This window comes from Lampetra planeri, chromosome 5 (assembly GCF_965212315.1).
Source record: "Lampetra planeri chromosome 5, kcLamPlan1.2.h2, whole genome shotgun sequence".
Taxonomy (NCBI): domain Eukaryota; kingdom Metazoa; phylum Chordata; class Hyperoartia; order Petromyzontiformes; family Petromyzontidae; genus Lampetra; species Lampetra planeri.
In genome coordinates, this window is record NC_136111.1 from 13,101,612 (window position 1) to 13,244,715 (window position 143,104).

General features: G+C 46.6%; 7 protein-coding genes and 1 long non-coding RNA gene across 25 annotated transcripts; 3 read left to right on the forward strand and 5 right to left on the reverse strand.

Annotated features, from left to right (window-relative positions):
* The first annotated feature begins 12,697 nt into the window (after positions 1-12,697).
* On the forward strand, positions 12,698-22,857 carry LOC144718904 (poly(U)-specific endoribonuclease-A-like). The gene is made up of 7 exons (XM_078594499.1): positions 12,698-12,857; positions 14,883-14,982; positions 16,241-16,352; positions 16,655-16,776; positions 17,246-17,352; positions 20,481-20,634; positions 21,257-22,857. The coding sequence occupies exons 1-7, from the start codon at positions 12,811-12,813 to the stop codon at positions 21,533-21,535; spliced, it is 921 nt and encodes a 306-aa protein (XP_078450625.1). The 5' UTR covers positions 12,698-12,810; the 3' UTR covers positions 21,536-22,857.
* Positions 20,436-31,063, reverse strand: INTS12 (integrator complex subunit 12). The gene is made up of 7 exons (XM_078594498.1): positions 30,870-31,063; positions 29,100-29,328; positions 28,035-28,157; positions 27,193-27,458; positions 26,798-26,957; positions 25,734-25,895; positions 20,436-24,052 (listed from the first exon to the last, which is right to left on the reverse strand). Exons 2-7 carry the CDS (start codon positions 29,271-29,273, stop codon positions 23,354-23,356), a joined length of 1,584 nt encoding a protein of 527 aa, XP_078450624.1. The 5' UTR covers positions 29,274-29,328; positions 30,870-31,063; the 3' UTR covers positions 20,436-23,353.
* A 704-nt stretch (positions 31,064-31,767) lies between these two features.
* LOC144718905 (microtubule nucleation factor SSNA1-like) lies at positions 31,768-36,931 on the reverse strand. The gene is made up of 3 exons (XM_078594500.1): positions 36,748-36,931; positions 34,147-34,346; positions 31,768-33,076 (listed from the first exon to the last, which is right to left on the reverse strand). The coding sequence occupies exons 1-3, from the start codon at positions 36,797-36,799 to the stop codon at positions 32,972-32,974; spliced, it is 357 nt and encodes a 118-aa protein (XP_078450626.1). The 5' UTR covers positions 36,800-36,931; the 3' UTR covers positions 31,768-32,971.
* A 3,699-nt stretch (positions 36,932-40,630) lies between these two features.
* On the forward strand, positions 40,631-75,304 carry LOC144718914 (transforming growth factor-beta-induced protein ig-h3-like). 2 transcript variants are annotated; one of them, XM_078594518.1, is made up of 16 exons: positions 40,631-40,958; positions 44,992-45,090; positions 52,937-53,001; positions 54,837-54,994; positions 56,081-56,245; positions 57,336-57,482; positions 57,899-58,040; positions 63,943-64,161; positions 66,667-66,804; positions 67,631-67,779; positions 68,514-68,653; positions 69,654-69,784; positions 71,214-71,344; positions 72,476-72,572; positions 72,747-72,850; positions 73,079-75,304. In XM_078594518.1, the coding sequence occupies exons 1-16, from the start codon at positions 40,846-40,848 to the stop codon at positions 73,163-73,165; spliced, it is 2,085 nt and encodes a 694-aa protein (XP_078450644.1). In that variant the 5' UTR covers positions 40,631-40,845; the 3' UTR covers positions 73,166-75,304. The 2 variants fall into 2 exon arrangements, with proteins under 2 accessions (XP_078450644.1, XP_078450645.1); XM_078594519.1 differs by lacking the exons at positions 40,631-40,958; positions 44,992-45,090; positions 52,937-53,001 and adding an exon at positions 53,363-53,462.
* On the reverse strand, positions 59,121-69,346 carry LOC144718920 (uncharacterized). The gene is made up of 4 exons (XR_013585497.1): positions 68,509-69,346; positions 67,492-67,639; positions 67,073-67,157; positions 59,121-64,070 (listed from the first exon to the last, which is right to left on the reverse strand). It is a non-coding gene; the product is annotated as an uncharacterized LOC144718920 (long non-coding RNA).
* Positions 75,305-76,296: 992 nt separating the features above from the next.
* Positions 76,297-121,292, forward strand: LOC144718915 (NXPE family member 3-like). 13 transcript variants are annotated; one of them, XM_078594524.1, is made up of 10 exons: positions 76,297-76,948; positions 88,332-88,477; positions 97,635-97,723; positions 106,137-106,205; positions 106,523-106,681; positions 107,657-108,296; positions 109,404-109,584; positions 118,176-118,237; positions 120,075-120,287; positions 120,561-121,292. In XM_078594524.1, coding segments are annotated over exons 2-10 (1,962 nt in total). In that variant the 5' UTR covers positions 76,297-76,948; positions 88,332-88,476; the 3' UTR covers positions 121,109-121,292. The 13 variants fall into 13 exon arrangements, with proteins under 13 accessions (XP_078450650.1, XP_078450649.1, XP_078450646.1 ...); XM_078594523.1 differs by lacking the exons at positions 88,332-88,477; positions 97,635-97,723 and adding an exon at positions 104,008-104,161; XM_078594520.1 differs by lacking the exons at positions 76,297-76,948; positions 88,332-88,477 and adding an exon at positions 104,008-104,161 and having other exon boundaries at positions 97,028-98,017.
* LOC144718918 (3 beta-hydroxysteroid dehydrogenase/Delta 5-->4-isomerase-like) lies at positions 78,129-88,818 on the reverse strand. 5 transcript variants are annotated; one of them, XM_078594543.1, is made up of 6 exons: positions 88,587-88,818; positions 87,734-87,836; positions 84,094-84,376; positions 82,716-82,978; positions 81,774-81,935; positions 78,129-81,096 (listed from the first exon to the last, which is right to left on the reverse strand). In XM_078594543.1, exons 4-6 carry the CDS (start codon positions 82,921-82,923, stop codon positions 80,273-80,275), a joined length of 1,194 nt encoding a protein of 397 aa, XP_078450669.1. In that variant the 5' UTR covers positions 82,924-82,978; positions 84,094-84,376; positions 87,734-87,836; positions 88,587-88,818; the 3' UTR covers positions 78,129-80,272. The 5 variants fall into 5 exon arrangements, with proteins under 5 accessions (XP_078450669.1, XP_078450668.1, XP_078450667.1 ...); XM_078594542.1 differs by having other exon boundaries at positions 87,734-87,839; XM_078594541.1 differs by having other exon boundaries at positions 87,734-87,864.
* A 12,696-nt stretch (positions 121,293-133,988) lies between the features above and the next one.
* Positions 133,989-141,956, reverse strand: LOC144718907 (uncharacterized). The gene is made up of 3 exons (XM_078594501.1): positions 140,688-141,956; positions 136,364-136,517; positions 133,989-135,824 (listed from the first exon to the last, which is right to left on the reverse strand). Exons 1-3 carry the CDS (start codon positions 141,329-141,331, stop codon positions 135,732-135,734), a joined length of 891 nt encoding a protein of 296 aa, XP_078450627.1. The 5' UTR covers positions 141,332-141,956; the 3' UTR covers positions 133,989-135,731.
* Positions 141,957-143,104: the final 1,148 nt, after the last annotated feature.

The following is a 143,104-nucleotide window of genomic DNA, read 5'->3' on the forward strand; positions in this document are numbered from 1 at the left end:
ACCAAATAGAAACCTTTTGCAAGGAATAAAGTCTGCATTAACCACACGTACTTGTGGTGAACATGCAAAAAAACATGCTTTGATTATAATATATGCATTGACTTTGAAACTGATTGGCCTATACCAGAGACAGCCTTCTTTTTGTGTAGGCCAGTCAGTGTCAAAGGCAATGCATGTATTATCAGAGCATGTTTGTTTGCATGTTCACCACAAGCACGTGTAGTTAATGCAGACTTGATTCCTTGCAAAATTATCTATTTGGTGTTTGAACATCTTAACACATGTACCCCGTGGTACCATAGTACCCCGGCTCTCGCATAATGTCCGTGATGCAGTCAATTTTAGTCTGTTGATGGTCGGCGATGCGGCAATCGACTCATCTCGACGAGCTGTACACGATGCACTATGGTGCATACGAGCGTTTAGGGTTTCAGCGCAATCGTCCTCGATGCGTTTCGACATCGCGGAGTAGCACTGATTTCGGATTGATTGGTACCCCAGTCGCGGAAAAAAAAGTGTCCCAAAAATAAAATATTTAATTGCCTCGGCCATTTGGTATTGTTTGGTACCCTGGAGTACCGCCATAAGGACCACTTGTTTGATTGCCAGAAAGTGTAAAACCTATTATTATTATTATTTTTCATACTTTGAAACTGGCAAAAAGTTTCATGAAACATCACTGTATGGCAATGAAACTGATATTCTACATTTGTAGAAGTGGAATTGACCTAAATTAAGTGAAAAAAAAAATGTTTATTTGATAGGTTATTTTGTTGACTGAGCTGACAACATCAACTCAATAAATGTAAAACCCAGTTTAATCGTGACCCCTGAGTCACCCGACCACATTTAATTTACTATTTGTATAAACCCAAATATTGATCTCAGATTTCCTTAACGAAAGGGTTATGCTATGTTGTGATCTTTATTCAAATAACACCATGTATCTGGACTACAGCTACCATACAGCTGTAGTTAGTGACTCTCGTGTTGCAGAGGAACATTTCACTTACTGGGGGCCAAAGTTAATCTTATATCATCTTTCGTGGGGTCACACTTTACACGATACAAATCTTTGATAATGCTAGGTCTGTATGCATTGACTGTGAGCCTGCGAAATATAGAAACATAGTGGTTACAGGTCCAAAATATTCCCTTCTGCTACCAAATTAGTGCACTTAAGATGCTTGCAGTATTGGGTACACATTGTTTTTGTTTGCGTGCATGCATGTGCACTCGCCACGCACCCGTTCGCTGGCTGGGGGAAGTATTTCGGGTGTGGAACTTCCCCGTAGGGAAGATTCCGAAACTTTTCTTTGCCGACGGCAACATAATGGAGGCCACTCTCCAGGAAAGATCCGCTCATGACGGCGGTGCCGTCCAGAGTGCACAGCCTAAGGGGCACCGAGAGGATGGAGGTGAGAGGACATAGGCCAGGGCGATCACCACTGATGATCAACACTGGAAAAGCATGCTGCTTCCACATTACGCACCCACACTCATAAAACATACCACCCCAACACTCCGACAGCTCCTCTGGCTTCCGATCCAATTAAAGATCACACCATCTTCAAGTTCCTACATGGTCTCGTCCGTGCCTACCTTTCTCCTCTCATCGCACTCTACTCCCCTCCACTCACTCAAGCAGCCAAGACTTTCAGTAGACGCCCCCAGTCAACTTTTGCTCAGTGGCAGGTCACTCGTGGTCCTCTGCTGCCCCGAAAGTTTGGAACTCCCTTCCCAGAGCCATCCGTGCTTTTGGCTCCCTGTACCTGTTGCAGTCCAGGCTCAAGACCTTAATTTTTTCTCTGCTTATGACTTACTGCCTCTCTAAAATAAATATTCATAGTTACTCTGCAGTGTCGTGTGAGCTTACATGTATGTGCCTACATTTGTGTGTGTATGTATGTGGCTGTATACATGTGTGTATACGTGTGTGTGTGCATGCATGTGCAATTGTGCAGACCTGCGAGCAGCCCCAGTGCGTAGGTCGACCCTGTCTGTCACGACCTTGAGCACATTCTCCCAATTACCCAGAATCCTCTGCGTGAGGAGTATGCGGACTGCAGGCCGGACTGCGTCTCCGTTAGTAAACACACTGCATACACATACACATACAAAGATTAGCCTGGCCGGCTTTGTCTACCCAGTGGCAATGTTTACACACTGCACCAGGTACTCATTTTAGGCCGAATTGACCAAGGGGAGGCCCAGAACCAGTTCAGATAATCATCACTGGTATTGGCCGTGAGCGGGAATCGAAATCGGGTCGCCGGTTTCGTAGCACGGCGGATTAACCGCTGAACCACTGCTCCCCACACACACAAAGAGACTGGTCACTCATCAAGCGAGCTGCTATTAAGGTGAGCAAGGTGGTGCATGTCAAAAACACAAGAAATAATTAAATGGGCGAAACCACACCAGTGATGAAGTCATATATCCAACATGCTGTCAATTACTGAAAAGTAATGTTTGGATAGCACTCATTTCATAGGTAACAGTTATTTATTTATTCAATTATTGTACTTTTGTTATTTAATAAATATGAAGAAAAAACATATATGAGCCGAGATAAGCACTATATAACAATATTTTTTCTCACGATAATTATATCGTAGACTTTATATCGTCGGTAGATCATTGTCATGCCAAATCATGGCAACCCTCGATTGAACTCACGCCCTCATTGGGTGTGGTGTGAGTTTTCTCGGTCCCACGACCTCTGCTCGTGATCGACATTCAGGAATTAAACTGGAGCCAGAGTCAGTGTTCATACAAGATGGTGATAGGCTCCTCGGTCGGCCGCTTCCAGCGCGAGGAGACGACGCGGCGGCGAGTCTGGGACGGCAGCTCCTGACAGAGTAAAGAACAAGCTGATAGGATTTACAATCATTGCGCGAACCACTGCACCAACTGCTCCACCCTCAGGCATCATTATGGGGTCCGCAAAATGTTGAGGAGTGTGCAGTGGGTCTCAGGCACCGAGTGCAGGGTTTGTGTTAGATCTACACACTCACACCCTACTTCATGAGCATCCGTGTGTTATGCACTGTGTGTGGGAAGTGAATTTCACTTTACTGTAGAGTATAGGGTGTTCACACATTGTGCATCGAATAGCATACTGTGTATGGGTGTGTTGTGTGTGCATTAGGAGAGCAGTGGCACAGTTTGTTAACTCACTGCGCTACAAAACCGGTGAACCAAATTTGATTTATGCCACGAACAAAACGAATGGTGAGCATTATTATATCTCGTCTTGGAACTTTCCTAGGTCGACGAACGTTACATGTATACCTGATGCGGTAAGTTAACATCAGTATTGAGGAGACAAAGGTGGCAAGGCATAATACTGACCACACTACCCCTTTGTGCACTTATCCGGTTGTAATCAGTGCTAATCACACGGGGGGGGGGGATCTTTGTGAGAAAGAGACAGAATGTGTGTTTGAAACACATACGGATTTTTCCTCTGAGTTTGTCTCCTTCCGAGGAGGGTTTTCCTTCTTTGCTCCATTCTGCTTGTACCTGCACAACACAAGCACACACCACATGATGGGTCCTATTTACAAACCACGCCACACTGATGTAGCACCGGGTGGCATATATTTTTCCTCAACTCCAGTCCTAATGACCCCTCGCCAACGGTACAGCTGTCCATGATCACCAACCATCAGGTGCATGCAATGTGATGGAGCCTATTTTGCATAACAAAGATTGATAATCATGAAGAGGTGGACTGTGGGAATTTTCGAGGACTGGAATTGATAATCGCTGGTCTTGAGACAGTTTTGCTATTGGAATCATCCCGTGAGACAAAGTGTCTCTTCGCAGCTTTCGCAGAGTGGTGCATTACCCCGTGTGAGAGAACGGCTCGTGGAAGGAAGGCAGATATCACATAATTTCCGAGTTCCCTTCAGATGCCCTCTTTGATACACAATCGAGGCAGTGAAACCAATATTTGTAATTCTGAGAGCTGGAAATGGGCTAAATTAATTTAAAGACAAAATTAAAGTTATGTTTTTGTGTAGTCATTGGTGACTGGCAGAGAACGTGAGCTTGTTACACTTTAAAACGCAGTTTAGTCACGTATGGCTGACATCCATGTTTGAATGAAGGATGTCAGCGATGCCAGTTCTGTGCTCTTACCACCTCTAGCGCTGTTCTTAAAGGTAACAGTGGGTGATCGAAAGGGAGCACTGGATAGTGAAGCACACGAGAGATGAGTGGTGTAGACTCTAGAGGGAGCACCTATGGGTTGAAAGTCACACCTTTAGACACCGGTCCCAGGCCTCAAATTCAAGTCCTTAGAGAAAACTGACTCAATTATCTGATGACATGCCCATTATGAGCCCGAGTGGCACCTAGTTGTATTAACTACGAATAATTGGTAACCTTCTCAACTAAATCCAATCACTCTCCAGGGGTTCATATCCGAAATATTGGGTTATCAAATTCATCTAGTTATATACATTCACTTTATATTTGTGCCAAACTTGATCTTCGAGCCCTTCTCGAACATCATTAGAATATGCATCACTCAGTAATGATCGTCTTTACATTTTAGTTGCAGCCTTTGTTCAAACCGTCCAGATATTGGCTCTTTTAATTAAAATTATTGCTCAACTAATTCTCCTGAAGGTGACCACAATTAGTCATTAGGAACTGGTCCCCTTCCAGTGTCATTCATTAAAAACAAACACTGACACAAAGAGACGTAGTTAAGCACACAAAGCCATCTCGGATTGTTTTCCCGTCATTTGATCTTTACACGCATCACTTAGAAATGTGACACGAGACACCTGTCCGAGTGTTATAATGGCTGTCCTCACAAAGCACGAGCAGAGCCCATACTCTGTGAGGACCAAGGATGGAGTCCTGGTGCTGGGTGTCTCTCAAACTCAGGGGGTAATTTCGGCGACAATGTCCGAGGACTGAGACAGAAATCCCGAGTCAATGTCTAAGCGCGAGGGCCAAGAGTTTATCCCTTAGGCTCCTGGTAAGGTAAATGTGAAGCCCTACAAAATCTTGCTCATGCTTCTGCTGATGGAAGGGCGCCTCCACCATTAGGAGCTCTAGAGAATTTCTTGAGCGGGTATTTGGCCTACTCTTCCTTGCTGATTCGAGGTCTTGGAAGAGGAAGGGATATCTACATGTTACACCACCAAATGCGACCTGCCCATCGACTTTGGTGTAACCATTTACACTGCTGGGTGGTCAGAAGTAGGGGAATGTAAGAAACTTCACTATTGTTTAAAGAGCTATATTGGTAAATCGAACCAGCAATGTCCAGTGTGCTTACCATTACACCTCAACTGAATTCGTAACCGTAGGAGGCAGCAAATGTAAATGGTCAAAGCAGACTCTTGGAAATAATCAAAACAAATCTCCAATATGATGAACATGCACAGAGGACGATCGTTGGTGACAGGCTTCCACTGCACACGGTGCTGCGAGGATGAGCAGAAGGTTGAAGAATAGATCAAGAAGAAGCCGGTCAACTGATATTACATTTAGGCTAATGTAGCAAAGGACATCGTACAAAGCAGACAACAAAACACAATAAACACCATAAAGGGGGCAATCAAAACGAATCGCATCTATTAATCGTGAAAATCGTATTGCTTTGGCAGGGTGGGGAGGCGGGGGGTGATGAATCATTGCATGGCTATAATAATTTAAACACATTCACGAGTTACTTGAGAATAGAAACCCCAAGAAGGTTGCAGGGGGGGGGGGGCGGAATTTACCGCCTTCTCAACCGAGCTCCACGATCCACCACCGTGGGTGACTAATGGCCGATAAATAATGCACGTGGCGGGGCGCCACTGGCGTGAGGATTGACGCGAGGCTTGACATGGCCCCGGCATCGTCTCCTGAAAGGATGATACCTCGAGGCCTCGATATTGAGAGACAGATCCAGTTTCACTCGCGAGAAGGGCGGTGCTTGGGAACTAGAGTGATGGCATGAGCGGGTAGAGTGGGTTCGGAGGAGCCGTGCCGACCTCCGGTGCACGAGCCCCGCTCTGGAATCCTCAAGTCACCTCAGCGAGCCCTTTACTGTCAAACGAGCCATCACATTAACCGTGAAATCCGTGCCATATATCTATGTAATGATGCATTGAGTCATCGATTAAAATGTATTCTTACGCCCAAGATGCGTGCATTGAATCGCGCGTGTGGGTATTGATTATTTATAGTTTTTGTTAGTTATAAGCAAATTGAATGCTTTGGAGAACACAAAACTGTCTATGAAGTGTCTTCACTCTTCTACCTTCATGACATCTCAACTCTTTCTGTGGCTCGTGTAATTCCACCTTATTCCCTGCTTTAAAACGGAAAACATGTGAACAATGTTTAAACGCCTCTGAACACAAGATGAGCATGTTACTTTATTTGTACGGCATCTTTAGATGCGTCCACATTTCGTAACTTCATGAATTATAATTGTATTGTATTGTACCTAGTATCAATAACCACATATGGAACTTTCAAACCAATGAGCAAAGTAACTGACTTAAGTATAAAATTACGTACATATTTTTTTTTTAGTTTTTCACTTTCTTTCAAGATCCCCCCCCCTTGCCCAGGAAAGGTGCTCCCTCCCTGGGTTTATAACGAGGCCAATGTGCGTGCGATAAAGGAAGGTTAGCGTGGGAGCTACGCAGCCCACGAAGACAGGGGGACGTGTCATTTCATATCAAAAAGACGCTGGACTTGCTGTGCAGCACGACGTTTTACGAGGACCGCATTAATATTGCCCGTGTGCCATCGCTTGATTTACGTCCATGTTGTCTGCCTGCGCATGACGCTGGTCGCATGTAATTATTATCGCTCCTGAAACGTGACCTGAACAGAAAAGAACACAATAGCCTGACAGGGACAAGCCGGGTTGGATCGCGCCCAGTGTCGGGCCGTTCCACGTTTCTGTGCGCCTCCCAGGCTCGATATGTTTACGCGTTGCTAAGCAAGGAACGTGCCAGGCCCATCACTGACACGTGTCTCCTCCTGCATTACTTATTCACGAGGGGAGCATGGGGAGGGGGGCAAAACGCGTAACCGGCGTTTCCAGTCACACTGCTGTAGATGCGTACCCCGGACAAGGGGTCATTGGCAACGCGACCACCACAACCACGACCTCCACGGTGACGGACAACCCAGCAGCATAAAATATTGTCGTGGGTGCTGCGAGCTCTGTTTAGTGCCTGGTCTTGCCAACTCTCACAAGTGGAAAATTGCCTAAGGAACAAGTTGCTCGATGCTGCTAGATCGACCTTCTAAAGTCGTCAACAATGTCACTTCAAAATTTACCAAGCACTGCGCACAACAAACTGATGCAAGATCCTGAATACACACCTGGAATTGTGGTCACCAGACAATTTACCGAGTTTTACACATAGTGTCTACTGACACAGGATCCTTAATAAATGTCTGTAATCATGTCACTGATCATTCCACGAAACCAAGCACTACGCAGAGTAAACTGATACCGGATTCTTATTACACACCTGTAATAGCTCCTAAATCTGCCATCAGTTCATTGTCTCGGAAAGTCGCAATAATTTACATCATATAGTTTCTAGGTAAATCCAAAAAGTCGCTAGAACTAGCAACAAAATCGATAACTTGGCAAAACTGAACTCTGTATCAACACCGTGGGCGCTGGTCTGCGCTGAGCCAGCACTGAGATCATGCAAGGACAGATGAATGTCTTTGCTGCAGTGACTTTATGAATGCACACGAGCATTTGATGATGGAGAAGAGCGTAGACGTCTCCGCAACCTGCATCAACTTCACTGCAAGGGAAATTGGAGCCATGCCTCCTCTTATGCGCACTGATGGGGCGCTATTGGCGAATCCTATTACCCACGTTAATCCACGCAGTAAAATGTCGATGAGTGTGGATCAGAGGATGAATCTGGTGCAATTTGTGGATGATTCCTCTTATCTGCATTTTCACAAGGATACGAGGATAAGAGTTTGCAGCAAGTCACGTGTGATGATAGATTGAGTCCTCAACACGAGGGGAGGAATTCTAGATTTGAAGCTTTCGTGACTGCAAGGATTCATATTCTTAGGTTTTTTCGGTAAAGTCACGTAGGTAAAACATTAAAATTAATGAAAGTAAAATAAAATAATATATTTTATTTTACTTTCATTAATTTTAATATATTTTATTTTTTATTTTACTTTCATTAATTTTAATGTTTTACCTACGTGACTTTACCGAAAAAACCTAAGAATACGAGGGGAGGAATGGGCGAGTGAAATACACAGGCACCGGAATCATCGTCGTAGCGCCAGAAGTGTGACCACAGTTGAGCGAGTGACTGGAGTAACGGTGGTAGTAATGGTAGCAGTAGTGATGGTAGCAGTAGTAGTAGTGATGGTAGTAGAGGTGGTAGTTATGGTAGCAGTAGTAGTAGTGGTAGCAGTAGCAGTTGGTGGTAGTTATGGTAGTAGGTGGTAGTAATGGTAGCAGTAGTGATGGTAGTAGCAGTTGGTGGTAGTAATGGTAGTAGTAGGTAGTAGTAATGGTAGCAGTAGTAGTAGTGATGGCAGTAGTAGTTGGTGGTAGTTGTCTCTGCTGCTCAGTCGGACACTCACGAGAGCTTCTTGAAGCGCTCGGCACCCGTGGCCACGTATTCGCCGCCGCTGCTCAGCTCGCCGAGCGCCGAGAGTCGGTGTCCTCCGCGTGGCGTGAACACGGAGCGCACCGCGCCGAAGTTGGCCCCGAGACCTCGAGTGAGAACCCCCAGGAGGTTCTCGTAGGAGCCGACCTGCTTGGCGTTCACCACGAAGCGCCGGCCGGAGAAGTATGCGTCGCCGTTCTTGTACACGGTGATGTGCTTCACAGCCGTCGTCGACTGTTGTTGTTGTTGTTGTTCGGAGGAGGAAGCGGCTGATGAGATCTCGCTCATGGTTGCGCTGAGAAGATCGAAAGTGGACAGCGAGGCGTGGGCACAGAGACGCGTTCAGAGGATTGCCTCTCGGCGGTGGACTACGGATTCACTGGCCCCGCGTTTCAGGGTCGTTAACGCGTGCCAACGTATATTTATAGATATATACAAAAGCAAATGATAGATTATTCTTAAATTACTTGTTTGGGATTATGAACAGCAAGTATCGACCCCCTCCTCCTGCAAAAAAAAACCTGGCAGGACCCTCCTGACAAAGAGTCAGAAGACTCATTGAGACTTTCCTGAGTAAACGAACATTAATATAAAAAAATCATACACGCACCATCCCATACCTGCTAAGATAATGTATATTAATCGATGACTAAGCACTTCGTTAACATCTTTACGAATGAACCACCGTTACCTCTGTAAGAAGGCGCATAGGCCGATGCAGTCTATTTTATTTATTTAAAACAAATCTCATATCTTGTTGTTTGTGAGAGAGTTGCGTAACGCTGTGTGGCAGCTACCTGGTCTTTCGCTCCGCACGAAGCTTCAGGTCTTCTCGGCCACAGTCATTCCCTCTCTTCTATACGCTTACGAAACGTGGACCCCCCCTAATGGAACATCTTCGCCGGTTAGAAACATTTATGCTGGCCTGCCTACGATTCATCCTGGGTTTACCCAGGCTGGAAATGTGTGTGGAGCTCACAAATCCTTGAAAGATCTGGACAAAGTCCCATTGGTGAGCTCCTCCGGCAGGCAAGGCTGCGTTGGCTGGGTCATGTAGCCCACATGCCCAGCCACCGCATGCCCTAAGCAGCATTTTGTTCGGCCGGATCGAGGGGGCTAAACGGGCGCGGCACGGGCTAGAGAAGAGATGGAGTGATGTGGTACTGGAGGACGTGGAGCTGAGTGGAGTTGCCGATGACTGGTACCAGCGGTGTCAAGATCGGCCTCTGTGGAGGAGGCTCGTGAAGGACGCTACTGGGCAGTTGGAGGCAGTCGCCCTCCAACAACAACGGAAGGCGGAGGAGCGACGCTCACAACAACGAGCGGAGCGCCGGGTGGCTAAAGCACAGCAAGTTGGCACAGTAGGGGGCACAGGTGGTGCATCGGCCACTCATCTCGGTCACCTCAGTCAGTCGACCCGTGGCACCTGCTGGGTCTGCCCCGTGACCTCCTGCCAGCGGGCGTTTGACACTTCACGTGGCCTCAACGTGCACCTAGCCTGACACACGCGTCGTGGTGACGTCACCGCCACTTAGTGGCGAATGGCGGTCGTTGTTGTTGTTGCACCGTGGTCAGCACACTACACTATGAACACAGAGACCCGAGTTCGCTTCCTACCCACGACTAACATCAGTGGCAAGCGATGTATGAATCAGTTCTGCCCCAACTCCCGGTCTCCACCCCCCCCGCCCGCCTTCACCAACCCGCACTGACCGGCGCGATGAAGTATGGTCAAACAACCCCAACGACCGACGTGATATTGGGAAGCTTTAATCATTTACTATATTGATGAATGGCTGTAAACGACTATCAGCGAACACGAACTCAGCGCTCCTTCAACGAAGGGATCGTCAGTGTGCCGGACACCACGGGGGTGAAGGTTCGAAACCCGCTCGAGTCGCCGCTAATCTCCACGCGGCTTCATCATTACGTTACACGAGTAGCCAGCAGCGTGTTTTTGCCCGCTCTCTATGTGCGTTAACGTGACTATCACTATCATAGTGACAGTCATTGTGAAAGTCAACCGCAGGCAAATTACTTCATTTACGAGGTTCGCTGATGATGCGTAGCGTCTATTTGTACAGTTTCTTTTACGAGGAGACTTTACGCAATGTAGACCTTTATGCTGACTCTGCCCTGTGAGTGAAAGCAATCAACCTCGGGGGTCTTAATTGTTGGTTTTCGATTAGATTTCTCCAGTGATAAGTATAAATTCAACTCGCTACGCAAAATATTAGCTATCTGGCCCGCCTAAAACACCATTAGAATTGGCATCGGTCACGATCACCGTGATGAATAACAGTTTCAGCGCGAAACATAATTCGGGACAATATTCACTCGACAAAATTACGCGTTTCCAGGACGGAATAAACTCATTTAGTACCCGACTAGTGTGGCTAATGTGCTCTCTTCGTGATCCATCAACCCTGCCTGATAGAGCGCTGCTATCGGACCAAATGTCAAATATAAACGAGCCGACGACGTAGCAGGCGATTTAAGGCAACCTCCAGTGTGTTGTTAAGGGGGGATTCGACTGCATAGAAAGAAAAACGTGCGCGTGGAAACTCGGGTACGCGTGCTTTGCGTGCACGCGTTCTAACGCCAGCGCGCGTTCTAACACCCGCTCAACACGGTTGGCTACGTAGAAAATAAGTTAAGAATACAACGCACACAACACCGCCGCGCTCCAAGATCACAGTGCTCCCAACACATTAGCGGACCACTCTGGTTACCCAGTGTAACGTCACCGTTTATCGTACACATTTGATGGAACTATTTTTTGTTGTAGATAACTGTGACCAAAATATATTACACATGTGGTCCTTGGTGTTGGTGAGCTGCGTGGTAAGTCGTGGCGAGAGGTTCGGCATGATTGTAGTGTTCGTAAACACGAGAGAAGAGCCTTGAGAGGGACGTAACCTCTCATCATCACTGCCTGTGGGCTCCCTTGAAAACACCGCGCGTCGCTGCTTTTTAAAATCAACAATCATCAACGGACTCTGTGATAAACAAAACACTTGCATGTCTAAACTCCTTGAATGGACAAAACTTGTATTACGGTAAGTGTGTGGTGATGATAATTTTGATGATGAATATGACTATTTTGATGATGATAGCGATGAGAATAGAGATATGCCGTTTTTATATGTGCTGCTGATGGTGGTGATTAAAAAACCAATTTGTAATCATGATAAATAGGGGAATTTTCATTACTTTTCTGAAATTTTCATGGTGATTTCACGGTGTTGATATCAATGGTGGTGATCAAATTACTGTATGGGTATTGGTGATTTTCATGATGCTAGTGATAGTGGGTGATGTTCAAGGTAATGATGATGCTGATAGTGATAACGATGCTGATGTTCATGATGTTCATGATAATGATGCTGAAAAATGCTAACCTGGTCGCTGTTCCTGATAATGATTACAAATATATTGATGGTAATGTTGACGACGGGTGATGTTGACGATGGTCGTGAGAGAGGTGATCACACACACACACGCACGCGCACCTCGGCTCGTGCCGCTTTGTTGAGGATGAGTGCTGCTCGTCTGGACTTGTCTCGATGCGGCAGTGCTGAAGTCTGGACAGCACCCGGCCTTTAACATCATCGCAATCATCCTCCAGCACAGAGTGGGGGGGGGGAGGCTCCAGGAATAGGGGCGGGGCTTCAGCTGAAGTAGGCTGGGCCTCGACAGGAGCCTTTCTCAATGGGTAGCTAATAGGTCACTCTTCACTTGCCAGTTTAAAATAACTGTTCATCAGGACACACTTTTAAAATGTGATTCTTATCAGACAACATTGTGTAATGTGCACCCTCCAACTCTTAACCACTCTATCTCTCTAAAGGGCCATTGCTCGAAACATCGCCGATTGTTTATCTTTTTAAGGCCACGTGTTTTTTGTTTGACTGAAGGGCCATTGCCCGAAACATCGCCGATTGTTTTTCCTTTTCAGGCCACGTGTTTTTTGTTTGTCTCATTTCGCGTGGTCTCGGGAAGGGGCGGAACAGAAGTGGGCCGCGGTCTGGCGAAGGGGGCTGGGCTCGGTTTGTGGGGCGGAGCTTAGGGGGAAAGGGGTGGTGCCACATAAAGCTCCTTTTGCTCCAGATCATCATCATCGTCGTCCGCTATTCCCTATCCACTGCTACATTTGAGACAAGAGGGCGTTGAGGAGTGTATGCACACGCGACAGTGTCTGGCACCTCCGCTAGCTGTAATGTCAAGGTGAGTTGGTCTTCGCTGGTTCTGTCACAGTCCTCAACTCAGAAGTTAATGAGTGACACGCGTGATGATGACAACGGTCGACGCACTGAGCTGTTTTGATTCGTAAATTAAATGACCATAATGGCCATCACCGGGTGTGCCGTGTCTGAGTCGATGAGCCGAGAAACAGGACCATAATGGCCATCATGGGCTATGGCGGGATGCACTGCAGAGAGTCCGATTGCCAAATTTAGAGTGGGCAACTCAAAATAGACCAGGCAGCCGCCATGCGTGCGGCACGTCCCATCTGTGTGCACGTGCTGTTTGTGTCTAGACTGCAGAGGATACATTATACGGATGTAACTTTCAACAACTTGTCAACTTCATGATGCACTAGTACTAACTGGTAACGGGCTTCTCCGCTTTCAATTGTATGTAGCGTCACACTCCACAGAAAGCGAATAATTTATATGATTGATAACTAAGCAATGTGAGAGTTCGATTCGCCGCTAATGAGCGCATGGCATCTTGATTACTTTCAAGCACTATGCTAATTGCAACGTGCTTTGCCAACTTTTTTATCGGCTCAACTGGAAGAGAATCTCTGCAATTACTGATGATGTGTGCAGCGCGTTTGTAAGTGTCTAACACGAAACGTAAGCAAAGTATAACTTTAGGTTGACCCTGACCTGAGTGAAACCAATGAACCTCCAACCTAATATTAGTGAGCCCAAAGACTAAATACATGTACCGGTAGTTAGTTTTCGGGCGGGTCTAGTTATTATAATATACTCGAATGCATTTTTGCCAGATGTAATATTTCTAGCCCTTCTAGAACGTTAGAATGTACGTTGTCGATATGTACTTTAATGTATATGAATTTTTTGAACCAGGCCAGTGTCTCTTGAAATTATCTGCTGGGTAATGCCTGGCTAAAAAACCGGTTCAAGGTTCATTGGTAAAATTCTAACTGTTGTCACGCAAGAAATTTTACATTTTCGTTTTTATCTGATTACCTTAACTAAACCACGCAAGTGCGAGGTGACATTCGAGCTTGGAACGTCATCCATCTGTGCGCGTTTTCTCTGGATACTCCAGTTTCCTCCCAAAGAGCACTTGTTAGTTCAGAATGAGAATATTTATTCATACAGGAGGAATCCGATGAGCTATAAAGTATTTTTTCACAGATTTCCAGTAGGGGCGGGTAAGAATGTTACAACAACAAACAATATAAAGACACGATAGTAGTGCAAATTACAGGAAAGGCAAACAAATCATCAAAAAACATGACGAAACTAAACCATCCCCGTCTTACCAGGAAAAGTCCACTGAGGTATTAACTTATTTTTCAAAAACGACCTGGCCACAAAGTGGTTTATCGTGTGGAAATGTATAGCAGCAAAATAATCTAAATAATTTCAATGCATGTTTCGAAATGTGGAGGGAAAAACCGGAAGATCCGGAGATAAAATCCAAGCGACCACAGTGAGAACATGCAAACTCCAAATATACAGCAGGCGTCAGGATCGGGAAAAACCCCCCCACCTCCTTCATACCAGGCGAGGAAGATAACATCACACCACCGTGGCGCCCCTGAAATAAATACAATATTTAGATCAATTCCCAAGCTCGGGGAAGGCAGTAAAACAGCAGCAACAACAGTCCCAGACCACATCACTTCTCAATACAATACCCGCCTGAAATTGAGTTTTGAGGAATTCGCTTTCCTGCGCACAATGACGCAGCCCTTTTGACAATCCACTGCAGGACGAGGGCCGCCCTACGCCGTGCGGGTCGTCTGGGTTATTTGACTATGCTTCATCACGCTGGTCAGGGCAGGTAGGCGCATAGTATAGCACAGCAATGGATTTAACTCCACTCCCCTCTGCTGCCAGCAACGTGGCGGAGCCCTGCACACCCGATGGCAACCAGGCGCACATTTGCTTTGCTTGCGAGTTCAGACGCGATCTGGTCATAAGGCTTGCTGTGTACAGGGCACTCGTGTATTGAGGAGATATGTGGAGGGTTTGGGTTTGTGCATTGCAGCCGCGTGGAGCTGTCCGAGCTGGAGGGGGTGCTGAACGAGCTGTGGAAGGCGGACGCGAACCGTTTAACTCCTGGGACTCACTACGCCATCTCTCCACAGGTGATTATACATACAAGAATCACCCAGGAATGTCTGTCCTTAACTCTCGTTACGTCACTCCACATCGACCAGCCCCCCCAATTAATTTCCAAGAGCAGATGACGTCCTCCAAATGGACACCCCCGCCATTATTATTACCTACTGTAATGAGCCAAGAATGTCTGTGTGCAACGCTCGTGACGTCACTCCACGTCGACCAGCCCCCCTCATTAATAATCATGAGCAGGTGACGTCACTGCACATCGAACAGCCCCCGTCATTAATAATCATGAACATGTGACGTCCTCCAAATGGACCCCCCCCCCATTCATAAAAATGAGCGGCTGACGTCACTCCACATGGGGGCCGAGGCGCCTCCTCCCCCCTCCTCGGCGTCAACTGACAACCCTCACTACAAAGGCCGAACCCTCACGTCACGCGATCTCCGTAACGCTGTTGAGACATAGACGTAAAAAGGACGTCATGATGAACAAGGGATTATAACCTTACAATGAAATAAGTCTGTGTCACCTCGCCCTTACAAATTGCACACGCATTAATGCAATGAATATCACGTCGCGGTCTGCTTTTCGCTTGCAAGTTTCAGATTTACTGCAATACACCCGTCCTTGGACGGGCAAAAGGCTAGTGAATAAATAGGGACGCAAGGGAATACGCAAGTTATCACTATTCAATTATAACGTTGCGTATATGTGCTAGATCATACAGCACATTTAATGTACAACACAGAGTGCTTCATAGTCATGTATGGTTACCATCGTCACCATCAGTCATGATCATTCCACTGCTAGATGGTCTCGTCAAGCCCACTTATGAAACACATTTTCACCTGACCTGACTCTTCCTTTGATGCTGGAAAATTTTAAAGTCAAACTAAAAATCAAACATTCAGAAATACTGCATAACATTGTTGCTTTAGTTGTGTAATCAGTTATTACGCATTAACTTGATGTTTCAGGTGTTAAGTTTGTATTTATATATTTTTTTTATTATAAACCTCATATGCTGGTAGAGCAACACGCACAGTTGATAGGTCTGGTAGGCGTTACGTGACAAAGGGTTGGAACCACTGGTCTACACTATAGACTACAGAGTAACCACTGCGCCTTTTAGAGTGAGCATGTATGTGTGTCGTACACGATTGATATCAATGTGCTAGACTGTAAAGGTAGACCACTGGTTGTTCTAAGCTGTAGTGGCATCGCTGTGAGGTCTCGTTGGGTTCTGTCGCGCTGTGCCGGGATGTGGTGTCTCACAGGGCAGAGCGGGGTACGTTCCCCCAGGGAGCGACTCTGCAAGGGACTGTGCCGCTCGTCCTTTGTTCATCTTCGTGGACGAGGCTGCGCTTCAGAGCCGAGACACCTACAGGAGTGAGAGCCCATGACAATAAGTACATGTGCTGCCCCTACCTTATGTCGTGCATTAAGTGTTTTTTTTTCTAATTGTCAACCCTGCTTAAAAGCTTCTGGACAGTCCGCCCCGCCCCTCCCCTCCCCTCACGTGACTTGGGAAGCTTTTAGCTCCGCTTTTGCCTTAATAGGTGCTCGTGACGCCACTCTACATCGACCAGCCCCCCTAATTAATATTTTGCCTTAATAGCACTTGCTCCAAGAAGCTGTATAACTATTGGGGGGGGGGGGGGGGTTTTATCTTTGTGTGCGTACTCTGCCAGCTTTCATCGCATTACTCGACAACTACGAGGAGCAAACGGGCACCACCGAGACGGTGACGGCCGAGGAAGTGCGGGAGAACCATCGCTTCCTCGACGCCGTCATGCAGACGGCCGTCATGAAGGTGGGAAGGCCCGCCGGACAAGGCAGCTGGACTGGGGGTTACCAGAAAATGTGACATCACAAATTCATCGTCAACCGTGACTAATCCACTGATGGATAAAATACACAATACAATACAAAGTGTATTATGTTGAAATAGCGGGGATGGCTGGAGTGGGGGAAAGGAGTTATAGGCTCCGAGGGCAGCAGAGGAGGATAAGCAACTGCCCGCTGAACAAAGGTTGACTGCGGGATTTGACAGAAATAAAAACGGCACGCAGCGTGATTTCCATTACTTTTAACGTAAAGCAAAACGAAACGCACAGTTGAACAACTTCGCCTCCTTGTTTTAGGCTGTCACCAGTGGGAGAGATGGTTGAGATGGTAAAATTACTCATGTATGAACGTCCGAGTAATAGGGACAGGGTTAATTTAACGAGAGCCGAGCGTATGAACACGTGGAAATGTGTGCGGATGCAATGTTTGTGTAGATCGCCCACGAGTTCCTGGCGAGCAAAGGCATGGCGAGCAAGGATGCTGGAAAGTTCAAACAGCACCTCTACCGCATCTGGTTTGAGCTGTACTCGCGTGGAGGCTGGTGAGTCGACATGTATGGATTCACCGATTTAAAAAAAATGTTACACTCACGTGCGTGGATCTAAACCCAGGGATATTCCTATTGCCATACTATCGGTGGTGCAACTTGAAGCTACATTATTTTTTGGGGAAATTTCCCCCAGTATTATCCCGATTGTGTTCTTGGTGTCATGTGACGCGACACGAATCCCATTTGGATATCTTGCAGAGCAGTTCAACCCTTCGCGTTAAGAGAGTGATCTAAGTAAGCAAATAACAGAACTACCTGTGATCTTTTGATTTAAAGCTTTCGTGACTGCAGGGATTCATATTCTTGGTTCTTTCGGTAAAGTCACGTAGAAGGGAAACAATAAAATAATCTATATATATAAAATCGCAAATCTGTCTGTCTGTCTGTGTGTCGCCGGACCATACGCAGTTTCATTGGACGGCGGTTGCCCCTGGCAACGGGTAGCGACGCATTCGCTGCGGGGTGGACGCCATTTTTAATTTCCGTAAAAAATATGCGCACGCATTAACACGCGACTCTCAGGTAAATTCATCAAAGTTTCACGTCCTCTTCACTCCCCCCCACCACAATGTGTGCAATTACTATTATAGGCTCGGTAGATAATAAAATTATAGCGATTAGACAGTATTATTGTAGCGCGGGGGGGGGGGGGGGGGAACGGCCCCGGTACCCAGCCTCAGCCAGGTGGGCAATCTAGGCGAGGCCGGAGGCTCTGCACGGTACTAGGCCTCGACACCCAGCACGCGACTCTGAGGTAAAATCATCAAAGTTTCACGTCCTCTTCACTCCCCCCCCACCACAATGTGTGCAATTATAGGGTCGGTCAACTGTGTAATTACTTTTAAACCCGACGCGCCAAGAATCGATTCTCTGAATCGCGCAAAGGAATCGAAAGTTGTAGATTCCTTTAGATTCCGACGATTCCCGTTTACTATAAGTTGCTTAAAGTCGATATAAACTGCTACGAACGGGAAATATCCGGCGTTGACCGGGGCAAAAATGTAATTAAAAACTCCTGAAAAAATTAAACAATTAAATAACAATGAAAATCTATCATTCAAAATGTAAACCCCCAACATGCCAGGAATCGATTCTTTGAATCGCACAAAGGACTAATCGAAGGTTGTAAATTACTTTAGGATCGCGCTTCCTGTTTAATATAAGTTGCTTATAGAGTTGATATAAACTGCTACGAATGGGAAATATCCGGCCTTGACTGGGGCAAAAATATAATGGTGAGGCCGTTGTGAGTGGCGATTGTGAGTGGTGATTAGTGAGTGGTGAGGGGAGGTTGAGTGGTGAGGGTGAGTGGTGAGGGTGAGTGTTGAGGGTGAGTGGTGATTGGTGTTGAGGGTGAGTGGTGATTGGTGAGGGTGATTCGTGAGGATGAGTGGTGAGGGTGAGTGTTGAGGGTGAGTGGTGAGTGGTGATTGGTGAGGGTGTGATTCGTGAGGATGAGTGGTGAGGGAGAGTGGTGAGGGAGAGTGGTGAGGGTGAGTGGTGAGGGTGAGTGTTGAGGGTGAGTACTGAGTGGTGATTGGTGAGGATGAGTGGTGAGGGAGAGTGGTGAGGGTGAATGGTGAGGGTGAGTGGTGAGTGGTGAGGGTGTGTATATATGTAAGGTTATTAAGAAATATATTTTTCACCCGGGCAACGCCGGGTACTACTGCTAGTAAAACAATACAATTCTCACGACGTTTCGATTGCAACACAAGCAATCATCAGGTGTGAAAACCACAGCAAGAAAATTTGGTTTTCACACCTGCTGATGATTGCTTGTGTTGCAATCGAAACGTCGTGAGAATTTTATTGTTTAATAATTTTTGTATTTTTTTTTATTGTATCCCTTCTACGTGACTTTACAGAAAGAACCAAGAATATCTGTGATCTATTCAAGTGACCTGTGGCCCACACAGTCGAGGGCAGCACTTGACCACCGACTATACATATGATGCTCGTCACGTGACAGTAAAACCAAAATATTCTCAGCGATAGAATTTAGCCAAATAAAGTCGAAAAGCAAATTTTATCTCACGATTTTTTGTCGTCACTTGTGAGTGGGCTTAGACCATCAGCTCACCACACGTGAGAACCGTTTTCTTTACGTCAACTCCTCAAGTTGCCCACTCTCTCGTGTTGTGTGTACATAATTGCGTCTCCTTGGTGAACCCAGCGTCTTGTCACCAGAGGCGTTCCGTGGCAGTCTACACTACTAGGTGGTGGAACATTAATGCCTATAGTGGGAAGCTATCTGTCTATTAATGGGACAACTCTTGACTTCTCGTAAATTGGCACCAATTGTACTGGGCCTGGAGAGGCGTTGCGTCGAGTCCACCACGGACTGGAATTGAAGCTTACAACCTTCCAATTGCAAGTCGAGTGCTATACGGCTGAGCCGTCAGCACGAGCAGTTTTTCTTCCACTGCAACACTTGAGAACATTGGGACAAGGCTAAGAACAAGGGCTGCATCTGTACACACCCTTGTCCTCATAAACTTTGCAATTTTTGTCATTATCATCAACAACCATGATCTGTTCACTGCTACGTGAAGGCTTCCCTACACTGTTGCCATCCCGGACTGTCCTGTGATATCGAAACCTGTTTTACCCCAGTGCACGAGTTAATGTTATCGGCCCATCTCTGCAGTGAATTTTCTTTTGGCATGTTTTTATTAGACTGTCCACACACCCACACTGCACGTACAATTAAATTGCCGGGAAAGTTTAGAAGGGGTATTTTGGAACATCTGGCACAGACTCATCCAGAAGTTCACAGCGGCCCAAGCACGAGAGTGAATTCCATGCGAATTCCATGCGAGGCCCCTTTCATGAGTGGCAGGATACCCGGGGCAGGATACCCGGGGCAGACTTCCCCCTTTGCCTCCTCCTCTCGACGGCCCTGCAGTCTGGACATAGCCACTGCAAATATGCACGTTTGTGACTTGCTGATACAGGTGTATGTTAGTGGAGAGTGACTGGACAAAGTCGTCATGTGGATGCAAACAAATGTTCTCTGAAAATAACTACCTATTTAAACACCCGTCCACGTAATACAGACTTTTCAACGACATGAATAAAATCGCCGTCATCAAACTTGTGTTTATTTATGCTTGTATTAGCGCCGACTCGAGTGGCTTCGAGCACGTGTTTGTGGGCGAGACGAGGCGCTCTCGAGAGCTGCTCGGATTCCACAACTGGGTGCAGTTCTACCTCCAGGAGAAGCGCGGCAACGTCGACTACAAAGGCTTCGTCGCCCGCAGATACAAGGATAAGGTCAAGGCACAAATCCGTACACATGCTGGTATAGAGCAGCAGCCAGTACTCGAGCCAGACCAGACAACCCCAGCAATAAGATCTATACCCTCCAGGGCTACCTCGAGCGCAGTCCACGCAACCCTCCCCGATCCATGTTTTTAATTTAAATGGAAATGTTATTCATGACAAACTGCACACACCCGATGGTTTATATGATGGAAGGCCATGGGGAAGGGAAGTGGGGACCGAAGTTGAGTACTTCTCTCCACCACCGAGTGCTACCACTGGACCTTTCAGTGCTAACTCTAGATAGCCCAGCTCGAGCTTAATTTATCAGCCACAATGATCCCCCTTATCTTACTCCATCCACTCTGCACTTAAAATCTCCCTCGTCTATGCCCATCTGTCAGGCAATGTTTCCCCATTATCTGTCTGTATGTCCTCATTGCTCTCACTGCATCACCTTTCATCAATCTGGTCTCACTCGCCCTTTTGTTTCCCTTCGGAGGTGATGCCAAGCGGTGTCATCTACATTGTATTGGCCATAACCTCTTGACCTTTTTTTCTTCTTCCGCACCCCAACTCTATTCTTACCCCTATCGTTGTTTCTCTCTGCTGCCCCCCCCAACCCCCCGCTCAGCCTGATGAGGACGACCACCTGCTCACCCTGCAGTTCAGCTGGAAGGCAGCTGTAAAGCCTGCGGGCAGCTCCTTCATCGGCTGCAGCCCCGAATTTGAGCTCGCCACCTACACACTGTGCTTCCTGGCTGGCGGAAGCGGCCGGGATGGGGAGCGTTCATCACGATATCCCCTACGCCTCGATGAATTCCGCCTCGAGCTCATATGCCACCGCCATGGCTCACACATTGGCACAGTCTATCCCGTACTGCTCGAACACAACCTTGACACTCAAGCCTGAGACACGCAGACTCCAGAAGGCCAGATCTTAGGATCAATGTCTAGGGTCAGGGTTCCAGGGTGAGTGTCTTAGGGCCAGGTTTGCATTTAATTGTTTCGCAATTCGACTACTCATGATAGGGTTAGAGGAACTCAATATTTCAGAGGAAAATGGGTTTCAAGACAATTATCTTAAAACAATAAATTAGGATGTGTACATTGAGACCTGGCTATATGAGAGAGTTTCAGAACCAGGGTCTCGAGACGTATCCACAAAGAACCAGGATTTGGACTAGGCTACAGGCAAACAACCAGCAACTCGTCAATTTCTGGCTCCGAGTAAAGTTTAAACGATATTCTCACATGTGGCAAATTGATGGTCCCAGCCCAGCCTAGTTAATACATGAAGATGGACAATCATGGTTATTAGGGTGTATTCACGATGGGGGCAGAACGCATATTTTCATGGTTGTGGCAAGGCAGACCTTGGAAGGATGTTTTCAGAAGATATATGATTTCTTGGGACCCCGGTTAGGGGAACCCAATCTTGTGGTTGTTATAAACTACCCTTGAAGGATGTGGAGGAGCAAGGTCTATGCTATTTCACTCTGCTGTCACTCGATAAACATAGGAGTTTTAAAAATACTTCAACCTGTGCCCAGATGCCAAATCACAAATTTAAAATGAGTGTAGAGTTGCTTATAAAGTGGAGATGGTCTACTAAAATCAACCTGTCAGCTCTTCCTCTGGGTGTAAATACAAATGTTGGGACTGGTAATCGTAAATATTATCAACGCGCATTTCATTTCAATCCCTTTTTGTATTTTTTATCACAGGACAATACTTGATCGCTTATTTTGGCGACAAAGTAAAGATTGTGCCATAAAATTGTGCCACTGGTGTGATGGCCAGAAGTGCGTGTTAGACTCGTTACCAAAAACGATGCATTTAATTAAGTCACAATGCTCCCTAAAGTACAACTGTTATATGGGCCTTTATCGGTGACTTATCAGTGGGAGACTGCAATGCCATCATTTATGACTACATCTCAAGTACATGACCAACAGTCTCTGGAGATTTCGGACGTCCTTTACTCAATTGTTATTATCGCAATCAGGTTGTCACCTGGCTAAATAAAGGGTGTCACTCGTCTAATTAAAGGTTGTTCTGAATGCATCTGTATAATCTTTCAAGCTTTCCAGGTGTTTGTTTTTCAGTTGAAAGGTGTCTTTGAGGTGGCAGACATACAAACTGGTAACATTACAATGGTGAATACCAATATTAAAATACATCCTAGCAGACTCGAATATAGTTTTATCATTACAATAAAAGTTGACGCAATTGCCTGAGGATGTTGCATTTCATTTTAGAGTCCCAGTTTCCTATGCAGGAGAAAAAGTTACAGCGTTTTTTTACTAAGTCCCCACAGAGTACTCTTCTCCTCCTCCATCGCAATGCCATTCTGTTTCAAGTTGGCTCATGGGATGACACCAAGAGACTGCGTCAAATCGACTGAGCACGGAAAGAGGAGTTAGAGAGAAAAATTAAAGAAAGATTAGTTGGAGTGATAGTGTTGAGTGTGAGCAAAAACGAATGCAGGAGAGTAGTAGTGAACATGAGAAAGATGAGGGGATAAAAAAGAGAAAGAGAGGTGTAGATGTAAATTAGAGAGATTTTAATGTCTGAAGGAGAGAGCATGAAAGTTATAGCAAACCAGGCTGAGAAGGTGATAATGAGGGAATGAGTGTTACATGGAAAAATAATATGAATGGTGGAAGACAGAACGGAGTGTGAGTGCCAACTGGAGAGCTCTCGCGCTACCCGACCAAGCGCCATCTTTTCACTTCTTTAGCTTCTTCTGAGCCGCCTTCTTCTTCACGAGGTGCAGCCTCCGCAGGGCATTCATCTGCGACTCCTGTGACGTCGGCGCCTTCCCTGCACCATTCCCTGAGCTGCTGCTTCCCCCACTGCCCGCAGTGATTGCCGAACTCGGCGCTGCAATCACTGTAGCAGTAGCTGCCCCCACTGTCGCACCAGCCCCAATGCTACCAGTTCCAACACCGGACATTCCCGCTGTGCTGATGGTGATGCTGATGCCACCGCTGCTGTTGCCGCCAGCACTAGTTTTTCCCAGGCTGCTGCTTGATTTAATGGACGGCACGGCCATCAGGCCTGCTGGAGACACCGGCCCACTACCACCTCCTGTTGCTGCTGCTGTTGTTGTTGTCCCCACTGAGGAGGCTGAGGGCGACGCCTTGAGGAGCACCTTGACAGAGGGCAGCTTAGAGGCCTTGGTAACCTGGACTCCAGGAGGGGCAGCTGTGGAAAATGACGAAGAAGAGACTGAGGGCATCTGCGATGACGTTGATGACGACGATGGTGACGACGACGACGACGTTGAGGATGACGATGAGGTCTTGGTGTTGAAGTTGGCGGCCCACCCCGCGAGTCCACCTGCCCCCGTGGGGCCGGCAGCCGACGCTGCGGAGCAGGAGGCTGGAGTCGACTGCAAGGGGGCGACGGCCGAGGAGGACGTACCCTAAGTGCAAAGGAACACAGAGCAAGCCATCCATATATACAGACAGACACAATTTACACCGAGAGGATGGTTATAAACTCAGCAAGATGTCATAAACCACTTTGGGTCATGACATGATTTGTGTTTTCTTGTCAACCTCCAATGTCAGCAGTGTGGGTGTGTGGAGCGAGATGTAATGATTGCCTGGTGGCCCTTGATTGGTGTAGTTGCTTGTCTTCTCCTACATTATTAACAGCTGCCCCACCCATGCTGCTGACACACTTGGGCTACGCCCATCTCTAAACCTTTATAAACAGTTTGCCTTTAGAGGCTAACCCCCCTTTTCCTGATGACGACCGCTTGTGTTGTGATCGAAACGTCGTGGTTTTTGTTTTTCATTTTAATTTTATTTTTATTACTGAAATAACCAATAATAAGTCTACATTATAGACAGGCAGTACGCTCACCTAGGTTAAGAACCAGGCTCCAGTTTACATTATAAACTGCCAGTACACTCACCCACCTTAATAACCATTGCTACAGTCTACATTATAGACTACCAGTACAATCACCAAACTTAATAACAAGGCTACAGTCTACATTATAGATTGCCAGTACACTCACTCCGATTAAGAACCAGGCTTCAGTCTATATTAGTGTTTTTTGTTTATTATTATTTTACTTTTCTTTTCATTCACTTTATTTTTTAATTATAATTTTCTATCTACGTGACTTTACCGAAAGAACCAAAGAATATGAATTCCTGTAGTCACGAAAGTTTTCAGTCAAAATTTAACACAGAGCAACATAAAAATCTTGTTTCTCACAAGGAAAACGAGGAAGGTATGCAGGTATTGCAGGCTTGAGACTGCGAGGTGGCCAGAACAGGAGATGGCCCTATAGCAATGGCTTTAGTCCACAGGTTCAACAGATTGGATGTATCGACGGACTGACTATGAGCGGAGTTTTCTGTATTACCCCTTGTGTGCATGCCTCTTCTCCAAGTACTCTGGTTTCCTCCTACATGCTAAAAAGTTTATAATTCAACTGGGCAAACATCCCAATGCAGCACATCCCAAACAACAACAAAATCTTCTACAATTAAAAAAACTAGAAACCTAACAACATTAGTCAGTTCTCATTAACAAAGCTTTATACTCGTGTCAGACAGTCTGGGGCACAAAGCCTAGGAATGCACCTCGAACACAATGAGCTCTTAGATGTTTTTAGATTGTGCTTTCCTTATTAAAAAATTTTTTTTACAAAAACTATGCAATATCATATTATGCCTCATTATCTACAGGTCCGCAAAAATAACAATGCCATGAGCATGTTAAGTTCATACATGATTTCTCTGTAGGAAAATGATGAGCATGTAGATGTCACAAAAAAAATCCGGAATAGTTTAATGAGAAAAATTCTGTTAACTCAAGTGAGGCAGCATGGAATGTGAGCACTCGTAGAACAAGATGTGGCACACCAACATATAAGTTGACAATTTAGACATTCGACTACAGAGAGTGGTGTGTAGTCTGAAGATTACAAAAGTTGGTGTGCCCCTTTCTGTTTAATTGTAATGCATCTGTTTACTTGTTTTTGCCGTAACCAATTGTAACACGTCCATGGAATTACCCAAACACAGTACAATACTACGTATCATAAGCAACCGTAAAGGTGATTTGGTCAGCTCATGGCAGTGCACCTTGAGTTCGGAGCGCTTGAAGGCCTGGAAGGAGAAATCCGATGGGCTCTTGTTTTCTGGCTTCTTCACGGCTGCCTCCTTGCTCACGTAGGGGCTCGGTGCTGACGACAGCGACATCGAAGCTTTGGCCACCACCTTCTGCAGCTTGTGGGACTGCACGGCCTGCAGACGCACCCACCGCACGCACACAGGCACACGTGTACTTATAACCTTACACACAACCATCACCATCCGTTACGAGCACGCAGTGGCGAGACATAATGGGCATGGGCGCTCTTGCAAACAATGAAATGGGGCCCCATGTCTTAATTTCTTCTCTCAAAGTAGCTGGTGCCTGGGCACCCTCCATCCCTTGGGCTCCAGTGCAGTTGAACTGCCTGCACACTTGATAGCTATGCCAACACGTTTTCGCATACAGCAAAATCTGTACGAGTTAGTCGTCATGCACTCCTAAAATCCAGTGAGCTGAATGTTGGGAATGGTTCATCACACAGAGATATAAACATTAATAATATGCATATAACAAAGCTGTGATTCATTGATTATGATGGTCACAATGCTAATTTAGAAGTTATGAATATTATATGGAAATTACATTGTTAACAAGTCTGTATAAAGTCAATAAATAACACATTAGAAATAATACAAATTTTATAATAAACGTGCGACCAAAAAGGAAACTCCTGAATCGAATCGTGACTCTGAAGCGAATTAACTGATCGTTCACTTGTGGGGGCAGGAAAATCGGTACACGATTAGTGAACATTTTTGAGACATGCATCTGAAAATATACATCAGAGGTACATATTTTTTAACATTACATGCACGTTAACAGTATATACACTTTCTCTGTAACTATCTATTACATAAAAAAATAGTTACAGAGAAAGTGAAAAGTGTGAATGTTAAAATGAGATTTCACCTGCAATAGATTATTATCATGTAATTAAATGTATTTGTCAAGACGGCAACAACATTTTTTGTTGATGTGTTGCTCCACCCTCGCTGTTCTGCGTGAGAGCATGTGACCATGTGAGAGTGTGTGGGTGTCTGTGCGCTCGTACCATCTTCTTCATCTGCTTGGTGCAGCGAGCACAGTACCATACAAGGCGGGGGTCAGTAGCCTCCTTGTCGGAGACACCTGGGCGGTGGCATTCCTGGTGATACAGGTCGTGGCAGTCCTGGCACTCAACCAGCTGGTTCCCCGGGCTCACTGTCATCTGCCTGCTCAGACGCAAGCACACCACACAGATAAATTAACTCGCGCACTATGGACGTGTGTAAAATCGCTACTTAACCCTCTGAACAGGGGTGAGGAATGTTTTCCTATCCGAGGGTCAAACAAGACTTTCACATACCTTTGGTGGGCTACACATTAACACATCTGACCAACTCGTGACAAGTTTGTTACAAAACATACGTATACAATAATACACTCCACAATCGCCCTCACACTCACCGGCACACAACGCATGCCAGTCCCATCTCCATGGCGAAATCGTCGGCGTTGGTTTCATCAGACAACTCGGGGCCTCCGGTGATGGGGGCTTCCTGTGCCGGGATGTCGGCCACACGGCTCGGGGCCGGCTGCTGCGGTGCATGCAGCAACGGCAACAGCGCAGGGGAGTTTCCCCCGCCACCAGCGCCATTCCGGCCACTGTCTACTCGCTCCAGCTTCGGCTTCTTGGGGTGCTCATGAGCCACATCCAGCCCCTCTGGCCTAGCCTGTACAGTCGCATCCAACACCATTCACTTGGTGATGATTCATGGATTAAAAAAAGAATACATTTTAGAATCGATTGATTGGTAGGCATTTCAAATGGAGAACACAGAGCATGCGGCCTCCTAAAAATTAAGAATTCACTGCAGTGCGTGTCCAGCGTGACACAGTGATGACGTGATCAATCCTTCCTTACCTTGACCTCGGGTCTAGTGCCATTCCAAAGCTTCACTCAATATTAACCAGAGTAACACTCATACTTAATAGTGGCAACTATTAAGATTACTATCATGGCAAAAAAACAAACTCTTGAACTTAAAACACATATTTGGAGAATTATATGTGGAAATTGTTTATTTAATAAGGCAAACACTAGATGCAAATTGCATGATTAAAAAAAATGCTTCATTGATTGACTTGACCAATAATAAAGTCATTGTTTCAACAGCTTAAGGTTGCGGTTTTGAGAATTAAATGAATATACATCCAGTGTACGTGGGTCCTCTGTACGTGCGTGCTCTGGGGTGCACGTGTGTGTCCCGCATGTGTATTTGTGTACGTCTCGTGTATATGTGTCGTACCCTGTCCGTCTTCCTGTCCCCGTCTCTCCTGCTCTTGTCCGAGGGCGGTCGTGTCCCATGTTTTCCCTCGTGATGCTTGGAGGACGAGTGTCCTTTGCTTCCTTTGACGGCAGCTTCCAGGTCCTGCAAATGACAGACTCAATCTCTTGGCCTGCAATCTAAGGGAGTCCGGTATACACACTCGGCCTTCTGCATGATAGAGTTTGTATTCACATCAAACAAAATGCACATGTACCTTTGCACAAATGCAACATACATTTTCAATGGTGGAGATATAAATTACTGCAATGTACTTAACACCTTGGCATCAGTGCCATGTTTATTGCATGTCGTAACCAAGCATCCATATACACGTACAAATTGTTTAGCACAAGACCTAAAACAATTTACAATTTTAGGCTGACCCAAGCCTTTCAAGTAAATCCAATCAACCTCCAGGCTGGAATTCCTAGGGACCCACCTTTCATAATTTAAATTGTATGCTTATAGTTACATAGACTCGTCTTTTGTGCCAAATATCAGAGAAAACTTCTTTAACGTCACTAGAATTTACATAAGTCACTCGCTCATTTTGTCAGTCATATAATATGATGAATGTGATATTACCCATGGCATTAAGCTAGTGTTGGTAATGGGTGTTGTGGATGCACGATACTGATGATAAAAGTAAAGATTTGGGTTACTTCCAATGTTGATATTAATTGACAGCAGAGGTGTAAGAAGTTGCTCTTTCTTACTTTGCTGTTTTTAAATGTATATTATCCCTCAATCTGTAGATATAATTTGTTTTAGAGCAATGACTTCAAGTGTATTATCAATCATTGTTTTGTTTAATAGAATACATAGTATTCTATAAGCAAGGAAGTAATATGCATTGCATATGATTGGCGTGATAAAAGTTCAGTGCAACTTTTTTTTTAATCCTGGCTCACCACATTTCCCTGCATCCTTCCGGAGAAAAGAAAATTAAGTGCTGTGACTCGTATTTTTTTCTTAAATGTATATATACACACACACAAGAAGAGGACAATTATGAGGGGAGGGGGAGGGGAGGGGGGGCCCAACCCTGTGGGGGATGCGATTGCCCGGATCTCCCGAACTGCGAGTCAGGGCGTCATCGAGCAGCATGCGGAGCCGCTCGGCCGAGTCGCGCGAACGCGAGCGCAGGTACCCGAGGGCGCGCACGAAAAGGGGGTCCAGCTCCCCCGCCAAGACTGGCACTGCCAGGGGCTGCACCATCTCTCTCACTGGCACGCCAGGGGGCTGGGGGGGAGAGAAACCCCAAAAAGCCCACCTATGGGGGTGGAGAAAAGAGAGTGGGGAGAGGCAAAGAGAGGCAGTGACACGAAAGTGAATAAGTAATGTTAAAAAAAACTTTTTAAAAAACACGCTTTAATGAAATGTACCGTACTAGGAATGGAAGAACTAAACGACCCCAGGAAGTGGCCCGGAAGCTTGCCATAACGTAAGGGGCCGTGGTGATTTACAGCTAACGTTAGTTGAGTGTGGACAATTAGACCCAAGCCGAAACATCTAACCTATAAAAAAAGAACGTTTACAAATATTGTTTACATTTTTTTATGATAGAATATAGTATTGTCATCAGTATGACATAAGTATACCAAGTTTGCAGTCGATACCACATTGGGAAGTGGGTTAAATTGAGTTACAATATTTGAGGAAACAACAACAGAGTGAGTTAATAGAAAGCGTGTAAAATAAAAAAAAGTTGCAACAATCCATAAATTAGTTGTCCTTGACATTTACTTGGTCAATGCTTACAATAACTATGATAATTCCCTTTATACAGCAAAGCCACACTCAGTCTCTGCATTGGGATGTTTAGCCAATTTTAGAAAGATAAAATACATAAATGTATAATCTCGAGAATGTATTATTAGCCACCTGTAGTGGTTTTGATTTTCCCTCATACCATCATGATGTTACTGATGTAAGTATATTCTGGGGTCTTTCGATGATGAACTCACAAGTTGCTAGCAGGGTCTGTAAGATGTACAAGTCTCTCCTTAGAAATATTACAAAATGTTGCCACTTTAGAAACCTAAGAAAAAGCCTGTCTATGTATCGGACACACACATTAAACACTGAACACCTTAAGGGTGCCTTGTGTGGTTTAGAGGCTGGACAATTAAATTGAACCCAGATTATTCTAACGGCGTCTTCGTCGTATTCAGAAGCCTTAGACAATTTACACTTAATCCAAAGAACACTAGGGTAGCCTGGGTATAGGTGCCTTAGTCTGCATCAATGGGCTTCAGATACGAACCCTATGCATCATATGAATGCCTTAGTCTCGACCGATGAGCGTTCAGTATGAAAAGTGAACCACACGAATCTAATGCATTGCCTTTAGTCTGGTTCAATGAGCAATGAACATGAAACAACCCCCCCCCCAAGGATCCGTCGTGTGAAAGTCCGTCTCTCCGAGCCTCAACAATGTGGGTAGCTTCAGCCTGGCCTCCTGCTTGCCTTGATCAATGATAATTATTCCCAAATATTCGATCAGTACCCCATTAGCAGCGAACCCTAAGAATCACAAGGTGTGAGGCCTGTGAGCTCGTATCAGCGACAATGAAGACATTGCGAACAGCAAGGCGAGATCGTGACCATACGATACACGTGTCCTACCACGGACACGGTTTCGAAGTGTAACTAAATTGCACGTTTTAATTTAAAAGCACAAACAAATTAGAGGCGTGCGTTACACGAGGCCTACGTGGAAGACACCTCCCCCCTCGACTAGCTTTAGTCGGAAAGCGATGACATCAATATATTATAACATGTAGACAAAATACAACGATTGAGCTCACGAACCGTAAAGAGAGACTTTGTTTGAGCAGCGGAAACCTTGCTCTGTTGAAGTTGTACTCATTAAACGCGTCCTTTCTCTAAGCTGTACAACATCTTTCGCTCAGAACTCAACCACCGACCGACCGGCTTCACGAATGGAACGTAGCGCCAGATTGGGCAGTGCCGATTCCAAGTTTAACACAATCTCCCCCACACGCCCCAAGTGGTACATTCCGGGTGGACGGCTTCACGCGGCCACAGCGGAGCGAACCATTGACACGCGGGGGTGTCAATACGCTCAACTACAGCGAAAAACAATGGCACGTTCCAGGGTTGAATGACCTACAATCGTATAACCGACTCCCCCCCCCACTCCCAATCATGATTCGTTTCCAAGATAACTTTTTTTTGTGGTGCATAGTGGACTCTGATTGCTTCAAGAGCTACCTGGAGGGCATCACAAACTATGGATAGTTATTCCATTCTAGATTTGAAGCTTTCGTGACTGCAAGGATTCATACTGTTTTTTTCGGTAAAGTCACGTAAATCACTAGTGATTTAATTTAGTTGTTTTCATTTATTTTATTTTTTTACCGACGTGACTTTACTGAAAAAAACAAAGAGTAGTTATTCCATTTCCGATTTCAACCTGAATTGGAAAGCAATAAAGTTAAACCATTAAAGCTGTCAGAACCGATAGTAATCAAGGCGATCGGGGAAAACTGTCATGTAGGGTAGCAGGCGCAAAACAAGAACAGCTTATACTTCTAGATTTTAAGTTTTCGTGACTGCAAGGGTACATACTCTGTTTTTTTTCGGTAAAGTCACGTAGGTAAAAAAAGGAAAATAAATTAAATCGCGACGTTTTGGAGGCAACACAAGCTTCCGTCTTAAGCTTATAATAAACCAAGCCACAACATTATTAATACAAATATAAGACTTTATTACAATGTACATTTCATATCGGACTTTAACTTTGGAAAATGTATGTCAAACAGCTGAATACAGAAGTTATTAAAATCACGTTTTGGATTTAAAATGTTCTAAATAGTCCCGACAGCATCACACACAACACACCTATAAGCAGGGCTCCTCCTGTAAACCTCGACAGGTCGTCAGCTACTGTTAAAAGCAAGTATATATTAAGGGTGGCATACCAAAATACACGGTGGAGACAGCGCCACATACCCCCTCGACTCTTTTGTCTCTTGTACTTGTTGGTGTTGACCGCTTGGAATATTTAATAGGGTTGCCATATTTTTTACGGTACATGTCAAAATACGAAATAAAAAAATTACGAATATTGCGGTATCAGTTTCCCATATCTTTGTACTGCAATTGTATTTCACATTTGTATTGTTTTTGCGTTTTGCTGTTCTAGAAAAATGAAGACTACTTTAACTGCAGTTCACTCATCATAAGCCTGCCATAATTGTTCTAATCATGACAAGCTATTATAATTATAACAAATATTGTCACACGAATAACAATGAAATTAATTAAAGAAAGTATGGAAATTACATCATATAATCACCATGCCATCTATTACTCTGGATATTTATCAATGAAAATATTTTCTAGGGTTTTTTTTACAACTTTAATCATTGGGATTGTTATATAATTGTGAGGAAATAAAATATTTAGAAAAATGACGAAAGATGAACACAAAATATATTTTGCAAAACGGACGATAAGATTGTGGATGTTGTAGCATATGCATATCGTAGTATTGCAATACCAAGGCAACCCTAGTGATCAGATTTGAGATAACACCTGCGTTGTGTCAGGAATTGAACCCGCAATGCAGGTCATGTAACACAGCAAAGTAATGAATACAACAATTCAAAAATTCACACTTATTAAACCGCACACGCACACAATTATACATATCGTCTTCAAATACACACATTCTAACTCGTTTAATCCCACACATGCTATCATCCACACTCATGCACACTCCCAACGCCAATCCGAAAAATAAAATACACTCAAGAGCACATACACATTCCTAGAGAAACCCATAGCCCGTATACATAGGTGTATGTGTGTAATGTTTAGCCTGGCACATCGGTGTGGTGGTGATGTTACTGCCACTTAGTGGCAAATGGGGCTGTTGTTGTGTCATGTCAACAGTCTGTGCGGGGACTGCCCGTGTGCTCTGTCAGGCGGCCCAGGCCACCACCCGTCTCTTGCTTGAGCACTGTGAGCAGCGTTTGTGAGCTCTCCAGAATCTGTTGGGTGAGAGGAGGAGAAGTCAGTGTTGGGAATAAACAGGCAGGCAAGGGGAGTGGGGGGGGCATGAGGATTGTGCACATCTCAGATTGTGTAGTGGGTGTCCATGTGTGTGAATATTTGTATGTGTGGGTAAGCATATGTAAGTACACAAATGCAGTGATGAATGATTCTTGTTGCGAGTTTTATTATGCATGTTGTCATTATTTTTTAAGGAAAACCTCGTGCAAAACGGTTGTATCGAATGTGTGTTTTGGCTATACATGGTTTACCTAACGAGGTCTGTTTTCTGGAATACAGGGGTCATGTTTCAGTTACACGTGGTTTAACGCAACTCAAGATTTCCATCTCCTTGTGCGTGAGAAGTGCTGCATCCGTTGGAAGGTGTGAATGAATAAACTGTGAGAACAAAATATTTATCATACATGTTGTTGCATGTGTATATTTTGTGTGTGAATGTAATACAATCAATGCGCACAAAAGCAATAAGCAAATGTTCACATATTGCCGCAAGCATCTAGCTGTCCACTTGTTGAGAACATTTGTTCATATGGACGAGATGGCGGATCATTAACACCCAAGTGACGTTCGGATTGAGCATTGGACGTCAGTGCCGCAGTGTGGGAAGAGTAATGGGGATGTGTTTCTTGTGTTGAAGTGAAATTGAATAACAACGATTGTGCGAACACACAAGAAATGTAGAGAAACTCCGCACACTCTAGTGCAATAACAATGGTGGAAATTACGTGTAGTTAGTTAAACAAAGAGCGTGGGGGTGATCATTTTGGACCCAGGAACACAACCCTATTTTTCCCATGGAAGTTAATTATTTGTCGAAACCGGTTTTGCCCAATACGGCATTTTTCAGAAACTTAACCCCTGCATTCGGCAATGTCTGCCTGTACTTTATTGTCTACATGCATGTATAGTTTATCGTATGTGGTTTTATTGTATTGTGTGTGCTGTGTGTTGTAATTACTGTGATGTGGTGTCTCAGTGCTGTGGAAACTGCATATGCTTTCTGTGTACTGTGTCTCGATGATACTTGTGTATGAGTGTATCCTCTCACCTTGGTGTACGCAGCTTTGGTCTGCGCGATAGTGCGCTCATACTGGTTCCGTGTATGTGTACGGGCAGCGAGCGTTTCATTTGTGCGAGCAAGACGCTCAGAGATGGAGCGCAGCTCCCTCTCCAGCTCTGTCTTCTCGCGCTCTGCCTCGGCCACCTCGCGCGCCGCCACATCGCGCCGTGCGCACAGCTCCTCCAGGCCTGCACACACACACCACATGCACAGAGACAGCGATCCTCGTTAGGTCTTATAGGCAATAAGGACAAGTGCTGTTAGTGAACATCTGTGACACAATATATCAAGCTTCTTCAACTATATATTTCAGCAGGTTACTGGTTACATCATAAAATGAGTATGTGATGGTGGGCCAAGTGACATCATACATGTATAGCCGTTATGACTTCAAACGTCTTTGTGATGGTATGATATCCGTACACGTGATTACTAAATTGTACCTTGTTTCCAAGTCTACCACCTGTATCTTTTTTATTTCTTTCATTCATCTGTATCTCTGTGTCTCGGCAGGCAAAAAGCTCAAGTGGGCTACTACAAGAGCCTTCCGGGGATTGAAATTTGAAGAACCTTGCACTACATATATTTATTTTACACACTTAAACATATACATGCACGAAATATAATTCTCATTGATGCATGCATTCTTATATATACACACACACAGACTTCTAGACTCAGATATGCTGCACAAACACTAGCTACATACATCCCACGTTTGGCTGTATAGACTGCAAGGACAATTCCTGCAAGCAACCATCAAAAGGCGGGTGGTGTGGCAATCACCATGCCTAACCACTTTTGTTTCCCCAGTGTTGATGTTCACATATCGCACCATCTACTTTAAGAGCAAGTTGACATAGGGGAGGCTTATGATATGTATCTTCCAAAAATCAAACCCAGATCACTGGGTCCACCACTCCCGGATCTGCACATATAATAGAGACAACCACACACACACACGTATACAATCACATAAAAACACGTGCACATAACCATACACATGTGTATACACTTGGATATAAAGACGTGTGTATATATAGGCATATACAACCATATACAGTGACATTTATCCAAAATATACACACGTACACATTCGCCCCCATCTCTCCCTCTGATTGCTTTGCTCCCAGTAGTCTAACGAGCGTGGGGGCAGGGGGTGCCTCCTGGTGGCCAAAGCTAAGAGTTGGGGCCCCTTTGGCAACCACCATGGGATATATTTTCACCAGTGTAAAATAACAAAACGTGTTTAAAACCGAGTGTCCCTACAGCATTCCATTTTCCAGACCATGAGCGTCATGATGTGATTCGGCAAGAGGAGCCGCGATACATTGCAGGGTGCGACCTTGGGAGACATCAAAGATTGGGGCCCCACCTCACCGGTTGCCGCACCCCCTGAGCTGATAATGTAGTTAAGCCACTGCTTGCTGTATATGCTCAATCTGCCCCCTGAGCCTCCCCAATACCCGCTGCTCTGTTTGCTTTTATTGGCTGGATGCCCTTGGACGCCGGTTCCTTAACACTTAAGCATCTTTTAAACGTGTTGGGTTAATTTTCTCTTACGTTCTAGCTATGCTATCGGCATCACATCATGGTGAATACATTTACATCTCTCACGGAAAGCAGTACACAACCTTGTCAGAAAACAGCCCTGGAAGATGACAGTCTACTTTTGAGGTCTCTTCATTCACACTAGGCGCACATCTCTCAAATGCTCTGAAACGAGTGTCCATCACATGTCAAAACATTGTTTTCCACACCTGGAATATGCCAGTACCACATTCAAATGTAATGGTTTTACATGTGGGGTCATTCCCTGACGTGATTGAGACCATCAGCTCACTACACCTGTAAACTTGGCTTTAAGCAACGGGTGGCTGAAACTCGAACTTGAAACCATATTCTCAGCAGCATCGCCTTAATTATTGGACTTGACCATTATGAATGACCTGGTGACCAAGATGAACAAAGACCCAGGGTTTGCACCCAGGTCAAGTGTACTTGTTAAACGTCTCTGATAAGGCCAAAATCACGAGCCACCTCAGGGGTGGCGAATGTGAGCGGCGTGGCCTTAGGTTTTACGAGCCGCGGAGTGAACCCTATACCTGTCAAACCTCTCATCAGTGCCTACCTTCTTATTACAGACATATTCAGACGTCATTGGTCACCCCGTGCCTTTATAAAGCTCAACGTTAATCCTACAAATTCCAATCTAAAGAGAGAAACATTGACAACATTTGTTTTCCCGTATTGAGTTCTCTGGATCTGAGAACTCAATTTCCCTGTACAAGAATACGGGTAAACCCTATGGGTTGATACGTACGAAAACCTAAGGGAACGAACCCCTTGTCGTCTGTCAAACAGCTGCTGGATGAGGGCCTCCACACACAGTGCGGGTTGCCGGCGTTGTTTGACCATACTGGTCAATGAATGCAGGTTGGTGAAGGTGGTGAGCATAGCTGTACAGTACAACATTGCATTTTGTAAACAAAAACCCCATGTTAATGTTATATGGGCGACACACAACGAACGGTTATTACCGTATTACAGTCCTATATGACCAACAATAGTAGACACGGAAACGCGTACATTTCACGAGCTCGTTGTTGTAGTTCTGCAACGCGGCTCCCTGCTGAGACATGCCTCTTCGCAAAGTGGAACGTAATTTAAAGCGGTTATTAATAAACGTTTGCAAGATTTGGTTGTTGTTTGTTAACGGAGCCGGCCGCCTTAACAGCAAACCACGCGCAAGCGGTGATCTTGACGACACGCCGGATGTGACGTCACCCTCCACAGGAAGTTAAACTATTTAAACTTTTTTTTTAAACGACTTAATACAAATAACATTCATTGTTTGTAGTAGTACTAATAATAGCAAAGAAAGCGATACGGCATGAGATGTGATGATTTTTCGGTTTAAAAATTGAATAGGAAAAAAACTGAAAGAAGCGAACCGTTACCATGACGACAGAGCCTGAAGCGACCGTTTAATTTTGAATACTTTAAATAAACATTGTCATCAATATAAAGCGAGCAAAAGTTAAAATCATTAGTGTCATAATTAAAATATATACGAAAAATGATTATTGTACCTTGGGAAACGTCCAATACATTTTTTATTATTAAAGGTAGAAATATATCAACGTTAAAATATGACTTTGTAAATTAAAACGAAATACTGTACACATCATTTCAGTAGCCTCTTTATTAGAATAACGTACGCGAAACACAAGCCATGATAATACATAATACAACCAATTATCTGTCAACACCTTATCAGTGCCCTAATTTATTACAAACCAATTCAGACCTTATTGGTCACCCCGTGCCCCTATAAATCTCAACGTTCACCCCACAAAGTCCCATCACAAGGGTGAAACACCAACAAAAAGACAAAAACACATGTTTTAAAACGTCTGTACGCCGTATCAATTTCCCTGTCCAATAATACGGCTAAACCGTATGGGTTTTCAGGAATGCAACAATCATCGTCCCAGTAAACATGGAATATTGGGCCAACGTTGGGCCAAACGGTTCCAAAGCCACATGGCAAAGCAAGTTTACTGGGGTTATTTACGTTGGCCGTGAGAACAAGTATTTTAAACACGTCAAAGCCCATTGAGTTAGAGCATCTCTGGCTTGCAAGCAACAGTTAAAATGCGTGTATTTAAAGACGTGTATTTCACTTGACTTCCCCAAAAAGTAAGAAGTAGCTAGGGTGTTGTGTAAGAGTAGCGGTTCTCAACCCGTGACCCCTGGGGGGTTAAATACGTGGCAATGCACCAGGGGTCATTCATAAATGCGTGAAATTGTGTCGTACATGAGAGTCATTGGTGAATAATCACGTATGAATCTGCCAATGTAAAATAACTACGATAACATTTAAATACGTATGGTAACCTTGATCGATATAAAAGGCATTTCTAAACGAATTGATTGTAAGTAAAGTGGGTTTCCAAGAGTAACCAGCGAGCGCGAACAAATTACGCCGTGGATGCAGAGCACCTGTTGAATTGTTCTATTCGTACTCTTTGGTTCTTTCGGTAAAGTCACGTAGGTGAAAAAATAATAAAGTAAAAAATTCAAATAAGAATAAAATAAAAAATAAAATCAAATAGAAATAACTAAAATTTAAAATAGTATTTTATTCTTATTTTATAATTTTTTCACCTACGTGACTTTACCGAAAGAACCAAAGAGTATGGATCCTTGCAGTCACGAAAACTTCAAATCTAGAATTGTTCCATTCGCTTGCTAGCTAGTGTGGGGTAGCTAACAAAATGGGCAATTGGTTAAAATATTGATGTTCATTATTCGTACATTTATTTCTCAGAACCATGTTGTGCCAGGCAAAGGGGTTCTCGCCTGAAACAAAATTCAACAAGGGGTAGAGTAGCCAACAAAAAAGGTTGCTGTCGAGGATGATTCAAGCGATGTTTCTGAGCAGCGTGGGGACGCAGCTATCAAAGTCTTAATTGCTTTGCTCGCTGTTCAGATTTTGAGATTTGAGAGTGCGAATTTCACTCTCCTAACAGTCCACGAAAGTGTTGAGAAATGTCAGTCTTCAGCAAAAATACAATAAGAACTGGTCGATTATATTATATATCCCAAACAGTAATATACTCATGATTACAGCCGTCTCATCTCCACTTGTCCAATTATAGCCACATTGTAGCTTACACATTGGCACAATTTGCCACTTTATAAGTTTAACCATATCTCAGCTCAATTTTCTAAAACTATTTTACTCTGGCATTTAGCACTCTCGTAGTTTTACGTTGCGCAAGGAAATCGATGTTTGTATTTTATAATGTGAGACGTGTGCCACCTAGCGACAAAATCTGGAGAGGAAAAAAGGCACTGGCGTAAACAATAAAGTTCACGAATCCTCGAAACACTACTCCTTGTAAATATGCAGGTCGCGACTATAATGCCGACATTATTAGCGCACATTTATTCGAGCCTTTTCTTGAAACTAGAACAATCAAACAATATATGTGCATTTTCATAGGTGAGGGAGGGTCAAGGTCAGACTAAATATCTATATTCCCTTGTTTTCTGCTAAACATTAAAGAACAAAGACTATGAATATTTTCACATTATATGTTCCCATAATAAATGAATGAATTAAATTGCCTTCTGTGGATTGGTTGATGTGCACTGTGCGTGCTGGAGAGCGCAGAAGCCATCGGACAGCTCGGTTACATCCATTGATGGACAGGGAATGACTTCGACTGCTGTTCATAGAGATCAGCTTCACCCGGGTTCATCCACCGCTATATGCTCCTTGGTTTCCCTGCCTCTGCTCTCACTCTCCTCCAAACGCTTCCGCACGGGTTAGGGGCCGTCCATAAATGACGTCAGGCGATTTTGGACGATTTTGGACCCCCCTCCCCTCGTCACACGGCGTCACAATAAGTCAGACCCCCCCCCCCTCAAATATGACGTCACAAAGCTCTGCCCCCCCCCCCCCCCCAAATGAAACATGCTTCAGATCGCTTTAAACTATTGTCATTGTAGTGTGGCGTGGTGTATTCCACAAATATGGCCGACTGTGATGGCGGGCACAAGCCGGCGTGAGTAGGTTAAACGTTGAGTTTTATAAGGGCACCACGGGGTGACCAGCCCCTCCCCACCCAGCCTCACCCCTCCCATCCCCCACCCAGCCCCTCCCTCCCCACCCAGCCCCTCCCCACCCTCCCCTCCCCACCCTTTCCACCCAGCCCCACCCCTCCCATTTTTGGATGCACGACGGACGGACGGACACAATAATCTCATGTGGGCGGGTGTAACCAGGAGGTTCCTACCAGTAACATTCCCTCTTTCCTAAATGCATTTATTCAACATTCCGTTCACGAGTAGGACAAGATTGTTGTGTTCCTTTGGACGGATCTATATTTCTCATGCCCATAACCAAATCACCCGCAATGCGCCCGATCTCTTCAGATCCCGGAGGTTAAGTAGGGCTCAGCGTGGATGTCATTCGGACGAGGGGCACATTTGCGCGCCTGATCATCATAGGCAACTTCGGGGTTCTGTTGCGTTTTGGTCAGCAGGGAGCAGTGCAGCAATATTCATTGTTGTACTGTGCTTCGATGCTGCTCGCTTCACCAACTCGCGCTGACCGACGTAGTGAGAGATAACTTTCCATAGCCCATAATCTTAGGTTATTTCGGTAAAGTCACGTAGGTAATAATAATAAAATAAAATAATAATAAATGAAAATAACTGAAACTAAATCCACAGCCCGCACGGCGTGGGGATGCCCTCTTCCACCAGCGATAAGTTCATGGCCAAAGAGGGCTGCACATTGTCTATGTGCACATGGTTACGCTCTTTAATGATTCGGAACCCTTCCAGGAAACTAGCACGCGACACGTGCGCGCGCTGCGTGTGTAGCGTGCGGAGCAGTGGCACACAGCAGTTATCGCACCGCCCTTCGAACCCGGCGACCTGAGTTGAAATCCTATCCACACCAACTTGGGCCGGCTAAACAGTTCTTTTCCCCAGCAATCTAATCCGCAAGCTATAGGGGAGATAGATCTCGGTCTCTGCATGTGACGGACACCAGCCAGCCGTTCACTCCCACATCCCGCCCCCCAAGTCCTTCCCGGGTCCCGCCTCCCATAAAGCCGGCGTCCGACCCGGCCAGGTCCCTGCAGTGCGGGGTCCCCAGGGAGGAGGAGGATGATGCTGCTTGTCGCGTGCCTGCTGCTGGCCGCTGTCACCGTCGTCCCCTCGGAGGGATCTGCCTTCGACAAACACCTGTACCACAGCCGTGTGCGCGGGAACAAGCAGGGGTAAGGTGTGTGAGTGTCTGCGTGCGTCCGAGTGTGTGGTTTTGGCTCTTACCTAGGTCGACTCAGCAATTGATTAGTACCTGGGGTGTAAGACATCAGCATGGAAAATGCGGCCAATGCATGGTGCTGGACACACCACTCCCTGCTGCATAGTACCGGCCTTAAAAAAAATAATTTGTGCTCGCCGACAGCACTTTCCCCCAATAGACCGGATAGGTTATACGCTGATCTTTGGCTTTGTGTAGAAGTATTAATATAGGGAGCGGTGGTACAGGAATCCGGCGACCAGATTTCGATTCCGGGCTACGGATATCAGTGGCAAGCGGCATCAGAAACTGTCTTTGGCCCATCCTGGTTGACTCAGCCTTACACAAGTGTTTGATTCGATATCTAAATCTGTGGAGGCAAGGACGGCCAGGGTGGTGCTGTTCACCCATCCCTCCTATGCCGTACCAGTCTTCATAGGTGCTCGCTAACAGCACTTTCTGCAAAAGTCTGTTCAGGCTATACGGGAGATCTTTGTGTCTGTGAGTCTGTATGTATGGGATTGTGTGAATTTCGTTGTGTTTAGCAGAGGTGTGGACTCGAGTCATGTGACTTGGACTCGAGTCAGACTCGAGTCATGAATTTGATGACTTGCGACTCGACTTGGACTTGCATAACAATGACTTTGTCCCACCTATGAGATGTGGACTCGAGTCATGTGACTTGGACTCGAGTCAGACTCGAGTCATGAATTTGATGACTTGCGACTCGACTTGGACTTGCATAACAATGACTTTGTCCCACCTCTGGTGTTTAGTAGTTCTTTTTATTTGGGTGTGTGTCTATGTCTTTATGCATGTGTGTATCTGTATGTAACGTTGTGTGTTTGTGTCTGAGTGAGTGCTTGCTTCAATGTATGAGTCCTATGGGCCCGTGTCTCTTTTCGCCTACGTGCGTACATGTCAAAGTGTCGGTGAGTTAGCGTGATGTATGATTCACTTGTGTGCCCCAGTCGCTTACACACATAAGCGCCGATCCAAAAGTTTACTCAGTCTAAATATGGGATTCTTATACTGGCACGAGAGCGGGCCGGTGTGCGTGAGAGAGTGGGATTAATCTGCATACCTGTGTCCATGGTGTCGCCTGTATGCGTCATTGTGTTTATGGGGTGCAGGGTGAAGCGGTGGTGTAGCTTTTAGCACGTAGCCCTTCGAATCTGGCCAGCTGGGTTCCATTCGTGAACACGGCTCACCGCAGTGGCGAATACCAATAGCGGTTCTAGGCATCGCCTAGGTCGCATAAGCCATCAATTAGTATTTAACGCGGTGTCTAAACATCAGCACTAGGGAGACAAAGGTGGTTGGGCGTGTTTATAACCACACCACCCTTTTGTGCGGCGTGCCGACCTTAATAGGTTCTCGCTAACGTCAATTGAATTACAGTCTGTGAAAAGTCTTGACTTATGTTTTGTCTTTGTACGTGGTGTAGTGAGGCAATAGATGAGGGGCTGAGTTCGATTCCTGCAGACCATCATGCACATACCCTGCCTCAACATCAATGCTGGGGGTGACAAGACAAAGGCGTCACCCCAGCGCGGTTCTGGTCACACCACCCACTCGGGAGCATTAACGCGCACAATTGCACGTGGCACAATTCTTTCCAGAATAATAAACGGAAATATGGGGGATCTTCACACATATTTGAACTGAATGGATTTCATGTATGGACAGGTAAAAAGAGAAGCAGACACTTGGTGACCAATTATTATTTAACTGTGGAAATAGCCACAGGTCTTTCTCATCTGAAAACTCGTTTGTGAGAGTATGGGATTTGTTTTTGCTATACATTTGTATCATTGTTCCTCCATAATGCATTATGGTTCCATATTGCTGGGCGTCATTCTAGCCACACCACCCTCCCATGCGCCGTTACAGCCTTTTCAAAGTCGCTCACTAACAGAACTTGCTTCAACAGCCCGTGTAGGCTATGCGAGAAGTCTGTGTCTTTGTAAATGCATTTGCCGGTGTATGAAACGGACAGAGGAGATAAATTAATGTACGTGCAGGAGTGAGATGAATTGTGGAATCGCAATGCCACGAGGGGTGGCGACGGCGTAGAGAGTGGAGAGCTTCATCTTGCAGCGGATAGATCATGTTTCGACAACGATGGAAAAACCCTTCATCCAGCATCGTATTAATCATGGCACTTGATGCTGATGGGCCAACATTTATCCAGCAGTATATAGACCACGGCCGACGATGATAGAACGTTTGACACGCATAAGACAGGTTATTGATGCAATACGCCTTTGGGCACGGAGCTTCGTTCGTTCCACTCGCTGACAAGGGCTCACTTTGTGGATGGAGGCGCCAGCTTATTCACATAACCAGCGGGCATTCCCAGACGGCGAACCATGACTATTGCGTGTATATTTATGCCTCGTCTGGACAAATATATATAACTTGTTGTGACCCATTTACTTATCGGAGATCAAAGACAATATGCCGTGAACAGACATTTGTCAAATTTTTATTTAAAGCTTTCGTGACTGCAGGGATTCATATTCTTGGTTCTTTCGGTAAAGTCACGTAGAAGGGACATAATACAATAATACAAATAGTTGTATTATTTATAATAATACAAATATTGTATTATGTGTATTATTTTATTATTTCCCTTCTACGTGACTTTACCGGAAAAAAATACAAATATTTGTATTATTTATAATATTTGTATTATTATTTATAATAATACAAATATTTTTATTATTTGTATCCTTTTATTATTTCCCTTCTACGTGACTTTACCGAAAGAACCAAGAATATAGACATTTGTCAGTCGAATTGTACGTTTCTAATTTCACAAAATATCTGCATATTCTGAGTTGCATAAATGGGAGGCTGGGTGGAGAGCGTTGGTCCAGTGGTCAGTGGATACCGCTACCTTCCTGTATTCGAATCCCGGCCATGGTTAGCATCAGTGGCGAGAGATATATGAACCGGTCCTGGGCCCGCCCCCCTTCACCAACCCGCAGTGACCATCGTGGAGAAGTATGGTCAAACAGCCTCCATGACCCCTCTTCTTGGTTCTTTCGGTAAAGTCACGTAGAAGGGAAGTAATAAAATAATAAAAATAAAACATAATAAAATTATTCTCACGACGTTTCGGCCACAACGCAAGCAGCCGTCCTCAGGTGAAAACCAGGTCCGTCGAGGCCGAAACGTCGTGAGAATAATTTTATTATGTTTTATTTTTATTATTTTATTACTTCCCTTCTACGTGACTTTACCGAAAGAACCAAGAAGATGAATCCCTGCAGTCACGAAAGCTTTAAATCAAAATTTAGCCTCCATGACCTCCACGATGTCGGGGAAGCCTCGATCCAACAGTGGCTTGAGAAGGGGCTGTAAATGACGAGAGTTACGTATTTTCAACTGTTGGCAAACTATAATACTGTGTACTGTATAATGTTATGCGTTAATTGCTTTCATTCGCTACTTTATAATCACCAATGAGTGTTAAACTTTCCGCGAATTGTCCAAAGTCGTGGTCTGTTATTCGATGATGAACGCAATACAATTCACGCCAGGCTATGGGAACAATTCCCATTCTCGCATCTCGTATTAAATATAACTTAAATAACTTAAAATAGTCATGAACGTCGTTGTAGAGACTATAAATATGAAAACAGATCAGCATAAAATATCCCTTGACGTAAAAATAAAAGCATTCCTCACACAACCCATTAGCCGCACGGCCTTCTGGGAGCGCATACATTCAGCAGTATTGATTCAAGACAAGCAAACTCTGAATCTGTTTTAACACACAGTATCTGAATATTAACTCCAATTTCTTGAATTTAGACTGCATCTTCGACGTCAAATATGACATGCTCTTATCGTCAATTCCAAAAATATAACCTTTTTAAAATGATCTTTGCGATCGCATTAAGTCACGTGATCGTGTGCTCTCGGTGTCAAGTCATGGACGGGAGTGTCAATTCGGAAATCCTCAGTGATGGTGGTTGCACCTTTTCCTTCTCCTACAGACCCAACGTGTGCGCCGTGCAACAGATCGAAGGCACCGGCAAGAAATACTACTCCAGCTGCAAGCAGTGGTACGCGCGGAAGATCTGCGGGCAGCCCACGTGAGCGAAGGGACACGCGGGAGGACACCATGGGAAACACGGGGGCGAGGCATTGTTGTAGGACACGGAAGAAAACTTACACATCATGGGAAGGAAAGTTTGAAGTTAAAACCGTGACATTTCACGGGCATTTTCTGGCGTCTAATGCGTCCTAAATAATATTAACGATAATATTTATACATCTCTCCTTGGCACCGTTCCATCACCATGTCAGCTGTTAGGAGCGGAGATGACAGCACTTTATTTTGAGCGTTCGCTATGCACTGCTGTAACGCAAGACTCAGTTCCCAACTGTAGAGTTGGGGCTCATCAGTGAGATGTAACCGCACAAACCAAATACACAAAGGGTCTCGACTTTTTCGAAATAAGTCGCCATGTGGCAATGGTTCATGAGTTCGTTCCTTGTAAGTGAGACTATAATTACTCTTACGAGGATGTACAAAGACCTCATTCACCGAAAATAGTTAAGTATAACGTGAAAAATTATGCCCTTTAGAAATTACAGAGAGCTTATCTGAGTCTCAAGACTCTATACATGAGGATAATGCACTGAGATGTTTGCCAACTTCCTAAATGAGTACAGTATTTTACATATGGGATGAAATTGGAGTAACCGAAGAAAACCAACACATACGAGGGGGTAACAATCAAAGTTTCACATGCTTAGATTTAATCATTCGCTGTACTGCCACATGATGGCTACCTCGCAGTCAGTCCTACATCACCTGGTGTTCCTCGGTATTCTCTCATCCAAGTACTAACCAGGCTGAAATCTAATCATAGGTTTTTTTCCCCCTTTTCTCTGGCAACAAAACTTAAACCTTTTTTTACAAGGAATCATGTTTACACTAACCACAATACCAGCGGTCAGAATGCAAACAAAAAGGTTTCAGTTTTTTTGACAGAAAAAAGGGGAAAAAACCTATGAAATTTTGGTACTGGCAAAGGAGGCCTCATGATGAGGCTGAAATCAGTTTTTTTTTATTTGATGAGACCAGGTGCATTCAGGGTGATTTGAGCATCGAAAAAATATGTGAACTGATCTAATGCGGTACATTTTTTAAAGGCATGTTATTTTTTCCATGATATTACTTTTTATAAAACTTTTGTAGACGAATAAACAATTCTGCTATTACAGCTGCAGAACCAATCAGAAACTTTGTGTGGGCGTGTACAACTTGTCCAAGGTTGCCTTGTTTAATAAACAAGTGACGCTTTGGAATCTATCATCTGGAAGAAGTCTTTGTTGCAAGATCTATTCGATGACATGCCCTTTCAGTCGTTAGAACAAACTTCGCCAGCTTTATTTATTTCATTGCAATAAACACATTAATTCATCCATATCACGGGAAACGGTGCCAGTGTGCGTCACGCTTTATCGGAGCCCAGCCCCGTGGCCTCTATTTCTTCCATAAGCAAGGAACACGCGAGCACAGCGGGCCATCAATCGGGAGTATTCATCAACCTCCAGTGGTGCTCTACATGTACAGCCCTTTTGTCAAACCTTTACCGGATGGGAACATTTCCCCCACGCAGTGTGTATTGTGAAGGTTATGAGCTCATACTTCACCACGACGGTCAATGTGTGTTGGTGAAGGGACGTGGTACAATACAAGTGGATGTTGCTGCACTGCCCTCTGCTGACGATGTAGCCGCGGTGCAGTCTATGACCCCTTTTTGTGTATGGTGGTCCCCCACCCAAAGAACGATCCAAGCTCAACCATTCTCTTCTCCGGAGATCTGACGAAAATCAGGCGCACTCACGTAAATCAAAATCTTCGTGGACTTTTCATAAAGATTTTTTAAAACGTAGAATTGTGTGTAGCCAGATCTTCCTTGAAGTGGTGTGTTGGAACCCTAACTCCAACCCTAACGTGAAATACTACAGAGGGCCACACTAGTCAGAAACCAAATAAGATGCTCTTCCGAGTACTCACTCTACATTAATCTAATTATTTGGTGATATTGTATTGGTAGTGCTGAACAAGCACACGTAACAATAAACTCAATACATTTGTCGTTTATACTGCCTTAAAAGAAATACATTTCTAGAAGAGGTGATTTGTGGGTAATGTGCCGTCTTCATAGCGCATACATAGAGAGAGCAGAGAGGTAGAGTGACTCTTTTTGACTCTACATCTTTATAGCCTCTATATTTATATTCTGTTTTGAAGGGCCATTGCCAGATACATCGCCAATTATATGTTTCCTTATCAAGCAGTGCTACACTAATCAAGTGTGTGGACCCATTATAAAACAGTACCCACACTAGTTTGACTTCCAGACTAGCAGGACTTTACAACGTTTGCATGTAGAAATACAAAAATGAAGTAGTTTCAATTATTTTATTTTGGCTGACAAAACCCCGTCATTTAGAAAACGTGCAATCATCAATGACATCTGGTAAGTGAGCAGTATTTGCTGATGAGACCCAGAAGCTTGAAACCAGTCCAGAGTTGGCTTTCTTAAGCATAGTCCAAGTTAAAATGGGTCTAGAAAGCCAGTAGGCCAATAGACAAAAGAAGTGGAGATACAGAAGATAATTTAAGTAATGTATTTACCCATAATGCTCCAGTATGGTGCATAAAGAGTTTTTACACGAATGTCAACATGAGACAGGGCTGCCATAACCTTCCTATACCTTCTCACATCACTACTCGCCCTCCCCTAAGTCCACTCTGCTCCAGTAGCCAAGGCCTCCTGTCAAATTCTGAGTCAATCCTCACTCAGTGGAAGGTTACACCTTCTCTGCTGCTGCTCCCACAGTCTGGAAGTCTCACTTCAATCTGTCCACATGGCTGACTTCATCGGTTTGTTCTAGTCCAAGATAAAGATGTTCCTCTTATCATCTGCCTGTGTTTCTTTCCATTAATCTGAATATATTGTTTGGTACAAACCAGCACTCTCCATTTGCTAAGTCCCCCTTCCAATAAGTAAAAATCGCTTCTCAAGGTGGCCAGGACACTCAGAGGTCAGAGCGTTGAGGTGGCACTTTTGAGATCCTGGAATTGAATCCAGACAGCCACCGGGTTCTCAAGGGTTCATGGTGTCAGCTCGGTGAACATTGCCTGCACAAAAATAACCGTCACATGTAATTTTGTTCTGCACTTAATTTGGGTATACTTCAGTTCGGAAATTTACTAATAATTGTTTTGACGATTGTGTGACAAACGTTACTCTCAGTGGAAAATGTAGTGGGAAAGTGTTGCCCTCTACTTTATAGGCCAAAGGTCACTTGAAGGGATCTCAGATGTAGCTCTGTGATATCTGCTTCCACAGCTCATTCTCTTAACACGAAGGGTTGCACTGCTCTGCAAGAGATCCAAAAACATTTCTCCATCTCAAGAGATGATGTTGATAACACAATCACTAACACGGAGAGGAGGGCAATCCTCCAAAAAACATTTTCACCGCAATCTCATGCAGTGAGTTTCTTTTTATTCAGATTTTTAGGATGCAATCGCATTGAGATGCTTTAGGAATTCCACTCAATCTTAATTCAGTAATTTGTACTAGGTCTGAATTCCATATTAATCACGAGTCACTGATGTTTTGTACTGCATTTAAAAGCAAATGTTTGACTGCAGGACACTTGTAAAACCTTTTCAACATTCATAACATTGATTTCAGATGTTTTAAATAATCTATTTCCATGTCTTCTACCATATACAGTGACATGGGAGACTATACTATGGAGCAGTGGATAGAGGCTGTCATCACCAGCATCGTGAGCCAGTCCGTCGGCATCTACTGACATCGATTAGCCAGTTATAATCATATAGCGACAGCACTTATATATATATATACGCTGTGACATAATTGCGCCGGAATTTTCTGGCCAGCGGATACTGTAGTTAAGACAGCAGATGGGACACTTATAGCCCGACGAGTAAATTATCCGAGTTAACGACAGACACACGCCATGCATACACGTACGTGCGGGCAGACGCCCTCACATACAACACGCATCGATATTAATACACACGCGTATTCATATACCCCCGACCGCACACACGGAACGTGCCCGTTGTAACGTGCAGCAGTCACTCGTGGTGGGGCGATGCGGCGACTCTATTATCACTGTCGATTTTTTAAAGAAAGAAATTATTATTAATGTCATGCTACACGTATTGAATAGTCATAACATGTGTTATTGACAGCACAGGGCAGCCGAGCAAAATTGACTATTGTACCATGCTTTTCTGCCGCCGCGTGTGAATGAGCTTGCAATATATAAATGAATACTGCGCACTCGTAATAACCGAGGTTATAAGAGTTGTGTGCTTATTTTTTCACTCTGACCAGAGTGGTGAAGTTTGGTCAAACAACCCGCACAGCGAGAGGAGGCCGTCACCAGCAGTGGATTGACAAAGGGGGGGGGGGCTGTATATGTACACATGTGGAATGGAATATGTAGCAGATTGTGCTATTATATTCATATGCGATTGTATGTACTGTAATGGCAACAATGCCCCACACACTTCGACCATTCTGGCTGGCAGCATCTGATACATTCACCTGAGACATTCGCCCTGAACTGGCACACCAACTTCGACATCAACACACAGGCCTGTATAGAACGTTGCTAATCACCCTGCCAAAGGATAAAACAATGCAATTTCTCACTAGCCATAAGAAGCACTACCAGTCAGCGCAATCCATTCATTTGAATCGCGATAAGGGGCAGTCCATAAATGACGTCACGTACCTGGGGGGGGGGTCAGACATTTGTGACGATGTGTAACGAGGGGGGTGGGGTTTGAGAAATGTGACGTCACATAAAAATGCGCAACTTTAAATAAATATAGACAACACGTTCTACTTAATTTAATAGACTTTTTAATACATGTTTTCTCCTACAACATCAGAGTGCAGCGCCACATTAAATACGCACTACAATGTCAATAGTTTAAAGCGATTTGAAGCATGTTTTATTTTTCTTGGGGGGGGAAGAGCTTTGTGACGTCATATTTGAGGGGGGGTCTGACTTTTTCTGACGCCGTGTGACGATGGGGGGGGGGGTAAAAAAATCGTCCAAAATCGCGTGACGTCAAGTTCAAGTTCATTTATTAGGTATAGCCCTGTGAGCCATTCGGCTCTTGAATCGGGTGCAACCGCAACAAACAAAAAACAAAAACATGAACAAGAAAACATCTTAAAATAATTTATGGACGGCCCCTAATTATTCGATGAGTCAGTGTCTGTGCTGGGTAGGGTGGTGAGTCGGTCCACGACCAATATTCACACACCTACACACAGAGGCTTTCACTTACTACTCGAGCAAAAGGGTCACATAGCTCACACCGTGACATAAAAGGACAAACATCCCCCGTGTAGCTTACAGACTGTTGGGACAAGTGCTGTTAGCCAGTACGTATGAAGGCCGGTACTCATTTGAGTCTGAGTCGACCTAGGGCAGGTCCAGGACCGGTTCAGATAATTGTCACTGGTGTTGAGCGTGAGCAGGAATCGAACTCGGGCCGCCGGGTTCATAGCGCAGCGTAGCGCTAACCGCTACACTACACATACACACACACCTACAGCAGTCACACACGCACAGAATAACATTGCCGGTTGAGAAAACATTAAAGCAGGAATTTCACCGTGATTAATTTTTACCGATAGAGACATTCTCGCTGGATTGCTGATTAACCTGCTTTTTATTGTGCAAGATCACTGAAGTGGCAAGACTCAATGCACAACTGCGTGCCCCACCAAGCTTAGACGAGACACATTCACGCAATTCCTTGCACGATATGTTGCACATACTCTCAGACACATGCACACACGCTCAAAGAAGTATGCCGTTTGTCAATCCACTGGTGGATATGAGCTTCCCCAGAGCAATCCCTAGGGTATGTCTAATTGGGGAGGCCGCCCAGGGCCCCGCGAATTGGGGGGCCCCGCGCTTCGACGTTAAGGTGTCAGATGTAATACTTTTGGTTTGGTTTGAAGGCGTCGTGGGGTCTACACGGTGTCATTTACCCTAGACGGCCCTGGGACTCCCTACACTGGCTGGTTTGTGGGAATAATTTGGCCATATTTCTCCATGCTGGTGAGAGCGGGTTGAAGGTGGACAGCAGAGTCGTGGGAGCACAGAAGTAAATTACAACCATGAATGTAGCTGCACTGCCCTTTGCTTCCCATCGCGTAATCCCACAGCAGCCTATAACAACCGTTCATGTTGTTTACCCATCCAAGCAATATCCAGGATCAAGTCTGTTTAGTTTCCAAGACCTGACAAGATCTGGCACATTCCGGGTGATTTGGTCACAGGCTGTACAAATATGCACATGCCTACACAATAATATACAGACTCCAGATACTCATGTGCATAGGTACTACACATATATACTACAGTTATAGATACACAAATACAATGACAAAGGCCATGCTGTAAGCGAGCACGTATCTCGCCACCGTAGGGAGCCACGGTGGTGATATGTTAACTACCTCGCCTGACGGCTGTAGATTTGAGTTTGCATGTTCTCCCCGTGGTCGCGTGGATTTTTTTCCGTGCCCTCCCGTTTTTCCACTCACATTTAGAATAATGCATTTAGAGTGTTTGGCTGCTATACATTTGCACATGATAAACCACTTCGTTGAGCTATGTGGCTAGGTCGTTTCTGAAAAATGGCTTTATAGCTCAGTGGGCCTTACCTGGTAAAATTAAAATACTGTAGTTTAGTTTATTAGAGCTTTGCCTAACAGAGGAGGAGGTCCACATTCGGTCACTGTTGTCTCCACACCATTTACGGCCGAGTCAACTTAAGGGAGGTCCAATACATGTTCTAATACCACTTGCAACTGATGTTGTCACGTGATCACTGGAAAGACAAAGGTGGCTAAGCATACATGATACTGGCCTCGTCATTCAGTCGAGGACCTATTCCAGGCAGGTAGTAATAGATTTCACTGTCGCCATTGGCTATAAAATAACCCATGTTCAGGGTGACAAATACCGGATCACTAGCAACTCAAAGGCAACCCAGTTCATACTATATCACCTAAGCTAGATGTCAATTCAACTATTCTTCTGGTCACATTTAACAATGCTCATCATATCCCAAGTTAATCCATCAATCGGCTTAGCACGACCATTCAATGTGAACTGTCACAACAGCTACATTACTAATCTGGCTAAGCAGGTGTTGAAGACGCTTGGATTACGTTTTCGAGCCAAAGCTTTCTTCACCTCTGATCACTTACTGACACTGTACAAAGCACAAGTCCAGCTGGAGTGGGAGAACTACAGTGACATCTCATTCTGCTCTCGGCTAAATACAGTACAACGTGAAGTGGTTAAGTTGATTGACCCTCCCAAAATCACCGATTCACTCCAATAACTCCATCACAACCCGTCAGTCTATTCCTTTTTACTCTTATACCGTTACTGCCGTATGAATGTATGTATGTTGAACTTCTTTCGCACCGTACGTAGTCAACCGTGCTAATCAGAGGCGCAACAGCTTTTGTGCTCATGAACCTCACGTCTCAATCTCTCTACCAATGTCAAAGGACTCGTTCACCAGATTTGCTGTTTTCTAACATGGTCAACAACCACAACATAGCAAAAAACATGTATCCGAGTCGCTCATTCATCTTACTGCTCAACTTTGGAAATCCCTCATAATGTAGCTTTCCCCGAGTTCACAGCACCCTGCACAGAAACCAGTTAATTATTATCTGCTGGTCTATCATAATTGCTCTCTGTTTCTGGCCGCTCCATAGGCCTGTGCTCTGCAACTGTGAAAATAATTCCAACCACAACAGGTGCTGAATAAAAGCATTTGCCCCAATAATCTCAGAAGCTTATTGTGAATATTCGTGTTTGCATCTCGAACAGAGTGGTGACGTATGACTGCTGCCCGGGATACGTGAAGGTGGACGGCATAAATGGCTGCTCTGCAAGTAAGAGACCACAACCCTAACCACAACCACCGCCACCACCACTGTCACGACATAGCTACAGCCTTAACTGCATCCACAACAACGTTAGTGCGATACAAGTGTAATGACAGGGTGCCATCTGTTGGCCAGGAGGGATAATCGCGGGTAGGGGGCGTGATATAATAACCAACTATAAGGGGGCGTAACTGGGCTAAAGGTTAAAGGCGGGTTCAGTCGGGAAGCTCTGGGAACCTGCTGGAAGATTCTAGAAGGGGGCGTGGCCGGGGCGGGGCCTGGCCACGCCGAGGAGTATATAAGGGGGACGGGACCAGAGGTTCGGGGCTGTCGTGGGATCCGGGTCCTGGCTGCCGTCACTGTCTTCGCCGTCATCTCTCTTCATCGTCCGGCCGCATGGCCGATCCGCTGTACGGCTATCATCGTCGTCGTCGCTATATTAGTCAGCCAACGATGGGGCTGTGTGGGTGAGTCAGCTATGCGTAGCCCTATGTATATATGTGTCGCCCAGTGATTGTTGTACCTGCAAGTGTTAGAAATGAATAAGAAGCCCTCTACACGTCGTGTCTGGAAGTCGCTCATTACACAAGTATGGATGGAGACATTGGGAGGCCTTCACCCAGCAGTGGATAGATCATAGCTGATGGTAATGATCAAAATGTCTAACAATAATAAGTTAATAACACAGTCTCTTACGTGTGAGTCCATTGTAATGTACCACGTGGCGACTGAGGAGTACCATGTGGTTTGAACGTTCTTTACAAAAATGTCACGGTATTCAGTTGTTGATTTATACACTTTGGAATCGATAATCAAGTCCAAACCTATTATGAATAAATTAATAACATTGCTAAATCAATGATCGGGTTGGGCTTTAATAATTTATCAATAATCGTTTAGAATCCTTATGTGAGATATAAGGATTCATACCTTTCCACAATAATTTAGATGAATTGCCATGATTTCGGTTTTGATTCGATTCGAATGTTGGCTTTTTTTTTTATTGTTTATGATTTTTTATGTCTAGTTTGTAGTCTTGTTCACTTCTTTACCTATATGCAACAGCTTATATTTAGCATAAATGAAAAGTAATACATGACACACTCAATTGGATACATGCGTTGTGAGTTTAAGAATCGTTTTCATTCCATTAATAATTGCACCTCTAAATGGCTATTACACACGGAACGGATCCATGCAAGGGTTCAGTATTTTTCTGGCTTGGTGTTCACATGCCATACATGCTAGCAGACAGCACTTAGATTAGTCAAAGCGATTAGAGTGCATTCATGTGGAGAGCAATTGGGCACGAGTGCGTCGACGCCGATGCTATATCTCGTTTGCAGTGGCCACGATGCAAGACTGGAATGCCATGTTAATATACAGCAATCTCGCCCACATTTAGAGCCACCGAGTCATCTTATCTGCAGATTTATAAGAGCTACAAAGGACAAAGATTCCCCATGGAGCCTACATAGACTGTTGAAAATGGCTGTTTGCGAGCACCTATTAAGGCTGGAACAACTAGCGAATGGGTGTCGTGGCCAGAACCATGCCCAACTCCCTTTTAAAAGGGATACGTACACTCGCGTACATATGTATAGTATGCTCGTACACACATATACACGCTCATACACTTGCATAAACGAGCAATGGAGCAATGCCCTTCGGCTTTGGAAGCCCTGAGCTAGTGGTGGAAATTCCACATTCCCATGGTGGGGGTCAGTATCTGTAGGATAATCAAGCAATATGTTGGCTAAAAGCACCCTCCCCAATATCAGCATGGACAAGAGAAATGTCACTGTCTTGACCAAATGTAAGCCTGGATTATCTGCTGGCAGTCACACCCATGGAGAACGTCTACAACACCATGGGGTACGTGGAGGCCATGTCTACACAGAGCTACTTCAACACTTCTGGCCTGAGGCCCAACGTGGAGTCCTCCGGGATCTACACAGTCTTCACGCCCAGCGACGAGGCCTGGGAGGCTCTGTCTGAGGTACGGCCCATACATGAACCCATAATATGGCTTTACAAGGCATTGTGTATCTTTACAATTGCTGGTACTGTGGCCGTCATCGCTTTGGGTGGTTAAACATTCACAAGCACCAATCATCATCATCACATCATCATCACGATCCATGGGCAGATAGCCCATAGGTGTCCATTGCACATTTTGTCATGTTTCCACGTAATGCACATCTTCCTGGCACCAACCTCTTCTGTTGTCAAGTCATTCTCCGTTAGGTCTTCCTCTCTTTCCAGTTCCTTCCATTTTTCCGAACAACACACTTTTAATTTTACTGTTGTTGTCCATCCCACATATGTGTCCAAATAGGGACAATTTCCTTCTCATCAGTGCATGCAGCAGGCCTTCTTCTATGTGCAGTCGTTTTCTTACTTCTACATTGGGCACTCTTTGGGTCCAGCTTAGATGCACTATCCTTCTGTAGCAATACATTTCTAGTGCCAATATCTTATCTGTCAGTCTTTTTTAATCTCCAAGTCTTGCAGGCATTCAAAGCTGTACCAAACACGCATGTTCTTAAAATGTTCAGTTTGGTCTAGTAGCTGATTTGCTTACTTCTCCAGATGTTATGTAATCCTGCCATTTTTTTACTTTTGCCTTTGTGATCCTCACTCTTATGCCTTTCGTGCAGTCGTTGTTCCATGTCAGTAGACTTCCCAAGTATATTAATACATTTACATTCACAATCTTGCTGCTATTATCACTTCTTTACAAGCACCAATATAATAATAAAACATAGGCAGCGCTTCAGCATTTGTTATTTAATAATTTACAAAAGTTTGTACAAAAAATAAATGTCTGTACTTGGGATACAGGTGCTTGCAGATTACGTTAGGAAGCTCATGGAAGGATAGGGTCCGCAACGTGCAGCTTTATTATAGCACATGGCTCTCCCGCTTGGACAATTTTATCCCCTATCCTGTTTCCACTGCACCCATTTACCTCTTGGCACTGTGTAGACCATGACCATGGCTTCTGCACCAGAAATGCTTCCTGTGAGTCCATGCCTGTGATGTCCCCTTTCCTCTCCTCCCTCTGCCGCCTTCCTGCGGCCAGGATATCAGAGAGGCTCTGGTGAGCAATGTGAATCTGGAGCTGAGGAATGCCCTGAGCTACCACATGGTTTCCCGGCGCCTGCTCACAAGCGACCTCCGAGACGGACTCGTCCTCACCTCCAACTACGAGAACCAACCGCTCTTCATCAACCACCACAGCAATGGGGTCAGGGGTCATGCAGACGACATGTGTGTGTACATGTGTGTGCGTGTGAGTGTCTATCTGTATGGGCGTGTGTGTGTGCACGTGGGTATCTGTGTCTGGGCGTGTGTTTGTGTATAGTCATTTTATTGATGTTTGTGTATACAGTCATGTGTGTGTGCATGTGTGGATATCTGTGTGTATAGACGTGTGTGGGGAGCGGTGGCGCAGTGGTTATCTCGCTGCACCATGAACCTGGTGACCCGAGTTCGATTCCCACTCACGGCCAACACCAGTGACGATTATTTTTACCGGTCCTGGGCCTCCCCCAGGTCGACTCAGCCTCAAATGAGTACCTGGTGAGGTGTGTAAAAAAATCACAAGGGAGACAAATTTGGCGGGGCATGGTGCTGACAACCCACCCCCTCATGTGCCGTGGCGGCCTTCATAGGTACTCGCTAACAGCACTTGTCCCAACAGTCTATTAAGGCTATACGGAGGATCTTTGTCTCTGTATGCGCATGTATGTGTATGGGAGTAGTGACATGGTGGTTAGTGAACAGTGCTATGAACCTCGTAACCAGAGTTTTATACCTGGCCAAAGCTGAAATCAGCACTGAAAATGTGCATTGGTCCCAGGCCTCCCCAAGTTTTACTCAGCCTAAAATGAGTAACTGGTACAGTGTGTAAACATGTTTTCATGTCCTGAGTGTAACTATCTGTGGTTCGTGTGTCAAGCGTGGCTTATCACAATTTCAGTCTCATTCACCGCATCCTAAATGTATTTATTCAACAATATTTTTGACAAGTGCACTTTTATCCTGTTGAGTCATATTTGGAAGGATGTATACATCTTCATTCATCCTATCCATTTCCTACATCACTTTAATTGTCATACATGGCACTTATTCGATAATTTTTTTTTCATAGAAACCCCATAATGTATCTGAGCCATTACCTCCTGACATCGATGCATCACAGTTTTATATGATCTCTAATGACAAATCGGAGATGTAGAACGGTGTGTGAATGATGCTTCTTGGGAACTGGTGGCAGCTGCCCTCCAGCAGATTCGTGGTGATGGCAAAATGATGGTCGTGGTTGTTTTTTTCAGGTGGTGACAGTAAACTGTGCTCGATTAATTCGTCCAAACTTTCTGGCCACAAATGGCGTGGTTCATACGATCGACAGAGTCATCGTTCCTGTCTCAAACCGCATCTCTGAGATTGTGGAGTTTACCGCTGAACTGGAGTCACTGAAGGTACTACGTACACTCAGGCACAGACACATGCATAGAAACACACTCGTGCATATACATTCACGCACACTTTTGCACACACACGCATGTACAACTCACATACATTCACACTTATCTAACCAGCCAATTGCTGTTGTCTCGAAATCACCTACGGTCTCCATAGTCAACATCCCGCGTTGCATTTCCTTTCTGTATGCCACGCTGCCAAGGGGTCTACCTAGTGTCTCTCCTGTATTCAATCTCCTTGTTTAGACCACCCTTAAACTCAACATAGACTTTATATCACCTCCTGTTTCCTTCCCCAATCTTCATGTTCACTTCGTAATCTTAGCATGACCTTCTATTGTCCCCATGCCCCTTGTCCCCAGGTCTGCATCTCTGGTGTTCCATGCTTTGTGTCTCCATGTCTCCATGTGCAGGACTTGATGGAGAAGGCTGGGATGATGCCCCTCCTGTCATCCGAGGGGCCCCTTACGCTCTTTGCTCCGACAAATGAGGCCATAGAAAAGGTTCCAAAGGAGACGATGGATCGCATCATGGCTGACCCCAAAACCCTCAAGAGTAAGGCAACGTTTTTCGGGAATTATATGGCATAGCGGGCACCACGGGGTGGAGGGAGGGGAAATATTAGCCCCTTACTTGGTGGACTGAGGGGCCTGACAAGAAATTGCATCCCTCCAGCTAAAAATCCTCATGGTATGGGAGTAGGAGCAGGTTGATTCAATACTATCAGTCAAGTAACTATGATATTTTTAAGGCATTCTTTTCAATGTTATAATGGATTGTATAATGATTTTGTACGGCACCAGTAATCAGGTACTAGAGGAGAACATATTAAATTTGTGTTTCAAAGTTTTGCCTACTCAGTCACTGCAAAGGCCTGGTCGACATTCTTACCTTATTATTGGACAACACAAAGGGATGTGTTCATGTGTGTGACTCACCAAAGACATTTGAAAGTCCTATTCAACACTCGTGCTCGAGTATATTAAAATTAACAATCAGTGAAGAGGTATTGCAACCAAGAGATTGGGTTATAGACAATTCTGTAGAATGTAAGACAGGGATTCAAACCCCTTTTTGTTCAACTAATCCGTATAGTGTCCTACCTCTCAGCTCCTAAGCAAAGGCAATGCCGCTCTTTCCTACTTGAAATCCACAGAATCACCTTAGCCCTGCCTCCACTGCCCAGCTCCATGTCCCTCCAACTTCTCTCATGAACCCACCACCACACATCGTTAGCTAAGGGCTGTAGAGACAGGGGGCAGGTGTGGTAAACTGTGGTGTGGTAATCTGTGGTGTGGTAATCTGTGGTGTGGTAATCTGTGGTGTGGTAATCTGTGGGGTGGTAATCTGTGGTGTGGTAATCTGTGGTGTGGTAATCTGTGGTGTGGTAATCTGTGGTGTGGTAATCTGTGGTGTGGTAATCTGTGGTGTGGTAATCTGTGGTGTGGTAATCTGTGGTGTGGTAATCTGTGGTAATCTGCTTTGGGTATGAGATCTGCCAGGCCTTAAAAAGAGCTGAAGGGGCTTCAAATAGGGCCTCATCTGATATTTTCCCCAGGGTCTCCAAAAAAGCTTGAACAGCCCTGGTCTAGATTTACGCATTTGAACCTAGCCTGGGCACCCCTTAAACTGACTTAGTCTTAAATGAGTAATATAGGGTGCGTGTGGTCATGGGGTTGGATTCACATCCTGAAGAAACGGCGGAAATGCATCACTTTGATGATTTGTCCATTTGCTGGTGATGAAGACATCGGTACATTTCCACAAAAAATCAGGAACAATCGAGAATTTGCCAGCAACACGTGAATCAGATATTTTAATACCTGGGAAGACAAAGATGGTTTAGCACACGTTTGTATGTAATTATGTTGAACTTCTTTCACACTGTATGTAGCCAACCGTGCTAATAAGATGTTTGGTGCTATTCAAATGACCCCCCCCCCCCTCTTGAAGCACCATGCTGACTTCCATGAGATCAACTGTAAATCTGATGTCCAATTTGGTGTTTGAACATCAGCATTGGTGAGTCATATGTGGCTTAGTGTTATGCAAGGCCACACTCCCCCCTTGTGTGGTGTGCCGGCCTTAATAGGTGCTTGCTAACATAACTTATCCCAGCCGTTTACAAGGCCAAACGGCGGATGTTTTGATAAACCTTTGAATGCTCTAATAACACAAACGTCCTTGTCTAAAACAACATTTTCTCTCTATAATCATCAACAAATGACCCCATGGGAATCTGTGGCAAACTATTCACAGTTTACTTAGGAGCAGTATTTCCTGGATATTTGCAGTTTACTGAGCTTTTATGTTCATTTAAAATTTATATTCAGAATTCCAATGCCGTAATTAAATGAATTATTCATTTGGAGACCACAGGGCAGACAGAGTTCATTACGCCAGTGTTGCAGCACCGAGCCAGCACCACTGACAGCCTGGGCTCAGTTCCTGGGGCCCGGGTGCATCTCAGAGCTTAGACTGTAGCCCATAGAGGTTCTTGCTCTGAGTGCCTCCTCTAACATGGCCAATATGAGCCTCTGAGAGTAGACCCAGGTCTCGGGTTCACACACGCAATAGCATAAGAAAGACAAGTAGTAAATAATATACATAAGTCAATAAACAGGGTTTACCCCCCCCCCCCCTTACATTTTAGATGTTATGGGAAGGCAAGTCTGAACAGATGTGTCTTGTACAGACCACAGAATTGAGAAACACTCGGCGTGTTTCGGACGTCCAGTGGCAGGGTGAACCAGATTTTTGGGGCTGCGCTTGAGAAGGCCCCATTTCCCACCAGCGGTGGCTGAACAATCCTCGACTCGGCAATTCTTTCCGTTCCCATGGAACGGAGTGTGTGTGCGCCTGAGGATTGCAGGGAGAAGTGGTTTTGCGGGTACAGTAAATAGGGGCCAAGCCATGCAGTGCTTTATAGGTTAGGAGAGTAACCTTGAATTGAATGCAGAAGCAGACTGGTAGCCAGTGTAATGTGTTCAAAACGGCTAACCCGCCTGATCATCTGGGCAGCTCCATTCTGCACTAACTGCAGCATCTGCACCAATCCAAGTTGGTAGCTCTGTGTAGAGGGCGTTACCATAATCCAGGCGTGTTGACACAAAGGCATGAACTAATGATTCCAGGTCTGGGGCAGAGAGAAGCGGGTGCAATCCTCGGAGTGTTCGGAGGTGGTAGAAACCTGCTCTGACCGTAGCTGCGATCTGCGAATGTATCGTCAAGCTCTATACGTTTCAGAGCATCCAACAGTGATTTACAATGATTTACAATTAAAACTCAAAAAGGAAATCCATCCAGATTGAAAATAAGCTAACTTAAACAAACGTGTGTTTTTATTTGATTCAAAAGATAAAATTGTGCCAGCATCCCTGATATGACTTAGAGGATATTTCCGGAGGCAGGAAGCATAACAAATGAAGTTCCTCGCCCCTCCTAATGTTAGACGACTGCAACGAGCTTCCGAAAGTTCAGCAAAGTTAGTCAGCAAAATGTTAAAACAGTCATGAAATGTATAGGAAACCAAACCAGTGTGGTGAATAAAGGATGGGAGTAAATGTATTGTGAATGGCATACGCGAGTGAGCACTGTGGCTGCAGCAATATTGAACTAGTTGGAGCCGACACAGTGTAGAATCGACAAGGTTAACAAACAAAACGCCACAGTATTCTAACTCAGAAATTAAAAAAAGCATCGACTGACATCTCAGTATCTTTATCAGATAGAATGGATCTAAATATTCAATGCGTGAACCCATACCGTCACAGGGGGCTGTTTCACTGTCCTACTACGGTCAGGTTGAGTCTCTGAGAGAGGCACAACATAGCCCTAACTATTGAACCCAGTCCAGAAGTGCTAACTTAGGCTGTTAACAGCGCCATTATGAGCCACGAAGTGATAAGGATGCCCATTCCCATGGTGTGAACGCATGTCCTTAGTGGTGCTGGCACGGGGCCATGAGGGCCACATCACGGGGCACAGGAGTTTAATCTCGGCACGTGGTGAAGGATTTATGATGACGATTCCTCCAGTTTCTGGGAGTGGCTGATGACTTAAGTGAGCGTGATCTAACTGGCAAGCACATGCTGGGTAGTATCAGCACCACTGGTGTGAACATCAATGATGGTCCTTGTGTACTCTGCAGCTGAGTACTGTGCACCAGTGTGGACAAGAAGTCGAAACACTCGACTTGTTGATGTCAAACTGAACACCGCAAGTCGACCCCAACACCCAAATCTCTCCCCCACCCATCTGCCGCAACGCTGCAACTCTCTGGGAAATCTTTCCCATTCATCAGGACCTCAATAACGTCCCCCTTCATTGCTTGACGTCATGAAAACCCTTTTGGACCCATGCGGTTAACCGTCAACAATACGAGATCAACCCCAATGAAGCTTTGAGAGCTGAATGGAGTTCAAAAGAACTCCACTAAGCTCCTGGTCCACCCTAAATCGCATTTGCACAAACCATGGCAGATTCATAAATGGAAAATTAAAAACTCTCCAGTGTACGACTGTGGTCATCCGGAACAGACCATACAACATATAACGACGCAATTCCTGGTCCACAAATACGAAGGAGACATCACAGCGATCCACGTCGCTACTCCTGAAGTGGTGATATGGCTTGACTACTTGAATGTGAAATTTTAGTTGTTGCAGTACATCTACACCAGCCATACGAAAAAAGAAGATGCGTGAGGGGAGAGGAGGAAGAGTGCAGGGAATAGAGAGATCAATCGCAAGGGAGGGAGAAATAAATTCACAGAGAAGTTAGGGAGGAATGGGTGAATGGAGAGATGAATAAAAGAAAGGTATAGTGGATAATCACAATCAGAATTAGTATTTATCCTGGAAAAATCCAATGAGCTATTTGTAAAATAGATTAAGTGCAAAAGTATATAAATTCCTGCCGATTGTTAGCGAATGAGTGGGTGATCAATCATATGGGTGGGCGTGAGTTATTGTGAGTGAGTGAATGGGTGCATGGGTGAGTGGATGAATAATTTGGTGGCTAAGTGAATGAGTGAGAGGGTGAGTGAGTGAAGTGGCGATGGGTCATGAGGGATAACACATGCGTGAAAGAAGGGAGATGGATGAAAGCGAGGGAGGGAGATCTGTGAAACAAGGCGGAGAGAGGGATTGGAAGAGAGAGTGCGGGTGGGACATTGGAGAAGTGAGATGGAGCAGGAGGGAGAATGTGAAGAGCAGGGATAGAGAGGGGGAGAGGAGGAGGGGGAGGCAGGCTGCTGTGTCGGCGTGTTGTCGGAATGCTGCCGTCGCTATATTTGTGTGGATGCTCTTGGCATCGCGAGGATTGCGTTGTGCGATATTTAACCGGTGTCAAAGTGAAGATGATGTTTCTACCAAAGCATGCTCCATGTAAGGTTGCTTGATGGAAACCCTATGTTCAGAGGGGAATACAATTTATATATGTTTAGAACTATATATGTGTATATATAGCCTACTAGTAACTGGCAGCAGGCTAAACTAACTTTATATCTGATTAGCATCATACGCTCAACAGTCAAATTACTTGGTAAATCGATCATAGGGATTAAACATTTTAAGTCTTTATCAGGGCACTTAAAGCAATGTTGAACTTTAGGCTGACCCTGATCTGTGTGAAACAAATCTACATCCGAACTACAATGTTTTGCGGCCCAAATGTTTTAATGTTCGGTGATACAGTAGTAGACTATTTGTTCGACATTCCTTCCCTCGGGTCCTTATAAAACATAATTTATGATAATCATGCCCAATCATCTACATTTATTTCTGTTTTCTTCCTTGTGTCAAATCATCCCTGCATCAAGGCCTTCGACACTATGCGTGTCATATGGGTTATTTGACTAAACTTCACCCCATTGGTTAGTTCAGGTTGGTGAAAATTCAGTTCCCAGGACAGTTTCAGATATCACTATCCATTGGCATTGGCCGCGGCCAGGAATCAAACTGAGGTCGCCGCGTTCATAACGCAGTGCACTAACCACTGCATCACAACTCTTCCCGCGTCTTGGATTAGACTCACATCACTGAAACCGAATGGTCCTGTAGTCAGAGGCAAGCAGAAGTTCACACGGTCAGGAATACACTCCGCTGATAATCATCCCTCTCGGGTTGTTGGGTATGAGTGTCATTCGTGAGAAGTGTACGGTGGTGGCCTTAATAGGCGCATGCTGGCAGCACTTCCCCCTAGAGTCTAAAATATAATATAAATGCCCGTAATCATTTCATCATCAGCCACGTTATTTTTATTAAATCAGCTCGTGTGCAGGTGCCAGGTTGATTATCACATCGCAGCATCGTGAGTGATGGCAGTGGCTTTGGGGGCCTTCATTCAGGAATGGATTGAGGAGCGTGGTTGATGATGACGATGTTATTACAAGGATGTCCTTCCTCACGTTGTGTGCTCCTCCCCACCAATCCCTGCTCCTCGCCGCTGTGCGCAGTGGTGCTCGAGGGCCACATGATGCGCTCGGTGATCTGCTCCGAGTCGCTGCTGGGAGAGGAGGTGGTGCTGCCCACGGCCGGGGGGGCGCCCGCACTCGTCGCCTCGTGCCAGGGCTCCTCGATCCGCCTGCGCGGGGGCGGCGAGGTGACGCGGCGTGACATCGTGACCACCAACGGCGTCGTGCACCTCATCGACCACCTCGTGCTGCCTGACTCCGGTGGGGATTTTTCGGACGCCCGCTGGTGCAGTTACCGAGTGCGCAAGCAGTGCAGCTGCACTGCTACCCTCCAGGCCGGAGGGGCCCAGGTCTCAGGATACACAGAGGAACCAAGATTGGACAGGGGGAGGCTCCATGCCAACCACGCTATGCCACTGCATATACGCCTATGTGCTATTAAAGGCAAATGCAATAGAGAACACAAGTTGGCTAGCCAGTCCATTGAGTGTGCCTCCATTTGATGGGATTCGATAGTGCAGAGTGAATCGTGCACGGAAACACGCAAACGCACGAACACATGGACACGCGTGCTCTAACTGACTCTCACCCACACAAACGTGATCTAACGCACACATTTACATCTGCACGTTCATGTTCTAAATATTGTTGAGAGTTCTGTTTTTTGTTGATACAGATGTGGTTAGTGATATTTGTGAATACTATTGAGAATGGTTTGGAATTTTCCAGTTTTCGGGAAAACATGGGAGGTGTGACGCAATGTGTGAGCACTGGCATCGAATCTATGTTCAACAAAATTGCCCAACAGGGATGTTAAGTGTTGCAATGTGAATGCCTGAAACTTAACTAGTGGTGGCAACCAAGATATCTTATACAGTACATATTTTATATCAAAGTGTAATTGGATGAGAAGAGGTGGTTGATATTCAAGATTTATGGGCCTGTTTGTTTTTGACTTTCGTCTTCGCATGCGTGTGTGTATCCAGCTTATGGTGAAACGTTATGGCCCTTCATGCGTGTGACTGCCGTGCGTGTGTGGGTGTGTTAAGGGCCCTAATGCGTGTGTCTCACATGCGATGCACCAATCTGTCACGGTGGGCCAGATAGATGGATACAAATGACTCGTGAATCTGGCCTCTGGTGTTTACAGCAAAACCTCCACATCAGTTGAAGATGATCTATTCGAGACACTGAACGCAACTGGCCCTTCAGAACAATTCATCATCATAACTCTCGTAAATCATTATTACCCTGTTCACTCTCATGGTCACCAACATTATGACTATCGTCGTCATTATAACTTATTATCTTGACTATCATTGTCATAATATTATTTTTGTGCTTTTCCCTCAATTTTATTGACCTCCATCCGGCAATAAAATTCACCCGGGAAATAATAAAATGCAGCCTCTCTTTTTGGGCATCAGACTGCCGATTAAAGGGAGATAAACTATGGACACACAAATCAACAGCCTCACATTTGCTGAACACTTACAAATCAACATTCCTAATTGCTAAACTCACTGTGGCCACACCAAGAGGGCAGTTAAATTTTCACAGTTTCGTTGCCTCTGTCACTTATGCAGTGATGATGGTCAATTAATCAACAGAAGCAATGAAATGAGGGGTTTCTCTACCACTCAAGAACCCACAACCCACACCAACGTGGCCTGTTGGTTGAACGGACCTTTGAAACAGTGACCGGTCAACCGAAGGACACAACACAGGGTTCCATTTGTATTCACGTAACACCAATGAAATGTTGCCATTAAGAAAGAACCCTCCACACCATCCAAATTCTCAAGAGTGACACAAACACTGCGATCATTGTCAAGGAACCACCTCCGCATCCTACTTGGCTCACGGCTCGATGTGAGACACGAGCGTTAGCAGCCAACTGGTCACCTCCTCCGCAACACTTGCACCTTCACAATAGCAGGCACGCTATTCGGAACAGCACTGATAGGAATAGCCTACATCGACTGTGATGTGTCATAGGTTCATGAGTACAGAACCTCACTCGGCTTGGTTCCCGACCTCACCTGCCAATTCAGCAGTTGCCACTGCACGGATGCATGTGCACAGGCTGCTGTGCCTGTACACACCTGGCAGTGCAGTTCCTGTTGTTTGACTAATCACGATCAACACGATTGTTATTGCCACGAGTATTCATCATTCGACGAGTACAGATTCACTGCCTCCCCTTCAGCGAAAGTGATGAAGTGATGAAAGTGATGAAGTGATGACCTGCCAAAGTAAGAATGCACCGGAACTTGTGCAGATCTCAGAAGCTAAGCAGGTTTGAGCTTTGGTAGTGCTTGGATGGGGAACTACTACCATGCACACTAGGCTGTCATAGGTGGCTGCAGGGCTCTGCTACGGGTAGTCAGCAGAGGACAGTGCAGCCAGCTGCACTGTTGTTGTTGTTGTTCTCAAGGCTACATTTCTCACACAGCATGTTTTGGGTTGCCGATAAAACTGGAGTAGGCAAGTGAGTAGTAGCCACAACGTATAATTAGTAGCCACAACCGTAGAGATGTACAGTATACTGAAGCTCATGTTGTGCTGTACTTCTATATGCTATACTTCCACCTTCACCAACCCGCACTGACCAGCATGTAGAAGTATAGTCAAATAACTTCCAAAACCTGCACAGTGTGCGGAGGCCCTCCAGCAGGAGGGAATTGCCATGTATGTCTTGCAGTGTTGAAAAGCGATATAAAATCCCTGACCATCTTCTCTGTCGTCTCTGCCTCTCCCATCAAGCCAAGGACGTGCTGGATGTGGCTGAAGACAGTGGCGTCAACACTTTCATGGATCTGCTCGAAGAGTCTGGGGCAAAGGCCCAACTCCAGCACGAGGAGAGCTACACCCTGCTCACAGTCAAGGACAGCGCCTTGACTGGTAGACCTCGCCCTGCCTACAAATAGTCTGACCTATAACCACACTCATATAGACCTTGCCACGCTCACTGATCCCTCACCGCGATCACCGAGTCCCCACCACGCTCACCAAACCTTAGCTACCCTCAAACAAACCTTCACCACCGTCACCCAACCAACACCATCCTCATCCAGTCCTCACCCAATTTTGACCATCGTCACCAAAACATAACCACAATCACCTAGTCTTTACCACCCTCACCGTGACCGCATGTAGGTGTTATACTTACTCTCCATGGAAAACCTTTCACCCAGAGGAACTGTGTGGTGATGGGCTGATGAACCTAGGATCTCAATGATGGCAGCTCACTGTCACTGAGAGAAAAAAACAATCCCAGGGCTTAATCCGAGGCCTTCAAAGAAGGCGAGCAACACTGAAATTAATTCAACAAATAAAATGTATTCTTAAATTCAATTAATTGTGCATGCGATGATTATTATACTATACATGACTTGTATAAATTGTTAAATAATTACATGGTTATATTAAATTTAGGCTAATGGAACAAATAACACTGTTCATTAGAGACAAAACTATGAGAAACAATAAAACAAGTCCGTGCAAATATTGATTATTGCATCAAAATTGGACCATGAATCGTGACACTATCGAATCTCTAATGGGGTGGGTGTGTGACTCATTACGTACTGACTCGAGAGCTCTTGTCGTTGTGCTGTGATGTGACGATGATGACGAGCCCCTTCAGGCGGAGGGAGAGAGCGAGAAACCCCCCAGAGCTGATCGTCGTGTCCTCTCCCATGTCTCTTGCGACCCCTCTCCTCCGCAGAGTCTTTCACTGCGGACAAGGGAGAGAAGCTGAAGCAAAAGATGCTGGCACACGTGGTGCGCGGGCGCTACCTCTCTGACCGCCTCTTCCACGGCCTGCGGCTCGAGACGCTCGCCGGGGGGACCCTCAGAGTGTTCATCTACCACCGGGTGACTCCCGCACTTGGCCACGCACTCGGGCCTCGGCGAAGAACCGCACAGCGTGTGCTCGAAACACCGGGCTTATTTAGGGCTGGGTTCCCTTCCCCCACCACTTCCGTGTCCTTAACACCGCCACCCCCCCCCCACTGCCTCTATAATTTCCCATTAAAAAAATGATGTGGAGCTTGTAATGTTGTTCATATTGTTTTTTTTATATATAAAACATAAATAGCAATATAAAAAACCCAACATACTTGAAATGACAAAAACATCACGAACCAATTCTGCAATGCATGCACAAGCCAATACTACAGTAGAGTACTGAACTGGGACTGCCCAGCGAGGAAGGGTTCTACACAGCGTAATGTTTGACTTGCATTGTAGTGATAATTGTTCAGAAGACTTTGGCATTGATAAAAACCCAAGCTTCTTCAATGTCTCATTAGCCAGATTAGTAATATAGCTATTCCATGACGTGTTCAATTAGATGTGTGCCCGAAGCAGATTAATGATTTTACTTTGGCCAAAAATAGCACGAAATATGATGGAAGGAACTCTGGTATAGGGGCATTTTTTGTTGTCGAATGTGTCCCGCCAATTACGCAGGTAGCCCATATCATGAGTTGAGGATGAGGCCGTGAAATTTTTAACCAGCACAACATCCCAATGTTTATAAATTATTTGGAACACTGGGACAATCTTTCTGAACTAGAACTCTCCCGTCCATGTTGGTCTCACCGCAGGCTCTGTGCATCGAGAGCTCGTGTGTGGACACCAAGGACAGGACGGCGCGCAATGGGGCTGTCTTCATCCTCGACAAGCCCCTGCCCCCCCCTCCCCACAGCACCTTAATGAACATGCTGGAAGCAGACACTCGATTCACGTGAGTAGATGGGCTAGGAAGTCTATATAGGTTCGTGTGTATTGGCATGTGAGTACATGTGTATATTTGTGAGTGTGGGGAGCGGTAGTGGAGCAGTTAGCACGCTGCGCTACGAACCCAGCGGCCGGAGTTCAATTCCTGCTGACTGACAACACCAGTGAAAATTATTTAAACCGGTCCTGGGCCTTCTCTAGATCGACTGAGCCTCACATGAGTACCTAGCGCGATGTGTAAACATTACCACTGGGGAGACAAAGGCGGTCGGGTGTGATGCTGGCCATCCTCCTCCTCATGTGCCGTGCCGCCCTTCATAGGTGCTTGCTAACAGCATTTGCCCCAACAGTCTATTAAGGCTATGCAGGGGATCTCTATATGCATGAGCGAGTGTTTTTGAGTGTGTGTGCATGTATCGGCGTGCGTGTATGGTGTGTGCGTGTGCGGTAAATACGAGACAAAACAAAGAATTGATTCTTGAATCAAATTGTAATCCCAAAGCTGGTGTTATCTAATTAGTGGGTTAGTGACTTGTTACAAGCCTAACAATTAGTAGCAACACAACCCAATATTAAAACACATTCCTGCGGAGGGAGCTGGTAGGAACGTTGGGTTGCTCGGTCAATGGCCAGGGTCAACGGCGGGTGGTGTATTCCGCAAATATGCCCGACTGTGAGGGCGGGCACAAGCCGGCGTGAGTAGGTTAAATGTTGAGTTTTATAAGGGTACCACGGGGTAACCAGCCCCTCCCCACCCAGCCCCACCCCCCACCCAGCCCCACCCTCCCCACCCTCCCCTCCCCACCCAGACCCTCCCTGCACGACGGACACCATAATCCCCTGTGAGCTGGTGTAACCAGGAGGTTCCTACCAGTAATAAATGCTCATCAAATGTCAATGTATACCTGAACTCAGCAAGCCACACGTCGCGATGAGACGAGTGGAGGAGCCCACCGACGTCGGTTCCGCTCGCTGACCTGCATGCCACCCGTGCCGATCCCTCGCAGGATGCTGGCGTCGCTGCTGCGCACGGCGGGGTTTGCGGAGAAGCTGTCAATGCCAGTCGACCTCACGATCTTCGCTCCGACGAACGAGGCCTTCGGGACCCTCCCCGTCGCTGAGCTTGCTCGCCTCAGCGGTATGTTCCAGCGCTGCCGCGTGGCGCTGATTTCTCTTTGACAAAATACACATTCCTCCAATCGTGAATTGAGTTTTGGGTTCGGTATTGGTAATGAGTGGAGTATAAAATCATGCATAGCATGTCTTTGATATGCGGTGATAATTCAGGATTGGGGTGCCCCTGGTACATCAATTTAATTTACAACACCCCATTATATCCATGACGGGATTTTTTTTGCCCATTTACAACTTGTATTTTATGTTTGAGTTCTCAGAAATTCGTATTATATTAAAACACAAATAGTGTTTCCCCTTAAGGTATAAAGCAACTTTCACTTATATGTTGTACAGATGCGCATGGTGTTCATTGCGTGGTGTACACTTTGAGGAGGTGCAGCTGACGTGAAGTCAGTTCTGTTTCGCACACTGTCCAGTTCTTGAGCTTCAGAATTGCGATATTCTTTTTTCTTTAAAAGTTTTATGGGACCTCCCCAATAATATGATATGCAGGATACGGTATATTTACTCACGCTATTTCTAAGACAAACTGTATGGAGAGAAAGTCGGGTTGGAATGATTCCCTGCCCATAATTGTAATCATCTATAATCATACACTAATTATAGAGGATTAAATGCTTTGTAATGTTTGTTCGCAAATTGCCTAGAATTAAACTTGCATCATCATTATCCATGATCTAATCACTCCTGGATGAAGACCTCCCACGCCATTTCCACCGCCCCCCACACCCATAGCCCTTCAGTTCCACAGTCCATCTCGCTCCCGCACGTGAACTTATATCATCACTCCGTCTCTGCAGTGATCGTACCTCTCGGGTGCGATTCGCAATTCTTTACATACAACTTTTTAGGATTATCGTTTATTTGAATGCTCACGATCTCATGCATGTATCGTGAACATCAGAATTGATTTTCATCGATGAATCTGTGAATTGTTACAGGCCTAATGATCACCAATTAAATTCAATTAAAGACAAATACACGTAATCATTATAACAAAAACGGTCAATAATTACTTTCAATCGAATGTTATGGTTTATTTAATTCGTTTAGATTTTTCGACTATGATCAAATCACCCAGATATCAGAAGCTAAACGGGTTTGAACCTGAATAGTGCTTGGATGGGTGACCACAGTCAATAAACAGGTGCTGTAGGCTACCGCAGGGCTACGGTGTGGGCAGCACAGCAAAATACATTGTGCTACTGTACGTCTATGCTGCCATGTATATGCTTCCCTCCACCAGTCTGCACTGACCAGCTTTGTGAAGTTAAGTAAAATAACCCCCACGACCTACACATCATGGAAGGCTATGGCCCATCATTGCATGGACGTAAAGGATGTACATTTAATCTGCACTAAGGGCCCATCTGAAACAATAACAGTGACAAAGCTAGGAGTCTAACTCTGTGAGTATGTGTGCGTCGTAGGGAACTCGAGGGAACTACAGGAGTTGCTCTTGAGCCACGTCAGCTCGGGGATCCTCGTGCGAGGGGGCCTCATCCCCATCGGGACCAACCTGGTGATGGCGCTCAGCGGCGTGACCATCGACGTCACGCAGGTGCCGCCACCCACCCCCGTGCGCGTACCTCCATCGCTGGGTTTACGGGGCCCAATTCACGTCTCTCAGAGATTCACATCGCAATAAACATCACTAATCGCTGACATTTACATCTCTCAGGAAACCTCACTAATCGCTGAGATTTACATGTCTAAGAGATTCACATCACTCAGGAAATCTCACTGAGCACTGAAACGCACATCTCTCAAGATATCACGGTGAGGGCTGAGCCATTACCACTGAGACCATGAGGTCAAGTCAAGCCACCTCTGATTAAACCGGGTTCTCAAGTATGATGATCCTCAGCCTTGTCACCAATGACTTACATTGAGACATATCATAGAGACCCACAAACTTACGTAGAGACCCATGTTATTATATAACGCAAATGAAAATTCCACTCACGGAATAGGACTGTCAGAGCAGATGTTGGAGGGCCGGGATGGACTGTTCAGGATCTTGCAGAAGGTTGGAAGTAATGGCAATGTTTGGAGCATCATTGGTATTGGCCGTGATCACTTCACCTCAAAATGAGTATCCCCCAGCTGCATCTGAATGGGGGGCAAACGGGGGGAGGGGAGTACTGCTGTTCCTTTGTGCCCAATAAATAGCTACTATTAGGTAACTATTAACTTGCCGATTTAAAATCTGGTCATCAAAATTTGTTTCATGTAATTCTCATGAAGCCCCATGGTGTAAATTACGATCTCCAACTCTTATGAACGCTATCTCTCTGGCCTTTCTATTAATATACTATGAAGAAGGGTCATTGCCTGAAACGTCGCTAATTTTCTATATATTTATCATAAGGCCAGTGTTATTCATGGGTGTGTTGAGTTTTTTGTTCTTTTGTGTGGCATTTTCCCTCCTAATCCATCTTGTTAAATTGCCACAATGATTATGTGGTGATTGTGATGATATTAGCAATAGTGGTAATCACAGTGACCACGTTGACGGTAGTGGTGATGGTGATTAAAACCATGCTGATGATGGCACATGCAATATATACTGATGCAGCTTGTGGTAATGGTGGTAGTTGTGATGATGCTGATATGTTGAGAGGGCAGGCTATATGGCATTGATGGTCCCACTAACGCGACCGTCTTCCCCACGTTATACCCCCTTTTGCAGAAAGGTGGAGTGATGTCCATTAACGAAAAGCAGACGGTGATCGAGGCCGACTTGATGGCCACAAACGGTGTCATACACGTTATTGACGGAGTGCTGGGTGAGGCACACAGAGATTCAATGCACAGACAAACAAAGAAAAATGAATCCCTGTCATCTCCTGACCACCTCGCAAGCCAACAGCCCCTCATGATCAGGGCTGGGAACCATGACCCACGCCCTTTGGGTTAAGGTGAGTGGCAGACGGCTGATATTGCCGATCCTCTTTCCCCAGGCCAGAGACCGTCGCGCCGGCGCCATGCCCTCGTGAACTTCGGCCCCGGTGCCCCCTCGGGCCTCGAGCTCTACCGTCGCCTTACCCACAAGCCCCTGCACTGGGTGAGTGCCGGCGTCACTTCCAGGGTTGGGGATTCTTTTCCTTCTGAGGGCCCAATAGGACTTTCAGATCCCTTTGGCAGACAACAACACGTGAACATTCACCTCCATCACCAATGCCTAGGCCTTTTCCGATTTATGTGGAGTTTACGTTACAACTGTGCTCTGGTTTGACATTCACTAACATTCTCTCTGCCCCTAACACCATCCTAATCCTGTTCCTACCCACAGAAACGCCCAGGGCACGCTGTGTCCTGGAAGAGATCGCGTGGCTTCGTGGACAAGTCCTCACTTCGGAAACAAGCTGGCAAAGTCTAAACACATGGCCATGACTCGTTTGTGGGCATGTGACAATGGACACTGTGGCCTCCTCTCGAGTCAAAGAATTGTAACGATTCATTTTTTTTTTTACATATTGTGCAAATGTAGCACCCTCTAGTAGCTACAGGGATCATACAAATCCATTTAATTGATTCCCAGATGCACAATTTGATGCATGTGTTGTGAGTGCAAAAATGTATCTTAATAAATGAACCAGTGCATCCTTAGGGTGTGATTTGGAGACTAGTTAAGGTAGTGCTGTGGTTAGTGATAATTATATGGTTAGCATGACTGTAGTGATGGAGGTAGTGTTGGTGTTGGGGTTAGGGATATGGTTACTGTTTCGGGTCAGGTATTCATGTTTGGAATAGGGTTCTTGTTAGTGATAACAATTGGGCTAAGGTTAGAGAGATAGTTCATTATAGGGAGAGAGTGAGAGATTCATTTAATTCTATAGGGTTCATGTTAGTGACAATATTTGTGCTGGGGTTAGAGATATGATTAGTGTTAGAGATAGTGGGAGGGTTAATGCTAGAGACAGGGTGTGTGGTACAGATAGGGATAAGATTATTGTTAGACAAAATGTTAGAGTTATGGATTGTGGAAGGACTATGAATATCATTATACAGTGGTGGAATCAGTGACTCTCAGCCATGTTCGTGATTGGAGTAAGTGTTCTCATGAAATGATTAGTGTTAAAGTTAGAGCTAGTGTTAGAGTTAGAGCTAGTGTTAGAGTTAGAGCTACTGTTAGAGTTAGAGCTAGTGTTAGAGTTAGAGCTACTGTTAGAGATAGAGCTAGTGTTAGAGTTAGAGCTAGTGTTAGTGTTAGAGCTAGTGTTATTGCCAGGGAAACGATGAGTATTCGTGTCAACATTTAGGATGGGGAAAGTTATGGTTTAGGATTGGGGTGGTGTTGGAGTTAGAATTAAGTTTTGAGTTATTGTAGAGCAAATTCTCAAAAGACTAATACGGCCAATGTTAACGTTAGTGGTAAGGATAGGGTCAGGCCCAAGCAAACTTACAAAATCACAATATTCGATCAAAAAATCCCCCATTGGTAATTGTTTCAGACATATATTTTATGCTTACGTGCAATCAAGAAACATAAATTTCAGCTGTTTCCATTAAAAATACTGCAAATATAACCTTAAATTTGACCTCGGTGTACATCGTCCCATTTATTATCTGAGCTCAGGTCCGCTCTGCAAATAAGCCCTCCCTATTTTCATTGGGCTCTCATAGCTTTTAACTTTTCAAGCATAACATTTAAAGTTAACATTTCAAAATATAAAGGCTTTGGCAACTACATAGTAAATGTTTACTTGTGTGTATCGTTTATTTTTCTTTATCACATTTTATCTCAACAAAAAACATAATTTTGTGCGTGTGCGTTTGTGTTGTGTGCGAGTCTGGACCCGTGTTGTGATGTTTCGCGTGCTGCACCACATTTAGAGCCACGCAATGAGATGACATCGCATGGTGATGTGACAAAACAATTGCACAATTTAACTTGTTTCCTTTATGTTAAATCCCTAATAGCAACACAACTTCATACTACAAATTGGTTTGTATCGCATTATTGTGTTCGTTATCGTGATCCTGAACTACGGACAGATGAACAGAGCGAATGTATTCCTGCTTTCGACTTTTGTTAAATCGAATCATGACCTGACTTGTGACGAGTAAAGAGGTGCGGCGGCAGAGTCGTTACAGGATTAGATTTTCAAAAATGTGTGTCTGTGTAGAGGTGAATGAAATGAAACCCGTGCTAGATGCTACCGAAGGGAAACTCATCGCTGCTGTGATTTTGTCCAGTGGTGGTGATGGATACATCGACTGCCAAGTTCAAAAAAAAAATCAGACGAAAATTAAGATTCACCAACATAGGAATTTTGCAATATGTTTGCTTTTAAGATTGTATCTGTAGTTTTCCATCCAAGATTGTTTTAACTCATAGTAGAGCGTAATGAGTTGTTACCATCATCACATCTTGCATGGCCATTGTTATGTGCATCGATCACTTGCAATCTTTAATGAATTTTACAAACATCTGAATGCGCTGTCAAAATCCGGGTTACATTATTCTTAAAGCAAACCTAGATATAATTGCAGTAAATGATCCAGATGAAAAATGTCCTCTATCTCAGTGCAGTGCTTCCTTGCCTCTTGGTGAAATCAGTTCCGACACGTGTCATTCCATCCCCAAACAGCAGGCGGCGATGTGGAACCTATCGATGTCAGCGTGACACGGGGGAACGGCGTGGCTCCAGCCCCTTTTGTCTCCCCAGTGCTGATGTTTACAGCCCGCTACAGCTACTTATTTAGGGCCGAGTAGACCCAAGGGAGGCCCTGACCCGGTTCTAAAACCACATTGAGCGGTTGGTTAACCCAGGGCATGGCCGGGAATGTTGCGCAACCCATTGCGCCACTGCGTCCGACACTGACGAGACAAATATCTCCTATGCTGCCTTGTCGCCGAGACAGACTGCTTGGGCCAGTGCAGCACTGTGAGCGAGCACCTATGAAGGCCGACACGAGGGGATGGGTGGGTGCGTGGGTGGGTGGGTGTCCAGCACTTGCGCTCACGCACCAACATACGCAACAACATGCAATCGCCGTTCGCCACTCAGTGGCGGACTGGCGGCACCACGGCGCATGTGCCAAGCAGGGTGCAGCTTGGAGCCACTTGAAATGTCGAAGGATCGCTGGCAAGAGAATCACGGAACAGATCGAGGTGCCATGGGTTGACTGAGATGACTGGCTCGACACTACCACCTCGCTACGTTTTAGCCACCTGGCGTTCCGCTTTATATCACCTCAACCCAATGCTGGCCTTGATATGTGTTCGCTAACATTACTTGCCACAGCTGGCTTAATACTTGGACGGGGGACCTGTATTTGTTGCGTGTTTGTGTGATGCCGCCGCCACGAAGCCGTTCGGCAGGCGTCCCATCCCCGACCTCGCCACCACCAAGCAACGGAGCCAACCCCTCGTCCCCCTCACCTCACCTCACATGAACACACCCGCACGCATTCCCCCCCCCCCCCCCCATAGAGCTGGAAGGGGAGGACACCTGATCGACCGGTTTTTATCCGAGAAACCCTTATCGGGATTAACTCTCACGGTTTCCGGCGATCAGGGAATTGGATGACCTCCCCCGATGCTACGTTGCACCGCGGCGCTGCGACCGGCCTTAATATGGTGTGGCCGCGGCGAAGGGCATTCGGCCACCACGGTTGAAACGCATCCCCCACACCCCCCCCCCCCCACGCGTCGACGAGGCCAGCAGGGGAAGGACGGGACAGCATGAGTAGCAGGACCGCAAGGGGCTCTTGCGCATAGTCACGGAAGGTTAGGATGGTTGCGCTTGAGCGCGCAGGCACAATTGTTGGGGTGGGTAAATGATTGAGCTGAAGGTATGAATAATCTGGAGGGCAGACGCACGCGGGGAGCCGTGCACAAATTCCCACGGCGCACCTTTGTAATAGACGCCGCCGCATAATCTGCAATAACAAAGGCATGCGTGAGAAAGGAATTAACTTGCGGCACATCCGATTAGCATAGCGAAGGCGCACGGTACGTGGGAAGGGGGTAGGGGCCCGAGTCCGGGAATTAGGATAAAAAGGAGCGTAGCCAGGTAGGGATCTCTCTCTCTCTCATCACTTCTCTTTAAGAGGCACGCGTTCAAGTCGGCTCCCAGCTCTGCCCTCCGGACGTCCGCGTGACGTGTCCCGACAGCATAGAGGAAAAGCCGCAGGACGCCGAATACTTCGAACCGTGAGTAGCGAAGGTGAATTGGAATCAAAGCCGATAAATAGGGAATAGGTCCAGGGGAAGTAGGATAGGCCAGCCTCGTCGACTCATACTGACTTAGCATCAATTCGCGAGTAGCAGATAATAAATCATTAATAGCGAAGCGTGGTCTCGCGTGATCTTGTTGAGCAGTGTGTCGCGTGGGGAGCTGCGTGTGTGTGCGTGCGTCCACCCCGTGTGTGATACAGGTGCGCGATCATAACGTGAGTTGAGTTGGAGTGCGCGGAGCGGCGTGTGTGTGGGTGGGCGTGCGTACGTTCGCTCCGTGTGGGTTGCAGGCGCGCGATTAGGAAAGGGAGGTATCGTAGTAGAGAGGGGCAGAATACTACTCGGTAATTAACCATGCCTATTACGCGGACCCGCGGTGGAGGGGAATCCTCGGGCGACGGCTCCCACACCATGGGTGAGGAACCTAGCAGCGGTTCGCTTAGCAGCGGGGGGGCGATTGAGGATGTTAGCCCGGCCGGTAGCATTATCGAGGGAGGGATCTCGGGGGCGAGCGACCCCCACATTTGCACATTCAGCCAGTATGAGTCTCCAGAGAGACAGAGACACACACGGGTGCATAGAGACAGATACAGAGATAGACACAGGCGCATAGAGACAGACAGATACAGAGATAGAGACACAGATCCAAATTAAAAGGCACATGGAGGCAAAAACGGAGAGATATACAATAACAAAGGGAGAGATACAGAGGCCGATACACATACGACAGTCACCACAAGTCGTTTTTTTCTTGAATGGAAGTGTTGTTTCAAACTGTTGATGGGGTGCAGAATGACGGCAATGAGCTGTAATACAAAGTGGCAAGGCTAAGGAGTGTGCAAGCAGTGAGACTGCACCGGGGACCACGTGGAGGAGGAGCCCGGACGCCGGGCTGCGAATGAGAAGACATTTGTTGGAGTGGGGCACCAGTGCCCTTGTCAGCCACGTTGCGCCACTGGCTATACGAGCAGAGAGGCATTGCGGTGTGCAGCAGTGAACTTGATTATTTATGGCTTTAAACGAGGTCTAATGTTTAACTGGTTAGTCACAAGATTACATTTTGCTATGCCCTATACGTGGAAAGTTTGGTTTTCTATATGAACCTTAGCAAGTGACTCTACAAGACAACTTTTTATAAAAACAATTTAAGGCTGTATTGGGGAAAATATTTATGTGTGTACATTTGTAGACACGATAACATCCCACAATGGACTATGGTACATACATGCTCACGAATTGGTAAAATCGGTACAACATTTGATTTGAATCACATTCTAGCAAGATCAGAAAACACAGTGGGCGCCTCCACGAAGCCAGTTACCACTCGGCCATTAGTTCAATTCCACCTTGAGCCACCACTGAAACATTTCTGACCCATTTGTTACATAATTAAGCAAGTAATTTAGTGATGCTGCGTTGGCAGTGGTGAAAAAGCACGATAACAAAAACAACTCAACACATTCGTCAAAAACACCACCTTAAATGATTTTTTTTTCATAACGTTTAGAGCAATGACCCTTCTTCATAGTACAAGATGTGTTGAAGAACACTTGTTCCACCTCACCCAGCATATAATCCTTATTTCATAACGTGGAAAACATTTTAGTACCTGGCTCCTCCCCCTCCCCTCAGCTATATAATCCCTCGTCACAGCCATCTCTTTGACATACTTTAGCGATTGTTTTGTCGCTGTGGTTGTCCACACCTGAGGACGGACGCTTGTGTTGCGCCCGAAACGTCGTGATTTTTTTTGTTTGTTTTATTTTCACCTACGTGACTTTACCGAAAGAACCATTTCCGTGATGACACTGTGGTGACATCAATACAGTCACACACCAGTAACAAAACAGGAGCACCAGAGAATCACTTGGATGTTTTTTTTTCTCAATAACAGAGGAGAGTCTAACAATTACCGGCGTGTCTCGCTAATGAGCGTTCTTTCCACGTGAATTCGCCGTAAAGAGACATTTGAATTTTGACCCAATTGTTTGCAAAAAGAGCAAAATCTTTGCTTATCGAGCAGAGGCCGATCGACGAATATGCGTCCTGTGGAGGCAGGGGGCCCAAGGTGGCCTGCAGCTGTTTGTTTACCAGCTGCCACGTGCCGTGCCCCCATGTGGGGTAATGGGCCCTCATGGTGGCACTGTAATCGGTGGGTGGCGGGAGGGGAGCGGTAGCGTAGCAGTTATCAAGCGGTGTAACGAACCCAGCGACTCGAGTTCAATTCTCGCTCACGGCCAAACCCAATGACGATGATCTGAACCGGTCCTGGGCCTCCCCTAGGTCGACTCAGCCTCAAATGAGTACCTGGTGCGGTGTGTAAACATCGCCACTAGGGAGCTAAAGGTGATCGGGCGTCATGCTGGCCACCCAGCCATCACGTGCCGTACCGGTCTTCATAGGTGCTCGCTAACAGCACTTGGCCCAACAGTCTGTAAAGTCTATACGGGGGATCATGCACTGTGGTTTTTTCATGTGCGGTGTTACATTTATTATCACGTGATAATTTGGATTTCTCACGTAAAAAAAGTTGTTCAAGATTGGAAAACTTTGGGGCTCAAATGTAGCTCAGCTTTTTAGATGGGAGTGAGTCAATGGGAAAACGATTATTGTTGAACGATTTTCGCGTTACCGAGCTAATTTCGTAAAACATATCTCGCTCGTTAAGCGAGACACACTTGTGTTCGCCTGGGGGTTTCCACAAATTCATGTGATTCAGGGTCATGAATCCTGAAAAGAATAAAACATATTTTTACATTGTTATGAATGGTAGCGCCCCTCATGGTGAAAACAAAGGTGACATAAACCCAAAACACATTTAAAAAAATATATGAATTCATACTTCAGTGCATTTATTAGACTTAAGAATTAAAATGAAATGATGAATCGATACATTCTTCCACCCCTAATGACAAAGCATTCCACACTACCTAGCGACACAGCCTATAGAATAACTAGCGTAGTTATCAAGTGTGCAGGCAAGGCTACGAAGATGGGGTCAAAATTGGACAGCTCCATTTTATTCCTTGCACTGGGGCCCATGCCAACCAGCCTACACTCTACTGGCCTAGGTAACTAGCCACAATAGCTATTTGCTCCTCGGGTTGCATCTTCTTTCAGCTCCCAAAGCGTCGACGGCACTTTATTTCTTAAATTTCGATTTAAAGCTTTCGTGACTGCAGGAAGTAATACAATAATAAATAAAAATAATAATAATAAAATACAATTTTCATTATGCTTTATTTTTATTATTTTATTACTTCCCTTCTACGTGACTTTACCGAAAGAACCAAGAAGACGTTATTTCTTGTTTTGTTTCAGCTCAGCCTCGATCAAGGGCACCTCCTTGGCGAGCCACTCGCTGGTGCGGGCGTGCGCCTCCTCCCACGAGAAGCGGGGCTCGTAGCCCAGCTCGCGCCGCGCGCGCTCGTGCCTGAACGTGAAGTGCGTGTTCACCATGACCACGAGCTGACGGTTGATTGACGGAACGAACTTGTAGAACGGCCGCATCAAGAAGCGGAGCAGCTCGAGCAGGGCCGCCATGGCGTATAGGGCGACGAACGGCATCGGCAGCCGCTTCTGAATGTCGAAGCCGAGGTCGCGCGCCACCGTGTAGTTGAAGTCCGAGTAGCTGACGGGCGGCGTGTCGTCCGACACGTAGTAGACGCGCCCGCCGGGGCGACGTCGCTCCGCCTCGGTGCCGCCCGTCAGTGCCAGGCGCGCTGCCAGCACGTGCGCGTGCGCCACGTTGCCCACGTAGACGGGATTCACGAGGGCACTGGCGCGCGACCCGCGCAGCAGCACGCGCCCGTTGACGAGGCCATTGGTTATGTGCAAGCGCAAGAAGCGGCAGCGCTCGCCGTAGATGTACATGGGGCGCAGTGCGCACGTCGTCAGGGTGCCGCCGCCCGGTAGAGACGCGCCGTCGTAGGATAGCGTGAGACGTTCGGCCTCTGCCTTGCTGCGGCTGTAGGTGAAGCAGAGGTTGTGCTTGTAGGGAGTCTCCTCGTCGCCGTTGACGATGGGGTCACCCTGCCCGTTGGGCCCGGCCACCTCGACGGAGCTGGTGTAGATGGCGACGCTCACACCCTCGTGCACGCAGGCCTCCAGTAGCACATGCGTGCCTGCAGTCAGGGCATCGGGCAGGAGGGACAGAGAGAGAGATACACTCTATATCAAAGTTCAGTCTTATGGAATGTAGTCCTTAATGGTTTCTTAACACGTGGTTCGGTGGCTCAGAGGTTAGAGCGCTAAACTGGTACCACTCAGATCCTAAGTTAAAATCCTGGTCTCAGAGCAGTCACGATTGATGACAGAAAAATATGATGCATTAAACGTATGTTTTCACATTTAACATGCGCCTCCTAAACACTGATAAAAACATGTGCAAAACCTTGGAGTTGTCATTGACCCTGAGCTCTCGTTCTCTTCCGATTTCCCTCAACTCTGCAGGACCTCATAATCCCATCTGCACATCTCCCACATTCTTATACAGTACCTGCTACTAAGACCCTTATCCACTGGCGGAGCCAGTGTGGGGGTGGGGTGGCACGTGCCCCCACCCCAATGATCCGATCGAAATCCCTAATTTCGATCAGAAATAATTAACCACGTCGTGCTGGATGTGGCTCGTAGGGAGTTTCCCACCTTCATGAGGCAAGATGTGAGGGCTGCCACCATGCTTTTAAATGTCCCTGATTAATTGACCACGAAAGAAAATAGTACATTGTAATGACGTAGTTGGATAATCGACTTAATCGAATAAAGATCCCAGCTCTAGAAGCGTAACCCCCGATCTCACCGTGCTGGTTCACGGAGAAGATCTCGGTCTCGCTGTTGCGGTCCCACACGTCGATGAGCGAGGCGGTGTGCAGGAGGACGTGGGCGCCACGACACGCCGCACGCATCGCACGCTCATCGCGGATGTCGCCCTGGATCACGCGGATCTTGCCTCGCACGGCCTCTGCACGCATGCAAGCATAGGAAGGAGAGGGCATAACTGTTGCCAAGAACACTCGGAGCTCCGTATGCATTGACAGGCCAAGCAGCTTCCACACACTTAATACGTTGAAGGGAATTGTTCGTCAAACACAGACAAGTGTGTAGGTCACTTGTAGCTTGTGTACCTTGAGGTGCTGGCAATCTGCAATGTGCGATGTGAGCTGACAACCTCAAAACGCATTGGCAATCACGAGGCAGCAGAAAACCATGAACTTGTCGGAAAAAGTGTGAAATATTCTCCTGGTATTTGTTGGGCAGCAGGAATATCTGTACAGCGTTACCACGCATGTGAAGCTTCGCAACTTTGTGACCAAAAAGCATGCAACTGAGAAAACATGACTCGGCTTCTGAATGCTTTGGAACATGGACAAGAAAAAAGCACTGTGTTCATGCGGGAGAGATTCATAAAAAAAAAGGAATTGTCATCTCGAGAGTCGATCTACCAAGTTTTCAAGAAAAAAGAAGAAGTCGTCGTCACGGTTGACTACAAACAGCTGCCATAGACTCAGAAAGAAATCAGCATAACTTCAGAGGGGGAGATCTGAATAAAATGATTACACAAACAGTACGCTCTGCTGATCGTTGAGCTTAAGAGCAATCAATCCAAGATTTGTCACGCACCATTGTCAGCAAAAATATGAGACCTTCACCAAAACACCGTGCACGCACACAACCCACCATTCTTGCACACACACACACAGACACACAGACATCGTGTCCATTGCACAGGAACTCGCAGTACCTGGATAGGACAAAATCTCATCGCCCTTGAAGGCGCAGTCTACGAGTCGAACTTCCGCGACCTCCTCCCCGAGCTCCAGCAGCTGAGCGGTCAAGAAGCCGCCCAGGAAGCCCGCGCCGCCCGTCACCACGTACACGTGCGGGGGTGGCACGGGGCCCGGCTCTCCCTGCAGAGGGCCCTGGTTCGTGGGCGCTGTGGGTCCCTCCATGGGCTCTGGATGTGGGGTGGTGGCACCGGAGATTTTTGAGCAGCGACTCGGAGAGCTGGAGCCAAACATTCCGTAGGCCAAGTGCAAGAACAAGAAATGACACCACGAGTACAATTGAATATTACGCTACACTCACAACTGCTGTAAAAGCTCTCAAACCGGCAATTCGAAATGAAGCGGTTGTTCACTGTAAACCAGAAAAGAAGGAGACATGGGTATATGTACTAAACTTAATTTGGAGCTTTCGTGACTGCAGGAATTATTCTTTGGTTCTTTCGGTAAAGTCACGTATAAAGATAAAATAATAAATTATATGTACTAACAATTCTGAAGCTGTTACTTGCGGTGTACTTATATTACTTATGTTACTTGCGGTGTACTTATATGTTCATCTTCTTGGTTCTTTCGGTAAAGTCACGTGACTTTACCGAAAGAACCAAGAAGATGAATCCCTGCAGTCGCGAAAGCTTTAAATCGAAATTTACTTATATGTTGTGTGGAATTTGCTCCTTTTGAACACACCTGCCTCTGAAATGTGATATGGCAGCTGTTCCCCGAAATGCCCTTATTCAGTTTTTAACTTTAAGGCAGTGTTATTTACCGTTTATATATTTGCACGTAAACATTACACAAACCCTTCGCTTAGGATGCTAGGTTGTTATTGCTGTTCGTTGTGCTTGTGCAGCACCGCCAACGAAGCAGCAGCAGCACCAAATAATTCGCTTTTTGTTTACGTCGCTCCCTCGAGATTTTTTTTGAAACGGTATCATCACGTTGTCCAAATAAACCAAATACATTCTTCTAAATATATTCTTCGTGCCTCTCTTGGTTGCCATGTCCAGGAATCGAACTCGGGCGGCCACCAGGGCTCATGCAGCAACACCACCCACCGTTACGCGATTGCCTCATCTATATCTATGGGAATGCAAGAGTCCGTTGCGCTCTGTATCTCCAAAACTGTACGTCGGAGGAAAACATTAAGCCAGCCAAAAACTGCGTCTCTTGCCGAGGAGATTACCACAAAATTGCCGGCTTTCTGAAATATGCAACATTTTCAAGTGTGTGTGTGTATGTGCGGTTGCAGGCAAATGTGACGCACGTGAGAGTGCGTACGTTTGCGTGTGCGCACGTGTTATGAGACAGTGAGTTTTAATTTGATGGCTCACTTACTGCCGTGTGACTTGCGCGGGTCGCTCCCCTGGCTCGCTCGCTCTGCCCTTCCCTCGCTGCTGCTGCTGCTGCTCGCCACCTCACTCGCAAGTTTTGGGTCGCGCAAATGCCGTTTCGCGAGACTTCACTCGGCGCGGGCTACTCCCCTCCTTCCCCCTGGCCGTCTTCGTCTTCTCGCCGTCCCGGGTTTATATGGGCAGCGGAGTGCGCGCACGGGGTCTGTGAAGCCGCGTGAAGACGCGCGTGTTGAACCGGTGGGCGGGACCTCTGCGCACAGCAGGGGCTGGAAGATCACGCCCGTGTTGATGGAAAGAGTGCGGCGGGGGGAGATGCGTTCTTAGAATTAGAACAACAAATCTAGATACAATCTAGATTAGAACAACAAAGACGTCGCGTGGATTTAGATAACATAGAGGAGTTAATTGTGCATAACTATTTGTTATATTAACCGAGTAAAACCCCGCTGAGCTATTGACTCTTTTTTCAGAGGCGACCTGGCCACACCTTGTGTGGCTCTTATCGTGTGGGGACATTTACATCGGTCAATGAATCTCAGCGCATGTCTATAAATGTAGAGGGCAAAACGGGAGGACCCGCAGAAACGTCCTTGCGACCACGCGACCGAGGGAGAACGTGCTTTTCCAAATATCCAGGCATCGTCAGGGTCAGTATCGAACCAACTTCCTCCATGCACACCAGGCGAGGGAGATAACATCTCGCCACCGCGGGTTCATGGTATAATTCAACCCGTATTCAGAAAAAGGTGGGATTGGTCAACGCAAGTCGGGAGATAGAAGGGATGATGATGGCTGATGGTCAAGAATAATGAAGGATTAACAGTCAAGGAGAGAAGAAGCAATGAAATCAGCTTGCGCACAGATGTGTAGAGGTGTAATTGTGTATGGGCGCGGATGGCTAACAAACACAAGGGGCGTGGTTAGGGCCGTACACAGAGGAGGTGCTCACACCGACGTCCGCACCTGCATCCCCCACGGGCCCCTCCCGGGGGCCGAGTACTATAAAAGGTGGTGAGCCGGAGGGCTCGAGGTCGGAGTATCAGCTTTAACCAGCGAAGACTGAAGACCAGCTAGCATAGGCCCCGGAGCTCCCCTGGCTCGCTGTCCTTGTCAGGGCCGACCAGGGCAAGCCGGTGGCGTGGCCCCGAGAGCCCAGACTCAGGGTGCCGGGATCCCAGCTTGACCAGGGCTGGGATAGGTAGCCTCCCTTAGCTCCGTAGTGGAGGACTTGGGCTTAGGTTAGCGGGGTTAGATGTTGTGTCTCCCTGTTAGTTGAGTAAAGGGGACGTTAACCCTTTAAGTACTGTGTGTACCCGCTACTGTACACAAGTTGGTGTTAATAAATAAGTGTGCCTCCGATCCCGTCGTCAAGCCTCCTGAATACTTACTACAGATGCAAGGTAGATTAATGTCGAATTTGGGCTTTAGCTACCCATGTTCAACCAGGTTCCCAAGGGTAGAACATTGATGCTTTTATCCTATTATCCAATAAATATACGCAAACAACTTCATTACATTTGATTTATCACTTGATCTGGCTAATTTAAAAAGAGGGCATTGGCTTGACTATCACGTGACATTGCATGCTGAATGGAAAGCTTACCCCCCTAGTGTTTGCATAAAGAACGAGGAGTTGCATATATGCTAAGATGTTTTAGACAATGAATGAGCATTTACACATGTGAAATGAAACACGACCACCCAGAGAAAACACACGTGCCAGGGGTAACACTCTATCCCATGCAGAAAGGGGAGTAACACTCTGTCCCATGCAGAATAGACAGGTAATGTTAGTCTGCACTTCGCTGTATCGAATTCTCTTGGCAAACTCACCAAAAGGGAGTTAATACAACATCCACAGTGCTGGATCACAACCCATGCGCATAGCCACCACGGCCCAGTTGCTGTTTCAACAGTATTGTGAATAACTGGCCCAAAGTTTATATTCACACCCACCAAAATCCTCGCGTCATCATCAATTCAGACATTAAAATCACCCAATAAGTCGACTCCATTCCGAGGGGGCAATTTATTCATCATTTTGGAGAGGAGGTAAAGAAGACTTCTGGCTCGGCAGGCCTTGCTAACATTCCTCCACGGTTGCAAATCTTTGATAGAATTCTCATCAGCCTGGGGCGTGTGGCTTCCTATACCTCACCGTCATGCTTCCCAGGTCCCTTTCATTATTGTGCTCTGAAGATCCCATCTCTATTGTTTGATGTTATTATCCTGCCCCGAGTCAAAACTGTTTACAGATAACTATTCTTTCCATGAACTCTTTTTCAAAGGCGACCTGGCCACACATGGCAACTTGACATATGTGGGGAATTATAGCAGCCAAATAATATGAACATATGTGGAGGGAAACAAGCCGAAGGACCTGTGAAAAAATCCACGCGACCGAGGGAGAACATGCATTCCAAATATACAGGCGTCGTCAGGGTCGGCGTCGAACCCACGACCTCCTGTATCCCAGGCGATGAAGGTAACATCTTACGACCGTGGTTTAAACTCTTTGTACACGTGACAAATCATTGGTTTGGCTGTGTTGGGTGGTGGCGGGGCGAGGAAGGGAGGGGGGTCAAATTATCATGTAGCCTAACCCAAAATTGACATGGCAATCATAAATCGTTATATTTTATACAAAACTCTTACCGGTATTAATTCTGGTGTGTTTGACGAGAAATGTAGACAAGTCTCTACTGCATTTAAGTTGCATTCTATCACGAGTTATGTCTGTTCATTGCCCAATACTGCATTGCTAAAAGCGTTGCTCAACTCAAACGTCACTCATCCGATGACTAGTAAAGATACTTCAATCGCTGGCATTCCAGCCATAGCACAGTGATACACGCGTGAAACTTGGCATGAAACGATTTTTGCCCTCCAATTTTATTACAAATGTGCCCATCGTGTTACGTGATGAGTATCCGTTACCAATTCCAACAGAAAGCGGTGAATCACTCCATGTAACATTTACCTCATCAAAACGAGGGACATGCTGCACTTTTCAAAGAGCCCTGCTGTTATAGCATGGCAGCGAAATATTTGTTTTATCTATAAGCTGGATTTTGGAAAATGTATGTATGTTGAACCTCTTTTTTCACCGTATGTAACCAACCGTGGTAATCGGAGGTGTGGAGGAAGGACAACAAACTAAACACAAAAGCAGTTCTAAGAAAATAATTTTCTATCTAGATTTGAAAGTGCGTAGCTTCAGCGGCGTCCCTCTCTAACCACATATCGGTCACTACCTGCACAATGATACATGCTTACTTTGACCTGGAAAACCTAATTGAATGTTTAATTGTCTTGTTCATGGTGAGGGCTCTTTCGTTTTGTGATGGTCACTTCCTATGCACAGCTTGATTGAGTTATGCTATGTACTAACCATGTAAATGTGCAACAATTAATCAAAACGTTATCGATATATTTGTGTACGGTCGTAACACATTAGTCAATCATTGTGTGAAAATCTGTGACAATTTCTAAAAAGCTTATACAAATACAATTCTGATACAATTAGGCCTATGCATTAACCAACACTGTCTACACAAGATAGAAAACTACCATAAATTGTACATAAGACAATTGAAATCCGAGCAGGGGCCTTGAATGCTTACTTGGGGCATCGGCTTGGCCAGTTTGCCCAAGGCTGTTGTTGGCGGCCACGTAAGATAGGGGTGCCTTAATCTTGCCTCTTGTAGCCCATCCTGTCCGTGACATCTGCTGTGGCAGAGATAGCGCATCTGGCCTAAAATAATGGACCACAAAATTGAAGCGAAGCTATTTGCATTAAAAACAATCCTAACAAAGTATATTCACTGTTTCATATTTAAAGCAGTACACGAGAAAAATGTTACTCACTTGATTAAAGAAAGCAGGCACAGATTGTCAAACAATAATTATAGTTTACAACCCTTTGGCTACATCAAATTGACTGTTCCTGGCAAGCCATAGAAGATAGGGAGCTGGCTTGAAGGATTTCCAGGAGAAACCATAGGAGTTGTGCGTGTGTGTGCGCCTGCGCTCACATGTGTGTATGTGAAAGTGAGTTTGCGTCTGAAAGTGAGTGCGTGAAAGTGTGTGCGTGCGCGCGTGCCTCCGTGCGTGTTTGTGTGTGGGGAGCGGTAGTGCAATGTTCAGCGTGCTGCGCTACAATCCCAGCGAGTGACCAACACCAGTGACGATTATCTTGAATGGGTCCTGTGCCTCCCCTAGGTCGATGCAACCTCAAATGAATACCTGGTTCGGTGTGTAAACATCGCCACTGGGGAGTCAATGATGATGAATGGTGGCCAGGCGTGGAGCTGCCCACTCACCCCCTCGTGTGCCGTGCCGACCTTCATAGGCGCTGCTCTGCAACAGTATGTTAAGACTATATGGGGGATCGTTGTCGTTAAAGTGTTTGTGTGTGTGTGCGCGTGCCTCGTGTGTGTGTGTTTGTCTGCCTTTGTCCTTGACACCAGGACCTACCGTGGCGCTGATCTGCCCACTGACCATCGACTTGTCATCTGTAAGATGCGCCTGCCATTCTTCCACTCGGGTGGTGGGTGTACACCCAGGACTCCATTCAAACCCTTAGTGGCATGGTCTCAGCTAGCTGATGAAAGTTCCAAGCGAGAATTTCATCATCACTTGCAGCTGGGGTTGGCATCGTCCCCCACTCCTCCTGATGTCGAGGGGAAATGGGCGAGGTTAAGGACTGTGACTCATGCAGCTGCAATGGCTGCTTTGTGTACACGGTCCAGACCTCCCCAGAGACCCTGGCTGACAGAGGATGTGTTCAAGCTGGCTGAGAAAAAGCGACAGGCCCACTCTCATCGGCTACAGCGTCCCACGTCGGAGAATGAGGAGGCTTACCGCAGCCTTCGCTCGGAGGTTCGGCGAGCCGTGAGGCGCTGCAAAGATGGGTGGTGGCCCGCGATCACAAATCGCTCTTTAATTCCATAAAAAAGTAACATGCAGCGCCACACCTATTACCATAATTAGGGGAAAGAACAGTGACCCAATCTCCGACTCCCAGGAACAGGTTTGCAGATTTGCTGAGCATTTCTGTGAGGTCCTGGGGGAGGGGAAATCCCTCAGCCACGAGTGGCTGGCTGAGGTGCCATCTGTTGAGGAAGTACTGAGGGCGATCCAGAGTCTGAGACCAGGAAAGGCACTGGGCAGAGATGATCTCCCAAGAGAAATGCTGAGGGAGGGTGGCGTTTGTGCACAGACTGGCCTACATGACATCATAATAACAGTCTGGACAACTGGACGGGTTCCACAAGATTGGAAGGATGCCATGGTGGCCCCCCTCTTTAAGAAGGAGGACCGCAAAAACTGTAACAACTACATGGGCATCTCACTCCTCAGTGTGCCGGGAAAGGTCCTGGCAAGGATTATCCAACATCGCCTTGCTAGGCACATTGAGGAGAAGCTTGCGGAGCCGCAATGTGGTTTCAGGAAAGAACGGTCATGCACAGAAGCCATATTTTCTGTCTGTTTGCTACAGCAGAGGTGTAGGGAATTCCAACAGACCTACATCTCTGCTTTATTGACCTATGATACAATCAGTAGGCCTGGGCTTTGGGTTGTTCTTCGGGCTTTCGGAGTCCCTGACCCTCTGCTCACGATCATTAAGGACCTTCATGATGGTGAGCGGGCCCGGGTAAAACTACGTGGCCGGGAGTCAGAGCCATTCCCTGTACACCTTGGGGTGCGACAGGGATGTCCTCTGGCTCCCACATTATTTAACATCTATTTTGACCACGTAGTTCGTGAAGCCTTCAATAGCTGTACCGGAGGAATTCCCATTTGGTACTTCCCCACAAAGTGGGGCTTATTTAATCGACCCCAGAGGGATCATGGACTGAGTCAAACCCTGACCAGGATTTTAACTCGCAACCTTCCGATTAAAAGCCGCTCGCTCTCTCACTGAGCCACCTGCAAATATGTTACTGCAATGCATCACTCAGTGTGCGATGATGATGATGACTATTGTTGACATCATTTGGCAATGAAGACTGGAACAAAATAATTCAAAGAGAGGCACACTGGGATTCATGATCTTGGAACCACGATGTGCAAGCACTGATAAGAGACATTTCTATGATTCACAATTTAGCATGTATAACATCTGACGCATTCTTTCAATGCCAAGGCTGATCTGTCCTACGTCAGCATACTCCGATATGCCTGCACACATTAAGATCATTCCATGGTTTCCAGACATCAGTTTTAAAGGTCATCATCACATCCATGAGCACGCATACAAAACACAGTGGACGGGTAATTATCACATAACTGACTCTATACAACAACTGCCATTAAACATGAAGTGGTGGTGACGTCACCAGTGCTCGTGCCAGGCGAGATGCACCTTGAGGCCATGTGAATTGTCATAGGGCTCGCTGGCAGATAACAGGACAGACCATGATGCCATGAGTTGACCGACTGAGATGATTGGCGGATGACCACCTGTGCTCCATATTGTGGCTATATGCAGACAGGAGAGCACACTACAGGCTGTACACACAGCAAACTCGATGACAGGCTGCACACACAGATGGACCAGGCACAGGTTGTACGCAGATCAGGCGTTCAGAGAAGTGATCAAAGGCAACCATACAGAGCCTAACGCTGTGAGGGGCACAGTTGTCAACTCCGAGGGAACCTTGTATGCTAAGGCTGGCCTTGGGTCACATTTTTATCTGTTGTATAAAAAAAAAACGGGTCATTCATATAAAAAGGCTTGAGGCTGAATGTGTCTTACTCGCGTAAACAAATATAATCAATCAACGAAAAAGAATCATAGAATGAATGTAACTGAGATCACTCCCATATAGCTGTTTGTTGTTGCTGTAATGTATGGGAGCAGCGGTGGCGAGATATCATCTCCCTCACCTTGTATCGAGGAGGTCGTGGGTTCGGTCCTGTTCCTGACACCTGTATATTTGGAGTTTGCATGTTCTTCCCGTGGTAGAATGGGTTTTTTTTTTCCGGGTCCTCCAGTTTTCCCCTCTATATTTATAAACATGCGTTAAGATTTGGCTGCTATAAATGTCCACATGATAAGCCACTTCGTTGAGCTATCATTTGTGGTCAGATTGCTTCTGAAAGGGAGCTAATAGCCAAGTGGGCTTTGCCTGGTAAATATAAGTTTAGGTTAGGGTGCACCAGCTGTACCATTTTGGTGGTTGTCAATGCCATGCTGTATGAATATTCCTAGAATCTTTCGCACCGTACATAGGAAACCGTGCTAATCGGAGGTGTGAAGCTATTTAAAAATGGATGCATATTGTGGCTTAGTTTATACACAAAATCAGCCCATTACAAAATGTTTGCTCATTGAGGAGCGATTGAAACTGATCCCTTAAATTGATACAAGTTGAACATTTGAACTTTTAAATAACGATATTCTTTCAATATTTATCGTCAGTGTGGCGTTGTCTCCAGTTGCCTGCCACCGTGTCATTCGTCTCGACCATGAGTCGCCATTCCTTCTAACAAAGTTTACTCTCGATGCCACTAATGTTTTTTTTAGGAACATAACACGTTATGTTTGTATAACTTTTTTTGCACCGTACATGGCTAACCATGGTAATCGAAAGTAATCCACTGGTTTACTGTCCATGCAGTGCTGGCTTGCTCTGCCATTCTCTTCATTGTAGGTCTTCACTCTAAAGGACGATATGTGGTTCGTTTTATCGTAATGTGTACATTTCAAGGTTGACATTTTTTAGTTTTTAACAGGTCAGCGTTTCTCTGCTGTTAAGACCCCACAAGTTAAGATTGCTATGTACACTACTTCCATTGAAACGTTCTATTACTCATCATTGGTAAAGAAGGCCAAGGACTTTCAGATGAGAAGACATTGCAGTTTTAATTGGACATTCAAACATTTTTATAACTAGATTGATTTCATATAATTTTCATTACGCTTATTTATCAAGGAAAGCCTCACTGAGTTTTCAACTTTTTTTGGCATGTCATACCAAGTTTTTCCAGTAGGGAGCAATGTTGTTATAAAGTATTATGCGTATACAGGTGAGTCTCGCTTATCGAGCGAGATGCGTTTCGCGAAAATTGCTCGGTAAGAGAAAACTCGTAAAACGATCATCGTTTTCCCATTGACTCCCATGTTAAAGGCTGAGGCAAGCTTCAGCCCCAACATTTTCCACTCTTGACGTGAGAAATACAAATAAGAATTTTAAAACAAAATATTTAAACATCAAATGGAACACTTATCATACACCATGAAGAAACGCAGTGCGTGCAGGTGCCTAGCATTTATGTTGAATGTTAGTGGGTGGAGGGAGCAGTCGGAGCCAGGCAGGAACACTCTTCTAGATTGAAAACGAATTGCTTTTAGTATTACGCCTGTTGTCCACCCACAGCTCTGATTGTCACGGTTGGCTATGTACGGTGCGAAAGAAGTTCAACATACAGCCACGGCTGGGAATTGAGCCAGGGTTGCTGGGTTCGTAGCCATTGTGTGGGCATGCGAGACGAATCGCCTCTTCCAGTCCTCATTAGCATCTGTAATTAATTAGCACCGCCACCCACCCACCCACCCCTCCCTCCACCCACCTCCCCCCATCTACCCTACCCACCTATTATTGGTATTCCTCGAAGTACGAATGCTCGGTTTTATGAAATTTCGCGTTCACAAAATATACAAATTGTGGTCACTTTTAAATTTAAGAAATCGCAAATCCATGTGAACGAATTTGACATCAGACAGGAAGCAACTAGGAGACTATGTTATCCATCCTTGACAGTGTTCCTATATCCCTACAATGGTCGAGTGACGTAATGTTTTATTTACAGAAATTCCACGGATTGAAGCCGGAACTTAGGTGCTCGTGGGTTCAGGGAAGGGGAAAAGATGAGGCTCAGCTCCCCACTCACATAGGGACTGCGAGCGAGAACACAGGTTTTCATATGGAGAAGGGAAGACAAGGGAATAGGAACAAAAGTAAGGGGGAAAAGGAGTGGGGTTGGGGAAGGGGTAGAAATAGCGGAGGCGGGGTGAAGTGCACATTATAAAATCTACCAAACAAAATAACCTACACACACCGAGTCAACTTCTCATCAGTGTAAGTCCCGCAAGAGCAGCGATTACCTCCTGTCTATCCCCAGGGGGTGGTACCCGAAATACCAATCCCCTCCCCCCAACCTCCCTGCATGCGAACCTCAAGTCAGGCTCAGTAGGAATGAGGACCATCTGGCATTGGTCATATCGGTGAATTGGATGAGATTTAGTGGTAGTGATCTTGGGCCAGAGGGGCCCGCCAGATTTAGATTCATTTATGTTGGGGAATGTCTTCGCTCAGAAGCCTGTTCCAGAGTTTCCGAGTGGTAAGCATCGTCTGAAATCCCTTAACATGCACAACGCGGTATGCCTCTGCTAGTCTGTATTAAACGTTCAGTATCTCTAGCCAGTATGTTATCAGGTGTACAGAGTGGACTAGATTCTTGTCTGGGGTTTTAGTGATGGCATCTCTGATATGTAAGTACCTAAAGAAATGCGTCCGTCGACTGTTGTATCTTGCTCGCAGCTGTTCAAAAGAGAACGGGTTGCCCTCCTCAGACAAGAGGTCACCGACTATTTCGAGTCCTACCACTCTCCAGCTGTGCCACTTTATCTCATTGCCTCCCATTCTCAACGAGGGGTTACCCAAAAGCGGGGACCTTCTATGAAGAGGCGCAGAAAAGGGGATTTATCTCGACATATCCCCAGCGTAGAGGAGACTTTCTACACCGGCTTAATGCCCCTGCGCTTGGCCTTTACTGGGGAGAGGGAAACCCCGGTAAGGGTGCGTCTTGTCGCCACTCCTGTTTGAGATTTTCATGGACAAGATATCAAGGCGCAACCGAGGTATGGAGATTATCCAGTATGGTAGCATGGAGGTGACATTGCTGCTTTTTGCAGATGACGTTGTCCTCTTTGCCTCGTCAGTCTGTGACCTCCAGCGTGCACTTGGACGGTTTGATGCCGAGTGTGAAGCGGCTGGGATGAGGATCAGAATCTCCAATCTGAGGTCACAGTTCACTCCTGGGAGATGGTGAATTGTTCTCTCCAGGTGAGGGGGAACAGCTACCCTTAGTGGAAGAGTTTAAGTACCTCGGGGCCTTTTTCGTGATTGATGGCAAGTGGGAGATCGACTGGCAGTTCGGACTGCAGTGTTGCGGGCACTGCACCGTTCCGTGGCAGTGAAGTGGAAGTCCTTGAACAAATCTTTCGATTTACAGGTCGATCTACATTCCCACCCTCACCTATAGTCATGAGCTTTGGGTAATGACCGACAGGGTGAGATCGTGGTTACAAGGGTCCAAAATGCTGTTTCTCCGCAGGGTTCCTGGGCTCACTCTCCGTGATCGGGTGAGGAACTCAGTAATCTGGGAAAGCCTCAGAGTCGAGTCGCTGCTCCTCCGGATTGAGAGGAACCAGTTGAGATGGTTCGGGCACCCAGTAAGGATGCCCCCCGATAGACTCCCCCTGGAACTTTACCAGGCACGTCCCACTGGGCGAAGATCCCAGGGGCCGGCGCAGGATATGCTGGCAGGACGATGTTGCTCAGCTGGCCTGGGAATGCATGGGAATTCCCCAGGAAGAGTTAGTTTATTGCCACGGAAAGGGAGGTCTGGACTGCCCTATTCAACATGCTGCCGCCGCGACCCTCACCAGGACAAATGGACTGAGAAACGAATGAACGAATTAACTGGGAGGTGAGAGGGGTGCCAAGTGGTTTTGTAAAGCTCCACTGGGATGCTGTCAGCGCCAGCAGCCTTTCCCACAGGTGCCAAGGCCATGGCATCAAGTAGTTCTTTAGGAGCGAATAGGCTTACCAAGCTCTCCACTCTGTTGACGATCCAGATTGAGGGTAATCTTAGGTAGGAGTCTATCTCCTCGCCAGTTGGAGATTCAGAGGTGTATAGGGATTCATAGAATTCCCTGAAGCACGCGTTCATTTCCTTGGTTTTGGGTAGAGGAAGGTCTTTCCGGCTTCGGATGGATGCGAAAAACGGTGTCGCTGGGATTTGACCATTCTAGCTAGTAACTCGGCTATAGTGAGGCAGGGTCATGAAACGAGAATCTGGTTCTCTTATATAACAGGCGAGCTTGATCATTAATAACCTTTTTCGGTTCCATTCTTGTAGTGTTAATTTCTTTTAAAATAAACTTCTCATGCAAGGAAGTGAGAGAAAGGTGGCGGTACTGACTTCTCCTCTCGTGGAGCTCTGCCCTCCATTCCCTTTGCGTGTGTAATAAAGCACTTCGACGACGATCTTGGATTCGTGTCTTCTTTATTATTCATTTCTCGACGGCTGGACAGCTCCGCGTTCTTCCTACATCAACACTGCTCGCTCCTCGTTCTGCGGTGTAAGTCGTTGCTGTCCCGCGCACGGCTCGCTCACGCTCCCCGCTCCCGCGCACCGCTGGCAGACGGCGCGCAAGGAGACAGCCTACGGCCCGCCACGTGGCCGCTGGCGTTCCGGAGGCGCGAGACGTGGTCCCGCTTCCAGACTCCACACACTAACCCCGAGCCCCTTTCTGCTTCCCCTTATAACCCCTCTCACACGTCACCAAGCCCCGCCTATAGCCACGCCCCCTCACGAACCCTCTCGATGGTTACCCACAAGCACCCTTGAGCTCCGCCCTTGGACTTTGGCCCAATTGATTGCATCCATCTAATTGGCTAAGCGGCAGAGCCTATCCCACCGGTCGGTGACCGTCGGTGTACTCTCGTATTGCACGTGTAACGATGTCATTTTCCTCTTGAATTTAAACTCACTTCTTTCGCCTCCCCCTACTGAATCACTTTTCTCATTATCTACTGTCCCCTGGCACCCATTGCTCCTTCTTTGAACAGCTCAACTACCTCCTCTCCTCTATCCTCCTGCTCTCCCATCCTTTTATCCTTCTTGGTGATTTCAAGGTCCATCTTAGCAGCCCCCCTATTGCCTTTGTCCTACTCCCCCTAATCAACTCGTTTGACCTTCACCTGCTTTCATCCCCCCACTACCCATCTGGCAGTACCATGGACACCTATCTCTACTGAGTTCTGCCCATCCCTAAAACGACCTTTTCCTCTCCCTCACAATTTCCTTACCTTCCCATTTCTCCTTCAACTCCCCCCCCCACCTACCCACCTACCCTATTCTGTGCCGCAACCTTCACTCCCTGGACACTTGATTCCTGACCGCCCCCATCTCTTATTTCCTTCAATCACTGATATTTTCTCCCTCCACCCTGCCTCTGCCTCTTCTTCCCTATCTATGGCACTATGCTCTTCACTCAACTACCTATTGCCATTCACCTCTGCTCCCCATCACCTAAGGGGCCGTCCATAAATGACGTCACACACCTAGAGGGGGGGAGGGGGGTCAATATAATTATGATAACAACACTCATTTTGATAACATTTCATGATTAACTATTTTATGTAAATGTTTTGAATGATTGTTATTAAACATTTAGATTTTAATGATTATACCAGGGCTTTTTATTCTGTGGAATGAATATGTGATTGTTATAATTGTACTCTCCATTTTGCTTCGTTCTACTACAAAGTTTCAAGTTACTTTATAGTTATAATTACTTTTAATATTTTATGATTATAAAATAATTTCAATATAATATTCTGAACATCTGCAGATTTAGATAGACGTTGAATATTTTCAAGTGAATTTTATGCTAAATTTCAGCTTTCCAACAGCCTCCTTTTAAATAAATGTTTTCTCCTACAACATCAGAGTGCAGCGCCACATTAAATACGCACTACAATGACAATAGTTTAAAATGATTTGAAGCACGTTTTATTTTCAAAATGGAAATATGGTTTGGGGGGGGGGCAGAGCTTTGTATCCATGTCATATTTGAGGGGGGTCTGACTTTTTGTGCCGCCGTGTGACGAGGGGGGGGGGGGAGTCAAAAATCGGCCAAAATCGCGTGACGTCATTTATGGTTGAATCCCTCGCTCAAATCTGACCGTTGTTCTCTCCGTAAAGCCGAACAACTATGGAAGTCCTCCCCATCTTCTCAGAAATCCTGTCACTCCCTTTCTATTCCACTTTCTATCTACCTTAGAAGTAGCCATGGAGGACGATTTCCTAATTTCTTCCCTTGCCCCTCATCCCCGCCAAGTCTTCTATATATCACTCTACACTCATCTTCGCCCTCTCTAGCCTCGGCGTCTGCAGCACACCCATTTCCTAGCTCAAGTCTTATCGCTATTAACACACTTCCTCTGCTTTTTCAACCGCGTAATTTCCCCTTCCCTCCCTCGTCACAGCTGGTATCCTCCGAATTACAGACGGGCCTCATGGGCGAATTCTAATCGTAAGTCGAGGACTGCCCTATGCAGTTTGCCGCACAGCCCATAAAAACAAAAGTTGACCCATAGCCCGAATTTGGGCCGGTGTGTTTACAAATTCCTGGTTTATGTTTAGTCCCAAGTCCATCTGGATGAGGGGAACGAGATAAGGGGCCATGGCAAGAGGACGGTCGCTGTGTCGCAATCTCTCTTGCAGTGTGCGTCCACACCGCCCTTCTTCTCGGTCCATGCTGGCAGTCCCGGATGACGGCCTCCTCCTCCTCCTCACAACGTCACCGTTCGCTGGTCAGTGCGGTTGGTAAAGACCCCAAAGAAATCTCCGTCGATGTGTTTTTTTGTATTGTTTGTGGATGGTTAGCCACCAGAATAACACGAAACTTCCATGTTTGTACAGCGCAGTATTTGTAACCGGATTCGGAGTAAACGGTGCGTATAATCGCGTCCCTTGTCGACGAGACCAGGTGAATTGTCTGCGTGTCTGACTGTATGCGATTCGCCTTGACAATCCACTGTTGGATGAAGCCCTCCTCACGCCGTGGAGGCGGGGGGGGAGTTATATGACCATGCTTTGCCTCGCTGGTAAGTTTTTTGTCGATTGTTAAAGGCTTTCGCGACCAAATATTATTCATAATAAAGGTTTTTTGGGTTAGATCAGATAAATGCTGCTGGATTTGATTACCAGCGAAACGTCGTACTCGAATTGTAAATGTCGTGGATTTACTCTCCAACACAGCGGTGGGCTGAAGTAGTAACTAAACTGTCGCGTTTTTACGTGATAAACCTTACTGGCTGTGTCGGGTGATGGAGGGCTACGACACATATATACTTTCGCGATCTAACCCAAAAACCTTTATAATGAAGAGCTATATTATTGGTTATTTCGGTAAAGTCACGTAGAAGGGAAATAATAAAATAATACAAATATAAAACAATTAAAATTCTCACGACGTTTCGACTGCAACACAAGCAATCATCATCAGGTGTGAAATCCACAGCAAACATTTTTTAAAAAAGTGTCAAATTTTCTTGCTGTGGATTTCACACCTGATGATGATTGTGTTGCAGTCGAAACGTCGTGAAAATTTTAATTGTTTATATTTGTATTATTTTATTATTTCCCTTATAAATTTGAAAAAAGTGTCAAATTTTCTTGCTGTGGATTTCACACCTGATTGCTTGTGTTGCAGTCGAAACGTCGTGAGAATTTTTATTGTTTTATATATTTTTTTTTTACTTCCCTTCTACGTGACTTTACCGAAAGAACCAAGAATATGAATCCCTGCAGTCACGAAAGCTTTAAATAAAAATTATGAAGAGCTATTTAAGTCTGTCTTGAAAACTCACTTGTTTAACTTGGCCTTTCTATCTTAGATCCGACCGTTTACCGCAGTTGTGTTCGTTTCCTGCTTTTCATACATCGTGCATCTACAGTTGAAATGCGCCTTTCAGATATACTGTAAGTTATTTTGTTTCAGTGTTCATCCTTTTGGCGATTTAAGTGCCTGCCTGACTGGAGTTTCTTGTTTATCGATGTGGTATGGGTTTTCCCCAACGTTGTTTGAAACACTCAGGGGAGGAACTTGTTCAAGATAGTATCTCTCATAAAAGACGTCCGTCTGTTGTGAAAGAGCCTTGTTGAGCTGTAAAAGTGTGCGAAGGGTGATCTGCGGAACACCGAACACAGAAGTGAATTTTGCTTGCACCGTCCTTTGCTATCCACCATGTAGCCCAGCCAGTAACACGCAAAAAAAACTGATTGGTCCGGCTCGCTGATGGTGAGCTGGTCATATGGGTTAGTGTTGTATTCAAGCCACGATTGTTAAATGGTAATAATCAGTACGTTGGTAATTGTTTTTCCAAAGTGTAGGAATCGAGAATTTGCTATAACGAGCTATACGGGGGATCTTTGAGGGGAGGTATGTGTGCATGTGTAATGGGTCCGATTGAGGCGCACACTCGACTTGGAGGCAATACTATTTATTAACACATAACACCCACGTGAACACTATACATCAAGTTCAAGTTCATTTATTAGGTATAGCCCTGTGAGCCATTCAGCTCTTGAATCGGGTGCAACCGCAACAAACAAAAAACAAAAACATGAACAAAAAACATCTTAAAGTGAATATGTGACTAAGTGCAAACAGAAAATCCAAGAAAAGGCAGCAAAATATTGCAGAAAAAACACCGCACACCAACGCTGTGTGCAAAAATCCCAGTGGGATGCAAGTCAAACAACAACAACAACAACCACAAGACAGCTTAGATTAAGGCCATCAGTCTAACTCTGTACTACAACAAACAAACATGGCTAAACCAATACACTTTTCGAAATCACCAAAATAAAGCCATGAAAGCAATGAAAAAGCAATCATAGGAACTGTGACAGAATTTTCACAATAAATGGCATAAACAACATGTACTACCAAAACCCTGCAGCCATAGCTGGCTGCATGAGTCACTCCACCTTTAAGATCAGCACACTAAATCAAAACACAGGTCATACTTTGTAGCGATCATCCGGAGCGAAACATTTTATTTTAGGTCACTGAATAGCACTGGCAGCTAGGGGTGTACAACTCCTCTAGAGCAGTTTTGAGTGAAGATCTCATAGGTAGTGACTCAAGTTTCAATTTATTGGCAACAGCATTCCAGACCCTGGGGGCATCAATAGCAAAGGCCCTTCCTCCAGTATATGTACGGCAATAGGGAATATTAAGCTGGTAAATGAGTGTAGACCTTAGGCCAAATTTGTTCTTTGAAACAGAGATGAGATCCAGCAGGTAATCTGCAGATTCTTTTGCAAGTACATCATGAATAAATAAGATCTGGTGCACAAGCCGTCGAACATTCAGAGATGTTAAGTTTGACCCAATGTAGAGGTCACAGTGGTGAGTCCTATATGGGCAGTTCAATGCAAATCTTAAGGCCGAGTGATACATTGAGTCAAGCTTCTTCAGTACAGTACTTGGGGCTGATTTATAAACAATGTCACAGTAATCAAGTAGAGGCAGTATGGTAGCTTTAATCAATTCCAAACGGAACATAGGGGGGAAGCAGTGCTTGTGTCGATATAGAAAACCAATTTTAATTTTTGTCTTTTTCCCAATATAATCAATGTGATCTTCTAAATTCAGTTTTGAATCCAGGATGATCCCAAGATACTTATAGATCTTAACTTGCTCTATTTGATCATTATTTAAGGAATGTAATTTGGGGAAAATAACTTCCCGCTTTAGTCCTGGTGAGAAGCATAGCACCTTGGTTTTGGCAGGATTTAGGACTAGTTTAAGAGCAACTAGCTGATGTTGTAGTTTGTTGAAATCACTCTGGAGCTTAGCAATCACGTCATCCGGAGAGCGGCCAGCAGTAATTAGTACCGTGTCATCTGCAAAAAGATTTACCCTGGAATAATCCAGTTCAGTGCCCAAGTCATTTACATAAAGAGAGAACAAGAGGGGGCCGAGAATGGAACCCTGTGGAACCCCTTTTGTTATCTTAACACTGTTTGACCTCCAACCATCTGTGAATACAGTTTGGGTGCGAGAAAAGAGGTAATTTTTTAACCATTTTACTGTGTTTTCGGAAAAACCGAGGCAACTTATTTTACTAAGCAGGATGTTGTGGTCTACTGTATCAAAAGCTTTGGACAAGTCAAGAAAAAGACAGGCGCAGTACTGCTTATTATCAAGGCTACTGTAAATGTGATTCATAGAGTCTAATGTAGCAGATGTGGTGCTGTATTTTTTTCGGAACCCAGATTGTTTTAGATGTAATAGATTGTTGGCGGACAGGAAACTGATAATTTGGTAGTTCAATAATTTTTAAAAAATTTCATCAACGGGGACAAAATTGAGATAGGTCGGTAGTTATTTGGATCATCTTTAGGGCCCCCTTTGTGAAGTGGACGAACATAGGAATGTTTCCATTCTAGAGGAACTGATGCTTCTTTGATGGACAGGTTGAAAATATGGGCTATAGGTTTGTATATTAGGTGACCAACACTTAGTAGAGCAAAGACGGGAATACTATCTGCTCCGGTAGAGGAGGACCCTTTGAGGAAGGACAGTTGTTTCAGAACATTACTTTCGTGGATTGGCTGAAAACTAAATTCGCTTAATGTTTGGATAGGGGTGTAGGAATTTGCATGAGCAGGGGTGACTCCCAATAGATTATCAAATAGGGTACCAGCTTCAGAAAAATGAAGGTTAAAATTGTCAATTATTTTTTGGGGATCTGAAAAATATTCCCCATTTCGGTTAAGCTGAACGGGCAGATGATCTGTTTTGGATGCCTTTTCGATACATTTGATTGTTTTCCAGAAAATCCTGGCATTTCCATGAGATTCAAGGAGAGTAGAAGAGAAGTAGTCATTTTTTGCATGCCGTATTTTTTTGACGCATCTATTCCTTAAAATCCTGTATTCTAGCCAGTCATTAACCAAATTACTTTTCTGAGCACATGCCCAAGCCTTGTCTCTAGTTTTCATGAGTTTTGTAATCAAAGGATCAAACCATGGTGGACGATTGCCTTTAGTTTTAAATTTAACCAACGGAGCATGTTTGTTAAGAATTTGTAGAAACGTGTACCTGAAGGTCTCCCAAGCCGTAGTCAGGTTTGGAATATCACAGACCTTGTCAATATCCGAGTGAAGCACATCATTAGTAAATGCCTGTATGCTGAAGTGTCTCATGGAGTGCTTCTCAACCAATTTAGGGGGGGCTTTGTGTCTGGCTGATGATCTCACCCCAAAAATGAAGGAGTGATCACTAAGGTTATTACCTAGAACACCAGTCAGTGCGAAATTATGAGGGGCATTTGTCAATAGGACGTCAAGCAGAGATGACTGTCCCGGATTTTTTAGGTTGGGTCTTGTGGGGACATTTATTAATTGAAACAGGTTAAATTCATCTGCAAAATTTGTGGCCACGGCCGGCGGGTTTAGCCAATTCCAATTTAGATCACCCACTAAAACTATTTCACCTTTAGGGAGGCCCCCAAGAAGCTCTCTCAGTGCAGATGCAGCTTCAACATCCTTACCACTAGGCGGTCTATAGCAGCACACTACCAATATGTGTTGATTATTAGGGAGAGTTATTCTGAGAGCCAGACCTTCAAAGCAACATTTTTTAAACAAGGAGTGAGCTGGTGAACATGCAATAGTATTACGAACATAGATGGCAATTCCACCTCCTTTAGATCCTCGGTCAAGCCGAAAAAGGTTGTAGTTGTCAATCGTAATCTGCAAGTCATTGACGGCAGGAGTGAGAAATGTTTCTGTTAGGCAAAATATGTCCGGGTCAAGATTTGCTACTTCTAGTTTTAGTTGACTTAATTTAATCAAAAGCCCTCTGATGTTGACATGTAGAACACCAACACCTTTTCTGCCAGAAAAATCTACAGAATTATACGAGTTCTTTACATTTGGGCCAGGATGAAGCTCAATACCACCCAGAAATAAGAAAAGTAGAATTAATAGTTTGCACAGGTATTTTCTGTGAAAGGATGAAGAGCGACGAACCTTGGACGAATAGCAGCAGCTCGCAGATGGTGTTATTTTTAAGAGCAGAATGAAGTTTGGAAGGAGTGCTGGTGAAGTAATGGGACAAAGATAGGGTTTAAAAGGATACAATGATGGAGTGTAGAAGTGTCTATAAGTTGTTTCATTAGCAGGTGTAGTGGCAAATTTAGCAATAAGTATTGACGCGAAGTAACGCGGGTAGCCGTTTGTAGAGTTGAGTGTGGCACTAGATATGGCCGGGAGGGACAGTAGTAAGATACACAGCAGGTGAATTGACATCTTTAAAACACTAAATTTAAACACACACACAGCTCACTCACACGCAGCTCACCCTCACCCACTCTCACGCACAGCCCACACCCATGCAGCACAACGCACACACGGCCGCACACGCCGCCGCCATCTTGCTGCTGTTGTTGTTGCAGCTGCTGTTGTTGTTGCAGCTGCTGTTGTTGTTGCAGCTGCTGTTGTTGTTGCAGCTGCTGTTGTTGTTGCAGCTGCTGTTGTTGTTGCAGCTGCTGTTGTTGTTGCAGCTGCTGTTGTTGTTGCAGCTGCTGTTGTTGTTGCAGCTGCTGTTGTTGTTGCAGCTGCTGTTGTTGTTGCAGCTGCTGTTGTTGTTGCAGCTGCTGTTGTTGTTGCAGCTGCTGTTGTTGTTGCAGCTGCTGTTGTTGTTGCAGCTGCTGTTGTTGTTGCAGCTGCTGTTGTTGTTGCAGCTGCTGTTGTTGTTGCAGCTGATGTTGTTGTTGCAGCTGCTGTTGTTGTTGCAGCTGCTGTTGTTGTTGCAGCTGCTGTTGTTGTTGCAGCTGCTGTTGTTGTTGCAGCTGCTGTTGTTGTTGTTGTAGCTGCTGTAGCAGCTGCAGCCGACCCAACTGCAGTTGCAGGAGTCATACACGAAGCAGCCGCAGCTGTGTGTACTACAGCAGAGCAGCAGCGGGCGTGCGGCCTGGAGGCGCCGAGGCCGAATAGTTGCGTGATGTGGACGTGGAGAGGCGAGATAAGGTGGTGACCACCTTCCTAATCTCACTAACACTCGGGGAACACTACACAGCGTGACTCAGGGCAGGTGACGGCTGCCTGGTCAAGAACGACGATCGGACACTTGAGGACTTCTCATGGCATCTTCATCCCGGAGTAAAACATCCCAGCTCCCTCTTCTTGGTTCTTCGCCTGAGGACGGCTGCTTGCGTTGTGGCCGAAACGTCGTGAGAATTGCATTTTAAAATGTTTTATTTTTTTAATTGTATTATTTCCCTTCTACGTGACTTTACCGAAAGAACCAAGAAGATGAATCTCTGCAGTCACGAATGCTTTAAATCTAAATCCCAGCTCCCTGTTCACACTCCACTTATAACCACTCCGGCGTGGCCGGCTCCGACCTAGGCCACGCCCCCCTTCTAGATCCTTCGGGAAGGTCCGGGCCCCCAACCACGTGACCCCCAAGCTTCCCCCTGGGGCCCCTGGCCCCCCCTTTATCTGGTCACGTGTCCTGTTGGGTACACGTGACACCTGTCTCCAGCCCCCACACCGGGCAGACACGGTAGTGACGTCATGTCCCTACGTTCAAGCAGTCCCGACATAGTAGTGACGTCATATGTCCCTACGCTCGTACAGTCCCGACAGTAGTGACGTCATATGCCACTACACGTGTATGAGAGAACGAGAGAGAGAGAGCGACAGGGCTGTGTAATTCAGTGGAGAGTTGTGTGTGAGTGAGTGCTTTCAAACGTGGCTGTACGCAGGTGATATAGACGAGACAGGGATTTTGCACTGATTCTCTCGCGTGTGGTAAGTGTTACATTTGATGTGTTATTAGTTCATTTTTAAAATTATATAGTCACGTTTATTTCTCATTTTTTTAGAAGTTGTTCAAGAGGAGAGGAAAATGTTGGGTCTGAAACGTATCTCGGCTTTAAACACGAGAGTCAATGGGAATACAACAATCGTTTAATGGGTTTGATTGCAGAACGCATCTTGTTCGTAAAGCGAGGCACAGCTCTGCAATGGTTGGTGCATTACCACTAACGGCAGAAGGGTCTCCAATATTGGGGAGCTCTCGATGATATTTGATCTCTTCTTTCATACTTGCCAGACGTGTTGGAAGAGGCGGACATACCCAGAATTTACTGTGACCTGCTGATAAAACTAACTTATACTGCTGAGTGGACTGAGGCGGGGGATGGTAAACAGTTGCACAATTGTTTCAATATTGCGTTGGGGAGTGGAACGTTAAATGTTATCAGGCAGAAATCCCAGTTTAAACTTACCTTTGTTCGCATGCAACAGTTTGCTGTGCTGGAGAATGAAACGGTGAATATTACCAGTCAGAAATTAAAGTGTCAACTTACTTTGTTCGAGTTCAACACAACATGAGCTGCAGATTCTAGATTTGAAGCTTTCGTGACTGCAAGGATTCATACTCTTAGGTTTTTTCGGTAAAGTCACGTAGGTAAAAAATAAATAAAAAATAATAGAAGAAATAATAGAAATAAAATAATAAATCTATTTATTTCTATTATTTCTTCTATTAGTTTATTATTATTTATTTTTTACCTACGTGACTTTACCGAAAAAACCTAAGAGTATGAGCTGCAGAGTAATACAGAAGTCTTGCCGAGGCAGAGTTTCAAAAATGTTACCTATTTTGTAAAAGTTCAACATTCCACCCGGTGCAGGGGAGAGGGAGCTGTCCAAGTGGTGACCGGACAATTCTAGCGATCGAGTGTGCCACCCTTTTCAGGGAGAAAGATCTGTGATTTCAAGAATACAATAAAAAACTATTGGTGTCTGGAAGTGAACCATATGAAGGTTGCGTATTTGTGGTGTGGATTGTTTTATTTTGTTTTGGAATTTTATTGTTTTATATGTTTATTATTTTATTAGTTCCCTTCTACGTGACTTTACCGAAAGAACCAAGAATATGAATCCCTGCAGTCACGAAAGCTTTAAATCAAAATTTCACCCAATAGTTGATTGACTATGGCAGGCGATTACATTTCCACTTTGATTTTACCGTTTATACATTTACCCAGGGCTTGCACGTGTATGGTACATTTTTGAATGACGGCCTCTGAACACTGGTCAGTGTAGGTTAGTAGTGTGTATGTGTACCAACATGCGTCCTCAGTGCTTGTGCAATTATCTAAGTCACTGTGTTTCACTTGTTGCTTTTTTTTACAGAATTTATCGCTCCTACAGTTGTGCCGCCTCGGCTGGTACAAATTTCTGCTCCGGCCTGTGGATTCAAAGGTGTAAAATTAAGTTAGAGATGAAAAACACATGGAGGACTCCTCTCAATACATATAACTAGTGCAAATCTTGACTTAAAGCTTTCGTGACTGCAGGAATTCATACTCTTTGGGTCTTTCGGGGAAAGTCGCGTAGATAGAAAAATAATAAAATATTATTTTAGTATGCATTCCTTCTAGTTATCTTTTTATACCTACAGACATCCTTATGTGATGGTCAAACCTACAATTTAGCCACGTTGAGTGAAAACCCACATTTACGGTCATACGCTGTGTTCTGTTTGCAGGTTTTCACAATTGCAATGTGTTCTCTTGCAGGCAATGGAATCGGTGTCTCTGCAACAACAAAAGAACAGACCGGTGCATGTATTGTTTGTACAGCTTGTATGGCTTGTACTGTTTGCATTTGTAATCATAGTGATATCGACGTTCATATTGAAAGCAGGGTTTGGTCGGTATCCTGCAAAATCCAGTCAGGTAACTGCTTTCATTGTTCATTCTCCTCTTTATCCATGTGAAACCCCATGGGTAGGGTTCCTAAACTCCATTCCTCGTGACCCACCACCATGAACGGTCCTTGACATTTGACCAGATTACCTCCTTTCAAACACATATCAAGTGATTCCATCCTAAGCGTGCCTGATGATTGTCAAACACATCTCACATGGCCTAGAGTGCACCAATTCAAATGTAGACCTTGTGTATAGGTGTCTTGATCCTCATGATGCTCTTTAATTTTAATTGGTGCGCTGGGTCTCTAACACGCCTTTTGGCGTCATCTGGTCCAACCCATATGAGACTATGCTCTAAGGAAAGCTGTCTCGGGTGTGGACCAATCAACTTCATGGACAGTGCACATTATCAGAGTTATGTTCTTTTGTTTGTATTATGACTGCAGGTATTGCGGTCTATGCAAACATGACTCCTTGTAAAAAGGTGTCAGTTTTGTTGCCAGATAGAAGGGTAAAGAACCAATTATCATATTTTTACTGGCAAATGAGGTTCCCATAAGGTCTCTAACAATTTAGAACACTGCTCTATGTGTGCACACATAACACACACAATCCCTGTCTTCGTTTGAATCGGGGCTCAAGACTTTCCACGTTACAATGTTGATATTTTGAGTGGGTTTTGCTCGTGCAAGAACAACAATTCAGTCGGTGGTCGGAACCGCGGGCAACATTACTTACAAATTGTTGCGCCTCTGCTTAATCAAGCAATATGTTCAGCGACGTTCATACGACATTACCACCATTTACCCACGGTTTTACACACGTAATTTACGAAATGTATCATGCATAAAAAATCCGCCCAAATTAATTCATTATTTAATGCATCATTAAAGGCATAACTTTTATATCTATGCGGCTGATGGGTCAAACAAAGGTCGCTGAGCTCATTATGCAAAAAGACGTGCATGCGAAGCTAAAGGTGTTTTACATTTTTTCTCAGAATTGTTCAGAACTAAGTTCCAACCGCTTCCGAATCGCACGACCGAACCAGGACTCCACTGTACCTACATCTGATCCACCTGGCACCATAAGCAATGACGGCTCCTTCTGCGTTAGAAACGTCGCAAGAGATACTTGGATTAATAAAACCTACGTCAAGCTAACATCTGGGAAACCTCCCTTGGCGTCGGAGAAGAAAGAGAGGTGGCGCAATTTGACGTCCAGTCACCGGTCGAGCAGCTTCTTTGAGGTGGTGGATGCGAACAATGTGTTTCATCGCGGGGGTTACTTGACAGTCACTGTGTTCATGCGCGACGCGCATGGCATGCCCAAGCTCCGTGGCGGCGACTTTATTGCGGGGAGGCTTTTCAACAGTAAGCTGGGCGCGGCCGTGTCGGGGAGCGTTCACGACGTCGGCAACGGCTCCTACCAGCTGAGTTTTCCATTGCTCTGGACTGGCAATGCAACCGTCGCCGTGCGGCTGCTACACTCAAGAGAGGCGGTCAACGCCCTGAACTACGTGCGCGAGAATTTTCCGGAGAAGATAGCCTTCCAGGCCGTGTTCCGCGAGATACCCGAGTCACCCAAGACCACCAATTGCTACATGACCAGCGTGGAGAACTTTAACCTCACCAACAGCAGTAAGGGTAGAGGCGATGGAGTGATGATAATCATGATGCGGTTGTGCAGCGATGTTGAGTGCCAATCTGGCTTCTCAATTGCAATGAATAGATGGTTTTATCCCAGTCACCAATAACCGTGCAAAAAACACGTGGTATTTAGTTTTCACTTAATTTGGCCTCTGTAACATAAAAGTGTGGCCCTTAATGTGTGAGTAAAAACGGTCAACTAAAGAGGTTAGAAGTAGATTTGTGATATCACCTTATGCAGATAGTTCTCTGAAATGGGATTATACTGCTCTGAGATAATTTTTCATATGTACTTTATCTCATTACATGACACTGATAGAATTAGAATAATATTTTGAAAATTAAAGAAAATTTCAAATAACGCACATGACAATGGTGGTGATGCAGGTTATGACAAAGAAAGGGCAACTTCGTTGACTTGGGGCTTTGGCAGAAGGCCTTGGTTGCTTGACCAGACATCACGTAAAGGAGCATAGCATGAGATGAGAGGTGAGAGATGGGTAGGGGTGATCAGGAGGACGATCAAATACTGAGCACGATCTTGTAGTTGATATTGAACTCGATTGGAAGCCAGTGGAGGGATCGGAATATGCCGGTGATGTCTCATACAGGTGCAGTTGAGAAAGCTGGTCATGGCATTTTGGTGTTGGTGAAGATATAGATGATAATGTTGTAGTCATAGATGGCAATGATGTTGCAGGTGATGCAGATCATGGTGGTGGAGCAGGAGAGAAACAGGCACACATTCAGGCAGATGTAATGCAGGAGGACTTTGAGCTGATGGACTTGCTGTCAACTAGTACCAGCAGTATAAATACCAACCTCCTGGGCAGTTTGAGCCAACCACCTTTTAGCAACGAAAGATGGATAATTGATGCACGCAACAATAGGCAGAGCTGGGACCACTAAAACACAGCAATATAGTTTAGTGGGTAATGTAGGTGGTGAATATGGCAGTCACCCCAGTCAGTTAGCCCATAAAACCTGGGACTGTCCCATGACCTGCCAAAAAGCTTTCAACACTTCAAATTGCCTCAAAGTGCACTTTAGCTAGCACAAACACCGTTACTTTGTGATGAATGGCTGTAATTGTTCCAGGTGGTGTTGTAGCTGATGCCGAAGGAGATGGAAACATTTGCAACCTGACCGACTCCAAGCTGTGCGAACCCTGGATGTGCATCAAACCAAATACATCCCTGTGCAAGTCTCTTCAACACTTCCATTCTTACAACTACGAGGCAATCCCTTGGGGAGATGAGTACCGGCATCTTTTTGAAAGGTGAAGCAAATGATGACAATAAGATGAATGATTTATTTTCTAGGATTGTAATTTATTTTCATATATTTTAAAAGACATGTACACTTATTTTTGTTACAAGCATAACAGTGATGTTCAATGGCCAACTATTGATGATGATCTCGCGTAGGATTGTCTCAGTTTTACATCGGAGCCTAAATTTGCATGGCAGTGATTTCTACCACCGCTGAAAAATATCTATATTACACATCCCCCCATATCAAGATTTGTGGATAAGTGAGAGGAGACATTTATTATAAAAAAATGAATAAACAATTTTTTACGTGTGCATATTTTGCTAATCAGAAACAATGTTCCATCGAGAACTTTGAGGCACAGAGCCAGGGAGAGGGCCAGGGTCCAAGAACTAGGCCATTCTGGCCAGTGCAGCAAGGAGGGTATCAGGGTGAAGTCGGGAATTAGGTTGGGTGGCAAGCCTGCTTGGGCTCCATATCAACAATGTCAGCTGGCAACAATGAACTGAGGGGGGCCAGCACCAGGAAAGCAGTGAAATTACTAGGCCCAAGGCAGAAAGGATCGGTGGGCTTTGGCACTCATGCGGGTTCAGAGACATTGAACCTGCTATGAGCTTCGATTTAAAGCTTTCGTGACTGCAGGGATTCATCTTCTTGGTTCTTTCGGTAAAGCCACGTAGAAGGGAAGTAATAAAATAATAAAAATAAAACATAATAAAACAATTCTCACAACGTTTCGGCCACAACGCAAGCAGCCGTCCTCAGGTGAAAACCAGGTCTGTCGAGGCGACAGCGTCTGAAGACACAACGTCGTGAGAATTGTTTTATTATGTTTTATTTTTATTATTTTATTACTTCCCTTCTACGTGACTTTACCGAAAGAACCAAGAAGAAGATGAAGTGCTGCCAAGGCCATTAGAGCCTGGCACTAATGACGTCAAGGATACCGAGGCCATTAAAGGACCGTTGATGAGATTGTAGGGGTGTCAGGGGAAGGATTCCCACCAATAGATGGGTTAGTGGGAGGGGTGATCGAGGAGATATAAGGAGAGAACGGGCGGGAAGAAGGGGCCTTTGGCGGGAACGAGATTGGGACGGCTGGGGACAGGTGTGAACGGAAGAAAAGGAATGAAGGACGAGACCCCTGCAATCTCGTGTCGGCTCCCCTTTACATTTGGTGGCAGTGGTGGGATCTTAATGGCTACAAAGAATAATCTCCGCGGGAAAGAGCCGAGGGAAGAGGAAGCAGGGGCCGGGGATCCTTCCCATCCTGGGCAACAAGGGGGCCTGCTATCAGAAGCAGCAGAAGGGGGCCCGGATCGCCTGGAGGACCCCATGGAGGACCGCATGGCCCGCGTGAGGGCACTCCAGGAGCTATTGCAGAGGCTCCCTATGGGGGGCCCGCCGGCACCTGGACCCCCACCCCCACGCGTACTACGGGAGGAGAGGCCACGGGACCTGGAGGCCGACCAGCCGGCCGGGCAGGAGCCGCAACCAACCTCGTCACGCCAGCCGCCGCCGCTCCCGCCAAAACCCCCAGGGCTAAACACCCAACACGGAGAGCAGGTGGCCGGACGGCCGCATCGGCTGGGGCCCGTCGACAAGTTTGTGGCTGAGGAAGAAGATTGGGAGGGGTTTGTCCGCCGATTCGAGGCTGCCTTCCACACTCTCGAGTGGACAGATGAAGAGGCACTACGAGCGCTGCCATCCGTTCTGGGCAAAGAAGCACTCTCCTCTTACACCTCCCTTCCCTCGCACAGCAAGTCCACGCTACAGGCGGCCTACGAGGCTTTGGGGGAGATATATTGCCCGGCGGAAGGAGCCTTTAAACGGTTCCAGGATCGCCAGCGAGGGGCTAAAGAATCCCCTTTAGCCTACAGGGGTGCACTGCTCGTGTTGGCGAGGAGAGCTTTCCCTCGCCTGGCTGAAGAAGCGCTCGAGGACCTCGTGGTCGAGCACCTCATCGCCTACGCTTGCCGCGCCGGCGTTGTAATGCCCGTGGTGACGCCGGAGGAACGCACCTCGCTGTGGGCTGCCCGGACCATCCAAGCCCACGAGCAGGTCATGGGCCGGGCGCCACCCGTGGGCCCGGTGGCTGGCGCGGCGGGGGGGAACAGCCGAGCCGTTGCCGCGGCGCTACTGGGTCCAGCGACACCAACCACCGAACCTGCACCGTCGCCACAGGCTGCCTGTGGGGCAGCTGGGAACAGACCGCCGACGTCTGAGACGGAGCCATCGCTGCGGGAGGTGTACGCGGCGATCCGGGGACTGGCGGAGCAGAGGGACCAGGGGCGCGACCAGCCGCCGCGTCGCTGGCAGCCGCCTCTACAACATCGCGCCGAGCCCCCCCGACGGAACGCCCCGTGGGTCTGCCACCGTTGTGGTCGAGAGGGGCATGTGGCGAGGGGGTGCCGCATGGAGCCGGAGGCCGCCAACGTCACCTGGAACCCGCCGGGGCCGAACGCCGACAGGATCCAGGCGAGTGACGCCGTCCCACCCGGCCTCTCGGTCGGGCCGAGTAATTACAATTCCGACGCCGCGAACTCACCTGGAGTCTCCTCGGGGTGGGCGCCGGTGGTGTCGTTTCCCGGTCCCCACTGTCCTGGTCGGGGGAAGGGGATAGCGCCGGGGCCTGTGATTGCATCGCGACCAGAAGTGGCGTCGCGACCCGGAGTGGCGTCGCGAACGGACATGACGTTGCATCCGGAAGTGACGTCGCGGCCGAAAGTGGTGTCGCGGATCGCGCCGGGAATTGCGCCGGGGCCGTGGACCGCGCCGGGAATCGCGCCGGGGCCGGGGACCGCGTCGGGGATCGCGCCGAGGCCGGGGACCGCGCCGGGAGTCGCGCCAAGGCCGGGAGGGACGTCGCGGGCGGAGGTGACGTCGCGGGCGGAGGTGACGTCGCGGGCGGAGGTGACGTCGCGGGCGGAGGTGACGTCGCGGGCGGAGGTGACGTCGCGGGCGGACGTGACGTCGCGGGCGGAGGTGACGTCGCGGGCAGAAGTGACGTCGATGCCGGGCGTGGCGTCGCGGGCGGGCGTGACGTCGCGGGCAGGCAGGGTTTCGCGGGCGGGCGTGACGTCGCAGGCGGGCGGGGTTTCGCGGGCGGGCGTGACGTCGCGGGCGGGCGGGGTTTCGCGGGCGGGCGTGACGTCGCGGGCAGGTATGGTTTCGCGGGCGGGCGTGACGTCGCCGGCGGGCGTGACGTCGCCGGCGGGCGTGACGTCACCAGTTACCTGCGACGCCGGCGAGTTGCCAGGGGCAACGGCCCGGGGGCGGAGGCAGCCCACACGATTGACATTGCGCCCTGGAGCAGGTCCACGGCCCGCCTCGCCACCGCTTTGCGGCAGAGCGAGACGGAACCAGGGGGACCACGCCCCCGTGACAAAGGAAAGGGAGGGGAGAAGGGAGGGGCTCACGGGAAGGCCCACCCCCCAGTCCCCACCGCCCCCTACAATGGGGGGCCCCCCCCACACCACAAGGGGGGCCCATCCTACGTCACCAAGGGGGGGCAATTTGCACCACATAGAGAGCCCAGCCCGCAACCCAGGGGTAAGCTCACACTATGTAACAAGGGCGCGTTCACCCTGCTGCGACGCACTCCAAAGGGAGGAACCCCATCTTCAGTCCATTCACATCCATCCCCCATCATTTCACCATGCACCACAGTATAACGAGACGCCGCCTGGTCAGTGGCCGGACTCAGCCACACAATGGAGGAAGCTGGCAAGGCGGGTGGTAGCGGCCACGTCAGGAACCTCGGTCCTGGTCGGTGAAATCGCGGGAGTGTCGGCACGTATCTTGGTGGATACGGGTTCATCAGCCACGATCATCTCGAGCACCATGCACGAGATGCTGCCGGATAAAATCCGACCTTTCGTCCCCGTCAAGACAACGTTCATTGCAGCAAATGGAGGCAGCATGGGCTTCCTGGGCCAGGTTGAAGCCCCGATACAGATTGGGCAGCTTTCGGTAGCAGGACCCATCCTTGTCTCCGCAACGTTGCCCATACCCTGCCTGTTGGGGACGGACTTTCTGAGGCGGATGCCAATGAAAATCGATCTGGCCAATGGGCGGGTGGAAGTCCAGGGAACGCATCTCCATTTCCTAAAGGCGGAGGGGGCCAGCCGGGGTGTACCCTACGTGCAGGCTCTGGTCAGTAAGTCTGTCTCCATTCCCCCGGCAGCCCAGATGCTGGTTCCGCTGCAATATCGGTCCCCCCTCGTGACAGCCCGACCAGACTCACCCATCCTGGTGTCTCCGGCGTCAGCGGCCATGGATCGCCATGCGCTGGTGGGAGCCGAAACTATTGTACAGAGGAACCAGCATCTGTTCATTCAGGTGCTGAACACCTCCGATAGAACAGCGACGGTGCAGGAGGGAACAGTTCTGGCCCACGTTAGTCCCTTGTCACTAGGAGCCCCAGGGACAGAGCCCGAGCTTGTAGGCAGCATCAGCCAGTCCGAGGACAGAGGGGCCAAATCGTGGATGGACCAGCTGGCGGGGCCTGAGCCGGGATTGCCGCCTGACCAGAAACAGCAGCTGCACTCGTTATTGCAGGAGTTCTCGGACGTGTTCAGCCGGGGACCGTTCGACCTAGGGCGCACAAATCTGTCACAGCACCACATCAACACGGGAGATGCCGCACCCCTGCGCCAAAACACATATAGAATGAGCCCAATAGAAAAAGGGCACATTCAACAAGCGGTGCAGGAGATGCTGCGGGCCGACATAATTTCTCCATCCTCGAGTCCCTGGGGGGCACCGGTGGTCCTAGTCAAGAAGTCAGATGGGTCACTGAGATTCTGTGTGGACTTCCGACGCCTCAATGCCGTCACGCTGGCCGACGCATATCCCCTACCACGTATCGACGACTCATTGGATGCACTGGCGGGAGCAAAATTTTTCAGTACGCTGGATTTATTGTCCGGGTTCTGGCAAGTCCCACTAGACGCGGACTCCCGGCCTAAAACAGCGTTCCGGACACCACAGGGCCTGTTCGAGTTCAACTGCCTGCCTATGGGCCTCCAGACTGCGCCGGCAACGTTCCAACGCATAATGGAGTTGGCCTTAGCAGGCCTCCAATGGGAAACGTGCCTCATCTACCTGGATGACGTCATTGTTTTCAGCCGATCATTCGAGGAACACATTGACCGATTACGTCAGGTGTTCCTGCGGTTCCGGAACGCGAACTTGAAGCTCAAGCCGTCGAAGTGCCACCTCATGCAGTCGTCGGTACACTACTTGGGCCACGTCGTCAGTGAGTCTGGAGTGGCTACAGACCCGGAAAAGACGGCCTGCATGAGGGCCTGGGCTGTTCCCACAACGGTTCCGGAGGTACGCAGGTTTGTGGGTTTCGTTTCTTATTACCGCCGGTTTGTGCCCGACTTCGCAACCATTGCTAAGCCCTTGCACGTGTTGACGGCGAAGAACCAGAGGTTTTATTGGGGCCCTCTGGAGGAAGAGGCATTCCAGCAGCTGCGCTCACGTCTGACAGATGCACCACCATTGGCCTTTCTGGATTTTGGCCTCCCCTTTATCCTGGACACGGATGCCAGCGATGTGGGCATCGGCAGTGTTTTGTCGCAAGTCCAGCAGGGTCGGGAGGTGGTTATCGCCTATGGTAGTCGCATGCTTTCATCAGCGGAGCAGCGCTACTGCGTCACACGTAGGGAACTCCTGGCAGTCGTTCACTTCGTGCAGCAATTCCGACCCTACCTGTATGGTCGCAAATTTACGGTCCGCACTGACCACGCGGCCTTGCAGTATTCGCTCCGCATCGACCAGCTTTCGGGCCAGCTGGCCAGATGGATAGAGCGCCTGCAGGAGTACAGGTACCAAGTAGTGCATCGCAAAGGGACCAGACATGCCAACGCAGACGCATTGTCCCGACTGGCGCCCCAGGGCCCTTGTGCATGCACCACAGGCGGGGCACGCTGCAAGGAGGCGAGGTCGGAGGGAACGGTCATCGCTCCCGTACGCACGGCGGAGGGCGCACAGGGTAAGGTCCAGCTGTCCGACCACGACCTGGGGCTGACCTTGGACGATTGGAGACGGCTACAGCTGGAGGAAGCCCCACTGCGAACGCTACGCGCCTCAGCAGAGGCAGGGGGGAGGAGTACATCGTATGGGAGGACCTCCTCATGCGATGGGACCCGACAGGGCGCCGGCGATGCCTGGTAGTTCCGGAGTCGCTGCGTCAACAATTGGTTATGGACGTACACGGCCGCCACCTGCTGCACCTGGCGGGGCGGAAGACACTGTACACATTACAGGGTCGGTACTTTTGGCCAGGTATGACCGCTGACGTGCATCGATGGGTCGCTACCTGCGTCGAATGTGCGCGGCGAAAGCCGCCACCCTGGATAAGCCGGGCGCCCCTACAGCCCATCACGGTGACCAGGGTCAACGAATTGGTTGCATTGGACATCCTGGGACCGCTGCCGGTCACGCCACGGGGAAATAAATACCTGTTGGTCGGAGTTGAGTACTGCACGAGGTGGCCGATGGCGTGGGCCCTCCCGGACCAAACGGCACAGACCATCGCCGATGCCTTCGTGGGAGGCTATGTCCTTGATAAGGGGGCACCGGAGCGGTTGCTCACGGATCAGGGCAGGAATTTCTCCTCACAGCTATTGAAGGACGTCTGCTCTATCCTGGGCACTAAAAAGGTCCGAACATCTCCATATCATCCCCAGACCGATGGGATGGTAGAGCGGCTTATCCACACCATAGCGGCCATGCTGTCCCAAGTGGTGGACGAAAACCATTCCGACTGGGACCTCCACATTCCATCGGTCTTAGCGGCGTACAGGGTGGCCCCACACGCGGCGACGGGGTTCTCGCCGTTTTTCCTGATGTACAGACGGGATCCCGTTCTGCCTATTGAGGTGCAGCTGACGGACATTCCTGCAAGAGCCGACGCATGGCCGAAGGCACTAAAGACCTCTCTCATTTATTTGAGAGAGGCCCGCCAAGCAGCCGAGGCCGCATCGGCCACGAGCCAAGAGAGTAATGTACGGATACGGGAGAGGACAGTGACAGCCAAGCCCTTTAAAGTCGGGGACCAGGCATGGCTACACTGTCCTCAGGTGCCGGTTGGCCTCTCACCAAAGCTGCACCGACCCTGGAAAGGGCCGGTCGAGGTCATTAAAGCACTCCGACCGCAGTGCGTCCAGGTCCAACTGGGTAAGCGACGATGGTTTGTACACCCCACCCGCCTTAAGCCATACATCTCTCCACCGTCATCTTCACCAACATCACCACCAACATCACAGCCAACATCATCATCATCCCTACCCAGGCCAAGGTCGCCGACCACCACGCGCCGACCGGCAGGGGGTTCGGTGCCCTGTGTTCCCTTGTCACCTACAGCACCCCATGTGAGGCCTGACGGAGCGGCGGCACGAGCGGGGGCCGGAGAGACAGCGGCTCCAGGCAAGGCGACACCGGCACCACCGAACCAGGGACCGCGACGAGAGGGCCTTCGAAGGAGGGGGCCGCCACGGTCATCTGCTGCCTGTGGATGTGCGGGCTGTTACGGGATGCTGGCTGGAGACCTGGGCAGGCCGCGCAATTGATTTTGTTGTGTTATATTGCATTGTATGGTTGTGGGGGGGGGGTAAGGGCTGTCGTCACTGTCAGTGGTGGGAGGCATGGGGAGACTTAAATGGTCCATGGGGGAGGCAGAACCGAGGACGGTTATTTTTTCTCCGGGGGGGGGGGGGGGGGGGGGGGTGTCAGGGGAAGGATTCCCACCAATAGATGGGTTAGTGGGAGGGGTGATCGAGGAGATATAAGGAGAGAACGGGCGGGAAGAAGGGGCCTTTGGCGGGAACGAGATTGGGACGGCTGGGGACAGGTGTGAACGGAAGAAAAGGAATAAAGGACGAGACCCCTGCAATCTCGTGTCGGCTCCTCTTTACAAGATTAAAGGGTTGTGAGATTATTGTTGCCCATCACTGAAGAGGTCAGGGGGCACCAAGACCTTGGGGCAAGTAGTTGGGAGTCAAAACTAGAATAAAAAACCATTCAGGAAAAAACTGGCAGAGAGGCAAGATTGAGGATTATGGAAAGTTTAAAGATTTGGCATTGAGGATTATGGAAAGTTTAAAGATTTGGCATTGTTGCATTCGAAGTGCACAAGCTCCTTCAAGTAAAGGGGAGGACAAGGAGATGGGATAGCAACATGTTGAAGATAAGCCATCTTTGGCAGCCATCTAGAAACGATGTGTAGAGTTTAAATATATAAAAAATATGGCTGTCTTCCCGACAGACCTGTTCTTCACCTGAAGACGGCTGCTTGCGTTGTGGCCGAAACGTCGTGAGAATAATTTTATTATGTTTTGTTTTTATTATTTTATTATATCCCTTTTATGTGACTTTACCGAAAGAATCAAGAAGATAGTTTAAGTGTATTTGCCATACTCTTGGGTCTTTCGGTCAAGTCACGTAAATAAAAAACAATAGATCACGACGTTTCGATCGCAACACAAGCAATCGTCTTCAGGTGAGAGATGTGTATTTGCCATGTTAAGGATTGGAACCACTTTGGCCTCTCTTGTGCTGATGACCCTTTTTAATTATCCTGTATTTCAGTGAAAAAGCTCAAGAACCTTTGAAGGCAAATGGGCAGTCGCAGATTTTTGTCGAAAGTAATGGTAACAACTGATTGTGGCTACATTCCCATGCAAATTTTCTCACAACCTCCACTCCACTGTTTATTCCTCTTCCAGAAGCCATATAAATGTGCTCTTTCTTGTTAACTTGTTGTTGTCTGTTCTCTCCTTTATATCTAACAGTGACCTATTACAATATATGATTTGTTTTAATACGTAAAACACTTTTTAGATAAAACAATGATAACAATGTCATTCTGAGAATAAAGTAGTTTGTTACTATTTTTTACCATATAGCAGATCATCGATTAGCTAGCGGCTTCGTGGGGAAGGGGGGTACCAGATTTTCCAAAACGCCGGATAACCACATCATTATTCAAATAGCTTATTATTGCACACTCTTGTACAACATGTTTTTGGGTTTTATGTATAGGTTTTTTAAAATGTGTTTACTATATGAAATTGTCATAAGTAAACATGCAAATGACAAAAATAAATACCCTGTAAAAAGTTACCGTAATTACTATACCATTCCACTCCAATCTCTAAGACTCTGCATAGAGTTATGTACGTATGCTCTTGCTTTAACAACGTGTTTGACAATCGCCAAACTGATTTAAGCCTTTAGACCGGTGCTCCAGCAAACGCCGAATTACACGCACTTTTCGCCGGATTGCACTGTATATTTTCAGTTTTTAATACTGTAGTTATTAGTTATGAGAAATGTATATACCTGTAGTATTTTCATTGTTTAAGCTGTATGTAGTGTATAATGTAATATATATACAATATTTGACACTGAAATTAAGCATAGCTACTTTTTTTGTCACGCACATGGTGCCAATCGCCGGACTGGTACAGCCTTTGGAGCGGTTTTTCCGGTTTCGCCAGATCGGCCCGAGGACCGTTGGATAATATTGAAAGCCGGATAATCGCACACCAGATAATCGATGATCAACTGTATTTAGAAATATAAATCATCATCATGCAATAGTTCTGTCTAAATTACTGGAATCTTCAATGGTTTGGTCATGTGACAATGACTGGTACCAGCGGTGTCAAAATTGGTGTCTCTTGTGTAGAAGAGGCTTGTGGGAAGTTTGAGGCAGTCACCTTCCAATAACAGCAGAGGGCAGAGAAGTGACGCTTACAACAAAGAGCAGAGCACCGAGCAGCTAAAACAGCACGTTGGCACAGTGGGTGCCACGGGTAATGCATCTGTCAGTCATCTCAGTCGACCCAAGGTACCTGGGTTTGTTCCGTGACCTGCCAGCGAATGTTCGATACTTCACGTGGCCTTAAAAGTGCACATTCGTTCAGTTGTACTTACGAGGTGAAACGCAGACCTATTTTGTTCAGCGGAGCGATCTTCCATGAGATGTAATGATTGCTAGCATCTCGCATGATGCATGCCCCTTCCGACAAGAAAGGATTCAAGGTAAGTGATAGTAAATCCGATTTTATTTACTAGACAGTATTTATTACAGTATTACATGCAAATGTACAATATTTATTGGAATGAGTTTAACATTGCTTCAATTTTTTGTTGAACCATAGCACATGTTATGTACAGTATGTACAGTACATACAATTACATGTTGAGTTTTGAGATATAAACACGTCGAGTTACAAATGGGTCTCAAAAACGTAACACGTTCGTAAGTCGATGACGTGCATATTTACCTGCGACCAAACATGGGAGTCATCTCTCTGTGGGTCGAAACTAGAAAGCAATGATGCCCTAAAAAAATATGTGGTGACTACAATTGTTGCGGATGTCTTTCAGCCCAGTTATCCCATGGAAGCATGGCTCTGTGGATTAGGTCGGCCATAGCACTGGGATTGACAAGAGGCCTCCTGCTTGCGGTGTTGCGTGCAGATAGGGTGATCCCGTCCCAGCCTCGGTGTGAACCCCTGATGTCGCTTCAGCCCTCTGGCCACTACTTCAGAAATGAGTGGAACCCGCTCGGGTACACACTGAAGAGGTTCAGTCGCCGGGACGTGGTCACCTGCCTGCGGGGAAGACAGGTCTTGTTCTTCGGAGACTCCACCATCGTCCAATGGTGGAACCACTTGACCGCCATGGTCCCCAGTAGGTTGAGCATTGTACTACGCATGAAAGCTGCAGCTAATGCAATGATTGATCAAGTGATGCAATGAATAACGTGGCAGAGATATTGATTGGTCAGTGAATATGTATTTTGATGCGTTTTTATAATGTATTGACAGCTCGAGTAACGGATGTAATCCTCGGTCGTGATTTGATAGCGAGGATGTCTGTGTTGACTCCAGCCCACCCTCTCTGAGCTTCTTGCCTCCCTCGGGCTCTCTCTCTTTTCCCCCTGGCACCCCACTCCCCTGTTAGCGTTCAAGAAAATAGATCTGCACATACAAGAGATACACAGGCCCTTCCACGCCATTGACACGTACAACAAGATCACCATGAGGTACTTCCCGCATGCATACCCATTCATCTGCGCCAAGCTGCAGCGCGCTGTCGACTTCACTCCCTGCGCCAATGCCATCGACAACCTGCGTGGTGGGCAGGACACGGTGGTGGCCCTGGCGCTGGGTCCCCACTTTACACCATTCCCGCTGCGCGTCTTCCTGGTGCGAATCTTCAACATCCGCGAGGCCGTGGCCAGGCTGCTCAAGCGCAGCCCCAAAACGGCTGTGGTGATCAGGCTGGTGAGCACACGAGAGCTCATCCTCGATTATGCACGCTTCAGTAACTGGTTTCTGTTCAAGTTTAATGAGGCCCTGAGGGCCGCATTCCAAGACATCAAAGGCGTGGCTTTCGTAGATGCATGGGACATGACGGCATCGGTGGATTCTTACCAGCTTCACCCAAACAGCGTTATCGTCAGCAACCAGGTCAACGTCTTCCTGAACCACATCTGCAAGAAAGGTTAATGACACTATGTAAAATTATATAGCGAGGGAAGGCTTAATGATTCTTGACTAATTTTCATGAGGGGAAAAGTTGGGACGTGTGTACAACGTCCAAACGTGTTTGCTGGACACAGGAATGAACACACCCAGGGGACTCCTCGTGACCTGGTTCTGGAGTGGGGGGTGTGGGGTTAGGGTGTAGTTGTGAGGTGGGGGTATGGTGTGCGGTGTTGGTGGAGGGGTGGGGGTGGAGGGTGGAGTGGGGACGTGGGGTGGGTGTGTGGTGTGGTGCCGGATGGTGGTGCTGTCATGGTTGTAAGCAATGCTATAGAAGGGCCGATTCCAATCAGCTGTCCCCTCATGGTGCTCGCAGCCACAACAACAGCAACACGTGAAAAATATCAAACTAAGCTGGTGCCGGAGGCCTCTGGGGGACAGGCATTTATTACGTATCCCATTTGGAGCCAGGAGACTGAACCCACATCCCCAGGGTTCCTCCAGAAATGGCTCACCGCAGAGAGGCTGCCAATCCTCTGTCGGGAGCTGGATCAGAACCGCCTGGATCTTTGTGGTATTCAGGAGGTCCGGTGGACTGTTTCTGGCTCCAGTCCCTATGAGGGGTGGACGGTCCTCTATTGGGAGTGCCTCTTTTTCTAAATAAAAGAACGAAGGGGTCGTGGGAACGTGGCTGTGAGGTGTGGGAAACTCCAGGCGACTGTGGGCTCGCCTCCACATAAACGGGAGGCAAGGAATGGTGGTGCTGGTGACTTATGCCCCCACCAAAGATGAACATCAGTGGAGGGTTGCAGGCAAGGCCGATGAATCAGATGCCTTCTATGATCTGTCACAGCAGCTGGCTAAATCGTCCCCTCGGCATAGACTCGGTGACTTTAATGCCCGAGTGCATCATAATGCAGGCAGCTGGGCTAGAGTGATTGGAAGGCCAGTTCAGCTCAATAACAACAGCAGGACACTACTAGACTGCTGTGCAGTGCATGTGCTTGTAATTACCTACACTGTTCTTGCATTGGCGCATCCACAAAACATCATAGATGAACGCCGGGTCCAAGCAAGGACTATAAAGTTTCAAATTAATTTATTAGGTATAGCCCTGTGAGCCATTCGGCTCTTGAATCGGGTGCAACCGCAACAAACAAAAAACAAAAAGTGATGGAGTAGCGGACGCGGGCCCATGTCCTTGACACCAGGACCTACCATGGAGCTGATCTACCACTAACCATCGGCTTTCCATCTGTAAAATGCACCTACCATTCTTCCACTGTGGTTGTCGGTGTCCACCTCGGACCCCATTCGAACCCACGGTGGCTAGCTGAAAAAAGTTGCTGTACGAGCCACAGTTGTAGAACTGTGGCTCGTACAGCTGCAATGGCTGTTTTGGGTACATGGTCCAGACGTGGAGAATATTTTAAAGAGGGGAATGTACTTAACTAAATGAACCATGATTTTTGCGTGATTAAATATTTTTACGGTAACATCGTTCGCAGTGAATGTTATACGTTGTAGGATCTGAATCAGGGAAGTAGAAAAAATGCATATCTTTGACACGTTCTCAGTTACTACAATCAAATACGTTGTGCAACAGCATATGGAATCTGACATCCTGCACAGAAATCCGATGTCAAAGCTGCTCTCCATTACCCAGTGACACTCGCTCACCTACTTTCAGCCAATCATCATTCCACGCATATGATGCACACATTTCTCGGTCATTCCATCATGCAAACTCCAGTCATCCTCACAGCAGCTTTTGTTCTAACCATCGAACAAAGTCGGTCACTGCATCGCGCGCTTTCAGATTCACTTCTGTGGCCGTCTGGAATGATCTTCCCATATTAGGAAGCCACTGGAGCTATAGGCGTTTAAATCTCGATTGAAAACTAATATCTTTAGAACTGCTTTTTGTGATTCGTTTTTTGTCCTTCCACACCTCCGATTAGCACGGTTGGCTACGTACGGTGCGAAAGAAGTTCAACATACACACATGCAGACTAACAGGAGGCCATGCATGATAGTAATATGACATTGTTTCCCAAGGCTGCTGTGTAGCAGTGGGCAATCAGCGACAGTGCCGAGTGGGAGGAGGGTGATCTTCATATCTGGAGCTTATTTCACAGAGATGTTCACAACTGAAGGCCAACCATGTCATCGTGACTCTCTTCCTGTACTTACGACAAGTACTCCGTCTGAAGGGCAACTTACTGTCGATGCGAGGTGGTTGGTGTGAATAGAGTTCGTGTTGTTGAATTATTTATCGTATTTGTTTTTTCGACTCTGTTCACCTGAGCCAAGTCGAAAACATTGTGCGTGGGTGCGTAGCGATTAGCGCTACGCTGCGCTACGAGCCCAGCGACCCGATTTTAGATTCCCGCTCACGGCCAACACCAGTGACGATTATCGTCTTCGATAATCGTTTTTGACTCGGTTCTGGGGAGATGTGTATTATGCAACTCGGATTTCTCAGTCCCATCGTGCTCTCCTCTCACGTGCGTATCGAGCACTCGTTGCAATCGGCGTGGACTTTATCACAAAATCTCCTCGCAACCCCTCAACACAACTCATCCGCCCCCTAAAGATAAGATCTTGTACATTTTTGGGTTAAGGTTAAATCATTTTTAAACGCTGTTTAATATTCTGTGTGTTTGACACCATTTTTTTCTGTTTTGAGTCGTTGCTTTAAAATGTCACAAATACGTGTTCTATGATTATAAAAAATAGTTTTAAAGTGTACAGGGCTGCTTCGAAATGCTCATTAAAATGGTTTTCAATAAAGTGTTTGATAAGTATAAATTCTGTTTGAAGGTTTTTCAACTGAGAACTGGTTATAAATGTATACATTGTGTTTTGTCGTGTAGGACAGGTCGTGTCCATGTGCAGTGCATATTTGGTTGCTATTATGGAGGGAAACATCCCCGTTGTACGTCGTTTCACTATACGTCGCAATTTTCTGGTCCCTAACCCCAAAGTATATCGGGGACCCCCTGTATATGCAGGTATCCTAAAAATGTATTTTCATATTCAGGTACCACAGCATATATCAGTAAATGATTATTCTGTTTATAGTTCCTTTTATCAGTTAATTCTTAAATTGTCATGTTAAACAAAGGGTTTGTAAGAACAGTTTTTTTGGGGGGGGGGGGGGTAGCATCAAAATCTAAATGAGAATCTTTGCTCCAACTCCCTGATCATTTTTTAATTCCGGAATCGACTTCAATATTGGATTTGACCATCCCGACTCTGTGAAGCATTCACGGCTGCGGGCCCGGATGTCGCCACCTAGCGGTAAGCGCCCGTACCTCGCAGGCATGCGTGTGCTATCTTAGAGATAACTCCACTATTTAGATTTTAATACAAATGTCGAACACGTGGGCAAGATCCGAGATCTTGCCGTGCACAACGAGCACCTCACAGCCGCACAGCGGATGGGCTGCGAGACATCGTCCACCTTACGGTCCGGTTCTGATCCGGGCAGATTTTCACGTCTACTTCGATGTGGAAATTTTTACCCTGATGAAATGCATGCTATGCTTCCACATTGATGTAAGTTCGTGAATAAGGATCGTGACTTGGTAACCAGTAAATGCACAAATGTCAATGCGACTCCCATAAATGTCGAAGATGTTACGTACAGTTGATCATCGATTATCCGGCACGCGATTATCCGGCTTTCGAAATTATCTGTTGCTCCCGGGCCGATCTGGCAAAACCGCTCCAAAGGCTGTACCAGTGCGGGCACCGTGTGCGTGACAAAAAAGAAGTGGCTAAGCTTGATTTCAGTGTAAAATATATACCGTACATTATACACTACATACAACACATTAAATAATGGAAATATTGCACTATATAATTTTTTATAACTAATAAAAACATAAAATATACACGGTGATAATCCGGCTAAAAGTGCGTGTAATTCGGCGATCGCATGAGTAAGGCGATCGTCAAACACATCAAGTTGTTGAAACAAGAGCGGCGTCGTAGTACTACGTTAGCCTGTGCACAGCCTCAAAGATTGGAGTGGCAAGGTACAGTAAATAGAGTAACTTTTTTACAGTAGGATACTTATTGTCTATGTCTATGCCAATTTAATGTCGTAAAAATGTTAAACGCTAAAATATATACACACACCACCTATATACATAACGATATACAAGAATGTGCAAAAATAAGCAATTTGAAAAAATGTGATCCGGCGTTTCTGAAAATCCGGTGCCCCATTCCCGCCGCAGCTGCCGGATAATGAAACGATCTCCCGTATGGATGTTGAACTTATTTGCACCGTACGTAGCCAACCGTGCGAATGGGAGGTGCGAGGGAAGGGCAACAAACTAAACGAACACAAAAAAAACAGCTTTAAAGAAATTAGTTTTCAATCGTGTAACTCATTATACGGGTTCCAAATATGCTAAGAAAAAAAACGTGGCTTTTGTTTCAGGGGCATTGTGCGGTTCTAATATCACCAAGTGTTCCAAGTTGTGGTGCGCAGTGCGTCTGCATCGACGAATTCACCACGATGCACGTGCGTAAACGCGCAGCGCATCGTGTGCTCCTCCTGATGCAGCGAGCGCCTGGTAGTGGCAGACGCTGCCACCGCCGCGGTAGCAAGGTAGGAGAGGCTGTCGACGTCGTGACTTGCGGACACCAAAGTCAAACCATGGAGTGACTCAACAACTGTCCGCTTCGACCATTCACGGGGCAATATCATCGACACCGACAACGCCACACCGTGGCATCCATCCACATCGTATCAACGCCAGACGCAAGAAGGGAAGGAAGCCACCCTCCTAACGTACCGTCATATAGGAACCCGCTCCGGTGCCTACCTTACATTGATTCTGTCTTCCGTGAATACCTCACGGCGCAGCGTATGAACAACAGATATAGGCAGTGGCGGCTCCTGCAAAATCTCTCAGGGGGGGAAAATGTCTGGATGATTGATAAGGATAAGGTCCACCCATGCAATGGATAAATTAACAGCTTAAGCATGTAAAGGCAACTTCACTTCTTTAATATTAATGAAAAATAAAGTGACTCTTAACAATACATATTGTTTGTTTCTATACTCACTATTAATACAATCCACTCAGTTTATTTTATTAAAGATTCCACTAGGTGGCGACAAATAATATTGTTGACTGAAACGTGCTTACGTATGATGACGTAAGCACGTTCGTGCGAGCCCTCCCGGAAGCCATAGAGAATGCATTGCAGCGCCTGCCGTTCGAAAAAAAAACATCTTTGAATGTAAGTCTATGGGAACACTCTGGGCGATTCTCAGCCGGAGTGAAATCGCCCCAAAAGAGGCGGTACTCCACAGAACGTGACATGACGCTGATTGGACTATATGCAGAGGCACAGTAACGCCTAGCGTAACTGTGGTTGAATGAGATTGGTGGTGCGTCGCCCAATCGCCCTAATGAAGAAACCGCCCCTGGATATAGGGATACAAAGGCGGCCGGCGTGATCTTGGCTGAACCAATCCGTGGTGCGCTGTGCAGGATTGATGTAAATGGCACTCGTTCACAGCAAGTGCCCCAACAGTCCCACGTGGGCTACGCTTGTCCACGTACCGGCCTTCATAGGAGCTCGCTAACAGCACTTTCCCTCCCGACAGTCTGTTAAGGGGCCGTCCATAAATGACGTCACGCACCTGGGGGGGGAGGGTCAGACATTTGTGACGATGGGGAGGGGGGGGTGAGAAAAGTGACGTCACATCAAAATGCGCAACTTTAAATAAATGTAGACAACACGTTCTACTTCATTAAATCGACTTTTTTAATAAATGTTTTCTCCTACATCAGAGTGCAGCGCCACATTAAATACGCACTACAATGACAATAGTTTAAAGCGATTTGAAGCATGTTTTTTTTTGGGGGGGGGAAGGGCAGAGCTTTGTGACGTCATATTTGAGGGGGGGGGGTCTGACTTTTTGTGACGCCGTGTGACGACGGGGGGTGGGGGGGCAAAAATCGCGTGACGTAATTTATGGACGGCCCCTAAGGCTACACGGGGTTATCTTTTGCACCAAGACGCAGGCTCCCCCACGCTCTCACAGCGGTGGTGTCGTTGCCGTTAGCGCCCTCCGCTTGCGCTACGAACCCGGCGGGCCCGAGTTCGATTCCCGCTCACGGCCACCAACATCGGTGACGATGATTTGAACCGGTCCCGGGCCTCCCCTAGGTCGACTCAGCCCCAAATGAGTGCCTGCTGCGAATGAGTAAACATCGCTACTGGAGAGACAAACGCGGCCACCCTCATGTGCCGTGCCGGCCTTCATAGGTGCTCGCTAACAGCACTTGCCGCAGCAGTCTGTGAAGGCTACACGGGGGATCTTTGTCTTTGTTACCTGTGTGCGAGGTGAGTTGTCGCAGCGAGCGAGCTTCACTACGAACCCGGTAACCAGAGTTCGATGCCCCGCTAACGGCCAATGCTAAGTGACAATTTATCTGAACCGGTCCTGGGTCTCCCCAAGGTCTGCTCAGCCTCAAAAGGCGGCATACCAATCACCCCCCTCGTGTGCCGTGCCGGCCTTCATAGGTGCTCGCTGACAACACTTGCCCCGACAGTCTGTTAAGGCGATACGGCGGCGGGGGGGGTGGTGGAGTGTGGTCTTTGTTTTTTGCGCTCTCACAGACACTGCAGCCTTCTCCCGCGAGCCCTTGGCGTGTCTGCGTGTGTGGGCTCAATTAGGGCCACGAGTGTCCACACACACGGAGGGGGTGGGATGGGGTAGCGGGGGTGGGTGTGGGGGCGGTGGTGTTATGCTTCAGACCGCGACTTTGTCGACTCGCAGTGCGTCCGCCCCGATGTTGTCAGCGGTGAGCAGCGCAAGTTGTTGTGCGCTGCTGTTGTTGTTCATTGTGCGTGCACGGGTTGCTGCTCGTGTACCGGCCCCAAAAGGATGATGATGAAGAAGACGACGAAGACGAAGAAAGAGGACACGTGGGTGCAGATGACGTGTAGAGAAACCTGAGAGAATCGAGGGGGCTCCGAGGCGTGGGCATCTGGTTTGTGTCAAGGAACATGGCGCTCTGTCACGACAGGAAGGTCTTTATACCCGGCGAGAACGCAGCAGCGGCGGCAGCGGCGGCGCCTGTCATGCGATCTGTGTCTGTGTCCGTTTTTTTCGCCTTCTATGTGGTTCTTTTTTTTGTGTCTGTGCCTTCTGTTTGTCATTATTAAGATTATAAGCCATCAATCTCACTTTTAAGGCTGGAGGCCTTTCTCCCACGAGGCCGTGAACTCTGTGCTCATGCAACTTTCGGCTGTTTCCGAGGAACGTGAGGGGGCGGTCTCCTCTCAAGTGTCGCAGCAGAAGGAAGCCCTGTGTTTCTGAGCTGAGCGTACAAAGTGGAGTATACACTACACATGAATTCATAGCACTCCAGTACAATGTGGTTCCCAAAATATCTGGACCCGCAGACCACTCACAACCCTCAAACAATTCCCCGGACCACTTTGCTCCAACAACATACTTTGTTTCGAAATGTGCTCTTCCGAGCGCCATAAATTTTCATTAAAAAGCCATAAAAACTATTAATTTGCTTTTTATTGAGCGCAGCATGAGATTGACTGTTGCTCCAAGGTGGTTTGTGAGGAAACAAACTCTCAAGTCTCTTCAGGAGTTCTGCGAACCACTTCACACGGCCGTGGGGTGCAGCAGTGGTGCCAGTGACGGGTCTCCTCGCAAACGCGTTGCTGTTGGGAGCAAAGCTCATCTACATGTTTGGTGGACCTGAACCAACTGGACATTCCAAATTCCCATCGTGGTGACAAGCGTGAGCAATATTCAGACGTTCTCATTACCCTGGTAGTGCGTTGTCTTTGAACTGTGCGCCTTTTGGCGTCATCTGGTCGAACACCATATGAGACTAGGCTCTAAAGAAAGCTGTCTCTGGTGTGGACCAATCAGTTTCAAAGACAATGCATAAATTATCAGAGTATTGTTTTTTGTTTGCATTTGACTGCAAGTATTGTGGTTAATGTAAGCATGATTCCTTGCAAAAGGTGCCAGTTTTGTTGCCAGAAAAAAGGAGAAAACCCCTATTAGAATATTCAGACGTTTTAACTTCTAAAATGCGGGTAATAAGGTCATGGGGTTGGAGGATTTGTCCATCCAAATGATAGCGAACGACGTTTCAGCTCGATTATTTATTGACGTCATATCATGATGTTTGAGAGAAACATGTTTCACATCTAGGAACACACAGGGAAATGACAGTATACAGCCTACAGACAAACACGCGTACATAGTGTAGGGTATCTCAAACTCCCGTTCTCGCAACCCACCACGGATTCGTATTCCAACGTTTACCAGTCCTCTCAACATTAAGTTGCAAATTACACAGGTACATCCTGCACTGCCTTATAATTAGTTACAATGCAGGATCTTATTTTGAATATCTATCTCGTCGGACACATAAGCACTACATTAGTCCATGCGACTTGTCGGTACCACCTCAGGTGCCATTACTTTAGCTATAAGGCCAGTAACAGTGAATTATGTAACAACTACAGTACTTGAAATGAGTGAGCTATCAAAGAATGTACCCGTATTAGCAAACAAATTAGTGCTGCTAAATTTTGCTAACTTAGAGGTGGCAACAATTTCTGCTCGGGCCCATGGACCAACATCCGCGAACACGAGTTTTCGTCTAGGTCACGTGGGACGTGTGACAATGATTAGACACGTGCAGCGTGTAACGACTTCATTGGCATTTGAAATGAGACGATTGACTCTGACTGCAGTTTAGAAAATCCTAAAATGTCCAGTGGCATTTATAACCTTTTGCCAGGGCAGCTCTTTCGCCCACTTCAGCAATTTTTTTTCTTGCTTTGGTTGTCCCACCTGATGACGGACGCTTGTGTTGCGCCCGAAACGTCGTGCTTTGTTTTATTTTATTTCTAACCACGTGACTTTACCGAAATAACCAAAGAGTATGGATTCCTGCAGTCACGAAAGCTTCAAATCAAAAATGTCCAGTGGCGGTTCGTGGTTCCGTATTGAGGAGGCTACAAACACCACGTCTGGTGTTCAAATCTCACGTGACGCGTGCTGGTGTACTCGTCGATGGATGAAACTCGAAAGTAGCGAGCGATTATGATGATTCTAAAGATGACGATGCAAAATGTTAATGCTGCTGCTGATAACAATCATGGGCTTCCACTGACCAGTCCTCCTGGGAAGCTGCCGTAGGCTGCGTTGTTGCCGTCTGGTGGAGAATGTGCTGATGATGATGAAGCCATTGTCAGCGTGTTCCAGTGTCTCAATGGGTCTGTATACGAGTCTTTGGGTCTTTACATACGTTTAAGAGTAATTATTCGTGTTCATGGTTTTCTACGCGAGAAGCCACCTGCCAACGCAATTCCTGTTTCGCAGTGAATCCACCTTTTTACGCCTTATCACCAAAATAGTAATATTCTAGCAGCCACTGCAACGTGAAGAATTCCCCATGTCGTCACTGACATTTCGCGGTCATGCTGACGTCACAATAGATGGCGCTCGTGCACTCGAGCAGGATGTCATCGCTCCATCTCCACGGTGGTCGTCCTCTCGGGAACCGTCGATCTCGTTTAAGGTAGGCCTACACTTGTTTATAATTGGCAATTATAAACGAAGCGTGTTTTAGACATCGTGTGTTGGTGAAGACTGAAACTCAGTTGTGAAGTGTTCTTGCGGCATTTTCCCAGTTTTAAGACAGTTTTGCAACGTAAACTTGACAAAGGCGCAGCACAAACACAGCACAGCAGCAAAAATACATTTAAACTTGTAACGCGCGCAGGACCCGTTCAGTCTTGAATATAGGGAACGACTCAAGAGGTGCGAGGAACCAAAGAAAATCGGGAAAGCAGCCCTCTGCGCTATAGAGCTCTGTTTTTCACAAGCAACCTGGCCACAAATAATACATCAACAAAGTGGCTTATCACGTGGAAATGTACAACAGCCAAATACTCAACGCACGGTGCTGAGTTAATGTTTCGATAGACTGGGGGAAAGAGTCGTTCGCAGCGATTACGGCTCACGGAGCGCGCACGTAGTGGTGCCAGAGACACGCTCGCCAGGCCGACTGTCTCCTCGAGAATGTGTCGGCCTGGGGGGAGATTTAGGTTAGAAATAATATTTGTAGCAATTTTCTGACCACGCTGGTCATCGAGGGTTGGTGAAGGGGTTCGGGGTGGAGGGGGGAAGGCAGGAGCGGTTCGCATATCACTCGCCATTGATGTTAGCCGTGGCTGGCAATCGAACTGAGGATTACGGGTTCTTGGCGCAGTGAGCTAACTACTGCTCCACCGCCCCTGCATCCACGAATCGTAAGTTGACGCGCAGTTTCGCATGGGACCCGCGCGTGGCTGCACGGGAGCACATTGCTTAGACCAGCAGTAGACACGTAACAATGGCCGAGTCATCGACTCAATATATGATTCGGCTAACCATACGTTCTTAAAATCGACCGTGTATCAACGATTTACGATGTGTGCCAATTGTGTGCAAGTGACGTGGATATCTTCTTCTTGGTTCTTTCGGTAAAGTCACGTAGAAGGGAAATAATAAAATAATAAAAATCAAACAATAAAATATAATTCTCACGACGTTTCGGCCACAACGCAAGCAGCCGTCCTCAAGTGAAAAACAGGTCTGTCGGAAAGACTTTACCGAAAGAACCAAGAAGATGAATCCCTGCAGTCACGAAAGCTTTAAATCGAAATTTGACGTGGATATGTTCCATGTAGGGTCGAGGAGCGCAATCCAAACGGGACGCGAGATTGCGGCACGCCACCGGGACGTGCAGAGCAAACGAGACGGACATTACTAAAAACCCACTCACTATATATACACGGGACAGGTGTAGCCTACATTATGGACAGTAAAGCATGCATTTATCTAAACGGAAAAAAATCGTGCATACGCATGGATCTGGTAACGCTTCCCAAAGCGCGTTTGTCCTGGGAAGTGTTTAATCAGCGACCACGGTCGCGCTCGTGGCAGGGGCGCAGGGAGTGCCATGAATAAGGGTCATTGCTCGAAACGTCGCCGACTATATCAATACTTTTTTCGTTTAATGCCACGGTGTTGTTGACGAGTGTGTTAGCCCCTGGGCTGTCGCGCTGACCGGGAAGGGGGCACCTCGACCGGAAAAGCCGAGGCGGTGTCCTTCTACCTCTGGATTTGTTTCAAAGTTTTGGGTAGAGGCCGACCGAAACAGAATTTCTGGTTTCGGCCGAAAACGAAACCAGACCGAAAGTTAAAATGTGACTTTCTGCCGAAACCGAAATTATGCCGAAAGAGTCCATTTGCCAACTTTCGGCGCCGAAACCGAATGTCGGTCGCCCTCTAGTTTTGGGTACCCTCTTTGATCAACGTGGCCGGTTTTCTACAGCGTGGGTGAGAGTCTCTGAAAGCAACGCGACTCTGTTACCCTTTAGTTTCCTTCATATTGAATCGTCTTTGCGAGAGTTGTCGTCACTTCCCCGTTACAAAGCTAATGCGGACCCGTTTTCAACATTCATTGGAAAAATGTACAAAAAAATCGATTCGTGAATAGAACAGGAACACGAATCGTGACAATCGAAATTTCTGGGCTGTGAATCTTCCCATGGCTAACCTCTTATGCTAACGTTCTCCATAAGCGGTCTGATGACGACCGCTTATGTTGCGATCGAAACGTAGTTTTCTGTTATTTTCTTTGAACCTATCTACGTGACTTTACCGAAAGACCCAAAGAATATCAATTCCTGCGGTCACAAAAGCTTTAAGTCAAGATCTAAACATACAGTACCATATACACGCAGACACGTGCACCCGTTACAAATATCGGAGTAATCCGTGTCATTCAAAGCCAAGTTACTTTCAAGACAAATTCTACCTATACGGCCTGGTACCCGCCCCTCACCTCCTTACACTCACACACAGCGGCTTTTACAAAACGACAGCAGCGTGTGTGTGTGTGTGCGTGCGGCTCGAAGCGCGCCAGGGAATTTGTGTCGCGATTTCCTCTGCGTCGCGTCGCGCGCTATTGCAGGGAACACAGGCGTCGACTTTGTCGGTTTACCGCACCGGACAGCCCCCCCCACACACCCCCCCCAACCCCCCCCCCCCCCATTCGCACTTCAGTTAAGCACAACAACGGAATATGTCGCAGGTCGCTTTCGTCGCGCACGATTCCTCTAGAATGGCCGAGACGTGTTTCGTTTGCGAGTATTCGGCGTGAGTGGCGGGTTTGAAGGGGCGTGGTTAATGCTGGCTTCATACTCTTTGGGTTTTTTCGGTAAAGTCACGTAGGTAAAAAATAAAAATAATAAAATAACTAAATTAATGAAAATAACTGAAGTAAATCACGACGTTTCGGAGGCAACACAAGTCTCCGTCTTCAGGTGGGACCGTCACAGAGACGGAGACGTGTGTTGCCTCCGAAACGTCGTGATTTAATTTAGTTATTTAAATTTATTCTTTTCATTTATTATTATTTTTTTACCTACGTGACTTTACCGAAAAACCCTAAGAGTATGAATCCTTGCAGTCACGAAACCTTCAAATCTAGAATCAATGCTGGCTTGCTGTCAACCCGTGCCACACAGCGAACTATCGACAACGTTCTGCGTCTACAAACCCGCATGGGGCGCACACGCAGCAGGACGCCAGCTGCGTCATCACGATAACAACAATGCAGCAGCCTCGTGTCCCGTCAGTCTGATTCTCGCGCCACGCCTCGTCACGCCGACCACTCTTCTCCCCTCCGTTCAGGTTCAACACTTAAGTTGTGTTCTTGGTTCTTTCGGTAAAGTCACGTAGAAGGGAAATAATAAAATAATAAAAATAAAACACAATAAAATACAATTCTCACGACGTTTCGTCCACAACGCAAGCAGCCGTCCTCAGGTTACCGAAAGAACCAAGAAGATGAATCCCTGCAGTCACGAAAGCTTTAAATCGAAACTCAAGTTGTGATTTACACGCTGCCCGTGCCCGATGATGGGTACAAGGTAAACGGGTCCCACGTGCGACAGAAAATCAGCGGTCGTGGCTGGGCGCGGCCCTCGGACGGGAGCGTCAGAACCATAGCGAGCGGCGGAATAGTCGCTTAAACAAAGACAAAGATCCCCCGTATAGCCTTCACGGACTCTTGGGGCAAGTGTCGTTGGCGAGCTTCTATCGCTTAGGCTACATTACCACACGCATTTTGGACCCGCATTAAAGCCCGATTAATACAACTGATTTAAATAGGTGTCATTGCGCGTTTTATACACAATTTGAACAGTTTTCATTGTCCCTACGAGTTTATACTTTTGAATTAAAACGTCAAAGTATAATATATGCAATATCTGCAAATGTAAGAGAGAACATTTACGGCTGGAATAAATAAAAAGTTTTAATAAATTATACTTTGTTTAAAAAAAGAACGTTTCTGACTTAAATAAATAAATAATAATTATATTACACAAACGATCTGCAACGGCGCATTTAAACCTGGGGCTGCATGGAGGACAACCGATGAACATGTGCGATGATCCATCATTAACGTCGTCCCCGAGGACAACTTGAACGTTGTTCTCAAAGTCATTTTGAGCAACACAGGATCATGAAGTCGCCAGACAATCGTACGGGCCGGTTCGGGGAGTGAATTCTGATAAAGCGATTCACTTGGCGGGGTTTTTGTATCTCTCATTCTATTCTTCTTCATAGGTAATGGTGTTAGCTCGATGATAGCCCAACTGAAAATGTTCGGTCGAAATTAATGCTTATTTGTTAATGACTGCATGTCTCGGGAACGTCCGTGTACATGAAGAGTACAGTATTAGAGTGTCAGATGTATACTGTATGTGTCCTAAAAAACAGCTCTTTTCTAATGCACTGGAGGAATGAGAGCCTCCCCACTAACGACGTTGTGGGTCGTGGATGTTAGCTGACCATACTTCACCACGCTGTTAGTGCAGTTTGGTGAAGGCGGGGAGCATAGACTTGGAAACATAGTACAGTACAACAATATATTTTTTACCACACTGCCGTCTGCCGACAGCGTAGCCCGGCACATCAGCAGCCTACGGTACCTGTTGAACACCTGGTGGTCACCCATCCAAGCGCTTAGCGCCAGGATCAAAGCTGCTGAGCTCCTTGCTGAGATCTGGTTGATTTTGTCATAGGACAGATGTATATACATACAGCACAGATTATATTCTATAGATACTGCGGGGAGTGCAGTTGCACGTTTCTGCGAGATAAACGGAACACCAAACGTCTCAATATAATTCCAACACAAGATGAATAGCATACCAAATGAAACCATAAATAATAGGCTGACGTTTCAGACCATGTCCCTTCTTCAGAGCAGAAAGCTCGCAGGGCACCGCATTGTAAATAAAGTGCGATCTCATACTATAAGTCAGTCTCTCTGTTCTTAACAAGGGTTGTCGCCTGAAACGCCAGACTGATGTATATATATATAGAGGTGTTGATTAGGAACGTGATTATTTTTGTTGGATTGTGCTTGGGAAACACTGCCAACTCAGTCCCTTAATATGTTTCGTTTCATATAAGTTTCATATAAGTGCACGCTTTGCAATAAATTAATAGTAAATCGGAACACGCTTCCTGTAGTCGCGATAGCCTCTCCCAAGCGTGGCAGCAGAGGTGTCAGTTCTGCATCTCGAGCTCCCAGACTCTCTGCGGCCACCCCGTGCGACCACGGCTCCTGCGCTCTCCGCTCAGCTCCGCGTCGTCTCCGTCCTGCAGGGCCCACGACACCAACAGGTTGAGCCTTTCGACTGTTTACAAAGAGCCGTATCAATCCATGATGTGTCTTAGCCTGCCTCTATGAGCCTCCGCTATTTACAATTATGTATGTTAGAAATGTACTATAGGTGCCTTAGTCTGACTCTGTAAGCCTGAGACTCGTATAGTCTGCCTCTGTGAGCCGCGGATATTAACACGTAACCGTAAGAATGCTAAATGTGCCATGTGCTCCGTGACCTTCAAGCATGAAGATCGAATCATATGCAGTGTCGACGTGTCTTTGTCTCTGCGAGCCTCTAACATTGGCACTGAACCCTGTGGATCGTACAGGTGTGTGCGTGCGTGCGTGCGCGTGCGTGTGCAGGTGTGTGCAGATGTGTGCGTGCAGGTGTGCGCATGCAGGTGTGTGCGTGTGTGCGTGCAGGTGTGTGCGTGTAGGTGTGCGTGCGCGTGCGTGCGCGTGCGTGCGTGCGCGTGCGTGCGTGCAGGTGTGTGCGTGCGTGCGTGTGCGTGCGCGTGTGCGGGAACCTGACCACTGTGCACGCCCCCGCGGGGTGGCCGTGCTCGGGGTTCTCAGAGGGGTCCCGCGCCAGGACCCCCATGAGGTGCGAGATGTAGCGTGCGGCGAGACGCAGCGTCTTGATCTTGGAGAGTTTCGTGTCGGCGGGGACGCTGGGGATGCGCTCCCTGCGACACGCGCGGTGTATAAAAACAAACGCGCCCTGTGTCGCCTGTGGCAGACTGAAGGGGAAATATACGTATGCATTTTGAACTTCTTTCGCACAGTGCTGTTCGCAAGCACCAAGGAATCAAAGAATGTCGGTACGGCCCACGAGTGAGTGGTGTGACCAGAACCACCCCCGGCACCGTTGTTTCCCCAATGCTGATGTTTACACTCCGCACCAGTTACTAATTTAAGGCTGAGTCAACCTAGGGGAGGCCCAGGACCGGTTCAGATGTTCGTCACTTGATGTTGGCCGTGAGCTTGAATCGAACTCGGGACGGCGGGTTCGTAGCGACTACACTGTGCTAACCACTACACTACCGCTCCCCAAAGTATATACCGCACTATGCACACGTACGAAGTATACACACGTAAATATGCACAGTGTACATATGAACGTACGCACCTATATACATGCTGTCTGCGTTGAGTCAAGTCAAATAAAGACTGAAGTCTCAGTGTGTGTGTGTACACGTGTTCCACGTAACGCAGACAGCGTTAATCTCTTAGCCCGTCACGTGGGACGTGTTTCACAATCATCGGGCGCGAAAAGTGTGGTGGGTGCTGACCATGAGCGCGATGCGCTACGGATCCAGCAGTCTGAATTAATATATAAACACAATTAATCTATAAGCACAATAAATAAAAAATACAATTAATATATAAACACACTTCATATATAAGCAATTAATCTATAAATACAATTAAAAAAATATACAATTAATATATAAACACACTTCATGCATAAACATACTTCATAAATAAACACAATGCATATACAAAAACGCATAAACACAATTCATGTACAAACACAATTCATATATAAATGCACTTCATATATAAACACAATGCATATATAAAGACACATATAAACAGAATGTATATACATATACAATTCATATACAAACAATTCATACATAAACAATATATGAACAATTAATATATAAACAATGCATCTATAAACAATTCCTACATGAACACAATTCATATATAAACACAATTCATATGTAAACGCAATCGCTAATGTTATAACGAAAATTAGCGAAATTGTTCACCAAATATTTACAGAGAAATTAAACCCGGCAATCGTGGGATGATGCTTCAATCATCCCTATATTTAAAGAAAGCGATTACCCCCGACCTGAAGGATTACAGATACTTCTTCATTCTCTAATCACCCGTCATGCATTGTTCACGAAGCTTATTAGGAAGAGAATGACGAACAAATTAGAGGCGAGCCGACCACGAGAGTAAGCAGGGTTTAGTAAAAAAGGTTTCTCTACCATCAAAGATATAGATCCCCCGTATAGCCTAAACAGACTGTTGGGGCAAGTGCTGTTAGCGGGTATTTATGAAGGCCGGCACGGCACACGAGGGGGTGGGTGACCAACACCACTCCCGGACGCCTTCGTCTGCCCCGTGGCGTTGTTTACACACCGCCCCAGATACTCATTTGAGGCTGAGTCGACCTTGAGGATGCCCAGGACCGATTCAGATAATTGTCACTGGTGTTGGCCATGATCGGGAATCGACTCGAATAGCCGGGATCTTAGCGCAGCGCGCTAACCATTGCACAACAATCGACCACACACACACACATCCTGTTCATCAGATTCTGGGAAATACTTGAAATGGATTCCAATTGCAGTGCCACTGTGCCTGGCCTCTGTATACTATGAAAGGCATTCGACTCGCTAGAAAGTGATGCGGTCATCCAAGCTTTCGAAAAACATAGCGTAAATAAAAAAAGAAAATATTGGAATGTATAAAATAAAAGCCTTTTAATAAAAAATTGAACAGCAGCGAAGAGATTCTACGAAGAAAGTACAGTACCGAAAAAATGCATAAGTACTTAAGATATCGACAAAAACATACATGTTTAAAGTACATACGAAATACATACATACTCAAAGTCCCAACAAAATACATACTCGAATTATCAAAAGAACAAATAAGTATTGTACTCAACGTATCGACAAAATACATATATACTCAAAATACCGACAATATACATACTCAACTTATTGACAAAATACATATGTACTGAAAGTACAGACAATATATACATACATACTCAATGTATCGAAAAAATACACTCAAATGATCGATAAAATGTACGTATACTATACTCAACTATCGACAAAATACGTTTACAAAATTGACTAAATACATACACCGCACCTCCGATTAGCACGGCTGGCTACATACGGTGCGAAAGAAGTTCAACATACATACATACTCAATGTATCGACAACATACATATGTACTTAAAGTACAGACAATATACATAATCAATGTATCGACATACATACATACTTAAAGCTGACGCTCTTTCGCAACAGTTGTTCACACAGCGACGTTAGAAAGATGTACAGTATTTAGAAACTCAGTTTGGAGAAACGAATGTATGCATCATAATAATGGAGGCAATATTATTGATTGATAATGTTACTTTGCTGACGACACGGTCCATAGACGCTCCACTGGGAATTAACGGCAGGAAGTAAGTTTATAGAGAAGGCTGAAAGCTGGACTCGGTGCGTAGCGAGACACGTGAGTGTGTGTGTGTGTACACCTCGGATAACCACCGAGAACGGTCAGTGGTGTTGATACCTGTACCTGTCATTGACACGTGCTGCAGAAACTCCACGGATCTCCCTTGCTAAATGTTGTATGTACCAGGACGATTGGCTAAACGGGATTATTATCCGTCGAGCAAATCACAATAATAATACACTTAACTGAGCCACCGCCATTCACAAGAATGACAGAACGCGAACTGAGAGGTGGGCCGATAGAATCACGTCTCGCGTGGCTCATTTTGACGTGAATCCTCTGCAGCGCGTCCTACAGTCGCGTGTTTGTGGTCGCGTGTCAAGAGACGAGATGGAGCACGGATCCGTGCATGAAGGCATTCGTCTATAACGCTGCGTGTCAATAATAGTGTATAATAGGCGACATTTTGGGCAATGGCCCTTTAACATAGCGCAATAGATAGATTCGTTTCCCGACGCAAACGCCTTACCTGTGTGGACGTTGTACAAACAAATTTCCCTCACTTTTATGCGGTTTCCGTTTGTGCGGTTTCGCTTACATACGGCTAACCGATTTCAACGAAAAATGCGCTATATGCAGTTTGAATTCACTCATATGCGGCTATGCGGTCGGACGTAGGACAACATTGGGTGTACTGTTTGCGCTATTCGGCTGCATGCAGATGTCTCGTACGGTTTCGTTTTTGTGTATGCGCCCTTTTTTCTGGAACGCGTTCGCCACTATGAAGAAGGCCAATTGCCCAAAACGTCGCAAATGATGTTTTTCCACATACGGCCACAGTTATTGACTAATGTGTTGAGTTAGTTGTGCTTGTGCACCACTGCCAAGGTAGCATCACGAAAATAGATTGGGAAAAAGCAGATAATCTTGCACCTGGAAACCGGGTTCGTCTCAATGACCGGATTTCCCATGAACTGCTCATTTCGAATACGATCAATTTTATTCGAATTACAGATACCTGCAACATCCATCGGAGCCATACAGACGCGTGTACGTACTTCAATAAGTCGTAACCTACTCCTGAGAAGGATGAACATTATAAGCGCTTACATTCTGTCGAATGAATGCATTTTAGATGCGGTGAATTAGTTGTGATGAGAAATACTCTTCACCAACCCAATGACCAACAACGACTGTGTGGTGTGATTCTTGATTCTTGTACGTGTGGCAGATTCTACCCAAATTTATAATAAATAAAACTAAACACATTCGTAAAAAAAAAGAATATATTCTGGATGATATGTGTCATTACCCGAAACGTCGTTCATTACATTTTCTTTTAAGGTCACAGTGTTATTGACGAATGTGTTGACTGTTGTTGTCGTCTGTGCTTGTGCTCCACTGCCAACGCAACAGCATCACCGATTTCATCTCGATGTTTTACTTACAACGAGGATGCTTTTGTCAACCGATAGCGGCTGCTACATAGCACCAATCCCGTTACGGAAGACGCAGGGCAATGCCGACTCTGCTCAGCGTAATGATTTCTTCACGTTATTCAAAGAGAACCCTCGAGTTGAGAGTGCGAGACGTCGCCGGCATGAACGAGGTGGATGAGCAGCCCCAGTCTGACGTACCTCAGCTCCGAGAAGGCGAGGTTGATGCTCTGAGTCCGTCTCCTCTCTTTGCGGTTCCCGGGCGCGCGCCTCCGCGTCGGGCCCGGGGCTGCCGTGGACTCTCCGTGCGAGGGGCAATGGCTTTGCCCAAATGCAGGCCCTGCCCCCAAGCCGTGCCCGAGCCCAACGGGCCTCAGACCAGAGCCTGCTCCCATCCCTGGCGCCCCTAACCCCGACCCCATACTCATGCCGCCTGGTCCTAAACCTGTCCCAAGTGCCGGCCCCGTACCTAAGCATGGCCCCATGCCCTGCCCTGCCCCGAGGCATGCCCCTAACCCGAGATTGAGCCCCGCTCCCATCCCAGACTCAAAACCAGATTCCGCCCCGGGGTCAGAGACCAGCCCTGTCCCGTGGGTCGCCTCTGGCCCTGTCCCGAAAGCGGGCCCTGCCCCGTGCGTGAATCTGAGCGCAGGCCCCCCCTGGAACCCCAGCTGCCCGTGGGGCCCCGGCTGGTGCAGGCCTCCCAGACCGAGGGGGGCACCCAACGTGCCGTCCCCGTGCGGGAGCGACCCAGGGTAGTGAGCGGCGCCCGTGAGCCACGGGCACGGGGGTCGCTGCGTGGGGAATGGGCGGTGAGACAGGGGCTGGCCCTGCTGTAGGAACATGCCGGCGATAGTGGTGGTGATGATGGTGATGATAACGATGATGAAGGTTTTTGGTGGTGATAATTGTGGCGCTAATCCTGTGGTATATATCAGAATATTTCTTTATCCTGGAAAAGTGCCCTTATTGATGATGATTACGACCCTGCTGATACCGAGGCAGTTTCTAATCACGTAGTGGAAGTGATGATACAGATTCCGCAGAGACAGTTGTTGTTGATGATGTTTGTTTCTGGACTATTTTGGTGGCGATGATGACGATTCGCTTAGCGACCGATTAAGCTGCAGTAATCGCTCGAGCGGATCTTGTCGATGCGAACGCTGTCGATTGCATTCCTGTTGCTGCGACTGCTTATCGCTACATTGATACACAGTTTAAGATGACGATGATGGTGATGAGAATGCGCTTGGTCTTGATGTTGTCATTCTTGGAGGACCATCTGAAAGTAAAAAAAACACACAAGCGCTGCTGTTGGTGGACCTGCGGGAAGTGGGATTTGTTTAATTGCTGTTCCCCTTCATGACGGACCTCCTCTTTACTGATACAACTGTAGCTGCCGTCTTCAATTAAACCACCCTTGCAACTGTTGATTCTATTGTCGATGCTGTAGTCCTCAGCAACATCCATTTTTGCTGATGTGGCTATAGCTGTTCTGGCCGTACTCGTGGCTACCGCCCAAGCTTGTCATCTCTTGACTAACTTTGATGCCGGCAGTTTGGGCCAACTCCAATGTCAGCGCGCTCGCCGACTGCTGAGCCGGTCACTTTGTCAACTCGCCATTCCGACAGCTACTAACAGCCGACCGATGCTTTCTGCGACCTCGTTACCATGCAGATCAACATCGCCACAATGGCGCTGTCTGCATGCGTTCAACGAGACGAGAAGTGCCTCGTGACGTGGTCCGTGGTCTCGTTCGGTGCCGTCGTCTCAACACCTCCACGATTTGACACGCACCCCTCCTACCTAAGTATACGGAGCAAACCGTAAGCTCTTCGTTGACGAGACTGTGGACTAATCTCAATGGGCAATGCATTTAGAGAAGCTCCTATACGTGCTGGATGTTGTTGACGGTGACGTCGTTACGTATGTTGAACTTCTTTCGCACCGTACGTAGCCAACCGTGCTAATCGGAGGGGTGGGGGAAGGACAACAAACTATGCAAAAAAAAGCTGTTATTTCTGTTCTTGTTGCTGTGTATTTGATGAAGGTGATGTTGATGATATTGCTGTATCATTGATGTCGATGGAGTTGATGTTAGTGATGTCGTTGATGTTAAAGATGTTGCTGTATAGTTTATGCAATTGATATTTATGGTGTTGATGTAGTTGATGACGTTGTTGACGAAGCTCAAATTGTTGTGGTGGTGTCGGTGGTTGTGGTGTTGACTGTTGTGGTTACGTGCGTGGCAGTGGTTATAGTCGTCGTGATAGTTGCAATATTTCAGTGGCGACTGTTGCTCTGGTGGTATAGTATGGTTGTTCTAGTGGTAGTAATTGGGGGAGGGTTGAAGTGATAGTGCTTGTGGTGGTACACGGATTGTCTAAATAAAGATTCTGATTTGTTAATGACGTGTGGTGGCCGATGTGTCGATGGTTGATGGTCGTTGATGAAGTGGTTAATTAGCGAGGTTGGCTACGTACGTCGCGACAGAAGCTCAGCATACATCGTGGTTACCGTGTCTGTGGCTGACACCGCGTGCATTGTTGATCGTCGCGGTTGAAATGTGCGGTCGATGTGGTGGGGGTTTTTTTTGTGTCGCGTCGCTCGCTAGTTGT

Bases quoted from the DNA above. Each gene is read 5' to 3' on its own strand.
- LOC144718905 (XM_078594500.1), bottom strand. From the start codon at position 36,799: ATGTCTCAGCAGGGAGCCGCGTTGCAGAACTACAACAACGAGCTCGTG. The intron at 34,347-36,747 runs GTACGCGTTTCC...GTGTGTGTGCAG, and splicing joins CAACAACGAGCTCGTGAAAT to GCCTGGAGGAGCTGTGCGCA. The intron at 33,077-34,146 runs GTGAGAGGATAC...CTCACCCAACAG, and splicing joins CCAAAGCTGCGTACACCAAG to ATTCTGGAGAGCTCACAAAC.
- LOC144718904 (XM_078594499.1), top strand. From the start codon at position 12,811: ATGCACACGCGACAGTGTCTGGCACCTCCGCTAGCTGTAATGTCAAG. The intron at 12,858-14,882 runs GTGAGTTGGTCT...TGTGCATTGCAG, and splicing joins CCGCTAGCTGTAATGTCAAG to CCGCGTGGAGCTGTCCGAGC. The intron at 14,983-16,240 runs GTGATTATACAT...GGTGTCTCACAG, and splicing joins ACTACGCCATCTCTCCACAG to GGCAGAGCGGGGTACGTTCC.
- LOC144718918 (XM_078594540.1), bottom strand. From the start codon at position 82,992: ATGTTTGGCTCCAGCTCTCCGAGTCGCTGCTCAAAAATCTCCGGTGCC. The intron at 81,936-82,715 runs GTACTGCGAGTT...GCATGCGTGCAG, and splicing joins TGAGATTTTGTCCTATCCAG to AGGCCGTGCGAGGCAAGATC. The intron at 81,097-81,773 runs GTGAGATCGGGG...CCCTGACTGCAG, and splicing joins CTTCTCCGTGAACCAGCACG to GCACGCATGTGCTACTGGAG.
- LOC144718907 (XM_078594501.1), bottom strand. From the start codon at position 141,331: ATGTTCCTACAGCAGGGCCAGCCCCTGTCTCACCGCCCATTCCCCACG. The intron at 136,518-140,687 runs GTACGTCAGACT...CGCGTGTCGCAG, and splicing joins CTCGCCTTCTCGGAGCTGAG to GGAGCGCATCCCCAGCGTCC. The intron at 135,825-136,363 runs GTCAGGTTCCCG...TGGGCCCTGCAG, and splicing joins CCGCGGGGGCGTGCACAGTG to GACGGAGACGACGCGGAGCT.
- INTS12 (XM_078594498.1), bottom strand. From the start codon at position 29,273: ATGGTGCAGCCCCTGGCAGTGCCAGTCTTGGCGGGGGAGCTGGACCCC. The intron at 26,958-27,192 runs GTGAGTGTGAGG...GCGTCTGAGCAG, and splicing joins CTGGCATGCGTTGTGTGCCG to GCAGATGACAGTGAGCCCGG. The intron at 25,896-26,797 runs GTACGAGCGCAC...GTGCGTCTGCAG, and splicing joins CCAAGCAGATGAAGAAGATG to GCCGTGCAGTCCCACAAGCT.
- LOC144718915 (XM_078594524.1), top strand. The intron at 108,297-109,403 runs GTAAGGGTAGAG...TAATTGTTCCAG, and splicing joins CTTTAACCTCACCAACAGCA to GTGGTGTTGTAGCTGATGCC. The intron at 109,585-118,175 runs GTGAAGCAAATG...CCTGTATTTCAG, and splicing joins TACCGGCATCTTTTTGAAAG to TGAAAAAGCTCAAGAACCTT.
- LOC144718914 (XM_078594518.1), top strand. From the start codon at position 40,846: ATGATGCTGCTTGTCGCGTGCCTGCTGCTGGCCGCTGTCACCGTCGTC. The intron at 72,573-72,746 runs GTGAGGCACACA...CTCTTTCCCCAG, and splicing joins CGTTATTGACGGAGTGCTGG to GCCAGAGACCGTCGCGCCGG. The intron at 72,851-73,078 runs GTGAGTGCCGGC...TCCTACCCACAG, and splicing joins CCCACAAGCCCCTGCACTGG to AAACGCCCAGGGCACGCTGT.